The 144,179-nt window shown below is 41.1% G+C and overlaps 2 protein-coding genes, 3 long non-coding RNA genes and 3 pseudogenes across 5 annotated transcripts in view; 6 read left to right on the top strand and 2 right to left on the bottom strand.

Annotated features, from left to right (window-relative positions):
- The window catches only part of LOC139984803 (uncharacterized), a 10,938-nt gene extending 9,261 nt beyond the window's left edge, over nt 1-1,677 (bottom strand). Inside the window, exon 1 of the long non-coding RNA XR_011799198.1 lies at nt 931-1,677. This is a non-coding gene — a long non-coding RNA (uncharacterized lncRNA). The remainder of the gene's footprint in view (nt 1-930) is intronic.
- A 10,987-nt stretch (nt 1,678-12,664) lies between these two features.
- On the top strand, nt 12,665-18,539 carry LOC139954783 (uncharacterized). Its single transcript, XR_011788180.1, has 2 exons — nt 12,665-12,893; nt 17,339-18,539. It is a non-coding gene; the product is annotated as an uncharacterized lncRNA (long non-coding RNA).
- Nucleotides 18,540-21,233: 2,694 nt separating this feature from the next.
- LOC139954843 (uncharacterized) lies at nt 21,234-93,472 on the top strand. The gene is made up of 3 exons (XR_011788210.1): nt 21,234-21,867; nt 91,948-92,174; nt 93,137-93,472. It is a non-coding gene; the product is annotated as an uncharacterized lncRNA (long non-coding RNA).
- Nucleotides 36,215-37,253, top strand: LOC139954628 (uncharacterized; annotated as a pseudogene).
- LOC139954831 (uncharacterized) lies at nt 62,925-66,383 on the top strand. Its single transcript, XM_071954796.1, is given in 3 exon segments — nt 62,925-63,283; nt 63,974-64,079; nt 64,690-66,383. Coding segments are annotated over 3 exon segments (849 nt in total). The 5' UTR covers nt 62,925-63,002; the 3' UTR covers nt 65,152-66,383.
- LOC139954796 (uncharacterized) lies at nt 67,948-72,776 on the bottom strand. The gene is made up of 4 exons (XM_071954728.1): nt 72,592-72,776; nt 71,104-71,181; nt 69,909-69,968; nt 67,948-69,115 (listed from the first exon to the last, which is right to left on the bottom strand). The coding sequence occupies exon 4, from the start codon at nt 69,069-69,071 to the stop codon at nt 68,610-68,612; it is 462 nt and encodes a 153-aa protein (XP_071810829.1). The 5' UTR covers nt 69,072-69,115; nt 69,909-69,968; nt 71,104-71,181; nt 72,592-72,776; the 3' UTR covers nt 67,948-68,609.
- Nucleotides 75,120-75,342, top strand: LOC139957806 (U2 spliceosomal RNA; annotated as a pseudogene).
- Nucleotides 93,473-114,064: 20,592 nt separating the features above from the next.
- On the top strand, nt 114,065-118,836 carry LOC139985173 (uncharacterized; annotated as a pseudogene).
- Nucleotides 118,837-144,179: the final 25,343 nt, after the last annotated feature.

Below are 144,179 nucleotides of genomic sequence, written 5' to 3' on the forward strand. Positions count from 1 at the left end.
GTTCCGTCACCACTGTTTGATGCAGGGCCGGATCCAGGATTCTGGAAGGGTGAGGGGTTTGCTCATGAAGAATTCGTTGGCGCATCCTATGCAGCCTACCGCTCTGCCACCTCACCGCCCAAAAAAAATTCGAACACCACCTCAATTTTGAAACTTCGCTCTGAAAATTGAGATTGTTAGGCATATTTGGCACGTGTAGCACGCGTGCACTCTACAGTTCATTTGACGGAAAGGAAACACGAACTTGGCTCACTTGTAAGGATAACCGCCCTTCTGACGTCCTACATGTTAAAAATTGGCATTTAATTATTTTTCTCTCTTTTTTTTCTCTTTTTTTGCCAAGAGCAGGGGGGTCCGGACCCCCTGGACCCCCCTCTGGATCCGCGCCTGTCAAGTCATAAGAAAGACTTACAAACTGGGACCTGCCTGAAAAAAAAGGCTGTGGGAATGCAACTAGGTAAAGCCGGAACGTTTAAAATTGAGGTGTAAGCCCTACCTAACTTACATACTATGGGCTAAAAATGTACCCCTTATGTCACACATACATTTACACTTGCAAAAACACACATACATACTGTATGATAGAAACTTATACTACACACAGACATGACTGCAAAGAGGTTTCCAATATTGTTCCACCAGAAATATGAAAGTGTACCCCTAGTGTTACATGGTTAAGAGTGAAAACGTCAGTACCTGTATTGGTTTACAGGCAATGGACATGCTGACTTCTGCAGGGCTTGACGTAATTTTCAAAATCAGCATGGTAGATATAAAACATATTTTAGTGAATCCTGCATTTTGTGCTATATATTTATACATTTTTGTGCATTGTGCATTTATTTATACTGTAAGTTCCATCAGAATCAGTGACCGTTAACTATATGAAACCTAGCTACAGTACCAACCAATCAACAAAATCAAACCTACCAATAAAATCATCAATAAATTTGACTTAAAGTCCGTGCCTGTCCGCCTGGGAGCGGCAAATAACCATGCCTCTGTAGGGTTTTTGGAATGGGCTGTACTGCTGCGAAGTGCTCTGCTTGTTATCCAGTTCTCAGACTGGATTGGAAAGGGGAACATACACACTATGAGTTACACATTGAAAAATGTTTTACAAATCAAATAATCCATAATGAAATAATTGTCCATAATACATAAAATTATTATCCAAATTCAATAACATACATTGAATCACAGTATTAAATAAGCACATGTGCAATGGGCACTATGCACTTTTAAAATATACAGTAGTATTACCAGTTCTACAATAAGCCTCTTTAACCATGGCACCAAATTTATAAGACAAGTATTTATAACTTGTTTAAAATCCATATTGAGCATATTGAGAATTTTACTCAGGAATTTTTATGGTTAGAAACCAGCATGCCAGGATATATGTACAGTATGAAGTTGGTATTAAGCCAGGTGTATACAACCCTGCACAAATAGCCTGCACTTCGGCAAGAAGCCTTTGGTAATACTAATAACTCATTGCATTGCACAAGTACTCTCTTTACATTGTTGTTTAGAACTGACAAAATTAGACTCTTCCTGCTTTCCTTCACAACATTCAATGACAAGAGTGCCTGTCAGTGATATGTCATCAACAGTGCACCCATTACAGTATATAGTACAGTCATATAGGTGTCAATAAAACCAGATTCATAACCAAAAAACTTTCCTTTATCCTTAAAAAAATAGTTTAAGCCTAGCATCATTTGATTCTTTGGTCCTTTTTTCACAAAATTCAATAGCAGGAAAGCATTTTAGTAATGTCCTCAACTTTACCCATGTTATAATTGAACAGTCTATCCCTCCAGCCAGCCTAAAAGGGATCAGAAACTGACTAAAGTGCTGTCACTTTGTCTAATATTTTCATGTGACATATTGTGTGTAAATGATTTTTGAGCTTACAAAAAATGAAATGATTTCATTGCAAACACCAATTTTGCATCTCAAACTAGGGTATAGTACAGAAGAATTGGTTTGTTTTTTTGTACAAAATGTACTAATTAGACTGCATATCAGTGATGTCAACAACATTCAGATATAGCAGGAATGTAACAATCCCTTATTACCTCCAGCAACCAGCCAAAAGGTGATCAGAAACTGGCAAAAATTTAGGAAATTTGTCATCATTTTTATTTGACAAACATATTATAGAGAGCTATTAACCACACTTTATATTATATTAGTAATTAGGCTAGGCTAGTATTATGTAATAGTAGGGTGTCCAGTACTCGTCTACAGTAGATGACCGTGATGACTTTGGCGTTTACCACACAGAAGTCATGGAGTTAAAAGGCTCCTTTTGGCAGTCTAATGTTTACATGTTATCATTAAAATACTTCCAAAAACTAAATTACTTTTCTAAAAAACAAATTTGTCGTTTGCCTCAAGTGCTGCTTTCCTAGTTGTGACAATTATTGTAAGTGAAATTTACGAAAACACTGTGACGAATCAGTCTCACTGTACAAGTCAATATGGGCAAGGTTTGCTATTTGGTAAGGAAATTTTGATTGCGTCAATATTTTAATCTTTAACATGCACGGCAGCGAAAGACAGAGTGGTGGAATAACTTTAGTAATATTGAAAATGTAGATTTTGTAGTACTAGTTTTTATGAGAAAAAACTGATTTTCCAATGTTTTTTATTGCTGCACGATACCTCCAAAGTGTAATGCTCATGAATTCTGCAATATTTCTAGCCTATTCCACTATCTGCTAAATGTTAGCATAGTTAGGGTAACTTCATCCATAGCGTGGGTAACACAATAATGTATGCATTTTATATACACTACAACTGAACATTGTGTACAAAGTGTTGCACGCACCCCGTAATCATGGGCATTTGACACGCACAATGACACAGTGCAGTGCATATTTGCCAAGAAAGTTAGCAGACACACACAATTAAGAGTACCAGACATATGCGTAGAGAAAAATTCAAACCCAATTATTTTGGTCTTGAAATGTGGTAACTCTCATCAGTGGTGTAGCCAAGTGGGGGGTGGGGTGGGGGTTCAACCCCCTGTGGATTTGCATTTTTCGTCCAAAGAGGAGGGTGGCAACACATCCCCTCAGACCCCTTCCAAAGAACCCCAAGTTCTTTGCACCTTGCTTTGCACCTGACTCATTTTATCTGCATGAAAGTTGCTTTAAGTGTAATTTGAGGGTAGTAGTGAGTTTAGTGCAGTGTTCGGGCTAAGGCACTGGATCTGCAGCCAAAATCCCGCAAAGGAAGAAATAAATAAATTTATGTAGTACAGTCATAGTACTGTAGGGATTATAGGAATAGTGTTCAGCAGCCAGCCATGCTTACTAGCTTGTAAAGCATCAACCTCTCCAGGCACAACAACACCCTTACTCTTTAAAATACTAAAAACTTGCACCGGTGGAACCGCTTGTTCACCGGTGAAGGTCAACTTAACAATTTTCGAATCACGGCGCGATGCCATGATACCGAAGGTGGCTAGGCCACAGAGGAGTAACAAAAACAAACTAAAGACAGGTTTAAACTTAAAACGATATACGAAAACTATATACGACAAACGCACACACCCGCCTGACGGGAAGTATAGCACAGTACAGTAAGATAGTAGCTGTATCAGCTGTATCTGCACTCCACGAAAGCCAACACGGGCGTGTTTGAAGCGGTCCCCGTCCCGGCCTCTGACACCGTACCACCTGATGCTCCTGTCATCGCCCCAGTGTCCGACACTAGCGCCCCGGTGGAAGCTTTGTTCCCCTTTCTCCCCTGATCGAACTTGCCGAGACTGCCAGCCTGCCCACTAAGGCAGAGCAGGACAAAACGGCGGAGATGGTACTAACGGAGTGGCATGCGGCGCAGGATGCCGCTTGTAGCGGTTTACCGGTAGCTTCGCCCGCTATCGGTGATACTAGTTGGGCCCCGAGTCAATGGAGGACTGCACTACAGCCTTATTAGTTGTGGCTAAGGAGTCCTCCGATTGGTTTGATGAGACGAAACAGGCCACTGATCTCATTGACTCGAGTGGGCCCTTCCACCCTACCCGCAGCTGCTTCCGTTATACCGAACACGATGGTCGCTAGTGGACCTCCTGTTCCTAACAGGGAGGTCCACTCGATCAATGACGAGAAGCTAAGAACTTTGCTCCCTCGTAAGAAAAGAGGGAACACTGCCAGGGGCCTGAAAAAAACCCATATCGGGAAAACTTCGCAGGTAATGCGCAGGCCTGTTGTCTACCATCGGGACGGCGTACCCCGGATGAAGTTTTGGAGTGGGTTATTTTTCAGGTGTGTGGGGGGGGGGGTTGTGTGGTCGTTACATAATATGGGTTGGAGGGTTCTGTTTGTGGTTTGGAGTTGGCTTTTTGGGGCTGTTTTGTGTAGCGTTATTGTCTTGGTTCTGTTGGCCTTTGGGTCCGTGTCCATTTCATGTCACGTTGAACGCTACATTGAATACATTTGTGGGTGAGTGAGAGATTTCTGTTTCTGGGTTTTCAGTTGGGTTTATGGTGGTTGTTAAACAGACTGGAACTGTTTTTGGTTTTGTTGACCTTTGGTCCGTGTCCGTTTTTTTCTTTGCACGTAAAGAGCTCTGCCCTAATTCCCTAGTTGTCTGAGGTACATTCACTGGAACTGGCACAACATCAGCATCCATAGAGGAGTTGATGTTTGGTTTTCCAGCGATAGCATTTGCACCAGCATCGTCAGGGATAAGATGATCTGAGTGTACAAACCTACGATTATTGCCAGGGATCCTAACAATATATGTACGAGGCCCCTTGACTTTCACTATGGTACCAGGAATCCATCGATCCTTCCCCCCTCTAACATTTCGCACCCTCACTGGTTGATAAAAGGTCGAACTGCCGCACTGATAAACTGCGGTCCCTTTGCTGTTTTGCAGCATCCTGTCTCTTTTCCACCTTCCTCTGCAGGCTAGGTTTCACTAAAGAGAGCCTAGTCCTTGGGCATCTCTTAAGAAATAACTCTGATTGAGTTTTCCCGGTAGTTGTGTTCGGGGTATTTCTAAGAGTAAATAAAACATTAGGTACCTTGTGACCCAATGTCTCCCCACTTGACAAAAAGTGTTCTGAAAACATTAATCGTGGCAGTACCTTCTTGTGGTATTCATTGGTAATACCACTTTGAATGGCTATCCACCACTAGCAAGAAATTCTGACCTTTGACCTCTGCATAGTGTTATGTAACCCACTTATTCACCTACCCTTATTTAATATAAGTTACCATTTAAGTCTCCGAGTCTTCCAATTGTTACGATTCCAGATGCGCTCACGTATTCTACATAACAAGAACTCGCCAAGTGTTTCGCAGACTTCGTGAATATTCATAGCTTACTGGAACATTCCTTTACACTCAGGGTATAAAAGCCACAGACGCCCGGTTGAGCGCCCTCTCCGTTTTCTTGATATTCCGTATCCTTGGCTTGATTACTGTGCCCATTTTAAACATAGTACATATTTAACTCTATACTTTTGTCGGAACTCCGACGTAATACACTCAAATGGATTCTCGTCGCTCTACCTGAACTTTATGTACATCCAGCCGAACTACTTCTACTAAAACAAACCTGGACACTATCCGCCTAGCACTAAGGTAATTCAAGAAATGAGCAGAAGCTCTCCCCTCGGCTCTCCAAGTCCAGAAAGACGTTAATTGAATTGAGAAACTATAGTTATGTATTATGTTCATATTTATACTTTGTTCTGCCATGTAAATAGCTTATTAAATGCTTTAAACTTACTTTCATCCTCGTGTTCTCCTTTTTATATCACGTGATCTGTTCTCCACATTAAGGCTGAGAACGGTCACGTACCATAATTGGGGGCCTGTCCGGGAATTCGAATTAGACGAACTTCCTTAATTCTGACATTCATTATGTGTTTCCGATGTGAAAAAAGTTTATCGATACGCCATCTATTGATGACCTTAAAGTAATTCCCTTAAGAAATCTGACATTATTCAGATTGCCAAACATTTTGAAGTTGACTTTAAAACGAACATAAGAAAGGATGAAATTAAGAAGTTAATAGCAGAACATTTGGTTGATGAAAATTAATTAGAGGAATCGGAACTTGAGGATATGTCCTATGTGAGCTTTAGTCAGGGTGCAAGCACGTTAGAGTTGATAAAATTACAGCTATAACTACAAGCCCGAAAGAGCTTAAATTGATGGACATTGAGAAAGAAATCAGATTGAAAGAATTAGATTTAAAATCTTCGGCTACAAACCCTGGCTCACCCATTTCCCTAGTTTCTGGTTTACACATCAGTAAATATTTGCCTCTAATTCCAAAGTTTAAAGAAGTTGATGTAGACAATTTCGCAGTCGTTGTTATGGCCAAAAGATAAATGGGTACTGTTGATTCAAAGTTCTTTCGTTGGCAAGGCACAAGAAATTTCTTCTGCATTATCTCTGGCAGATAGCCTTCATTATGATACTGTAAAAGCAACAGTTCTTAATGCTTATGAACTTGTACCTGAAGCGTATAGGCAACAGTTTCGAAATTGCAAGGAACAACAAAATCGAAGTTATGTTGAATTTGCTCGGGTGAAAGAAACTCGTTTCAATCACTGGTGTTCTTCTAAAGAGGTTTAGGAATTCGAGGAACTGAGACAACTTATGCTGGTTGAAGAGTTCAAAACCTGTCTAAGTAACGAAACCTTCATGAACGCCAAGTTGATTCTTTATCTAAAGCTGCTGTAATGGCAGACGATTATACCCTCACTCACCAATCTTTTAGAAATATAACTAATAAGTCGCATCTTAATTATGTTAGGGCTAGTAAACCTTCCCAGACGTATGATTCTGTTAACAAACGGCAATCATACCCAAGTCGCAGTAAAGACGACTATGTCAGCTCTAACAGGGTTGACCCTGGTGTACCTGTTTGTTGTTATTGTTGCAGTAAAGGTCACCTAATGGCAAAATGTTTCAAATTGGCTAGAGAGAGAACGGGAGAGGGAAATGTGACCAAATGCATTAGCAATTGTAGATTGATCACCCCATAGGAATGTAACACCTGTAAGAAGTGAGAAAATGTGTAGGCATACTAATGAAATCCAAAACGAATTTTTACCATTTGTCTCTGAAAGTTTGGTATCTCTTAACGAGGATCTTCCGCCTTTGAAAATTAGGGTATTACGGGAAACGGGTGCTGATCAATCTCTGCTATTGGAAGGCATACTGCCACTGTCTGAACAAACATCAGCTGACGGAGATGTATTGCTTCAGGGGGTGGGGTGTATTTTTATTGCTGTGCCAGTTCATAACATCCATCTTCAATCAAACATCTTAGGCAATGACTTGGCAGGTGACAGTAATAGTCAATCCAATTGTCACTGACATGCCGAGCACTTGTGATAACACAGAGCAGTTACAGAAAGAATTTGCCAATCTCTTCCCTGCATGTGCTGTGACTCGCGCTATGTCTCCAAAACTTGAAGAAGTTTCACATTCGGATCTTTCTTCCTTTTCAAACGAGACTAACATATGGAGTCTCCTAAGAAATGTCCTCCAAAAGAGGCTTTCCATAAATCCCAAGCGGAATTTAATTTGGCTGATAGCTGTTTGGGTCGCCTTTATAATGATCCGACCCTCCTTTGGGTCCCCTAAGTTCGTTACCAAACGGTGCGAACCCAGAACAGTCAAACTCTGTTCCTTTTGAGTTCTCTTCTGATTCCCTGTCAAGAGAACAACTCCTGTTAGAGCAGGAACGATCCTGAACAAACCTTGCTGTGCGACAAGGCAATCGCCGAGGACGAAGCAGAAAACGTCCCGGTTTGTTTTTACCTTAAAAAGGGTATATTAATGAGGAAGCGGAGACCACCATATGTATCCGCCTTTCATGAGTGGCAAGTTTATCACCAAATGGTCGTTCCTAAAATCTATAGGGTTTGATGTTTTAAGTTTGGCACATGATACTCCTTTTTCTTAGCGTTAAGAAAATATACCATCGTATTTTGAACCACTTCTTTTCGCCAAATGTTAAGAAAGATGTTTCTTATTTCTGTAGAACATGTCATACATGTCAACTAGTGGGTAAACCGAATCAAACAATCCCACCAGCACCACTTAGTGATCATAGATTGCGTCGGTCCTCTAGCGAAAACTAAATCTGGTAACCAGTATATGCTTACTGTAATGTGCGCATCGACAAGGTTCCCCGAGGCTATTCCTGTTAGGGATATTAAGGCTAAGACCGTGTGTAAGGTTTTCATTAAATTCTTTATTTTACCAAAGTCTGTTCAATCCGATCAGGGTTCAAATTTTATGTCCACAGTTTTCCAACAAGCTATGTATCATTTGAATATTAGAAAAGTTACATCTACCGCTTATCATCCACAAAGCCAAGGTGCGTTGGAAAGATTCCACCAAACATTGAAAAGTATGATTAGGACATATTGCTTTGTAACAGATTGGGATGAAGGTGTTCATTTCTTAATGTTTGCTGCCCGACAGTCAATTCAAGAGTCATTAGGGTTTAGCCCGTTAGAGCTTGAGTTCGTGGTCCACTAAAAATGTTGAAAGAAAAGTGGATGTGTGAGACTGAAGACCTGAATATTCGTGATTCTGTCTGTAAGTTCAACTACAGTGCTTTTTACGTGCAAAGAAACGGACACGGACCAAAGGTCAACAAAACCAAAAACAATCCGTCTGTTTAACAACCACCAAAAACCCAACTGAAAACCCACAAACAGAAATCTCTCACTAACCCACAAATGTATAAAATATAGCGTTTAACGTGACGTGAAAAGGACACGGACCCAAAGGCCAACAGAACCAAAACAATAAAGCTCCACAAACCAGCCCCAAAAAGCCAACACCAAACCACAAACAGAAAACCCCCAACCCATATTATGTAAGGACCACACAAACCCCCCACCCCACACATAACAACTAACTCCAAAACTCATCCGGGGTACGCCGTCCCGATAGCAGACGACAGGCTTGCGCATTACCTGCGAAATTTTCCCAATACGGGTCTTTTCAAGCCCCTAACAGTATTCCCCCTTTTCTTACGAGGGAGCAGAGTTCTTAACTCCTCGTCAACCTTGGTCGAGTGGACCTCCCTGTCAGGAACAGGAGGTCCACTAGCGACCATCGTGTCCGGTATAGCGGAAGCGGCTGCGGGTAGGGTGGAAGGGCCACTCGAGTCAATGAGATCAGTGGCCTGTTTTGTCTCATCAAACCAATCGGAGGACTCCTTAGCCACAACTAATAAGGCTGTAGTGCAGTCCTCCATTGGCGAGTCAGAATCTGGGCCACTTAATGTCTCTTGGGCCGGTTGACTCGGGGCCCGACTAGTATCACCGATAGCGGGCGTAGCTACCGGTGAACCAGTACAAGCGGCATCCTGCGCCGCGTGCCACTCCGCTAGTACCATCTCCGCCGTTTTGTCCTGCTCTGCCTCAGTGGGCAGGCTGGCAGTCTCGGCAAGTTCGATCAGGGGAGAGGTCGGACACGAAAGGGGGAACAAAGCCTCCATCGGGGCGCTAGTGTCGGACACTGGGGCGATGACAGGAGCATCATGTGGTACGGTGTCAGAGGCTGGGACAGGGACCGCTTCAACCACGCCCGTAGCCACTCTCGCGGCGTATGAGCGGTCTGGGCATAAACGGGCGAGATGGCCCGTTTTCCCACACGAGTTGCAAACGATATCCCCTTTACACTCGGCCAGGGTATGCCCAACCTGTAAACAGCGGCTACACCGCTTGTTCGGGCACAACCTGGCCTCGTGCCCTTCCAGCCCACACCTCCAACAAGTGCGAGGCTGGCCCGTGTATGCAACGTGGGCCCTGTGCCCATTAGCCCACAAGGTAGAGGGGATATCGGACTTGAGTTCAACTCTAACTGGTCTAGTCCCGGTCTTGACACCCATACATTCAAGGAATTCCGGCTCCTCGTAGCCGGTCACTTTCCCGAAACGCCCCAGTGTCCGCACAACAACCTGTTGAGACATGTCCAGAGGGAGATGGAGGACTGTCACCCACACCGAACTGTCATACGGTGTGACCTTCAGTCCCTGAACTCCCTCCAACACATGGACGCCTCGGACGCGGGCAGCCTCCGAGGTAAACCGTACATCAAAACAATTCATACCCCGGAGAGGTTTACGCTGAAGCGCGTCAACCTCTCCAGGGACCTTTAAACCAACAGAACGCGAAACTGAAAAAACTTGTACGGGGACGACCTTAGCCTCCCCCGAAAAACTCAACAATACGATTTTGCTGTCACGGCGAGCCGCCATGACAGCTAGGGGTGTGGCAAAGCCACGCACCTATACACAAACCAAAACGAAACAAACCCAAAACACACAAACTACACTCAAACAAACTGTAAACTAATGAAGGGCCAACGTAAAAACACAATAAAGGTGTGGTCAACGAAAGGTGGAGAGCAGCCGAAAACACGTCCGCACTCCACGAGAACTGAACTGAACTCTACAGTTCAACTACAGACTTCACCGAGCATGTGAGATTGCCAGAGAAAACCTAAAGAGTGCTCAAATTAGCATGAAAGTTGGATATGACAAACGTGCGGTAGATAGATCAATTTCACCTGGAAACCAGGTATTAGTGTTTTTGCCAGTTCCTAATTCACCATTGCATGCTCGATATTTTGGCCCTTACGTTATTCACAAAAAAAGTGAGTGACACTGATTACATTGTTTTGACTCCGGACCGACGTAAATCCAAGAGATTGTGTCACATTAATATGCTTAAGAAATATTACGAGAGAAACTATAAGGATAATAGTTTCAAGATTACGTCATCAATTGTTACTTCTGAAGATGAGGTCGAAGGTCAAAATGTTCCAGAAATGTGTATTGAATTGCAAAATTCTGATGTAATGTCAAACCTTGATAAGAAGTTAGGCCATTTGTCAATTGTTCAAAGTGAGCATCTATTTTCAGATAATCCGACCAGGACTAATCTAGTGTATCACGATGTTGATGTGGGTGGTTCGAAGTCAATTAAGCAACACCCATATAGAATGAACCCTGTAAAATCTAAGCATCTGCGTGATGAAATTCAGTATATGATGTTATTGAACCTAGCGACAGTGAGTGGTCTTCCCCATGTATTTTGGTTCCCAAACCAGACGGAAGTTTTACATTTTGTACCGATTATCGGAAAGTAAACACCGGTTACACGGACCGATTCATACCCCATCCCTAGGGTGGATGATTGTATTGATAGAATTGGTAATGCACGGTTCGTACCGAAGTTTGACTTGCTGAAAGGGTACTGGGAAATACCACTCACTGATCGAGCTAAGGGGAGTGTCTGCATTCGTTACACCCGATGGGTTATTTCAATATAATGTAATGCCGTTCGTAATTGTGAACTTTATATTGATGACATTATTGTGTATAGCAACTCATGGTATGAGTATGTAACTCGTATTAGATCACTTTTTAACTCATACCAGCGTGCTGGTGTGAGCTATTGTTACAGTGCGGCGTCTATCACTCTATCCGTGAACAATTGGTAAAACCGCTTCCACTCGCACAGTGTTTCATGGAATTTCATGAAACTTGGACACAAGGACCATTGGGTATAGGGCTATCAGAGATGGTCCAAAATTTGGGGTCAAAGGTCACCTGTGGGCCGTAATGGGCCATTTTGTGGAAAACAGATTCCATGGTACAATGTTAAGGGTTTGTCACGATAGTACTATGGTAGTTTTACCTTCAGGGTGTTCATGAATTTGAGATCAAAGATCAACTAGGGGTCTTTTGTGGCCCGGGCCACGGCCCTATATTTTCAAATTGCTCCTGTTCGTACAGTGTATGGCCAATTATAATGAAACTTGGTCACAATGTTCCTCGGGATGAGAGTTAGGAGGAGTGTTCGGAAAATTGAGGTCAAATGTCATTTAGGGGGTCATCGGGGGTCATTTTTTGTAATATTTTCAAATATCTCAATCTCCTCAAGATTTTGATGGATCATATTGAAAGTTGAACTGATGATTGTTGGATTGTGTATGAATAAGGTGATGCCTAAAAATTTTTGGTCAAAAGTTGATTAATTACAATTAATCCCCATTGTTTAAGATTTTTTTAAACAAAGCTCCTTTAATTTGTCTCCCAGTCTCTGCAGTGTTTGTTTACATTTGTGGTTAAGCTCTGCAGAGGCTGTTAGTGGAATAAAAGCAGGACTGGGATTTGTTATTAACTGTTGAACTGTAAGCATGAGAGCCCTATAGCCAATCAGCACTTGCCGATTCTTAGAAGTCTTTGAGCCTGAGGTATGTGGGCAGCTTGTGAAGTTATGTCTTGTAGGGAGTGCTTGTTATGTCTGCTAAGGTAGAGGGGAGAAAGTTTTAATAGGGTAGGTCAGTGGTATTGTTTGAGATTGAGAGAGTGGGGAAAATAGGATTTAAAGGGGAAAATGGGAATTATAGCCAGTGGTGTGGCCAGGATTCTGCTAACGGAGGGGGGGGGGGATCCCTCACGGGCCCAAAATTGGTTTTGTGGGCCCTACATTTTTCAGCTCGAAAAGGTATGAGCTTCTGCACCATTGGTGCTCTAGTGTTAATGTTTCTGTGGGGGGGGGGTGTTTTTTTTTCGCTGCAGGTCGGCGGGCGTATATTGTTTTTTGGCTCGCTTGACCTGAGTTTGGTTTTTCAGAATGGGATGGTTCGGTAGTGCCGTTTGGCCGTGACGTTTTGTATCCCGCATGGCGGATCACGTAAAAAGCACTTTTTGAGAAGTTAACTGAGGTAAATCTTACTGTAAATCTTCTCAAAAGTGAGATTGCACATGCCAATGTTATTTTTCTAGGTCACGTGTGTTGGGTATGTGGGTCCAATATTTATAATAATGAGTCGAGAGAAACAGACTACGTTGGGCCAGCGGCCATGATGTATTTCGAGAGGCAGGAACGCCGAAAGTGACTTTTATACATAACAACTCTCCCGTACTAAATGAAAACAATATCTTTGTCATTATAACCTTTATGACTGTCATGCATGTGATTATGTCAACTTTTGATCTTAATTACATTCCTATCAAGATGGATGTTTATCCTAAAGTTTTAAACGTGTTTATTTTTTCTCTTATATAACATCTAACATTTGTACAGTTACTAATCAATATGATTAAATGTCTTCTAGTCTAGATATATCACCAACGCTTCCAAAGTGACAAATGATCTAAACATATACTGGACCAAAACTCAAGTACCCACTTTCAGAGTCAATATTTTCCTAGGCTTCCTGAGTCTGGCTGACCTTCTCAGTTCTACCCTTGGGCTAATCTGAACTTGTACTTCTGAACTAACTCTGTCTTGTGAATTTGACTTATTAGATTTCACCATAACTTTATTCCGACTAGAATCACAATCCAATAATGGATCTTCATCTAATCCCTTATCTGGTTTAGGCAGTGTTGGAGTTTCAATTTTAGACTCCGAATTTTGAGTATCTCCCAATACACTTGATTGATTTGGATTCAATATTCTAGTTACCCCTTGACCTTCAGTCAACTCAAACGACCTGTCTGAATCACTATCAAATGACCTGTTAGGATGTTCTTCCAGACTTGTGGATTCTGGCCTTGGGATAATCTGCTCTACATGTCTCCTCCAAATACCATTGTCTACTTTGACCTGATAGTTCAGTGGGCCTTCCCTACTTAAGATAGTACCTGGCACCCATTTTGTCTTCCCCATATAGTTTCTAAGTAGAACCAAGTCATGTCCACATAACTCTCTTGTTTGAGCTCTTTTGGCACGATAACCAGCTTGATCATATAACTGATCCGTATACGTGATATAAAGATTAGGTCTCAGATTACCCAATCTAATACGAAGTGATCTCTTTAAAAATAACATAGCAGGGGTCTCTCCCGTAACTAAATGAGATGCATTTCTATATGCCATCAAAAATCTATCCAGTTTTGCCTGGGGTGAACCACTGTCTAGTTTGGATGAACGGATGGCTTGTTTCAGAGACTGCACAAACCGTTCTGCCTGTCCGTTCGTACTTGGGTGGTATGGCGCGCTTAATTTGTGCTTTATGCCATGTGCTTTCACAAATTCCTGGAATTGACTACCGTTATCAGTCACTAAGATTTGAGGCACCATATCTACCAAAGACTGAACGCAATACTGATATTGTACGCTCTGACGTAATACTACTCATGATAAATGCCTCTGGCCGTTTCGAATAGGCATCAACAATGACCATGTAAGTTAAGCCTTCGAAGGGACCTGCGAAGTCAATATGGATTCGCTCCCATGGGTTAGATGCAGGTATCCATGGATGTAATGGAGCTAACTTAGGGTTATTTTGAACAACCTGGCAGGTTTCGCATGACGCAGCACTTTTCTCAATTTGCGCATCAATTCCTGGCCACGAAATATAACTTCGGGCCACTGATTTCATCTTAACTATCCCTATATGACCTTCATGTAGCTCACTAAGTATGGCGCCTCTACACTTGGAAGGAACAATAATACGCATACCCCACATTAACATTCCTTGTTCTAGGGTTAGTTCTTGCCTTCTATCATAGAAAGGTTTCAAGCTACCTTCCTCTTCAAATAGTTTGGTAGGCCATCCATCTAGGCCATCCATCCTCTCGTGAAAAAGGAAGGACATCTGCGTGACACACAGATACCATATCAACATTCTCCTGTAAGGTTTCTCCGCGCTCTGGCAACCTGGAAAGACAATCTGCATTTCCATTATCTTTCGTGTTGCGGTATTTGATGTCGTAATCAAATCCAGCTACAAATATAGCCCATCTTAGCATACGCTCTGCAGCTAGTGTTGGCAAATCTTTTTTAGGACCAAACAGTGCTGTAAGCGGCTTGTTGTCTGTAATTAAGGTAAATTTACGCCCATATACAAACATGTCAAATTTTGTAAGTGCAAAGATTATCCCTAATGCTTCCCTTTCCATTTGTGGATAATTTTGCTCTGCTTTAGTTACTGATCGTGACGCAAATTTAATTGGTCTTTCATCACCATTTGGATACACGTGAGATAGGACAGCGCCTACTCCTGTCGGACTTGCATCCGTGGCTACTGTGATTGGCAAAGAAGGATCAAAATGAACCAAAAACCCTGAATTGCTCAGCATCAGCTTAGAAATGCTTCTGCTGCTTCTGTAGTCCATTCAAATTTACGCCCTTTCTCTAAGAGAACTGTCAACGGTGTGAGTACCGTTGCTAGGTTAGGTAAGTACTTCCGGTAGTAGTTAAGCATACCTAAGTAACTACGCAATTGACCAATATCAGTTGGTTCTTGCATCGCATTGATCTGATCAACCTTGGCTGATACTTGTGCACCCCATGTGCATCAATCACATGACCTAAAAAATGAACACATTCTCTGAGGAAATCACATTTCTCTTCTTTTAACTTAAGAACTATCTTTGAGCCGTGTCAACACCTGATCTAAATTGCTCAAATGCTCTTCCTTTGTTCTACCTGTTACAAGTATATCATCTAAGGTAAACTTGTACACCCGGCAGGCCTTGCAAAACTTGTTCAATTGCAGACTGCCAAATAGCTGGTGCAGTTGTGATACCAACTACCAATCTGTTCTGTTGAAACAAAGTTAGAAATTGTTTAGAACTTTCATCTAACTCCATCTGATTATAGGCATGAGCTAAATCAAGTTTTGAAAATACTACACCCCCACACAGGTTTGCTAGGATATCATCCACATTAATAGCAGGTGGTGCTACTGGTTTTAGCAAGGGATTGATTGTGTTTTTATAATTTCCACATAACCTTACTGAGCCATCTTTCTTTGGCACGGCTACAATACTTGTACCCCATTCACTGTGAGACACTGGAGTGAGCACCCCGTTCTTCTGTCATCTGACTAATTCTGCTTCAACCTGGGCCTTTAATGCATAAGGAACCCTGTGCGGTTTCCTTATCACTGGTTGAGCCTCTTCTCTTAACACTATCTTAGCTTTTGCCTCTGATAGTTTACCTAAGCTATCATCAAAAAGCTCTCTGTGTTTGTCAATGACTTGTTCCAAGTCACTAACTTTAAGTACCCTGTCTGGTTTGATAGGCCTGAATAATGACTTCCAATCTAATGGTATCATGCTAAGCCACTCTCTCCCCAGCAGATAGAACTCTGTACAATCTACAACATACAACCTGAGTTTACCGTCATAATTACCATACTTAACATTGACATAAACTTTACCCGATGGGTTAACAGATTGTCCTGTAAAACTTGTGAACTGCTTATCCCCTGGTAGCAATGGGATATGTCTCAAAGATTTCTCGTAATACGATATAGGAATCATTGAAACCCCGGATCCCGTATCAATCTCCATGTTCACAATGTTTCCTTCAATCTCAATTGGCACATATATGGCACTGTTATCATTATTCATTCCCTTACCTTCACTAAGCTTAAACATAGTATAGTTATATGACCGACACACTCGCTCAATATGTCCGATCTTGCTGCATTTCGTGTTCTTGAACCAGCATTCATCCGAATTATGGTTTCTCCCACACCGAAAGCATCGCATCGTACTCGCCTTGTTAGGTCCTTGTTTACGTTGTACAGTATTTACGTTAGTCATTGGACTTGTCGAAGTCGTTTCACTCCTCATAGCCCTTGCACCCCCTAATATGCTTTCACGTGATAACGCAAATTCCACGGTTTGGTTGAACGTAAATGTGGCCTTTTCACTCACTTTTTCCATGAGCTTCAATGCTGTAGGTTCTTCCCGTAACCCACTTATAAATCTGTCCCGTAGGTTTTCATCTAGCTTGTCCCCATAGCTGCAGTTTAGGCTTAGTTGTTTCAATTGCACAACATAATCAGCTGTGGACTCACCCGGTTGTTGATCTCACCGTAGGAATTTACGTCGCTCTGCAACTACCATAGGTGTTGATTTCAAGTGCTTACGAAGTGTATTCTTTAACTCCATGTACGATTTATCCGTTGGTTTTGATGGCGCGACTAGGTTTCTGACAATTGCATAAAACCTTGCTCCCAGTGCGTGTAAAAACATAGCAATTACACGTGCGTTGTTGTCGCAGTTTGCCATGTCTAGTCCATTGGCCGTTAAGAACAGTTCAAACCGTTCAACGTAGCTGTCCCAGTCTTCCTCGCCGTCATACGTCGTATTGAACGGTGGTAAGAAAGCTTGTGTCATCTGTATGTTTGCAGACGAAAGTTGGCGTGAATCCGCCGCGGAATCCCCCTCAGCTGTCATTATTATGTTCTCCATTACTTTCTTCCTTTGAGTTCGCCGTCCTCGTCGCCAAATGTTGGGTATGTGGGTCCAATATTTATAATAATATTACGTTGGGCCAGCGGCCATGGTGTATTTCGAGAGGCAGGAACGCCGAAAGTGACTTTAATACATAACAACGTGGTTGGTCAAGGCGAGGTTAAACCCGTCAAGGCCAAGGTTGAGGTTATTGACAAATATCGAGTCCCAGCTACGAAAAAGCAATCACTGCGATTTTTAGGTATGGCTGGGTACTAAGAGATTTTGTGGGAATTTTTCCGATGTTGCTGCTCCGCTTACGAATTTATTGAGTAAGAGCACAAAGTTTGTTTGGACAGAGAGTTGTCAAAATGCTATCGATAAAATCAAGGAGTTCCCCTGTTCTCCAATTTTTTCTAAGCAGTTTACGTTAGCAACAGGCGCAAGTGATTTTGGTATAGGCGCTGTTCTCTTACAAGTTGATGATCACGGTGTCGATCACCCAGTGTGTTATTTTTATAAAAAGGTTCAATTCACATCAAAAGAATTATTCCACCATTGAGAAGGAAACGTTATCTTTGTTATTAGGACTTCAACATTTGGATGTATACTTAGGCATTACTTCATTCCCAATTATTGTGCCGACAGATCACAATCCTTTAACTTATTTGCAAAAGATGAGAAACAAGAATCAAAGATTGATTCGATGGAGGTTATTTTTGCAACAGTGTAATTTATGTATTAGGCACATTAAAGGAAAAGAAAATGTTATTCCAGATGTATTATCAAGAGCATAAACTGCATTCGAATATTTATCTTCATCAATGTGTAATTCCTTAAGAAAGGATCTTCATATGTATTAAAGCTTTGTTCTATGGACCAAACCTTTTCCTCAGGAGGGGAGAGTGTTATGTAACCCACTTATTCACCTACTCTATTACGTAGTATAAATTACCATTCGTCTTCCAATTGTTACGATTCCAGATGCGCGCACGCATTCTACATAACTGGAACTCGCCAGCAAAGTGTTTCGCAGACTTCGTGAATATTCATAGCTTACTGGAACATTCCTTCACACTCAGGGTCTATAAGCCACACACGCCCGATTGAGCGTCCTCTCCGTTCGTTCTTTTCAGAGGTTGTCGCCACACCTCTGATGGTTCCCTGGCTTCATCACTCTGCCCATTTTAAACACAGTACATATTTAACTCATACTATTATATTTATTTATATATATTTTTTATACATATTTACACTTTGTTCTACCATGTAAATAGCTTATTAAATGCTTTAAACTTACTTTCATCCTCGGGTTGTCCTTTTTATGTCACGTGATCTGTTCTCCACATTAAGTCTGAGAACGGTCGCCGTGACAGCAAAATCGTATTGTTGAGTTTTTCGGGGGAGGCTAAGGTCGTCCCCGGACAAGTTTTTTTCAGTTTTGCGTTCTGTTGGTTTAAAGGTCCCTGGAGAGGTTGACGCGCTTCAGCGTAAACCTCTCCGGGTGTGAATGTTTTTGATGTCCGAGGTGGCCATGTGTTGGAGGGAGTCGAGGGACTGAAGGTGTGGATGACAGTCCTCCATCTCCCTCTCGACATGTCTGATCAGGTTGTTGTGCGGACACTGGGGCGTTTTGGGAAAGTGACCGGCTACGAGGAGCCGGAATTCCTTCAATGTAAAGGTGTCAAGACAGGGACTAGACGAGTTACAATCGAACTCAAGTCCGATATACCCTCTACCTTGTGGGCTAATGGGCACAGGGCCCACATTGCATACCCGGGCCAGCCTCGCACTTGTTGGAGGTGTGGACTGGAAGGGCATGAGATCAGGTTGTGCCCGAACAAGCGGTGTAGCCGCTGTTTACAGGTTGGGCATATCCTGGCCGAGTGTAAACGGGTCATCTGGCCCGTTTATGCCCAGACCGCTCATACGCCGCGAGAGTGGCTACGGGCGTGGTTGAAGCGGTCCCTGTCCCGGCCTCTGACACCGTACCACCTGATGCTCCTGTCATCGCCCCAGTGTCCGACACTAGCGCCCCTGGTGGAGGCTTTGTTCCCCCTTTCGTGTCCGACCTCTCCCCTTATCGAACTTGCCGAGACTGCCAGCCTGCCCACGGAGGCAGAGCAGGACAAAACGGCGGAGATGGTACTGGCGGAGTGGCATGCGGCGCAGGATGCCGCTTGTACTGGTTCACTGTTAGCTACGTCCGCTATCGGTGATACTAGTTGGGCCCCGAGTCAACCGGCCCAAGAGACATTAAGTGGGCCAGATTCTGACTCGCCAATGGAAGACTGCACTACATCCTTATTAGTTGTTGCTAAGGAGTCCTCCGATTGGTTTGAAGAGACGAAGCAGTCCACTGATCTGATTGACTCGAGTGGCCCTTCCACCCTACCCGCAGCCGCTATACCGGACGCGATGGTCGCTAGTGGACCTCATGTTCCTGACAGGGAGGTCCACTCGATCAAGGTTGACGAGGAGCTAAGAACTCTTTTCGCTCGTAAGAAAAGGGGGAACACTGCTAGGGGCCTGAAATGACCCATATTGGGAAAACTTCGCAGGTAATGCGCAGGCCTGTTGTCTACCATCAGGATGGCGTACCCCGGATGAAGTTTTGGAGTGTGTTAGGTGTGGGCCGCACTCTGGAATGGAGCCAAAAGATTAAAATACACTGATAAATCCGTAATATTATCCGAAGGATTGAGAGGAACAGGTGCGTATTATCAATATCCAGAAAGTGAGGAATGAGCACCACACCTTTTGCAGCATTGTGTTGGCATGGCCTGATATCGCTGAACTGGTACGCGTGAAATCGATTATTGTTCGTTTATTTCATCGATGAATGAATTCAACGCGAACGCACAGCACTAGTAGGAATACAAACGTACTACATTATAAAACTGAGTTCGGTGTAAATCCAGATAGATTGATGCAACTGACACTCATTATAGTTACGTTACAAGACAGTATGTATAGGCCCCAAATTGTAGGCATGCTATAAATTGCTAGGTTTCAAAAAGTACTTTCCCGAAGGAAACTCTCCAACTTGTTCTCAGAAATTGAACACAGAAGATGGCTGAATGTCCCATTGAGGTGGTAATAAAAACAGTTTAGAATTTTGACCAAAGGTTGTGAGCATATTTGAATTTCGGGCATATTTGGGGCAATTTGCAGCATACATTTATGCTAGTTTTGCATGTAGTATTGTACACACAATGCAAAATGTACCATACAGAATGTCTAATAAGTTGAAACAAGTTCTGAAACGTTTATCTGCTTGGCAATATTTCCACCATTCTGTCAAGGTGTTGGTCTAGTGAAGAAAAAGTACTTTCCAGAGCAAGGTTGCTTAACCTCGAAAACTCAGCCTTCAACTGAAAGAATAAAATGATAAATGTAGAAAACAATATTTAGCCCCAATTTAAGTTTGCCACATGCAAAGAAGACGGCTCCCCTTTTGTCAGAGAGTAATATTATAGAAAGCCACTTCCAAGGTGAGAGTATAAATGCAACTTGTAAGTTCATTTGTCGATGGTAGTCAACTGCCAATCGCAAGCCTGGGTAAGACCACATATAGTATACAGATATAAAGTAATTTTACAGGTATCTAGTCCAGATATTAGTGAGCCCAAAAAAAAAAACAATTAAAAATTAGTAATGATAACTGACATCCATGGGTTAAGAAATATATCTACCGGCTGATTACTGATCAGATCACCCTGCTGCACCATATAAGACCACATACTTGGCTCCTCTTTGTTCTGTATTTCACCCAAATTTTATACATAAGATATAAAACATCTGGAATACTAATCACCCACTTTTACTACTCATACACTGCAGGTAATATATCATGAAAAATATAAAACGAAATGTCCAAGGATCTTCACCGGGAAGATACAAGGCGAGCCATCTTTCTACCATTTGGTTGACGGCTGGCGTCTTTAAGACCAGGTCCGGGTCAACGGTATGCATAGGTCCTCATGATCATTTTTGAAAATGTTATTCATGTCCCTTTTTGGTTCCTTGCTTAAGCAAAAGGAACCTATGCAGTCATGTTGGCGTGTGTGTGTGTGCGTCTGTGACACTTGCTTGGGTACGCTCTATCTCAATAAGGGAATGTTGGATTGAGGCCAAACGTGGACTATAGATCCGCCATATGGAGAAGGTGTGCCCTATTGTTTTTGGTGCCCACAAAGGTCACCAAAGGTCAGTTATAGTCCAAAAACCGAACATATGAAAACTGCAATAACTCCCAGTGCCAATGTGCGACAAGGTTGATATTTTGGGACAAGTTGTGAACTGGTTAGGGGAACATTTTCAAATTTAATGGTCGTGTGATCCGAGGTCACGAAAGGTCAATTAATGATAAAAATATTTTTGCGATAACTTGAGAACGAAATGTCCGTTAGGGTTGGGAGTTGCTTCAATGTTATCCAATTGTCAACCCGCATCTGGGTGACCCTTGACCTCAATTAGACCTCTGGTGACCTTTACGTGTTTTGTTGATTTTTACAGTTTTGATGCTGTTTTCAGATGTCAAAGGAACCTTCTGATCATAAATGTCAAAGTTTTTCGGTCGGAGTTAGGATGGTTGTACAGACTTGTCGTTTTGTTTTTTGGAATCAGGAGATTAAACTACATCTGAAACCAAGGTCACATTAGAAAAAATGTGCTTATTTTGAGAGGAAACGAACAAAAAAGACAATGTCTGGTTTTGATGCTAGATTTGGATATCAAAGGTATCTTCCGATCAAAAATGTCAATTGGTTGACACCCGTGTGACCTTCGTGTGCGAAGTTATACAAGGTCAAAGTTCATTTTCAGACATTTAATGCAATAACTCCCAGTTCCAAGGTGTGACACGGTTGATATTTTTTGACAAGTTGCAAATGGTATAGGGTAATATTTTCAAACTTAACGGTCATGTGATCCGAGGTCACCAAAGGTCAATAAATGTTAAAAAAGTAGAATTTTGTGGGAGAAAATGGGCAAAGAAAAAAACTCCCAGACATGTGATCCGAGGTCACCAAAGGTCAATTAATGATGAAAAACTAGTTTTTTGGCGATATCTTGAGAACGAATTGTCAGTTAGGGTTGGAAATTGCTTCAATGTAATCCAATTGTCAACCCGCATCTGGGTGACCTTGACCTCTGGTGACCTTTACTTGTTTTGGGGAATTTTAGTTTCGATGCTATTTTCAGATGTCAAAGGTACCTTCTGATCATAAATGTCAATTGGTTGACACCCGTGTGACCTTCGTGTGCGAAGTTATACAAGGTCAAAGTTAATTTTCAGACATTTAATGCAACAACTCCCAGTCCCAAGGTGTGACGTGGTTGATATTTTTGGACAAGTTGCAAATGGTGTAGGGGAATATTTTCAAACTATTTTTATAGTTTGATGCTCTAATTTAGGTCTCATCAATCAAAAATGTCAATTGGTTGACCTCCGGGTGACCTTTGTGTGTTAAGTTATATGAGGTCAAAGTTAATTTTCAGACATTTAGTGTAATAACTCCCAGTGCCAAAGTGTTACACAGTTTATATTTTGAGACAAGTTGCCAATGGTATAGGGGAGTATTTTCAAACTTAACGGTCATGTGATCCGAGGTCACCAAAGGTCAATTAATGTTAAAAAACTAGTATTTTTCGGATAACTTGAGAACGAAATGTCCGTTAGGGTTCGAAGTTGCTTCAATGTAATCCAATTGTCAACCCGCATGTAGGTGACCCTTGACCTCAATTTGACCTCTGGTGACCTTTTCGTGTTTTGTGGATTTTTACAGTTTCGATGCTATTCCAGATGTTAAAGGTACCTTCTCATCATAAATGTCAATGGGTTGGCCCCCGTTTGACCTTCGTGTGCCAAGTTATATGAGGTCAAAGTTAATTTTCAGACATTTAATGCAATAACTCCCAGTGCCAAGGTGTGACGACAAGGTTGATTTTTTTGGACAAGTTGCAAATGGTATAGGGGAATATTTTCAAACTTAAAGGTCATGTGATCCAACGTCACCAAAGGTCAGCTAATGTTAAGAAAGTAGTATTTTGGGGGGAGAAAATGGGCAAAGAAAAAATTTGCGAATTTTTACAGTCATGCTCTATTTAGGTCTCACCGATCAAAAATGTCAATTGGTTGACCTCCGGGTGACCTTTGTGTGTGAAGTTATGTGACATTTAATGCGATTAAATCTCAATGCAAAGGTGTGACATGGTTGATATTTTGGGACAAGTTGTCAATGGGGTGGTGGAACATTTTGAAACTTAAAGGTCATGTCATCTGAGGTCACCAATGTTATCACATCTGTTGACATGCTTGTAGGTTTCTTATATTTCTTACATTTTCGACGCCATATTTAGATCTCAAAAGTGCCTGTTGATCAAAATCCGATCACATTTTGTAATCACAAAAGTGTTGGCTATAGTGTTGGTTACTTTATGGGAACATGTAGGACCACAATTACTTGGACTTTTTCAGCCCATAATATTATGTGTATGTGTATGTGTATTGTCATATACCCCAAGCAAGGAACCACAGTGCCCTTGGGCTCTTCTTCTCTTTTAAATTTAACTCCATACTTGTTGAATCTTCTCCAATTGGAATGTGTGGTAAGTCATTTATTTCTTCTTTTTTTTGGGGGGGGGGGGCCAGCTTCCTAATTTTTGCTCCAAGACTACCCATCTTCAAATTTTATGCTGTTAAGCATTTCATCATAGCCATAAGAACTTCCCTTTTCAGCCAAAGGATAGGTCCTCATGGTTGCTTTTGCTACTTCAGTGCTTCAGTGCTTATGTCAAGGTGCTTCTTTCCTGCTGACAATACTTTCTATTACCATCTTCAAAAACCAGTTCAACCTCTGGCCAACACCCTTGTCTCAATTTGGCTTCTACCTACTTTATGTCATAATTTTAACTAACACTCAGTGTCACGTGAGCGAATGAACCGACAGATGTACAACTCTGATGGCACTGATCTTCAGCAATTTCAGTGCTTCTCGGCCTTTTGGCTAAGATCATGTGTAGTATCTGCTCCCTTTCGAGGGAATGGTGATGCACACCCGACGATGATCACACAGTCACAGTCCCGATGCAAGGGGACTGCGGCTGAGAGCGGATCAGTCGTTTGGTAGTTTGCTTTTCGTGTTTTTAAAGTATTTCAGTGTATATCACTTGGGCAGATGCACATGTCTCTGGTAAATCATTCGCATTGGTGAAACTGCCTTCAAGGCTGAACCTATCTTTCAAATTTTCCAACAGACTCTGGACAAAACTACCCTCAATGTGTACATTCAGCTGCAGTATACCAAGTGCACTGCATAGATATGCAGTATGACAGCTGATCTACTATACATCCACTCTTGGCTACTTGCATGGGTAGAAATTTTGCATGCAATTGTCATCCAAGTACTGCATCCTTCAACGTTTAGTAAGGCTCATGCTTTATCACAGATAATTCAAATTTAGGTTATCTCGTATTGTTCTTCATGTTAATCTACAAAGCCTTGCAACACAACCATTTCAGCTTCTCTGAAAGCGTAGGAATTTAGAGGCTAGTAATCTTTAAGATTACCTCCACAAACAATAACAGTTTGCATATATGCTAGTACAGAATGACCACTATCACTGCCAATCACAACAAACATCGTCTGTTCCCTCAAACTTGATGGTATCTGTGACTAAACCGTTCATGAGGACATAATTTCACTTGGTATTGCTGTGACAATTTTTTCTGAAAAAAAGTGACACATTTAAACCTGTCATGTTTTCTACCACAACAGATTGACCAAAATAATAGGGTCATATCAGTTAGTATGCTGCCATCAACTGGTGTCGAGTTAACAGGGATACAAGTATATTTTTCAAGTTGTTCACATTGTGTACAATTCTTTTAAAACAGTTGTGCTTAGCCTGAAACCTTATTGTACAGACTTTAAAAGAAGAGGTCCAAACATTTGGATCTCTTCCGTGTAATATTCAATGAAATGATGTTTTGGTTTAAGAGCTTTACCTTAGCCTTAACGAATAGATGTTTGTGATTATGAATTTTGGCATCAAAACTAGTGATCATTTCTTTTGTAAATCCTGGACTGTGCACTAAGTCCACAATATCTTTAAGAGAAAGTAATACATCCCAAAGCATATAATTCTCTGGTACATGTTTTCCTACCAACAAAGGAAGCAGGCGGATCAATGTCCAATTTTAAATTCACTCTGATTTCCACTAACAGTATTCTTTGACCAAGTTTGTACCAATAATTTCAGGTTGATTGACGCTGATGAAATGAGATAAAAATAATATAAACAAAACACAGTGCATTAACTTAAAATATAGATTTATTCTATATTATACCAAAAATAATCGTTGATATGTATTACATATTTGCACATTGTAATATTAAATACAGTGTTAGATGGAAAAAGTAATTTTCCATGTCCAAACTATATATTGCAGGAAATATAAAGAAATTGCATTGTTGCATTCACAAAGGTTTTACAATTTAAGGCTGCAGCATCAGGCACCCCCAAATGAATTTCACATATACCCCCATAACTTTCATGGTTGAGTGAAACCCTGTAGATTGCAACTTTATAGCTGAACAGCTGTCACCGCACTGCATTGCCCACAGGTCAAATATGTAACTCTTTCTGGCCAAAAACATGTAGAACATGTCAACAAAAGCCTGCTCATGGATTGTTCTACCCAGGGTTACATTAGACATCGAAAATGAAGGCCGCCAAGGCCCCATTTTATTGTGTGTGTTACCATGTATATTGATTATCATAAGTAACAAACACTGTTCAGTCCACATAATTAAATGAATTAGTGCTGTGTACAACTCTTTGTCAAATATATATGTGGAATACTTTAAAGCCACATAGCTGGCTGGGAAAGAAATGAAACTCCTCTCTCCAACATCAGCTAAAACAGTTCTATTGCTGCAATTAACGAGACATTTTCAGAAAGATGCGCACACAACTTTATGTGGAAAACATGTGTATTGTTTTGTGGCTCTTGAAAACCATTATCTGGGACAAAGTGCATCATTTTCTACAAAATAATGCATTAATTTTGTATACATAACACTTCTTTCCAACCTGTCCATTTGACAAGTAAAACATTGTGCAGTTGCACCTTTGGTGTATTTGTGAATGATATATGATAGCATCTTTCCCCAAACGCTTCTATACCACTGCTGCATTTACTACTTCAAGTTATTTGACAAGTAAAGCATTTTGCTCAGCATCTTTTCTTTCGTTTTCTTTAGTGACACGCTCTGCGGGATCCAAAACGTCACGACCAAACGGCACTATTCACCCATACCATTCAAACAAATGAAAACTCAAGTCAAGCGAGCCAAAAAGTAAAATACGTCCACCGGGGACCCCCAACAACCCACCCACTCAAACAATCAAAAACCACAAAAGGACGACCAGCACGCAGCGAAACGAAGCACCCCTCCTCTTCACACCAGCGTCCAAAAAAGGCAGCCCCAGATTAACGGCGAATGTCACACTTCACCGCCTCCAGGACTGCCTGCCAAGTGGCAATTTTTTTCTAAAAACTATATTACATCTATTCCTCCAAATAAGTTTTCTCCCCTTCAAAATAGCACAAACGCATATAACACGATGCAACACAGCAACAGAACAAACTGGAGGATCTACCCCATATAAAACAAAGTCCTGTTCATTGCATTTTGCTCAGCACCACTTAATAGCTGAACAGAGCCTGCGCCATATAATTCCACTGAATCCATAAATTATGTTGGCTGGAGCGTTCTCGGAGAAACCATTTCCTTACAGAAGGCTTTCATCATGTCGGATACCATGTAATTTGCTACAAACAATGGCAGAGCCCTTACAAGGAAAAACTTGTACATGACTTGTAGCATTATAACCCCATTGCCCTTTAAGACATTTCCTGTTTCAAAAGGGAAACATGAACGCGTCCCGACATTTTGACACTTTTTGCAAGATGGACTAATGAGTGGACATTGGAAGACATTGCTTTTTCGCCATAAAGCAACTGCATCTGACCTACAAAATTAAACAATTAAAGAAACTGTATTGGAATCTTCCGGACTAACTAAATGCGAGCATGGGATGGAAAATAAAAGAACCAGGGATGTAAGTGCAGCCAATAAAAAAAACCGGAAAAATATTCGGAGACCCCAGGTGAATGCCGTCCTAACACATCCTACTCCTAGCTCTGACTACTTACACACTATCGTTACTTTATGTTAGGCTAGCTTAGAAGTATTAGCGCTAACACATCCTACCCCTAGTTCTTACCAGTTACACACTATCGTTATGTTAGGCTAGCTCAAAGTTACGAATACGTCGCAGCGAACTACGGAATAAAAAACAGTCTCACATTCGAATGCGATCACAAATATCGACTTTCATATGCGTATCCCGTAGATTTCCGCCGCTCACAAATATCACAAGCGTTAATTCCAAAACTTATGTCGAGCACCAGCAGTTACGAAGATATTAATTAGCAGTCCAATCAACATGAATTAGGCAAGGTTTTTCAACGATAGAAATGAGCTATAGCGATTTGAAGTTCGCACGTACGCAACGATATTCACATGGCACAATGTTGTACAGTGCAATGCGATGATGCGAAACTGGAAATGGTATTTTGAGTGATCGATGAGTGAAAATTGAAGTTAGCTTGCTGCAACGGGCCAGGCATTTTTGCCGCGTTGTGTCTTTGATATTCGAACAATTTTTTGGAACTTTATTGGAATTAAAAAAAAAAACCCATTTCCGTAAAAATACGGAAGACTTATTGGAATTAAAAACAAAACCGGATTTCCGTAAAAATACGGAAGACTAACATCCCTGAAGAACCAGTTGTACCACTCAATGGCTTTCCAGTGTTTCCTTTTTTGGTCGTGGCATACGAGACACAAATGATGGAACCGTAATTGATATGAGGGTTTTATCAAGCCTATTGAAAACATTTGGTTCACCAATATAATACACACTGTGTTTGCTGGGCTACTGAACCAAAGTTCAGCAAGTTGTCTTGCTACACCAAGGAGAAGGCAGTGCATGAAATCAGGAGGTAAACCCCACACTAACGGAAAATTCGCCAAATTGATTACAGGTGTTGAACCTTTAACACCACGTATGATGCGACCTTCATCTAAATTTTCATTGTTAAACTTGGTGGAAGTTCATTAATCATTATATAGATTGGCCAAAGGGAGTAACTTGCAGACTTGAACACTGGCATTCCATCAAAGTGTATGTGAAGTTATTGGAAAATAATGTTCTTCAAGATTTTTATCTATGTTAGCATAAAAATTATGTTCGAAATTTCCTTCCTGTTTCTTACGTCTGATGTACCATAAGCCACATTCACTTTTATGTCCCCCCTTTCAAATATAGTCTTCATCTGATTGCTTAAGACTAGATGTAATGAAGTTACTATCTTGCATGTTTCCAATATTGCGATCTCTATGACAATGTGTGCAAGAGACTACACCTACGTTTATGCCTTGCCAGATTCTTACAAAGCTCAAACGATAACTGCAATAAAAATGCTAAATGCTAAATGACAAAAATTGCTTTTAAAGAACTTCGGAAATATATATTTTGATGCTGGTATAACAGCTCTTCCTAATATGCTATTAAAAAAATGTAGAAAGACAATGCCGCATCACAAAAGTCATGACCATCAGGATTACCTCAGCCTTTGTTACTTTTGATCCCTGGAAAAGTGGTTCATTCAGTGTCTCATCTGCCTGGAGTGCTGCGTCATCATCTGCTGGGACATCACTATCTGTCTCTGAAGAAGATGAGTGGACCTGAATCAGCACTTTCCCTTTCAACTGTTGAGTCAGCTGCTGCAGTGTTTTCAGAACAATTGCCTTCAAAAGCAGATAAAGAAACCTGAGAAATATATAAGTTTGGCAAGTCTGGCAAAGAGTACAACACTGCAAAAGCGTAATTCAAAATAGCCGCTTCAGGAATTTTTTTTTTCTGCAGCCAAGGTTTTCATTAAAGTCCAAACCCAATGATCCTTGAAGGGGGAAGAAATGTCTAAAAGCCAGTTCATGTGAAATAAGTTACATGACAGGTCCTAAGCATAACTATTGGGTCTCGACGTAATAAATATTGCACAATTCGGACCTACTAATATCCTTTTGAGTAAGTTTTCTTGCCATTTCACCATAACTGATAACGACATCATCATTAGGTCTACCATCTTCACTGGAAGTTGAACTGTTGTTTTAACAGAATCATTTGTCTACGGCCTACAGCAATATCCAAGATTCCAACTTGTCAATATTTCCTGTACATACCGAGACCAGCCTAGCCTTTTAGGCTAGTATGAGTGCAATGAAGTTCGTTTGGTACATCAAAGGGCGCCTGTACGTAAAAACTATGCATATGTTTAAGATATCTAACATTAAAAGTTAACGACTTTCCGTACCAGCGGCTAGGCTAGGATTACACGTTTAGCATTATATATACATGCATCGTATAAATGTCCAAACAATGTCAATACGACGCAACACAACCGTATTACACTTCAATAAAAGTTTACATAAGTGCTGTATTTAGAAAACTGCACGTACATGAGATAACTTCTCGAAGAAACAAGAAAATTAATAAACCCATAGCCCAGAATATTAAAAAGTAAGTTCGTAAGCAGTAACCGTATCGTAATATATTGAGGATGCTAAATTAGCGAGGTTATGAGGGGTGTAAAATAAATCTTTCCCATATTTATCAGTTATGATAAACGATTACACTTTTGTACCGCAATGATTAAAAATGTGAAATATAAACTTTTTCAAATTTTGTAACAAATATACTTATACTTATACTTTGTTGTGTGATTTGAACAGTTGGTAGGCAAAATGCCTTTCTAGTGCAAAGTGGTATGATCCGACTAAATTTGAACTTTCACATTTGTGTTGCGTTAGCGCTCAAGTTTCAAATTCCGAAACCGCAAACCACATACGCCAACAGAAGCTACGCAGAATCGCATTTGTAACCGGTTTTACCAACAATTTCCAATTGTTACCGCGGCTAAGTTTCCTCCTTTGTTATCTTGCAGTATCTTTATATTATTGACACTGTTACGTGACCAGACCACGTGGCATAAAAAGGAGAACACAAGTTTAGAGCATTAAATAACTATTTACATGGCAGAAGAAATAATAAATAGCAACATAATACATAAGTTCAGTTTCTTAATTCTTAAGATTCTTAATTTATCGTCTTTCTGGACCTGGGGGAGCCGAGGGGAGAGTTTGTGACTATCGCCGGATTGGAGTTACCTTATGTTGCTAGGCGGATAGTTTCCAGGTTTGCTATAGAAGAGTTGAAGTAGTTTGGCTGGATGTAGAGAAAGTTCAGGTAGAGCGACGAGAATCCATGTAGAGCGACGAGAGTAGTAGGTCGGAGTTCCGACCTGTGTGGGGTGGGGGGTTTGTGTGGTCGTTACATAATATTAGTTGGGGGTTTTCTGTTTGTGGTTTGGTGTTGGCTTTTTGGGGCTGGTTTGTGGAGCTTTATTGTTTTGGTTCTGTTAGCCTTTGGGTCCGTGTCCTTTTCACGTCACGTTAAACGCTATATTTTATACATTTGTGGGGTTAGTGAGAGATTTCTGTTTGTGGGTTTTCAGTTGGGTTTTGGTGGTTCTTAAACAGACTGGGATTGTTTTTGGTTTTGTTGACCTTTGGTCCGTGTCCGTTTCTTTGCACGTAAAAAGCACCGACAAAAGTATAGAGTTAAATATATACTGTGTTTCGTATGGGCACAGTAATCAAAGCCAAGGAATAATCAGAGGTTTGGCGACAACCGAATAAAATCGAATCAATCTTTGATTCTTGTTTCTCATCTTTTGTCAAAAAAAGTTAAAGGATTATGATCTGTCAGCACAATAACTGGTAATGAAGTAGTGCCTAAGTATACATCAAAATGTTAAAGTCGCTGGAGCGTTCTTCATTCCGAATGGCATTACTTTATACTGAAATAACCCATCGGGTGTAACGAATGCAGACACTCTCTTAGCTCGATCAGTGAGTGGTATTTCCCACTACGTACCGTGCATTACCAATTCCATCAATACAATCATCCACCCTATGGATGGGGTATGAATCGGTCCGTGTAACGGTGTTTACTTTCAGATAATCGGTACAAAATGTAAAACTTCCGTCTGGTTTGGAAACCAAAATATATGGGGAAGACCACTCACTGTCGTGTCGCTTGGTAAAATAATATCAGGATTCAACGAAGATGCTTAGATTTTACAGGATTCATTCTACATGGGGGTTGCTTATTCGACTTCGAATCACCCACATCAACATCGTGATACACCAAATTAGTCCTGGTCGGACTATCTGAAAATAGATGTGTAAACTATCGTAATAATAAACCGATCTGCTCATTGTCAACAATTGACAAATGACCTAACTTCTCATCAATGTTTGACAGTACACTGGAATTTGGCAATTTAATATACATATGTAGAGCATTTTAACTATTGTTACAAAATTAATCATTCCTATATCGTCTTACCATTTCGGATATACAAATGAGGGAGAAAGGTTTAAGGGTAAGAGTTACATAGAATACAGTCGTTAGTTAATTCATTAAAAATATAGTGGACCATCAGTCTGAATTCATCTTAATCCATTCCAGATGAGTTTACTCTGACGTTGGACCATGAACACCATCTTAGGAACTGTGTATCACCTTTCTTGATGCAGGTCATTTAGAGGTCAAAGTCCTAATTCCTTGTCCATACTCTGGACATGGAAGGGGATTACTGTCAGTCCAAGGGAACCAGCTCGTTACCTACAAACAAGGAACACACAGTCCACCTCCTGTACCTCACTAATCACCCGACACGCACACAAAAAAGAATAAGAAATAAATTGTAATAATTTGCTATAACTCAATAAATTGCTGTGTAACTTACTTAAACTTACCTACATGTCTTTACAGTACTTACCAAATTGTTCTCAGACATTCTCAATGAACACTCAGGGTGACTGAATGTCCCAGTGAGGTCAATTGGCCAAAGGTGACCATATTTGAATATCTGGGATATTTGGGGCCAATACCGTTGTCATGCATGCACATGGCCCGCCGGTGACCACAATAGGCAAATCATTACATCCCCACCTCTGCCAACCAAATTGAATGGGCTCATATAATAGACAACTTTGAATGCAAATGTCAAGTCACAAACTTTGATCTCAGCCCCTCTGTTCATTTATTGCTCGTTTTTCTTGCAGAACTGAGATGGCCCGAAAATAAGGGAAGGAGAAAGTCAAAAGAAGGAGCAAAGCAAGGCGATTGCAGAAAATGAAAAGTAGACCCTGTGTTTCTGAAGAAGTAGGCTGTGACAGAAAGGTTTTGTCATGGATGATCAATGTCCTTCTTCTCCATTTCCCAGTAGTAGCCAGTGCTCGGAAAGCCAACAAGTGATTGGAAGGATACAACTGCCAGCACAGAAACAGTGACAGGTGATGACACATCTTCAAACACAAAGTGTATTTGTAAGATGAAAAACTCAATATTAAGGAGGATAAACTTATGGATGGGTTTATGAAGTGGAGGAAAGCTGACCAATTGGTGACATTTTATAACCAGAATGAAAACATTTCATGGTTCCTTGCTGCTGTTCATTAGTTCCATTGATAGGGAAATTTCTAACAAAGCCCTAATACAACAACAGTAATTTATGCTCACAAACTTTTGTTGCCAAAGTAATGGTAAGCCCTGATATCAGTTGCAACACACATGAGTGTGTGAAGACTATCTACCATTATCATCATACCAAGTTTGACGACATTCCCATTAGTAATAGTAGCCAAGTAATTGCAATTTGGAGTATTTCACGTTTGACACCATGACCTCATTAATATTCATGATATGAGCACCAAAATCAACAGGGTTAATGTACTTACTATTGGCCACCCACTCACCAAGTATGGTAATGATTGGTCATTCCCTTGTTGAGTTATTGTGCATACAAACTTTTCATAACGAAATAATGCTAGGCCCCCCCCCTTATAAACATGCATGATATCAATTGCAACACACATCAGTGTGTGGAGACTGTCTACCAATATCATCATACCAAGTTTGACGAAATTCCAATAAATAGTAGCCAAGTTATTGCAACTTGGGAGTTTTTCACGTTTGACCCGTGACCTCATTAATATTTTTGAACTTTGACCTCGTATAACTTCGCACACGAAGGTCACACCCCCGGGGTCAACCTATTGTCGGTCGGAGTTAGGATGGCTGTACAGACTTGTCGTGTTGATTTTTGGAATCAGCAGATCAAATTACATTTGAAACCAAGGTCAAAAGGTCAAAAGTCACATTATAAAAAATGTGCTTAGTTTGGGAGAAAACGGGCGAAAAGAAAATGTTTGGTTTTGATGCTAGATTTGGATATCAAAGGTACCTTCCGATCAATATAGCATCAAAACTGTAAAAATTCAAACATTTTTTTCTTTGCCCATTTTCTCACCCAAAATACTACTTTTTTAACAATAATTGACCTTTGATGACCTCGGATCACATGACCGTTAAGTATGAAAATATTCCCCTATACCATTTGCAACTTGTCCCTAAATATCAACCGTGTCACACCTTGGAAATGCGAATTATTGCACTAAATGTCTGAAAATTTACTTTGACCTCATATAACTTTACACACAAAGGTCACCTGGGGTAAACCTATTGACATTTTTGATTGGTGAGACGTGAATATAGCATCAAAACTGTAAAAATTCAAACATTTTTTTCTTTGCCCATTTTCTCACCCAAAATACTGGTTTTTTAACAATAATTGACCTTTGATGACATCGGATCACATGACCGTTCAGTTTGAAAATATTCCTCTATACCATTTGCAACTTGTCCCAAAATATCAACCTTGTTACACCTTGGCACTGGGAGTTATTGCATTAAATGTCTAAAAATTAACTTTGACCTTGTATAACTTTACACACAAAGGTCACCCGGGTGTCAACCCATTGACATTTTTTATCGGAAGGATTTTCTTTTTCGTCCGTTTTCTCCCAAACTAAGCACATTTTTTATAATGTGACTTTTGACCTTTTCACCTTGGTTTGAAATGTAATTTGATCTGCTGATTCCCAAAATCAACACAAGTCTGTACAGCCATCCTAACTCCGACCGAAAACTTTGACCCCATATAAGTTCGCACACAAAGGTCACACGGGGTCAACCTATTGATATTTATGATCGGAAGGTACCTTTGACATCTGAAAATAGCATCGAAACTGTAAAAATCCCCAAAACATGAAAAGGTCACCAGAGGTCAAATTGAGGTCAAGGGTCACCCAGATGTGGGTCGACAATTGGATTACACTGAAGCAACTCCCAACCCTAACGGACAATTCGTTCTCAAGTTATCGCAAAAATACTAGTTTTTTAACATTAATTGACCTTTGGTGACCTCGGATCACATGACCGTTAAGTTTCAAAATGTTCTCCTAACCAGTTCACAACTTGTCCCAAAACATCAATCTTGTCGCACATTGGCACTGGGAGTTATTGCAGTTTTAGTATTTTGGGTTTTTGAACCATAACTGACCTTTGGTGACCTTTGTGGGCACCAAAAACAATAGGGTTCATCTACTCACTATGGGCCACCCACCCACCAAGTTTGATCATGATCAGTCAATCCCTTGTTGAGTTATCGTGCATACAAGCTAAAGCGTCACACACACACCACACATACGCCAACCTGAATACATAGGTTCCTTTGCTTTTAGCAAGGAACCAAAAACCACTATTTTTAAATTCTTCATTCCTTATTATTATGTTCATTTGCATGTGACCCATTTGATTAAGACGGCACATACCATCTTGTGTGGTGTGAGGATCATTGGCTTTCATTTTATTTGGTCACGTATTTGTCAGCAGTCCAGCACCAAAACCCTCCTTCCCTCTTAAGTAATAAACCTTAAGAATAGGTTTTTGTAGGGTCATTGGAGAATGCAAGTGTCTGCGGCCCTGTCCCAAAAATAGTATATTATAAAACCCTGTCGTCTACTATCGGGACGGCGTTCCCAGATGAAATTTGGAGTGAGTTATTTGTTGGGTGTGGGGGTTGTTTAGTCGTTGCATAATATGGGTTGGTTTTTTTATTATTGTTTTGCTTCTGTTGGCCTTTGGGTCCGTGTCCTTTTCACGTCACGTTAAACGCTACGTTAGTGAGGGATTTGTGTTTGTGGGTTTCAGTTGGGTTTTGGGTGGTTGTTTTACAGGTGGTTGTTTGTGGTGGTTGTTTTACAGACGAGATTGTTTTGGTTCTGTTCACCTTTGGTCCGTTTTCTTTGCACGTAAAAAGCATAAAACCCTGACGTGGTTTGCCTAAGGTGACTGGAATAAGTGAGGGTTTCAAGACAGCACACACCATCTTGTGTGGTGTGAAGCTTTGCCACATACTGTTTAATATTGCTGTTAGTGGCTGAATCTTATTTTATTACGTTATGTCGCAAGACATTACGTCATGGAGAATTAACATGAGATCCCGCCAGTGCAAAACGTGCCAATTACGTCTTTTTTTCCCCCCAATTTCTTGGAAATTGAAACCATTGAACTAAACATCCATTTTGAATACCGTGTGTTGTGTTTGGATTACAGCTTGATTACTATTTTACGTTAAATTCGTGAAAATTCACCATGATTGATAGTAATGAAGTTAACGAGAGTGAAGCGAATGCGCTTACCAGTTCCGCGAAAAATTCGAACACGTTGCCGATTTCGCAAAACCCAAGTGTCACCCACACTCCAGGAAGCAATAAGGGAATGTCTAAAGTCAAGAAAACTGTTAGTGCCACGAGCACAGCACAGCTAAACCGAGGGCTACAGCTGGTAACACCAGAAACACTGATGCTACATCTAGTGCTAGTACTTGCAGTAGTAGGCCTAACACTTATTCCCATGTCACCGACATTGACACTCGCCTTTCCAAACTAGAAAGCATGTTGAGTGAATTTATTCAGACCCCTAGACGAGGGCTCAGCCAGTTTACAATACCTCAAACCTCTTACCAAGGAGATTTACATGAATCCCTTGCTGGTGATGAAGGAGACACAAACCCTTTGCATGAGGACTCAGACTCATTGGAAAATTTTGACGATGGGGAAATACCCCCAGACATTCCAACGTTTGCAGCAAAGTTTGCAGTACCTACAGACGTTGGGCACCCTGTTGATGAACATATTGCACAGTCTGTGCTTTACTTGATAAACCAGAAACAAAAGTACTGGAAGAGACTGTGGCAAAGTATCCGCCTCCAGCTAATTGTGAACTAGTTGATTTGCCCAAGGTCAACCCAAGTGTTTGGGACAACATTCCCACTGAGACCAATGACCTCAAATACCAACGTGTCCAAAAATCATTGGTTCTAGGAATTAGTGCCTTCATAACTACACTCGAGGCAGATAACTTTTCAGAGGCGCAACAAGACGCCCTGGCACTCTTGTGCTCGGCAAATTTGAACTCAATTCTGTTCGGAAAGAGTTTATAAAACCTATTTTCAACTCCAGATTTACCCAATGACCTGAGCAAGCAGGTTAAAGACCTAAAGGAGGAGCAGAAGGCCACATCAGGAGTGATGAAAACTCAAGGGCAGTTCACCTGACCCCGTCAATACGCTCATCCTTACAGAGGATTCAGACAAAGACAGGATCGCCAGTACCACACAGCAGGCTGGGCCTCAGGACCCAGACAAGAGGTCACACGACCTACTTACAGAAACGCTATCAGCACACGCTCAAGACCTTTTTTAGGCGGACGGCCCCAACAGGGGCGACAGAACAGTCGCACGGCGACATCGAACTACCAGCAGAAAGGCAAGACCAGCCAGCCTCTCTGAAACCCAACGCAAGCAATAGACCCCGACAAGGTGAGTCTTTGTCACATATTTTCCAAAAATGCTTTTTCCCCTTCCCCTTTTGTGGGAGGTCAGCTGAAGCTTTCTTACAATAATTGGGATGCTTACTTACTACTCTGTGGCCATCCATGAAAATTCAAGAAAATTCTTGAAGTTCGAGTGGCTGAACCGTTTCTCCCAGCTGGGGTTCACTGTCCACCCAGAAAAATCTGTTGTAAACCCGACTCATGAAATTCAGTTGTTATGGTTTGTCATTAACTCAAAGGAGTTAAAAATAATGCTGCCAAAAGAGAAAGCCCTAGAAATACAACACAGTTGTTCAAATTTGTAACAAGATCCAAACCCAAGTATAAGGCATGTTGCGGCTGTCATAGGCAAACTTGTAGCTCCCCTACCAGCCGTACAATATGGACAGCTGTTTTACAGAGGCCTTGAAAAAGCTAACATATTGGCCCTCAAATATAACGCTGGTCACTTTGACCGCAAAATGAAGCTATATAATCAAGCAAGAATGGAACCTTCACTGGTGGATTTCAAATGTAACCTTCACCAGTAAACCACTTAGGTATCCCAAACCAACAATAGAAATACGGTCACATGCCAGTGGAAAAGGCTGGGGGCCACAGACATGACAAACAGTGGCGGAGGTAGATGGAATAATTATGAATTGCAGCTTGCTGGAGAAAAAATGAATTATTTGGAGACTCTTTCTGCATTCATGGGACTTCAATGCTTTTGCAAAAAAACCTTCACAATGTGCATGTATTGTTGCGAATTGTGGAACATTTCAAAGTTACTATTATTATTGTTATATATTTAATATTTGTCTGTTACGCTTTACAACAAAATACAAAGAAAACTTAAACCATTCATAAGAAAATAAGATATGAAATGGGCGTAGAAAAGTATACTACATGAATGTACAAAAAATATACAATTGTTACGAAAATGAAAGAGAAAATGCAAAATGTAATATAAAATCTGAAAGAAAATAAAAAAATATGTAATATAACGAATATAAATATTGACAATTTGAAAAAAAAATTGAGTATATAAGTGATTAGCCAGGATATATGTTTTGAGTTTTGTTTTCAAAATTGCAAGATTCTCATATTGTTTGACATGGTTAGCTAATATATATACACTTATTGTTCTTCATGCAAAAGTGACCTTCTGTGTTCGTGGAATGATCAGCTTATCAAGAATATTATTTGAACGTACATACCTACTTGATTGTGGTGCTAAAGTTAATCTAGATATAAGATATTCAGGAGCAGATATATCAACAACGCATTTAAAGACCAGCGTTAATATTTTGTGCAGGATTCTTTGTCTGATGGGAAGCCAATGCAAGTCCTTTAAAGCTTCAGAAGCACTATCCCCCTTTCCTCTTTTTAGAACAAGTTTGGCAGCCATGTTTTGAATTCTCTGAAGCATCATAATAACAACATTTGGTAGATTAGCATAATCTAAGTGACTTATCACTAGTCCTAAAACAATAGTATAGCATGCATCCTTGGTTAGTAAGTGTCTAATGTTTCTGAAAAGTCCAAGTCGTGCCATGGCAGCTCTACATTTGGCAGCAATGTCAGTCTTCAACGTTAAATCACAGTCCAGATACGCGCCTAAATATTATACACAATTTGAACTACAGTACCGCTCACACTGGACATGTGTACGCGCACAGAATCGTATAAACTCGTTGACAAAGAAATTGCCGAGTAGACACCTCGTATAATCCCTCTACGAGTTTATACGCAGGAAATGCTATTGTGCTGAATGTATAGGGATTAAAGTCGCCCAAAAAATCAGTGAGATGTTTGGAACAGCCGTTTCCTACATCGTAGTTTAGGACGTGATATTCACCTTGCAGCGAAGGGGACGCAGGTAAAGTGTTTGATGGCATAGAAAGTTTTTCGTTAATTGGGTTTCTATTCAGGGTTTGTTTTCTCGACTTTTTTTTTCAGTTGTAGAGGTTATGTTCCACGGAGGATTAGTTTACTTTCAATTGTTGGCAACATTTTGAAGAAATAATAAGTATTACTAAGCGGTTGTTTGTCAATTTGTATATAATTTACCGTTGGTTCGTTGGAATGAAAAGAAAAACATTCCACCCAACAACTTTGAAGCAGGGCCGGTTAAAAAGAAAACATGTTTTTCGTCCGCGCAAGGGGCCTCCTTTTTCCTGACTCTACGGGTGTCTATTCGGATTACAAGCAATCTAAACTAACATTAAATAATATTTTGTAAAGGAAGCCACATATTCAGAACTAGTATTAACGCAATGAAAAGAAAAAAAATGGCCGCCCGTTTTTTTTTTTCATTGAGTACGAGAAACATGTATTTTATTTGAAAAAAAAGAACAACTTTCGTTAATGTGGTTAAGTTAATATTTTCATACCCTACCTATAAGTCGATACTTTTAATCCTTCATGAAAACGGACTGTTTTGAAAATGAATTTAAGCTCAACAATTTAAGAAATGCTTACCGTTAAATGCTGACGTCAAACAATACATGTCGTATTTATTCCAATTACAGATCCACAAAGTATAAAAATGTTTAGTTGAGCTTACTAAAGAGAAACTGCATTTGCATGCTCATTTTAAGTACTATCCAAATACTATACAACGAGATGGTTTTCACCGAAACACCCCTTTTTCCTACCACCTGAGCTAAACCGTTTTTTTCTAGTACCATTCAGTACTTTGTTTCATTGATACAATACAACAGCTTCGCAAAATGTGTATGTGTCGCAATAGGTTAATTTTTAACCGCGCAGCACAGTACCATTCAATATTTGCATATTACACCAACAAGGCATTCAGATGTAGCAACAGGTGCACTGACGACCAACATGAATTGTAAAGCTCGCGAGTTGGCAGTTGGCTTTCGTGGAGTGCGGACGCGTTTTGCTCTCGCTCTTCATCTATTACAGCTGTTTTTGTGCTGTGCTGTACTGTGCTATACTTCCCGCCAGGCGGGTGTGATAGCTTGTGTTCGTGTGTTTTCCTCAGTTCGTATATCGTTTGTTGTTTCACTATCCTGTCTTTAGTTTGTTTTTTGTTACTCCCCTGTGGCCTAGCCACCTTCGGTATCATGGCATCGCGCCGTGATTCTCGGATTGTTAAGTTGTCGTTCACCGGTGAACAAGCGGTTCCACCGGTGCAAGTTTTTAGTATTTTGAAGAGCAAGGGTGTTGTTGTGCCTGGAGAGGTTGATGCTTTGCAAGCTCTCCAGGGTCGTAATACGTACGATTTACGTTTTACCAGTGACGTGGCCCGTCAGAAAGGTGTCACGTTGCTGAGTAACGTCGAGGGGATGACAGTTACTCCATACGAGCGATCCGTATGGGTAACTGTCATCCACGTAGGACTAGAGGTGCGGCAGGAACTTGTCGTAACGGTTTTGGGTCGGTTTGGGGCTGTCAAGGCTGCCAAAATGTGCTCCTATGCACAAGCCCCTGGGGTGTTGAACGGGCACCGACAGGTTCGAATCGACCTGAAACAGGACATTCCCTCCTTCCTGTTTATAGCAGGGCATAAAGCCCACGTGCGGTATCCCGGTCAGCCCCGTACCTGCTTCAGGTGTGGGGAGACCGGGCACGAAGCCAAGGGCTGCCCAAACAAGAAATGTGGGCGCTGCCTTCGTCTTGGGCATGATAGCACCGCTTGCCCAAACGAGGTTGTGTGCTCACTATGTGGGAAGGAGGGACATGTCTTTCGAGCTTGTCCCTCCTCTTATGTCTCTAGGACTAAGAGTGGGGGTAAGTCAAGTTCCGACGCACCTACTACTTCACGAGAGGAGGGGGAATCTGGTGGGATTTTACCCTCCCCTGCACCTGGTTCACCCACCCCCGTCGTTGCAGACCCCAACCCCGTGCCCGCACCGAGAAAGTCTCCACCAGCTTCCCCCATCAACTCGTCCAGTTCCGTCCCCAGTCCGCCGCCGGTATCGCCAGATCCGGAGGCTTTGTCTGACGGAGAATCGGTGGTCATCGATCCTCCGGAGGCTCTGTCTGACAGCGACTCCGGTGAATCGGTGATCAGCGAGCCGAAACGTGCCACTGGAACGAGCTGGTACGACGAAATGGGGGAACCCTCTCTTAAAAGGTCGGCTTCAAGTGACGACTCGGACGACGATATGTCGTCTAGGGCGCGATTGAAGCTTACGGAATCGTCGTCTTCGTAGTTTGCCCCACTGCCCTCTCATGGCCCATACACTTTCAGTTGCCACTTTGAACGTGAATGGCATGAGGGATCATCGCGGGCGCAGTCGCGTTTTCCGGTGTTGTGGATCAGTGGGGGTCGACTGCGTTTGCCTGCGGGAGGCACATGTTTTGGAGGGGGGTGTCCCTCTGTGGGCTTGTGGGTGGGGTGGCGGGCTGCGTGCTTCGTTTGGTTCGTCTTCGTCCTGTGGCACTGTCATCCTTCTGTCGGCTCGTCGGGCGGGTTGTGCCGCTGGGGTGGGGACGGATCGCGGGGGCCGGTTGGTTTGCGTTCTGTTCAGGTGTCCACAGGGTGACATCGCCATTTGCGGTGTGTGTGCTCCCAGTCGGCCTTCTGCTGGACGAGATTTCTTTGACACGCTGCCTTCCTTTGTTCCTGGTGGTGCGCCGTGTGTCATGGTCGGAGACTTTGGCTGTGTCCCGGACTCGGGTCTTGACGGATTCGGAGCTTCTGTGTCTGCTGGTCCTGGCGCTGGAATTGCAGAGCTGGACAGATTTACTTCGGCGCGCCTTTTGGCCGATGTATGGAGGCGTGTGCGCCCGTGTGGTGCGGGGTATGCGTGGGTGAGGCCTGGCGGGGAGGATGCCTCCAGGATGGATCGGGTGTGTGCGCCCGTGAGTTTTAAATTTTCGGGTTGCGAGGCGCTCAGCTGTCCGCTCTCTGACCGTGATACTGTGGTAGCACGTTTTGCTTTGCCTTCCGTTTTCCCGATCGGGCGGGGCCTGTGGAGGCTTGGCTGTCGGATTCTTGGCGGGGCGGAGTTCCGCCGGGGTTTCGAGGCCAGGTGCAGGGGATGGCGGGCATTGAGGCCGGCCTTTGCTTCTGCATCCCAGTGGTGGGATGGTGTCAGGTCGCGCATCGGGCGCTGCGCAATTCAGTATTGCGTGACCCGCGCACGGCGTCGAAGAGAAAAATTCTCGAAGCTGTGCGCGGAGGTGAAGTTTGGCGACCCTTCGGCAGTCATCGCTTTGCAGACGTATCTCGATGAAAAGTACCACGGTGCCCGCGTCAGGGCCCGTGTCGAAGCGGTGGAAGCCGAGGAGCGCCCTTCACTGAGGTTTTACCAGTCCGTTAGCTCATCGGCGGGTGACAGACGCGTCCCGTCCGTGCGCGCTACCGATGGGACCGTGGTCAGTGACCCTCACGGCATTGTCCGCGTATATAAAGACTATTACTCGAGTTTGTTTACGCGTGGCAATGTCGACTTGTCGGCACAGTCTGATTTATTGAGGGGAATCTCCAAAACCGTTCCCCACGATGTCAATGATATTTTGGGGGGCAGAATAACCACTGTTGAGCTTTGGAAGGCGCTTTCGAAGATGAAGAATGGCAAGTCCCCGGGTTCGGACGGGCTTCCGAGGGAGTTCTACCGAACCTTCTGGGCAATAATAGGACCCGACATCAGAGCCGTCTTCGAAGACGCCTTCCAAAACGGACTGTTAAACCAAAGTCAACGTCTGGGCATGATTACTTTGCTGCCCAAGTCTGGGGACCCCTTGGATCCCCATAACAAGCGTCCGATCACCTTGTTAAATGTGGACTACAAGTTGCTGGCTAAGGCGTTGTGCAACCGCCTTGCACGGGCTATGCCGCATCTTGTTGGTGATCTCCAGACTTGTGCAGTGAAGGGTCATTGCATCCAGCAGAACTTGTGGTTGATGCGCGACTTGACCGACTATGTTATTGAGCGTGATCTGCCATGTGCATTGGTGTCTCTGGACCAGCAGAAGGCCTTTGACATGGTGGATCGCGGTTTTTTAATGAATGTATTGGAGACGTTTCAGTTGCACCCGGTTTTTCGTAAATGGATTTCTGTTTTGTATGAACAAAGTTTCAGTTCTGTTATCGTAAATGGGTTTTGTTCGGAGGTTTTTAACGTAGAGAGGGGGGTGCGCCAGGGGTGCCCTCTGTCTCCATTACTTTATGTTTTGTTTAGCGAGTCCCTCTCTCGTCTTTTGGAAAGGGACTCCAGACTTGTTCCATTCGTTGTGCCAGGGGGTGCCAAAGTGAAATGCGCTCAATATGCAGATGACGTGACATGTGTTGTTTCGAGTCTGGGCTCCTTTCGTGCACTCTCGCAGGATTTATCTATTTTTGAGAGAGCTACCGGGGCGAAGTTGAATCCAGAAAAGACAAAGGGCCTTCGTCTTGGTAGCTGGAGATACAGAGACTTACCATTCGGTGCGTCGTGGTCGGATCAGAATATCAAAATTAACGGTATATGGTTCGGCTACGATGCACCTGGTGATGTCACCTGGAGCGAGAGGGCTGAGGTATTTGAGAGCAGGCTCGAAACCTTTGGCACCCGCTGGCTTTCGATCCTAGGGAAAGTCACCGTAGTTAATCGTTTTCTTTCGCCCATCTTGTGGTACCCGGGCGCGGTGTATCCAATTCCGCGTCGCGTCCTGGTGCGGTTGGAGAGAGCGATATTTTCATTTATTTGGTCGGGTGGTACAGAGCTTGTCAAAAGGGCGGTAATGTACCAAAAACTGGAGAAGGGTGGGTTAGGGGTGGTTCATCTGGGAAGTAAGTTAACTTGTTTGTTATTTAAGCAGTTGTTTGTAGCGGTAACTGACCCAGGGTTGCCTTGTTCATATTTTGTACGTTTTTGGGGCGGTTTGCACCTGCGTCGATGGGTCCCGGCGCTGTTTAGCAACAGAGAACCGCATAGTAGTACTCCAAACAGGGTGGTGCGTGTCATTTGCTCCGCTCTGATTGAGTTGCCCCCTGTTGACCTGTCACAGCCGGCCCTCGTTCACAGTTCGTTGCGGGATATAGGGCCTTGAATGCAATTTTTGTACAGGGACGTCATCCTGTCGAAGTATGGCGTTCGGTGCATTCAAGGCTGAATGGTTGCAGGCTCCGTGACCTTGCATGGAGAATTGCACACGGTGCCTTGGTGACCAATCTGAAAAGGTATCACTGGCGATTGGGTGATGGACTGTGCCCGAGGACCGGCTGTGACAGCTTAGAGAGTACTGCCCATGTTTTTTGGCATTGCCCCTTTGTTTTGAACTTGTGGGAGTGGTTTCAGTCCTGGACCGACCGTTTAACGGGAGACCGTTCCTGGTCGGTAGGACAGGGTTTTGTCTTGTATGGATTAGATCCTCCAGTTTGTTCCGTTGCTGTGTTGCAGCGTATTATTTATGTTTGTTCTGTTGTAAAAAAAATTATTTGGAGGAATAGATGTGATGTTGTTTTTAGGGGGAAATTTGCCAGTTGGCAGGCAGTCCTGGAGGCGGTGAAGTCTGACATTCGCCTTCAGGTTGAAGGCGATTTTCGCCGTTTATCTAGGGCTGCCTTTTTTGGACGGTGGTGTGCTGGGGAGGGGTGTTTTGTTTCGCTGCGTGCTGGTCGTCCTTTTGTAGTTTTTTAATATTTCAGTGGGGGGTTGGGCGTTTTGTCTCTGCGGGTCGGTGAGCGTGTGTACTTTTTTTTTTTGGCTCGCTTGACCTGAGGTTCGTTTGTAAGAATGGGATGGTTTGGTAGTGCCGTTTGGCCGTGACGTTTTGTATCCCGTATGACGGGTCACGTAAAAAGCACATGAATTGTTAACGGGAATGATTGACAGCTGCTTGGTTACAGAAAGACAGGGGACATTATCATCGTTCTTAGGTTGCTTTTTTTGTTATCCGCATGTCCCATTTTTATTCGACGTGGACTGAGACGGTGGAAAGTTATTTGTATGAGGGGCATTGATAGTGTGAGATAAATATGACTAACAGTAACGTCAGAATTGAAAATACAGGACCTATAGAATATGGATGATCGGCATAAAAAAAGGAAGATAGTATAGTGATCCTGTCCAAACACATAGAGGCATACATAAAATAGACGCGGTTTGTCCGATTAAATCATAGTTCAGGCTTTATTACATACAATGGAGACATCACAGTATAAATTACTGCCAGTGAACATAAGCGAAAACACGGGCTATTCAAATATAAGTACTAATCTATTCCAAACAGCATCAGACGATGAATGATAAAAAGCTAAAAGTTCCTATGAATGGTCATTGTGTTATTAAAGTGAATTATTTAACAAGTTTAGTTGTAAGGATTGAATGCAATTAACTATGCCCAAAATATATATATATATAAAATTAAAATGCTCGTACGGCATTTCACTTAAAAGAATTAACGCACTTACATAACAAATTGTTAAAGTCCTCATCGTCAAAGCAATCCTACATCACAATTACATTACAATAACATAAAATATATATACTAAGCAGCAAAAGAATGGAATGAGCTAAATCTTACGATACGACACGCTGACGCTCTTGCAATGTTGTATTTACTAGAGATATGTTTTATCTACTCATTGTACTTCTATGTTAGCGTTATTTTATTTTGTTATTCTTATTTTCACTACTATGTACTTTACATGTTTGCAGTTCTGACTTTTTAAATTGTAAATTACGTCGACGGGTCTTATGTAAGATAAGCGTTTTTTTCCCCCTTTTTTGTTTGTCGCTCAGTGAGCCGCGTTCGTTAAGACTTAACTACAGTACCACGGGGAACAATTCCCTCTTGACCTAATATCATGTTGCCCTTCCGTCACACTCGACAACCTTTGGTAAAACCTTCTGGATGAGCCCGATGTATTTCTGAAATTTTTCAGGAGTCATTCGTGCTTTCCAAAATGCTACGATTGCACTGCACAAGTCCGCCAAAGTTTGAGGTTTTGCCACGGTCCGTATATAATGTTCATGCCAGACCATTTCAATGGGATTCAGATCTGGACTCTCTGATGGTGTAGGCCACCATGGGATTGAATGATAATCCATGAATGCCTTCGTGAAACGGCTTGTATGCTTAGGGTCATTGTCCTGGATAAACCGATACTTTCCGTCCGGGAATGCCTCTGTAGCAAAAGGTAATAAAACGACGAATTTCTGTATAAAACTCTGAATTCATAATTTCAGTAAATACGGTAATATCGGTAGCCCCTTTGCAGGATGTCCCTGCCCAGGCGTGCACTTTGAGAGGATGTTTCGGTTTTCAGACCTGAATCGGAGACGGGCATGATGTTTTATTTCAATGGAAATCTCGTCCGTAAATACTGCGTCCAGGAATCGGTCACTGCTGTCGATGCATCGCTAGGCGTGTGCTTTGCGTAAAAGTTCTTTTTGTGTCGCACCATTTGACAGGTCTTTGTTTTGGTAATCGCAGATATATTTTGGATCGGTACTACCCATGCATGCTTCCATAAGACATCGATGCACGTTAAAAAAAAATCAACCCACGATTGTACCGCGAATGAGAACTTAAATCAACCAAATTCATCTTCCATTGGTGATCCATTGCACTAACCAAAACTCTGTTTGTAGTGAAACGTCTTCTTCAACTTTTATGTAGCGTATACGTAAACATTTTTTCTTCCAGTCAAGAATTGCCTTTCGGGTAAGCTGATGCACCCCTTCCTTTTGCACTTCTGAGTAAAGTTTGCTAACCCCTCCATAACTCGCAGGGTGTCGGGGGTCGTAATAAATCTTGTGCAAGTAGTCCTCGTGGTTTGCAAGTAGTCCTCGTGGGGAGGGACAAGGTTCTTTGTTACGAGAGGAGCGGACAGTGAATGATTAACTCTCGTCGATATAATTATCTTAAATGGCTAAACAAGGTGTTGGTTCTATATCATTTGTAAGGGGGGGGGGATTAGGGGGGAACGGGGAACATGCGAGGTAGGGATGGGATGGTGAAAAAAAAAAAGTCGTATATGGACTGTAATTGAGATTTTAAATGTAAAAACAAAAATTATTAACGTTATATTTGTTTAGCTTTTTACTTACAACACAATCATTTACATTGATTTTAACTTACATCTTAATTATGTATTGTTTACATTACACATTATTACACATTGTTCATTGATCATAATAAATTATCCACAATTCCTTTCGTGGCATATGAACGACATTCCACGAGATATTTGCTAGTCAAAATATGTTTTTGTTTTTCCTCCGTTTATTTCAACTATACATTAATATACAAATATACAAATAACGTATCCATTGAAAAATAGCAAAAGTTAAGAACAATTAGAAGTACTACAAATTCTAAAAAAACACAAGAAGAATCCCAGACTTACTAGAAAAATACTACAACGAATAACAGCAAAATATAACAATTGCGGATGCGGAAATTGGGAACAATTTCATATTTATATATTTATTAATGAGGAAAAAGCATCCTTAAGTTCCTCGAAATGAATTTTAGTCTTTTTGCTTTGTCCAAAAATATAGTTCTCCACCTTTAATGCAAACGTGAACTTATGAATAAATTCATTACAACTGAAGGTTTTGTTTTGACGCTTGGTACTGAAAATATAGAACTTAAGATGAAGAATGACAAAATTATAAGGATCAGGTTTTTGTAATAAAAACCCAAAGAAGAATTCCTCTTTTGTGAAGTGTGCTACCAATAACTTTACTGACCACTTCACCTATAAAAGAAGAAGTGATGTGACATTCCCAGAAAAGGCGATGAATGGTTTAAATTTTACAGAATGAACATAACGTGTTGTCAGAGATACACATGAGGTTAAGGAGTCTGTTTGTTGGAAGAATTCTATGTAAGAAACGAAATTCATAGTAGGAGAGTCTCGTCTCAGAAATAGAGTGCCAGGGCATACTGAAAATGTTACTCCAATCGTGACAACTGAAACCCGTAAACTCTGCTTTCCATTTGGCCATAGCAGTTGGCTCCACGGCGATTTTAGACGTAGGAATTACGATAAAGATACTGAGAAAAAGAACCTGTATAAAACAATATGTTATCAAACAAATCAATATTTAAATTAGTAATGTCATTTATGCTACACCCACTCTGCTTCCACTGTTAAGGGAAAGTGTGCCAGCTGGAACTTTTCTTTGAAAGTGTGGTAACTTAGGGCCTTATTGTTAATGTCGAAAAACTCCGAAACAAACTTCACAGCCTTTTTGTACATGAAATCATGTACAAAATCTTGTTATTGATGCGAACATGATGATTGTACCAAATTATTTCATTACCGAAGTTATCAGAGGGAGAATTAAAAGAAGCCTCCAGCCAGGCTGTAACTGTTTGGTCTACAAACATATTAGACAAGCGTGGGAGATCTTCCACCTTCCAATACACTGAAAAAGCAGCTTACCACCTAAGTTGGACAAACTGTCAGTAAAAAATAGCTTCCAGACTCCTTGAGTGTTAACGCAATAACGCTTTATCCAGGTACATTTTTAAACTGTTAATGAAACTTGGGATATGCACAACACTGAAACCTTTATCTAAACCATTCATGACACCGTTTCGCTTGACTTTAGCCGGTTTCCTGACCAAATGAAATCGAAAATGGTATTGTCTACACCCTTAATAAAGTTACGCGGTGGGTTAGGAAGAACCAAAAACAAATACACAAGCTGTGACAATGCGTAACTTTTAACCAGAACGTTGCGGCCCACCGGTATAAGATCTCTTGTAGACCAAAGTCGCAAACAGCTTTTAAGCCTCGAAAGTTTGGATATAAAGTTTAATCTAAAGAGATCGTTCACATTGTGTGTAAACCACATACCTAACATCCTAACAGGACCAGCGGAAAACTTTATATTATAGTTCTTTACAAAAGCAGGGTGGAGATGGACGTAAGACCCCACAGGAAACCAAATGGATTTATCCATATTAATAGTCAAACCCCACGAAATTTTTCTGTGTGCTTTTTACGTGCTAAGAAAACGGACACGGACCAAAGGTCAACAGAACCAAAAACAATCTCAGTCTGTAAAAGAACCACCTGTAAAACCACCACCAAAAACTCAACTGAAAACCCACAAACACAAATCTCCCACTGACGTAGCGTTAAACGTGACGTGAAAAGGACACGGACCCAAAGGCCAACAGAAGCAAAAGCCAAAAAACCCACTACAAACCGGCCCCAAAAAGCCAACTCAAAACCAAAACAGAAATAAAAACCACCCATATTATGTAACAACCCCCACACCCAACAACCAACTGACTCCAAAACCCGGGGAACGCCGGGATAAGATGTCATTATCTGTGGGTTTCAGTTGGGGTTTTAGTGGTTGTTAAACAGACTGGGATTGTTTTTTGGGTTCTGTTGACCTTTGGTCCGTGTCCGTTCTTGCACGTAAAAAGCACATACAAAATTACTAAATACGGACTAAGCGGGCAGCCTTGACGCACGCCTCCCTGCACCGGAAAAAAACGGTTGGAAAGCCATTATTGCAAACACAAGCTGTGCAGTTGCTGTAAAACGTACGAACCCAATTTAGGAAACTTTGAGCAAAGTTAAAACACCTTAAAGATCTTATAACAAAACTGTACTCTAGTTTGTAGAAAGCCTTCTCGAAATCGACGAACAACATAAAACCCGACATTTGTGGAAATTACAGTGATCAATAACATCAAGAACGTACCGGATATTTTCCCTAATAAACCGGCCGCGTAAAAAACCTGTTTGGTTTAGACCAATGATAGTTTCAATGACACATTTCAGTCTAGCAGCAATAGCCTTTGCAGCAATCTTATAGTCCGTATTAAGTAAGGAAATTGGGCGGTAATTAAGAGGGTGGAATCTTTTCCGGTTTTGGAATGAGGGTAATAATGCCTCTGGATTGTTCATGAGAGAGAGAGATATTATTGCAGGAAAGATTTAAAGAGTCAACTACATAGTTCCCCAAAAGATGCCAAAACTTTTTTTAGAAAAATTTGCTGAAAGGCCATCACTGCCAGGCGATTTATCATTATTTAGAGAGCTAAGTGATATACTACACTCCTCGAACATAAGTTCCACCTTCGCAGCTATTAGAGTCATTCTGATTTAAATGCTTCGGAGGCAAATTAAGAAAAATCGTATGCGGGTTACAATGACTGCTCGTATATGAATATTGCCATTAGCATCTCAAATCTTACGAATAGAGTTCTTTTCTTTATTTCGTTTCTGAAGGTTAAGAAAATATTTGGTGTTCTTTTCGCCTTGTTCCACCCAACGAGCATGAGAGCGCATAATAGTTCCTTCAAGTTTAATGTCGTACAAGAGCAGCTGTTCATTTCGAGCACCTTGTAATTGTGTTCGGGTCTCACTGTCGCTTTTCTTTTGCTTTTTCCTTGCAAAGTCTCTGCTATCTTTGCGTATCAGAAACTTGAGGCCTTCCCATCGCGATGATGGGTTTGAATATGAGATGTCGGGTACATAGTCCTGGATGGTATTTGTGATCGTAAAAACATAATGTGGGTCGCTTAAAATAATTATTTAGCTTCCAGTAACCAGGTCCTCTCTTTTCGTTGGCGAGAATGAGTGAGAGATTTACGAATGAATGGTCTGATTCAATGCCTGTAGAGTGTGACGACTCGGAAACTGAATGGGCGATATGACGTGAAATGAGGAAAAAAATCTAAACGGCAGTACAAACCTGGGGTGATATTGGAGGTGTAAGTAAAATTTTCGGTTCTGGTAGTTCTCTCCTCCCTCCATATGTCGATTAGGGACAGCTCAGTCGTAACAGAAATACATTCGTTCCGTGCACGAAAATTTGTTTTTTGCTGCCCCCTTTCATGTCGATGTCAAGATTGAACACAAAGTTGAAGTTTCCTCCTATGATCAACGTATCACAAGTAAACTCAAATGGTTTGAAACAGATTAATAAAAAAAAGTTGGGTTATCCAGATTGGGGCGTAGATGCACACAATGGTTACGACTTTGTCTGTAATCGCTATATCCGCAATTACGTAACTGCCTAATTCATGACTATGCCACTTTAAACTGTCAAGTTTGCATGAGAAAATAATAATTTGTCCTGCCCATTCATTTTGCCAGAGTTTCTCGTCCATAGGTAGGGTGTGAGTCTCTTGTACCAGAATGATTTGTGCATTCCTTGGGTGGAAATAGGAAAAAGGGTGCCGCCTTTTATTATTCTGACGCAATCCACTAGCATTATAAGAAACTAGTGTGATGTTGTCAGCCATTTCAGAACTGGATGATATTAAGTGCTGGAACAGAAACGTCAACGAACTTGATGATAGTGGAGGATGAACACAAACAGACGAAAACGACTAAAAACGAAAAGATCAATCCAAATTGGAGTGATACCATAGAGGCAGAGGTTGCCCCATGCCACAGGGATTTGATTCCCGATTTGAAAATGGTGACATCATTGTAATGTCAGCGACTGGTTACAATAACATGGTCGTAAAAATATGTCCAATGTCCAAGTTTCCAATGTCCAAGACTCGGATGCTCCACACTACAACCGTAACACAAATCATCACATTTTTGTTTTATGGTATGCCAAAGCTCTTGGCAAATCGCATTCTTTGCTAAACGTTGCAATGTCTTTTCGTGTTCGGTTGTCGTTGTCTGGACCTCATCTACGACGATGCCTTGTTCAAGCAGCCTCTTTGGTTCACATCTGGGGTTTCGCCTCTTGATGTGCCTAGACACAAACGGTGCCTCTACATCCGCTTGTCGTACATTGACGATCGGGTTCTCCATCAGAATCCAGTACCCAGATCACTTCAGTTTCATCCTGAAACATAGTACGAACAACATATGAATACTAAATCCTCTTACAATCAGCAATCATCGCTGTGAGCTTTTCGTCAATGTCAGGCACAATACTCTCCAACCACATCCACTGCTCCCCCGTTATATTTATACCTTTGTCGGATAACATTTTCCGAACTCTCTGTATCGTATGTGCTCACGTAGACTGATAAATGTGCCTATCATTTTAGTTTCATTCTCAGGTTGTAAATGATGTTTGTCATATATTGAACGTGAAGGCAAAGGTTTCTTTTCAACTTCCTTCAACGCATTACTAATACGCGTCATTAAAATTTTTAGTTCACCCCACTGTTTGACGGATACAGTAAGCCCTGATTTTCCTGGTAGTAACGCATCACACCTATCCTAGCTATGAAATTGTCTTATGGTAACGTAAGCCTTGCCACGAAATGTATGTAACTGTACATGCGTATTGCCTTCGAGATGAAACAGAGCAGGTTTACTCAGATGCGTTGGTTTGCAACCCGCTGCGTCGTAATCCTCTGTCAATGGCGATACCGTTGGTGGAGGTGACTGCGGCGACCGCTCAATAGGGCTCGGCCATTGAAGACGGGTTTCCTCGTCTTGAGGTGTTGGTGGCGTTACACCTTTTCCCAATATGGCCATTTTAAAATCAGAAATCCTAAAATTGCTGATATGTCCTCGCCACGTTTAAGTTGTCCCATAATGACGTGACGAAAGTCGAACGTTACTTTTAAGGCCTAACTATGCTGAAACTGGTGGAAGAGACTACACAAATTGAGATCAAAAGCCAATGCAGACAAAAGCTCGTGAACTCGCTGCCAAACTAAGACCGTTTTACAAAATTTTTCGCATTGAGTTAAGTTTCATAAACGCTGCCTGGTCACAATGAAACTACATCCTTCATCTTCTTAATACGTTGCAGAAGCCCATAGGGCATAAGCGCAACGGGGAGATAGCACTAGCGGCACGCCAGACGACACCTAAATGTGTCGATGCTCTGCGCGCACACCTGGTCATCACTTATTCCAACCAACCTGAAATAAATACCACGTGGCGTTCCTGTTATTCACATACTCTTAAGAAGAAAATTCACGCTACCTTCCAGATCTGCTGGAAAATAATTAAGTAAACTAATTAGCATATTATGACATGTAACTTTTTATGAGGTAAAAAGTTCAGTCCTCTGTAGTTTTAACAAACAATCTCATGGTTTTGGTGACTGCTGTGGATCAGGGTGAGAGTTTAGCTTCTTTATTGTATCTACCTGACTGGCTGATATTATTTCATGGGGTTTTCCTTTTCTCAAGTGACACGTTTATTGACATGTATAACAAAAATGAACAGGGTGCATTCAACGTGTACAGTAGTAAAACATCGCATTCAAAGAATGCACAAGTAGGCTTGTGCCGTAGATCATTGTCTATAGTATAAATTATGTAAGGAACCTAGTGAATGGCAAATCATTGAAGTACAATTACAGTATTTAAAGTCGGATTTATTTACTTGATTATATTAACCACAGGCCTCATTGCCATGCTTTTACTGCCTAACTCTCCACCAGACTTTTGACGTTGAATTTCTGTCTTATTGTCAGCCTTAACTTTTTACAAAAGATGTGGAGACGGACGTTCAGGTATCTTCAAAGCAGTTTCCCTTTGATGTTGTGGCACTCTGGAAATTGACAGGTTGCAGATGAATCAATAGCCAAGGTCAACTATTTCTTGGCATTTCCCATGTTGATGAGGTCATCACTGCTATACTTCCTTAAGGTCATTTTAGCGGTCTTGAGGTATTGGAAAGCCTTTTGATTTGCATGAACGCGGTTACCTCCAGTGCACTCCTATTAGCTTTAACGTAGCCAAAATGGAAGATGGTGGGGAAGTGGATTGAATGCTGTCCAAACAGCTTTAGCAGTGCTTATCATTTCGCTTCAGTCTAGATATGCAATAACCACTGAGGTAGTATAAGCTGTTCTCTTCATCTGTGGCCATCGGGTCAGGTGTTTGTCTCAGATTAATGTTCACCTCAGGAATGTCACCTGATGTTGGACGATCTGGCGTTTCAAAACTCAAATCGGCGAGGAAGTTGTTCTCATCGACCTGATAGTTTCCAGCATATGGTGTCTTCAAGAGCTGGGAGACGGTTATGATTCGCAGGGCATATTTGAATTCAACTGGGGAACTGATTGGGTTCTTTGAGCGGACACTGCTGAATACATTGTCCAAGCAATCTTTGGTGAAATGTGATGTCAGGAGGAACTTGTGTTGACAGGAGGAACTTGTGTTGACAGAGTAATGCCTGTTTGCTTCCAAGAACTTTTGGTTCCTACTTTGATGGTCTTGAACATCTTTATCATGTTAGCTACAGTTGTTATAGCCGCTTGATATTGTCCAGATTCACCTTACTCAGGGCCATAACAGGATGTCGGCTTGACATCAGGTCATTCACCCAGAAACCATGCAGTGGTTAGCACATCTGGTGAGTGAGCCTCACATTCAACAAGGAATCGTAATGCTGCAAGCACAAACTTAATAATAAAAAAGTTCATTGCATGTCATACTTTCATTTTCTGGAAATGATAAGGATTCAGTGTTGCTTCTGTTAATTTTGGGGCCAATCTTCAAAGTGAGCCTGTAAAATGAAAGTAAAGTTTTATAACAATAACGTAATAAAGTAATATTTAAAGTCCCATTCAGGGTGGCGCCAGGATTTCCCTCCTGGGCTCCCAGTTCCCAAGTCAATTGGGCAGGCTAACAATGACAAAATTAATCTTCTGACTGGCCAAAGCAGACCTGCAAACCTAATGCAAGTGAGGAAAGTAAGAAATTTGCAAGATACATGCTCATGCCAAACTGAAAAGTTTAAGAAACTGTCATAATTAAAGACTAAACAGTGAGAATTTTACAGTAAACTACAATAGTTGGCAGGCACGAGGCCTAGGGAAGTATTTTTGTCTTTTGTAGGATAAGTTAGCTGGAGATGGACTAGGACTTTTCTATGCTAAACCCCAACGTTAAGCCTTTGGGCCAAAGTGTAGGCCTTATGGAGTTTTCGACTGAAACTTTAAGGCCTAGGTACTTTACAACTTTGCTGTATTACTGAAAAGTATGTTAACAATTCTTCATTCAAACCTCTGTTGCATAGTCAGCTATGTGCTTATACTATATGCTTATACTAGGCCTATCTCAGGCTAAGCATAGCCCTTTGTATTGTTATGCCCTCCGTAATTAGACATATGATCGAGTGACGCACCTTTTTGTCTGCGTATTGGTAAGTTAGTCCTAACTCCGGCCTGCTGCAGTCAAGACTTAACGCCTAGCCTAAGTAGGTTAGCACTGGTCTAACTCCTACTGTCCCAGACTAGCATTGGCCTAAGTCCTCGTAGGCTAGCATTGGCCTAATCCTAACTAAGCTAGGCCAGGCTTTTTATAACTCAGTCTCAACCCTGAATTAGCAAGGCATATGCTTATTCGCTTTGATCTCAAATAAAGGTAAACAGGAAATTCTGGCCTTTTCTAACCAAAACATGACGATCTAATCTTTGATGATGAGGCCTAGGTTATATGGCCTATCCTCACCTCACATAGCTTTGTACTATTCCCTTTAGACCGCCAGCCTGCCCGACCAACTTTTATTTCCCAAATCTTTCTCCTTTGGACGTCGGTTGGAAAAGCCCAAAAAACCAAAAAATTGGTCTTCACCTTCGCTGGCTACATCCACAGCCCGCACAGCAAGGCATAGGAATTGTTACGCAAGTATTGTACAAAGTATGTATTGTTAGTGCCATCTGCTCATCGAAAAAAAGTTTTCATTTGGTACTATTACAATCGGTCCCCGTTGGCCAAACTCTCTGAATACACGGCTGTGGTTTATGTATCAGGATAGCGCCCTCTTTTTGGGAACAAAATGTCAGCGCCCATAGTGACGGAGATTTTAAAGTTGTGTATCGACTATGTACTGTCAATTCTTAAGTACAGTAGTTGATATTTGATAGTGGTCAACAATACTTCCAGAATATGAACTGAAGGGTTATAGGACAATGTTTTGGTTTGAAGGATTACCCACTGAGCAACTTAAAGGGGCACAATGTGGTTGGGTTAGTAGTGTACTTATTGTGATACATCTTTCCACATATATTTCAATTGTTGAAAGAGGTATATTGGATATTGTAAGTCTTATGTTGAGTGTTATATTCAGCGAAAGGGCTGATTTTCAACTTAAAGGCACAGTTCAGTTACAGGGTTGATTTTCATATTAAAGGGACGGTATATACAGCGGATGTATTGGGTGTTATGATAACAGCGTTTTAGGTATTAGAAGCACGTTGGTGCAATTATGTGTAGATGTGTATCTATTTTTAGCACATGTTGACACAAATTACAGGGAGCTAAATTTCATACTGATAAGACAGTAACCTAACCAGTTGCTATGGCAACAACATCCATTTACCTTGGATTATACCGTCGTTGGGTAAAGGTTATTTGAATATTATTGTATTCATATTTTTAATTTTCTTTCTTTTATATCGTTAATTTTCCCTAAGGTGATATTGCCTGTCATTGAAGTCAATAGTGATGTTCAATTCATTTTCGACATGCCTCATTTCAAGGTTTTTGGGTTTATACGAAACTGGCGTATGTGCTTTTAAAATTAAAGGGGTTGTTTAGGCAGACGTCACATCAATTTTGGTATTGTTTAATACTTTCTTCAACACATTAGTTATATGGACTAGTATTTAAAGTGTGATAATGACATTTCGTCGCGTGTTTTGCTATGACTTGAAGTGAAGATAATATTTCATACGACTTATATCGAAAGGGTTTAACCGTTAATTTTCCATTTCATACTGGACTGTTAAGTTTACCTAATAAGTTGTCTGTAAAATACACAATAGCCACCAACCAGAAAGTGGCGCGTTCACAAACCTGTATACCGTGTACTTTGTATTGTTTCTATTAGTTGTACGCCACTACCCTTACATTAGGTGTTCCGAATTTTTGGGCAGACACCCTCACATCGTACGCCTATGTTCGTCGGTACGTTTGTGGATTTAGTGATAAATTGGGGTCCCTGGCCCTCCCTTCACGAACTTACTCGTCGCTATTTACGAAACTAATAATAACTATGTAAGTTATCCGATTGAATTACCCCAAGAAATATACAGGGGCGGATCCGCATTTTTTGGCAGCAGGATGTTTAGGGGTTATTTGTCAGAGCGATCTAAGAGGAGGGGTGCACCCCTCAACTTTCAGAATAATTAAGGGTCCTTAGATATAATCTGGTGCTATTGCAACTTTTCAAGCAAATTAATTAACAAATAGTTTCTTGTGGAACCCCCCCCCCCCCTCCCCACCAATCTGCGCCTGAACTATACTTTGTGGGAAATATCTACTAAAATATTTCCTAGTCTAATATTGGACAAAATGCTCCTAAACTGCTAGGGGCGTAATTATGTCTGAACAAATGAAAATACCAACCATTTGGACAAAGATTGAAGAGCTTCGTTAAGTGTCATGTACTGGGACGGGTTGCATTAACTTTGTATATGTAGAACATGGTCGACCCACCCGATAAGAAAAATAGTACACAAAGCGCTGAATTGAAGCTGGCGAATAATGTAATTCTATCAGACATGTTACTTTCTTCAAAATCATACCAAGTTTTGTACGATGGAGTATAAGAATTGCATGATACAATTTTTTCAAGTTGGCAAGTAAAAAGTGGTCAAAAAAGGACGAATATACGAATAGTCCTAGTTTGAAAATTCCGCACACCGATTTTTCGACTCTCGTAAATTGTACCCAAATTTGGGTGGCATCCTACATATCCCCCTTTATCAACTTCGTCTGTAGACTTATGATTTCAGAAATTAGAAAAAGTATGAATGACATTATTTCAAAGATTGGCTACTCATTATTATTAAATCATCACCAACAAAAGAATATATGGTAAACTGTCATTTTGTGTTTCGAACATGTATTTCTTAATAGACTTGCATATCACACAAGGAACCCGAGTAGTCCTTGACAAATGATGTATGACTCCAATGGCCCATGATGACACATGTTGATGAAGTGCCTTGAAGTTTACTATACAGTTGTTTGTCGCTTCTCGGCCTTTTGGCTAAGATCATGAGTAGTATCTGTTCCCTTTCGAGGGGAATGGTGATGCACATCCGACGATGATCACACAGTCACAGTCCCGAGGCAAGGGGACTGGGGTTGAGAGCGGATCAGTCGTTTGGTAGTTTGGCTTCGTGCCCAGGTTCTTTCCTGGGCGACTTTTCCTTAAAAAAAACAAAGTGTTTGTGTGGGTGTGGGAGGGCATATTCGTCCCAAGTGACCGAGTCCAATAATGTCTCAGATTTATATTTGTATTCATTTTGTTATTACTTGTTAGTACCTTTTGTTCTTAATTTTTATGAGTTTTTATATAGGACTATTTATTTTAATATTATTTGTTGTTTTATAAAAAAGAAATTGTATGATGGCATATGGCAGAACGCCTTCCATTAGCAAAGTTTAAAGCCTAAGCGCGCCCTTTTTTTCCAAACTTCTCAGATAGCCAACGTGTCATGACTTATTTAACAGGATTTAGTATTCATATGTTGTTCGTACTATGTTTCAGGATGAAACTGAAGTCATCTGGGTACTGGATTCTGATGAGGAGGCAGAACTAGAGACCCCGATCGTCAATGTACGACAACCGGATATAGAGGCACACGAAGTTTCTAGGCATATCAAGAGGCGAAACCCCACATGCCATCCAAAGAGGCTGTTTGAACAAGACATCATCGTAGATGAGGTCCAGACAACGACAACCAAACATGAAAAGACATTGCAATATTTAGCAAAGAAAGTGATTTGCCAAGCGCTTTGGCACACTATAAAACAAAAATGTGATGATTTGTGTTACGGTTGTAGTGTGGACCATCCCAGTCAGGTTGAGCACGACTGGTGTCTCTCGGCCACGGACGATGAACGCCTCCATATGTTCCTGGATGATGCTGTAATAAACTTAGACTATGAAGTTATTTTTTACGACCAAATACCTCGTTAAATGTCGTAAGTTAAATGGCATTACGCAGAAATTACAATATATATACGACAGTTGTTCGTTTGTCGTTTCTCTCTTACAAGTCTCCGTACTTTGATTTTTCTTTGCCAGGAATATTAAGCTATCCCATCCCTACCTCGCATGTTCCCCGTTCACCCCATATTCCCCCCTTACAAATGATATAATACCAACACCTTGTTTAGCCATTTAGGATAATATCGACGAGAGTTTATCATTCACTGTTCGCTCCTCTCATAACAAAAAACATTGTCCTTCCCCATCATGAGTGCAAACACGGGACTTCTTGTACAACAGATTTATTACGAAGCCCGCCACCCTGCGAGCTATGGAGGGGTTAAGAAACTTTACTCAAAAGTAAAAAAGAAGGGGTGCATCAGCTTACCCGAAAGGCAACCTTGACTGAATACGTTATATAAAAGCTCAAGGAGACGTTTCCATAGAAACAGAGTTTTGGTTAGTGCAATGGATCACCAGTGGGAGATGGATTTGGTTGATTTAAGTTCTCTTTCGCGGTACAATCGCGGGTTTAATTTGTTTTAACGTGCATCGGTCTTATCGAAGCATGCATGGGTAGTACCGATCAAAAATCAATCTGGTCCTACATGTTTTCCACTGACAGGACGTCATTACAAATTCATACTGACAGAGGTGGGTATCTTTTAAACCAGAATGTCAAACGATTCCTTGCCCATATGATAATAAATTTTATGTAGAAGATTTTGTAACGATCTGAATGCGTATCTATGCAAAGAGGGTCGAAGGTCCAACAAACTTCACGTCTGTATAATTCTACTTATTCTGACTGTAACCAGCAATTGACCTTGAACGACCTTCGACCTTCATGAAAAACACTAGGGATTATCTGCTCATCAAGGGTTACCAACATACGAAGTTTAAAGTTCAAGAAAATTGACTTCTTGAGATATTGTGTTCACAAGGCTTACAGCCTTTGACCTCTGGTGACCTGAAATAAATTTTAACTTCCATGAAAAACACTAGGGATCATCTGCACACCAAAGGCTACCAACATGCCAAGTTTAAGCAACTTTACTTCTTGAGATATCGTGTTTGCAAGGTTTTTAGACTTTGACCTGTGGTGACCTTTGACCTCGATGAAAAACACTTATACCGCGGTCCCACGAACGCGGTCTTGCTTCAAGCAAGCATATGTGGAGCTAAAACTGTAACCGCAGATAAGCCCTGCAATTTCAACCCGCGTTTCAACGAGTTAACTCCGGGCATAGCGGCATGATTGGAAAACCGTGGAAAACGTCGTGTGGGGGGCCACGCAAGTGATAGACCAATGGAATACTGGTATCCTTGCTGTGGGAGTGTCTAATTACTGTGGTCGTCTTTGGAAACGTGCGTAAATCGATTACACAGGATTCATGTATCACAGGTTGTATGTGCCGTATAGCAAGCCATATGTTCAGATACTGTATAGCCAGGAATTGTTCCGTAACAACTCCCTAGTATAGTGTATTTCCTCTCCGCGGTGTCATTGAATTCGCTGATTCATAAAATAATATTACAACCGCGAATCCCCATTTGCTATGTTCAAATCACATCAGGCCTGCATTTAACTGAAACGTGTATGGCAAGCCATGTGGGGCAAACACTGCATAATATATCAGCGTATTAATCGTAATTTATACGCGTATTAATTAGAATATATACGCGTATATATTATTAGCCAATCATATGGCCCAAATATATCCGCGTATTAATTCGAATATATACACGTATTAAATCGAATATATACACGGATTAGGTCGAATATATATACACCTATTAAATAGAATATATATGGGGATTAAATTCAATATATGCACGTATAAATTAGAACACATTTCCGCTCTTGTTGTGTACTAATACCAATGATAAATGTTTTGGCTGGTATGACTATGGCAAGCCATGTGGGACAAACACCGCATAATATATCCACGTATTAATTCCAATATATACGCGTATTAATTCGAATATATATGTGTTGTAGCCTACATGTGTAAAGTTTCGCTTTTTAAAGCGATCTCGCGTGCCCGTCAAAATTGTATCGTTGGTTTATGTACACAACAAGAGCGGAAATGTTTTTTCGTGTATATTGTAATTAATCCGTGCATATATTGGATTTAATCCCCATATGTATTTTATTTAATGCGTGTATATATTCGAATAATACGTGTATATTTTCGAATTAATACGTGTATATATTCAAAATACTGCGTGTATTTATTCGAATGCGTGTATATATTCGAATTAATACGCGGATATATTTAAGCCATATGATTGGGTAATAATATATACGCGTATATATTCCAACTAATCTGACCATTTTGTAATCGTTCTGAGGATAGTTTTTCTCTGATGGTATACTCTCGCTTGCATAGTTGCTAGAGTTAAATCAGGAAAGGTGTATTATTTTTCATTTCATTTTCTTTCTGTTTTGTCGAAATTTAGAGTAATGAACAATACCCAAAAACAAAAAAATAAAACCCAACAGATAGCTGTTTGTGTGTGCACTCCAAATACGTTACGGTCATGGACAAGGCGATTCGTTAACTCATAAACTCAGAATAAAATAACATGAAATGTCAGAATGAGGGTATAGAATGCTTTCATCAAGTCGAATTTTGTATATTCAGAGAACATTTTGACTGCAGGTTGGTCGTTTCGTGTGGGTTTTACGTGTGTACGTACATTTATCACTATAATTTTCATCGTGGCTGTTCCGTTCAGTTATGGAACTTTCAGGTCTAACTTTCGGCATAATCCTGGCTTCGCCATGCACAAACATAATCCTGGTTTAAGAGCTGAGTGTTAGGGAATGGGGATAATTTGCACACATTTTATCATGGCAGGGGGTTCCACATGGGTTCAAATTGTGTTTGTGTGTGTGTGGGGGGGGGGGCAATTTATTCGACCACACTTTTAATTAGTTTTGTTTAGTGGTTACAATTTTAAAGGTTAAATTTTGTCCCCTTCAAATCTACAGCCGATCCAACCACCGTTTACCACGTAAATCATTTATAATATGTAATGACGATGCGATGTCATTTAATTACAAATTAATGTAACTACAGGTTTAATTAGTGGGTAACTACATGTTTTGCGCCCGTCTCCATGCTGCTTTTCATGACTTTATTCAGCAGTTATGGGTCTACTCTTTTGGGAAGGGTTTAAACATCCAAACAAACTAGTACAACAATGGTAGGACCAAATGTTATTTTAAATGAAAAGCGCTTGAACATATTCTTACAAAACTCTTCAACATTTTCCAATGGATCGAAGCATCACATGTGCTTGCATACTTCTTTCAATGGACTGCTGTCAATCGATAAGTTATTTTGCTACAAAAAGTGAAGTGTGCAACAGAAAATATAAAGATGATATATTCAGGGAGAGGGGAGGGGGTGCTCGGCAGGCTATAGTATGTTCATTACGGTGACAAGTTAAGTCTGGTATATACATACTCCAATATCGTATACAACAAATTAACTGAGTTTACATCAAATAAACCACAAAATAGATAATATATGCCATACAGGAACCCTGACAAGGTATCATGAATATTCAACGAAGTTAAACCGCCTCTGCATAACTTCCAGATTTTATCAGAGATAAGATGCGTCTAGCGCTCACTTTTGTATAGTCGCTGAATTAAAAGAGATCATGGAGTTCCTTTTGCAATTTCTCCTGGCTTCATTGCCTATTTTATCGTTCGGTTTACATCTTATAAGGGAAAGAAGAAGGGCAATAACACGGCACATCAGGAAAAGGAGACAAATTTCTACATATATGCGTGAGAGGAGGAGACGTCAACGCCAACGGTCATTTATGCTAACTATGGCCCTATCCGTAACGCTTGATAAAAAACCTAGGCCTAGAAGCATTTGGGTCAAACCGAGAAGCTCGTCCGTTTGTGAAAATATGTTTGTTAATTTCACAGACACAGATTGGAAAGAAAACTTCCGAGCTGTCAGAACAAGAGTGGCAATTACGTTGTGGAGATTAGCCACCAATTGCGAATACCGCACATTGGGAAACATGTTTGGTGTCGCCAGAAACACTGCTTGTAAGATAGTTCACGAGGTATGCTCTGCCATAAACGAAGTGTTCCGAGAGGAGTATTTGAAATTTCCAGATGCTGAAGAAGTCGTAGAAATAGTTAAAGGTTTTGAAAATCGGTGAGGATTTCCTCAATGTGTTGGCGCGATCGACGGATCCCATATTCCGATAATTTCACCAACTGATCATCCAGCTGAATACTATAACAGGAAGGGATTTCACAGCATTGTATTACAAGCGGTTGTTGACTTCCGCTACAGGTACGTAACATATATACCCAGGGGGAGGGAGGGTATGTAATACGTCAGATATTAAACTAATAATTTAGCCTTGATTTTTTGGCTCATGCATACAATTATAAGAAAGTCAGCCAGGAAAGAACCTGGGCACGAAACATTTTGACTGATAGATGCTTAAGAAATCATTGCCCAAATGACCGAATTGATCTATATAAAAATGAGTAATTACTATCACAAGAGTACCTATTTTAATAAACCACCTGTTCATTGTGACAGTCAATGGTGTATTCGCATGTTTCGCTTTTAATAAACACTATTTAAAAACGGAAGAAAGAAGTTCTTTGTTCATAATGTAAACATTTGGGAAGTGTCAGTAATATTTATGTGCGACCTTTTTTTATACCAATATTGAAGAAAAACATTAATTCAGCTTTCATCCACCGGTTGCTTTATGCGGAATCGGGTCTAATTGCCACTTTTTCCAATTCAGTGTAAGATGTTTGGAGACATTCTGCAAGTTGTAGGCCCTAAATATGTTCCAAACGGTTCATTATACAGTGTGTCAAATTTCAGACAAAGGCAGACTATCCGAGGCGAATCCACCTTTTTTGACAAGGGGGGGGGGGGTAAAGCCGTGGTTCAATTCTAACCTAACTTGAAACTGGTTGAAATACCTACATTGTACATTGTTTGTCATTTTTTTCAAACTAGATTCATCGATGTTAATGTCGGTTGGCCAGGTCAAGTACATGATGCCAGGATATTGTCCAATTCCTGCATCTTCAGGAAGGCAGAAGCGGGAACACTTCTCCCAAACGTAAGTCACCATTGAAATAGTATTCTATGGCTGCGATTTGAAATAACATGAACCAAATGGCAACAATGATGCAAATTGGCCGCAAATTACTTGAAAATTAGTTCAAATAGAATAAAAACACAAGCAATGACATCCAAATGACCACAGATTAAGTGTTCCATAGGTAAGCATTCGCTGAAGTATATCAAAATCTTTCAAAACAATGATATAATAACGACATCGTCTCTTTATAAAAAGTGAGATAAGTCACCAACCAAAAACTTGAACGTTTTGATTAAAGCATCGTTTTTCGCAGAATTTCTAAATATAATTTCCTTAGTATTAACGATGTTGCTTACAAGCTTGACTAGTTTAGTTTCACTTGAAGTTCCAATAAACACGTGAAATGCTATAAATTATAAATTGTTGTGACTCGGATTCGAACAATAACATATGCTTGCAACTAGTGTAGAAAAGTGCCCGAGCGGCGGAGATGTGATTAAGACATTAATTTGTATGAATATGTTTGACTCTGACTCAAAATGCGGACTTGGACTGCTGTTATGTAATGTTGTTTTGTTTATGTATGTTTATTCACTAGACAGACATGATTTCTATTTAATATTCACAGTTGTGTCGCACCATTCAAGGTCAGGAAGTTCCTATAGTTATCCTGGGAGACCCAGCCTATCCACTCCTCCCTTGGTTGATGAAGGGGTTTTCTGACACAGGCCGACTGACAGAAGGCCAAAAGCTGTTCAATTACAGACTTAGTAGAGCACGCATGGTCGTCGAAAATGCTTTTGGAAGGCTTAAAGGAAGATGGCGTAGTTTAATGAAAAGGAACGACACTAGCATGGAAAGTTTACTGACCCAAGTGATAGCCTGTTGCATTCTACACAACTTATGTGAATCAAGGAGGGATCATGTGAATGGTAACTGGCTTGAGGAAGCGGAGGAATATAGGCAACAGCAGTTACATGAAGATCCCCACGACGGCCAAGATAATACCCGTGCAATTTCTTCAAGGGATGCACTTGTGCAGTATATTTCGTGGGAGGATATTAATTATGCCTATATATTTATTTTATGATATATTTTAGAAAATAACTGTATAACTAGAAAACTTCATACTCAAGTTAGATCCAGATTTTCCTTAGACGATGCTAGGTACCTTTAAGCGAATTTGCTCGTTACATATGCCTTTTGCACTTATTTCTTCCCACGAGCTCCTATTATGTACTTCGCGGAATTTCCAGAGTAGCGAGCGAGTTGGAAAGTGTGAAAATCTGCTCCCACCACAAACTTACCGGAGTCCATTTTCCTTACAGTCGAGTACATTAGAACTTCGCATTACATTGACGCATTTGAATTTATATGACATAAGTTTTTCTAAAGTAGCAGTCAACAACAAGTGCAAACAATGGCACGATAGTTTCGCTAGATTAATTAAGAACTGTGTATCATCTTCCACTTCAAAGGTGTGATTGTCAGGTGTCACAGGACGAGACACTTCTTTCATGTTTGACTCTTTAGCTTATTTAGATTAAGATCTGTGTATTCTCTCCCACTTCAAAAAGTGTGATTGTCAGGTTCCATAAAGTTTCACAAGTTAAACAACACATTTCTGGTTGACTTTTATTGCGTAACGTGTGCCAGTAGAGTTGCATTGGGAAGTGTTCAAATCTAAAGCAGGATAGGTAGATGTGATTGACATTCATTTTGCGTACTAATTTTCTGTGCATGTTCAATGAAAAGAGCTCACCATATGCAACCTGCTACATCCATTCAGAACTGCCTGAAATTTTCATTAGAATATATTTAGCATTCAGCATGTTGTTTTCTTACATGTCCTTTTCTCAAAGCGATTTCTTCCAACACGTCATCCTCTTTTAACTGGGTTTAATGTTAAAACTGCAATTTGGTAAGCTGCCAAGAAGAAATTTTACTATCAGTGTATCTTGTTAGTATTGCACTAAATAATTTATGGCGTGTAGACTAAACGCTTTACGGTGGCACAACCTTTGTATAGCCTGGGCTTTACACTCGAACTATTTCAATGAAAGTCGAGAATGCGAATAGGTCTATCTGTTTTAGTAGTTATCAAATCAACATGTATATCTTTTCACATTTGCAGTTATTATTTTGTAATAAAGAGTTCAGCAATATTCGCAGTGAACGTATTGCTGGAAGTTTTCGGTGTGTTTTTTAGGAGGTCTAAAACATTCGACCTTTGTTAATAGATCAATTCATGCTAGCTAAAAATACATTCATCTCACCCATGGTAGCCTACGCATGGCTAATTGAAGAACAGTTTTTTGTACATCCCCTACGGATCCTAAGCAACTTTTATAATTTATTTCTTTCTTTCTTTTATAATTCATTTCTTTCAAAAACTTTACTAGTCATCTTTCGTTATTGTTTGTTGTCTTTTCTTGTTGTTGTTATTTCGGACTATAATCTCAATGACGTGAAACGAAAAACTCGCCGGCCAGTCGAAATCCCCGATAACTACCCCCTCCGCCCACCCTCCCCCAGTTAAACAACAGTATGCTATCTTTAAAAGAATTGTCTGGTAGCGCTTATACGTTACCATAAAACGATAAATAGCTTTCCAAACATGTTTTCAAAAATGAGAACGCTAATGTTGAGTTTGACAGGGAAACGATTTTATGATCATTTAGGATGGATATTTGAAACATTCTTTGAACAGTAGAGAACATTACGTCACCTTCGCAAATGCAGATTACGGCAAAACCCACGCTGCATACAGTTCCTACAGTAATCACAACAAATACCGCGTTTGAATACATTATGTTATTAATTTTTGGTGAAAAATGATATGTGTTTAAAAAAACCATTGAGCCGTAAAATATGTAGTTCATCGGTGATTTCATGATTTTTGTGTAACACGACGAAAGTTTGAACAGTATACTCTTTTGTTTATCCTTTTGCTGTCAGTTGATCCGTGAATTTTATTTCAGCGATTTCGAAGAACGGCTTAGTATTATGTGCAACGCAATGTTCCATGTGTACGTAATGGTTCTGGGACAAAATCCCCCTCCCCGGACAAAATCCCCCCAACCAAAATCCACCTGGACAAGATCCCCCAGACGATATCCCATGACCCATATAAAGCCTGCCTGCAACAACCAGCAATGGCCCAGGTGTGACAGTCAAGGCATGGATCATTGCACTGGTTAGGGTATCGGTCAGTGCACCGGTCAGGGTAGCAGGGTACTGGCGAGTGTAACTGTGAGGGCTCCTGGTCAGGGTACCGGTGATCATACTGGTCACTGTACCGTTCAGGGTTCCACTCAGTGTACTGGTCAGGGGATTGGTCGGGAGATCAGTGAGGGTAATTGTGAAGCTACCTGTTAGTGCGACATTCAAGAGACCGGTCAAGGTACTGGTCATTGTACCAGCACTAGTAAGGGTACGTGTCAGAGTACGTGTCAGGGTACGTGTCAGGGTGCCTTTCAGGATACCAGTTGGGATAGAAGTCGGGTACCGGTCGAGGTACCGGTTGAGGTACTGGCCGGGATACTGGTCAGGGAGCCATTGAGAGTACCAGTGGGGGTACCGGTGGGGGTAACTGTCAGGCTAATTATTAGGGTACCGGTCGGGGTACTGGTCCGGGAACCACTGAGAGCACCACTGAGAGTACCGGATGACGGTACCAGATGACGGTACCGGATGACGGTACCGGGGACACAGGAGGGAACGGGGCACAGGGGGAAACGGGGGACCGGGTGGTGGGATGACGCATTTTTGTAGAGAATTGATGGGATTTTTATAGCATGGAGGGGTTTTGTCCTGGGAGGATTTTGGCTTGGGGTGATTTTTTCCAGGGGGATTTTTGTCCAGGGGGATTTTGGCTCGGGGGGAATTTGTCCGGGGGGTTTATTCCTGTCATCATACGTAATACATAGGCAATCATCTGTGCGTGTACACGCAAGAGTGTAGATGCTGCGGAATGGGAGTGCTAACTTCAAGTCGCTCGTTTGGTCTATTTGCATGCGTTCGAACAAACGGTGATTTTGGTGAGAAGCTGGTGAATTTGAAAACCAGATTTTACAAGAAAAAACGTCGATGAAGACATGGTATGCAAATCTTTCACCAGACAATTCCCTTCTAAGGTATAGTAAATAGGACACGAAGGGGACGATATATACCTTTTTACGAAACTGCCATTAATGTCAATTATGAATAGAATTTATATGGCTCGAATATGAAGTTGACACTTTCTAAAAATGAAATATCGTCTAGTAAAGGAGAGTAACCCGCCACAGTTAACAAGTGAAACATGCATATAAAAAAGTCATGAAAAGAATGGTTGTTAGTATTTGTTTTGCTTGTACATATATTCGAAAATAAACATAAAAGTACATTGTGATAATAGCCTCAATCACATACCAAAGAAAGTACAGTGGGTTCTTAAAATTTGGTAAAGAAAAAAAAGGAAGATATTTAGCCAAAAAAAATATACTAATCTACTTGTGTAAGTGAATGAAAAGACTAGGCAGTGGCTCCCTGGAAAGAACAGAGACCCTATAATCTTGGGTCATTCCTTTGATAATCGTGACTGGGTCCAGGAGCATTCTGGTCTCCAGTGGTTTCATCAGGCATATAATTTGGATGAGCAAATGGTCCCGGTGGTGGCGTATTGGGATAACCAAACGCAGAACTGTTGGCGTATCGTCTATAATGAAAGGCAGTTGGTTGGGCATGGTGCGAAAATGGTTGTCCATGCTGCGATGGACCTCTGACATTCATCATCGACACTGTTGTTGGCCATCCTGTCGCTGCTGGTGTGGGTGGTCTTTGGGCAGCTACCATGCTAGTCATGGTTGTCATGAAGTTTGTCAGGCTGTCTACAAGCTTTTTCTCTTGAGCTAGCGACTCATTTCGCCACTTTTCCTCCGCTTCCCTTTGCTCTCTTCGCCACTTGTTTTCTTCGTGAAAATATCTTTCATCTGATTGTTTTTGGCATTTGTGAAACTCCACTAGCATGGATTTGTTTCCCCGTCCTTTCTTTGTGTTCGACTGCCCTGGATCTGTTTTAAATATAAGTACGATAGATAAAATGTTTGTGTTGATTTACAGAACACAATACTGCAGAAATATAAGTGAAATATACCAGTGCTATTTCTGTGGTCCAAGGCTCTCTGTTGTAACTAATATTCAAGGGAGTACGCATCTTGCAAAGAAAGAAATGTATATATTACAGAAACGCCATACATATCCAAGAATCAGACCACAAAAAAAAATTAACTTGCTTCCATTTTTATTAATTACCCAATAGGCAATTACCACATCTATCCTCATGTACTAAAAAGGTTTTGGGCGCAATAAGTTAATGGTTCCTATCAGAGAATTCGTATCACATGCATGATCTCAAAATTTAAGAGCGTCCTTCCCTCCGCTTCATTTATAATCTACATGTAAACCTAGTTACTTTGAAAACGATCAAAAAGTGAATACCTACACATGTCACTTCAAGAAGACAACTATGTTTGTAGATATGACACTAATTGAAATTAACAACACAAAAACAGCTTTAGAGCAAAGATATAATACTGCAGGGTCAGAATATAAGGTTCACTTGTTAACGTTAAGAATACAAGCATGGTTAGGTTCCTCACGGGACGGTGTTTACCAAACCAACTTTCATTTTTAATGCGACTTGTTACTGCTACAAGTTACGATATCTGTACGCTATACTAGTTGCAATCGAAGTTTGCATTATCCACCTCTCCTTAAATAATATTTAAACTTATTCAATCTTGAACAAGAAATGTAGCAACGCCACTGCAGATATATCTCAACAGAAAAAAATGTAATCTCTACCTGCTGAAGCTGTTCGCTTTCGTCTTGGAGCACTTGGACCTGGTTCCAATTCGGCTGGTTCTGTGAAGAAATAAATAAATATTAAATACCAGAATATTTACTGTTCCTCAATTCCTCCATGACAAACTAGGGGATACATGCGAAAATCAGCGTAAAACATGAAAGAAATACTAATTTCATTTAGCGAGAACAAAATCAAACAGCTTCAATTGACTTTGTGTTAGCTCCATGATGAGGGGTATATGGTAGGAGGCATGGAATAGGCTGGACTACATTGATATCAATATTCCATATTTTTTTTTTTAAATGTGTCTTATTCACATTTTATTTCAGCGAATAATAGTCCTGGAGAAGGGGGGCAATACTTGGTTTGTGGACGTGGCAGCTTTACTTCACATAATACATTAGCGACTCGTAAATAGTTTACAGTATGGAAATTGAAAAGAAATCCCCTGCGGTACGAACTCTGTGACACACTGGCAGAAAAAAAAAGACCAACATTTTCTACGGAAATTTCGACACACGATTAAACTGTAAACGTACAGACATTATGATAATAATCATGAGTAACAACATGCTATACGGTCACAGTTCACAGAAACGACCACGAAGCAACATGCAACATGAGTTGCATGAAGTTTTAGCCGCCGCCAAATATGATTTGGATAAATAATCTCACGCATTATATTTTATTTATAGCCACAAAAAAAAAAGGCTATGCCACCAAATATTGGGGAATATTAGATATATCCCCACCTAAAATATTTGCCCCCCCCCCATGATCGCCGCCCATCTGTTAAGCATACTACTAGCGGTGAAAGAATAGGGTTTTTCGAGGACAGTGGATGCAAGTAATTACATCGACTACTGCGTTTGTATTCTTATACATGATTCAAAATTTCCTTCAAAATGTATGGTGTTAGCCTGTGAACCCCCTCCCCATCCCCTCTGGGTATTTCTTTTTTATTTAGCTTTTCTGAAAGTACAAATGCTCAGCCTCCTGTCATACGGATTGGTCAAGATTATTTATAGGATTAAAGCAATTGATTGTCTGGCGTAGATAAACTTCACATTTTTGCAAGGTGTGCATAAACAGAAGTAAAGTGGCGAAAGTAAAGAAACGCGTTAAGATGCGGTGACTCAAGGAAGTGAGATCGATTACTATACTTCAAACAATTCACTGTAGCCTTAATACCTGATGGTGGGGGCGATTCTGGAGGTGATGGTCCTTCTGGGCTGTCGTGGACTTGGCTGTCATCTGTTTCGTCATTTGCTGGTTTTTGTGGATCATGATGTAATTGAGGAAAGAGAAAGCAGTGGTTAACCTTATATCTACGGTATATATCGGAGGGTAGGGTTAAAGAAATATGAATTAAATTGTAATACAATTGGTCACATTATCCCACATGTTTTATACCCTCATATAATAATATTTAATAATAATCAGCAGTCATTATTACGACGCTAAAAAGACAAACAAATGATTGAGACGATTCATGCATTCCAATCGTCCTTAGTTCTGGCTATCATACAGTATCGATGTGAAAGTGTCCTTATATGAAAAACGTCTATGTATGACCAGTTTACAATAACACAAACTTGGCTTGAGCGGGTCCACGCTAGCAATGTGAGACCGGTAAAACGTTCCAGGTATTGATTAATCCATATGAATGGAATGTGTAAATGCTACCTTAATCGAATCACTCCAGAAATATTCTCGAACAAAATGGCAATAAAAAAAGTTCTTAAGTAAGCCACTGAATGCATCTAATGTTGTGTCCAAGCATGGATGTCGCGCGACTTACAGGGTAATTATAAATTATGTTCTTATCGATATGTTTTAATTAGAAAAGAATCTTTAAATATATTCCATCGATAACGATTACGGAGGTTACAACTATTCCATGTGTTATGGCTGTACCCACATATTTCCCATTTACTCAGTTTGAATTATACGAAGCTCTAGAGAGGACATGGGAATTTGTTTTGTATTACGTACGTACGTGATAATTTTACGTTCACTGCCTCAAAAGTAGCAGATATAGGGTAGGCGAGCTATACATGCTTAATGAAATGACAAACTTTAAAACAGCTTTTTCTGTGTCAGTATATCTGGGTCTCTCGTTGACATGTGATTTATTTTTTTAAGATGATAGCAATTAACCAATCACATATTTCAACTGGTAAACGTCATTCATCAACGTTGTGAATAGCGAATGTATACTCCACCCATATTCCCTTATATGGACGTTTACTACGAGCTTCATTGACCATGATTTTGACGTTGGTACACCCAGTCTAAACGGCGGGAAAAAGTTCAGCACATCGGTGTAATGTATATAAACGTGTTAACACATCGAGCTATGTACACAGCAATAATTATTTACGGTCAATTGTAAGTCTTGTCTTTTTAAGTTAGCATACATGTGTCATGTGGCTTCTTGTTTTGACTGAACCAAGAATACATATGTTCTAGTTAGCCTTTTTTATACGTACCGTACCGTACGTGTTTTACAATTTTTTTCTTTAATACAGGCTACATTGTACAATTTTACGGACCTGATGAGTTAGCAACTAGGCTACGTGTTAATTGGGATGCTACGTGTTATGTTATGTTGCTGATTATCGATAAAATAGAAACCAGTAGGCCCAGTTAAGAAAATATAATATAGGGCCTACTTACTGTCGTCTTCGTTAGGAACGAAGGTAAACGTCGATGCTTCTTTATCACTCTCTTCCTCTTCAGTGTTATGCGTTTCTTGAATTGGCGCGCTTCCGACCTCTACTACACGGACAGGATTTGCCGATGGCCTGTCTCCCAGTATTAGGCTCAGTTCGTCCTGAAACTTGATGGTTCTCCTTTCTCTCCCAGAAGTTTTTCATTTTGTATTTTATTTGGGTGACCGTTCTGCCGTAGCCTTTCTCTCCCAAACGCATGCATATATCCCTGTACACTTGAGCATTGCGGCATGTCCCATCAAGTTTCGACATAATACTTGCGTCGCACCAAATGCCAAGCAATGCAAAAACCTCATTGTCCGACCACATACTTCGCTCTGTCTCAATCTGCGACATATTGAACTAAAATATAGATAATAATGATAATAATACTTGGCTTTGTCGGTTATCTGGACGTCTTTATGGAAGCAGCTGAAACTGTATCATGCATGTATGCAGATAAACGCGAGCAGCTACACTGTGTACTAGTCAGCTATGCCTTACGTAATTCCTTCATTCTCACTGCATCGGTCCTTCGTACACACAACCAAGTTTAGAAAAAACAGTTTATGTCGATACAGTGACGGAAACCATAACAGATAACAATCTGCCGTACTTTTCTTACACCCCAAGGCAATTATTTATTTACATTGATTAACGTTTACCCGGGCTTAGCTGTCCTAACCCCACCTCTCATGAGGGGCTTAATCAAGCTCGGGCTTGCTCCGTTCCCACGGAGTAAAAGGGTGGATCAACTTGCCCTAGCCTCGATAGGTCGATCAAGAGTGAAGCAAGCCCGCGTTCGTGGGAACAGGCCTTAGGGATCATCTGCTCACCAAGGGCTATCAACAGCCCAACTTAAAAGTTGAAGCAGCATTTAGTCCTTGAGATGTGTGCTTACAAGGTTTACAGACGTTGACCTCTTGTGATCTGAAATGACTTTTGACCTCAATGAAAAAGGATAGAGAACATCCATCCACTAAGGACTATCCACACACCAATTTGAAGTTCATCCAACTATTACTTCTTGAAATACCATGTTTACGAGCCAAAGCCATACACGAGCCATACACATATACAGCCCCACACACGCCATCACCGATGCATAGATTCCGTCATCCTTCGGTAAAGGAATAAAAATGAATGGATACTCCTATTAGAATGATTTTCGTTGTTTATTGTTGGGAAACAATTGTTTTCATTACAAAATGGGTAGTTTCTCACTGAGAAAAGTTTGTATGCTAAAACTTACAGCAGTTCACAAATCTGAAGAAACGAGTACATGAGTATCAAGTTCCAGACTGGTAGCATGAACAATGTGATAAATTTGCTGGCAAAACTTTGTTTTCATTCAACCTATCATATTTAAGGAGCCAATAATCAAGTTAAGATAATTACAACTGTCCTTTAGAATTACTAGTCACATAAGCCAATGGATATTAACTAGAGACGAAATACCTCTGAAACTGATTACAGAGAAATTACAAAGAGAACTCATCACTGATTAACTAGTAAAAGTAGCAACATCCATACAATCAGCATAAGAAGAAAGAAATGAAAAGCAAGATAAAAACAACAAAATGAATGTTTATATAGATCATTACAATAGAGATTCAGCCACTACAACCGCTACACTGCCTGTATGAGCAAGATGAACTATTAAATTGGTTTGGGATCTTTGATATGCCACATCTATCTCACTGAATGGGAATAATTTCCTTTCACCATCTTTACCTGAGTTTATAGTTTTGTACCATTTGTTAACTTGTTATATTGTCAGTTATTACATGCATGTTCAAGAGTAATTCTTGTTATTTGTAACCTATGATTACATGTTGTGAAATGAACTTCATGTGGTTAAACTTGTTGGCAAAGACTTTATTTTCTTTTAATCTATCATATATAAAGGTAGGAAAATGACAACAGTCCTTTACAAGAGAAATGAAATAGCTATCAAACTGATTACAGAGTAATTACAACTAGAATTAATGGCTGATTAATTAGCAAAAGAACAAAGAAAAGAAGAAGCAAGATGAAAACAACTGAATAAGGGTGTATATAAACATCATTAAAACAGAGATTGTGCCAGTACCTGACCACTACAGCTACTGACTTGGCTGCATGAGAAATAAATGAAGATCAATAAATGAAGAACAGATAAAGTAGTTAGGTAAGCTTAACCAGTGGCTTCTTCACTTCCACGATTTCTGTGCCCTTAACCTTAATAGTAAAAAGCCCAGGCAGGGAACACATGAGTCTATCCTTCAAAGGTTTGATGTAATTAGAACCATCAGCAACTGTCTCACCATCAAGTTGGCATCACAATTGGTAGTCATTTTCTCTTTCTTCAAATGCAAGAAGGGTGAGAGGTTTTCTGGAAGAATCAACAAGGAGAAAGGTGTTAGTAAGGTCCAAAAAGTTATGAGATTCCTTGACTTTTAAGGTGAATGTGCAACTGTTGCATGTGAGAAGATGAAATAATATTTACATGATTTCGCTTCTCGGCCTTTTGGCTAAGATCATGTGTAGTATCTGTTCTTTTAGGGAATGGTGATACACACCTGACGATGATCACACAGTCACAGTCCCGATGCAAGGGGACTGGGGCTGAGAGCGGATCAGTCGTTTGGTAGTTTGGTTTTCGTGCCCAGGTTCTTTCCTGGGTGACTTTTTCTTAAAAAGTATATTTACATGATTTCAATCAGGCTTACCTTTATTTCAGTGCGTGAAGTTGTACACAGTTGTTTTTCTTTCATGTACTCTAGACTTTTCATGGTGAGAAAGTCTCCAGGCTGTATATCTTCTTCGGCAAACTTTCTCCATAATGCCACTTTAAATGGCGTCTTGTTTGTCTTCCATCACAATTGTTCTCCCCATCGTTTCGAAACCACGTGCTACAACTTGTCTCGGGCTTTCATAAAAAAAAACTGCTTGAAATCAAATTGAAAACCAGTCCTTCATAATGGATCGTTTTTAATTCAGTCAAATTCCTGGCTCTGTTTGCAATTTAGTTTGAATGAAATGTGTTACATTTCAGTTAGTCTAATGTTTTAATATCCACTTAAGAAGCTAAGTGAGTTACGTCATGACAATTTATGGCACATCAATCTTTTCCAACCCAGCATCAGACAGGTAGGTAGGTGAAGATACATCAGAAGTTATAATTTACCATATTTGAGGCCGATATATGTACTACAATGTCCTTTTTCCTTGTTTAGACTGTAGAGCGTATAGATTGCGTATTCTCAATTTGCATAATACCTCATATGCAGGGAACATGAATTGAACACTGCTCTGTTATAGGCTATGGCTTGGGTTTTAAGCATAAAGCGCACACTGGATTGTGACGCTTATATGTACAGAAGCTACACATCTAAATCAAAGGCCACTGTTTGTTACATTTAAATTTTGCAAAGAAAGATAACCTTCTTAGAAAGTTTCAAGAACGGTCAGTCAGAAAAAAGAATTACTTCTTTCTGTCGAAGGATGATATGTTACTGACAACTGTTAAAGGTCATTTCATGAAAATTATAGCAACAATTTGGCGGGTAAAGACCTCCAGAAAAGTACTTTTTGAAAACGTCCAACAATTAAAGCATGCTATAAGTGTTAGCCTATACAGACTACTTTTACGATTTCAGAAAGTGAACATGTTTCCTTTGTTTGGATCTTGGGAAGTAACAGGAAGTTGGCTAGGTCTTTTTATTGATACCTCATATCACTTTCTCCATATAACTTTTGAAGCATCAATTTTTAAGCAAAGAATTGCCATAATGGTTATGAAGGAAAGTAATTTTTTTTTCTTTCAAATTGCAACCAATCCCAAATGGTAGTCATATTGTGGCATTAAATTGGTGACCCGGAGTAATTAGGATACAAGACTACACATGGGAAACACTTGAGAAACTATAATGCATATTATGAAAGAGCAAGGCCTGAATTGCACACCAGCCACCAACTTTCTTCCACATTGAAACAAAATGTAATGCAGATGACATTCCTATGACCCGTGCTGTGCTGAGAATTACAACCAGGTTTCATCTGAAAGCGACCTCCAGGAACAGAAGAGTTGTTTTCCACAATTTGATTTCTGTTGGCCCGCAAAAGACCTTTCACCTCCAACTAAGCAAAAGGGGCTTGAGATACTAAATGTAGCACATCTGCATGTATACCAAATATGGAATCAGTCGGAATTTCGTTTCTTGATATATTGTATTTGTAAGGTTTTATACGCACTGACTCTTTTAATACCAAAATACTACCAACTCCACTAGAAACTGTATGTACGAGATAGAATAAGCATTTGACATGATTTTCATAAAAAATCCTTTCTGAGAGTGACACATCTGTGATTGAAAAGATTATACTTTAGCATAAACTTCCTATCTTTTCCAATAAAATGTTCATTATTTTGTGATCCACAACACATCAAGGCAAAGTTGCTGAAAGACATATTTAAGTTTACAGGCAAGGCATTACTGATACAAACTGACAGACTGCCTCTGTTAGTTTCTGTTCCCAGATCTGCTTGAGTTGTTGGGTACTATACCTACACAAGAACAATGAACTGAGTTTCATTTTCATTTCTTCCTGTCGATTGTTTCCTTAGTTATCTAAGGGTGACAGACATTGACATAGGTGCATTAGCAACCACCACCTACAGTTTTTAATATTCCGGGATTAATCAGTATTTCATCATCGTCGTATCCATGTTCAAGTCTTCTCCTGGTTTCTGCAGGTCTTGTGGCTGGATCAGTGATAGTTCGTAAAGAGAAGTGTTGCTGCTTTAAAATTCTGATCAACTGCAATACCAAAATATTTTTGATAACAAGTAAGAAATGTTTTACTTTCCAGAATAGAACATAAAAGATTAGTAGAATATATGAAAAGGAACATGTTGTGGAAATAACTACACAAATCATTATCACACAAAGTAGGTGTACCTATCTGAAAATCAGACAATTTGCAATCTCCTGATAAAATACACGTGCTGCAAAAGTAACTACAATTGATGTGGGATGATGTGACATTTAGTATCATGTCAGGTTTTGTGACAAGCACTCATCTGCTTTAATGTTACCCATACTGCCATGTGGTCACTGAAGAAGCTTTCGTGGACTCCAGTTGATACTATATCTGTTTGTGGTATGTTAACTTATATGCGATCAAGAGATGAATCGTAGTCTGTGGTTATACCATTAACAATTTCTTCAAACTGTTTGTTTTCATCAGCGATAATAGCTTGTTTTTATCTTCACTGTCAACCAAGAGATCTACATTAAATTTACCAATGGAAACTGTTCGGATAGGCTTCATAAAGGTGAACAAGAACATTAAAGTTTAGAAATTGATGTATGGAAAGGTTGGTGACCGATAAATGGTAATGACTTGTAGAGTACCACTTACTGTGTTTGCTGGTGTTGCTGTTATTTCAACATTGTTATAGTTCAGTGATTGTTGTTTGGTTGCTATGATGTCATCATTTGTGTAGATTGCTGTCCCATGTGGTGAGTGTGATGCAGAGGTACAAGGTGGGAAGTTCAGGAATACATTGTATCCATCTATATGCAGTTGTTTTGTATTTGTTGTGCTGGATGAGTGACATTCTGTGAAGATAAGAATATCAGCTGAGAGCAGAATGCCATCACTCTTGATGTCTATCATGTGTTTTCTTAAGGACCTTACATTCTGAGGTATGATAGTTGTACTGTTCTCAGTAGACTTGATTGATGGTACACACATGTTCATAGCCCTCTCAGTCCGCAACAGTTGCATTTCTTCCACAACATTTTGATGGACATTAATTTGTCACCTTGGCATCTGTGTACAGTTTTTAGCTGCAGCTGGTCTCAATGGGAACTGTTTACGTACAATTTCTGCATTCTTTGAACGGCCAGTTCTAAATTGTCGAGCAATTGGTGTTATTAGGGTCCAAGTTGAAAGTATGTTAGGATTAAAAGGGTATCTTTTAGATTGGCGATGAGCCTTTCCGATACTGGAGTCATCAAACTGTATCCAAACTTTGTGAACTTCATTAGCCTGTGTTCTTTGAATGTACTTCACAATACCTGAAGCACCATTCATTAATCCATCATAAACAGCTACATTAAGACACAAGTCAATCCTTTGTCCAACTCCAAGATGTAATATATGGTGTAAGCCCATGGTTTTCTGGGGATTCTTTGGTATTTGCGGAAGAATTGTCTCCTTGACTTTTTGGCTGACAACACCAGTGACAACATCAAAAGATGGAATCTCAAACTTCATTGTATCTAGTATGTCGAGCATTCTGTTGTTATGTGCATTCACTTGATGATTTGTTAGCATTTTTGGGCACATTATGAGAAGGAACTTTTCTGGAATCTACAACAAATAAGTCCTCATCAGTTTGATTTCCTTGTCTGAGTCGATTGTCTCATGATTTCAGTCAAACAGAGGTTTTAGTTGGAAAAGTTCACCAACAGCAATTACACTGACACCACCAAAAACTGCCTTCGAACCCATTATTTGTTGCAGTCTTTGATCAATGTACCTGAACATGCCATTTCCAACCATAATTTACATCAATGAACATAACTTTCAAGCTATGATAAATCACTTGCAAGGAATATAACTTATCAGCTGTTAATGCTTTGTAATGAAACCCTTGGCTAGCTGGGATTCGAAGTGCACTGTGAATTGTCATGCCTTTTATTCCATAGGCAGCTTTACCTGTTGGTGCCATGGGAAGTATATGGATGTCGTCAGGGTCATATACTGAGGGTCATATACCAGTTGAGTAGTATCTTAACAGTGCGTTGTACAATGCCTTCAAAACTTGCGACTTATCAACACCGGCACCACCAGTGACAAAAGTGTACAAAGGTTCATGTTATAATTGACACCAATGCAGGACATGATTGAAGAACACTTGTTGCTTTGCATTGAGGCTGTTAACCAGCGAGTTATAGTCATCATCTGGCCTGCGAGGCTTGAGTAACTCCTCTGTGGTGACAATGTCATACATTTCTTGAGGACCACTTTCTACAGCTGTTTTTTCTTTCTCAACTCTGTCTTGCTGATTCATAGGTTCTGTATTGGGTGCAATGTCATTTGGCAGGTCTTCATCTGCATTCTCAATAGTTTCTATAGCACTTTCAATAGCATCACTATTGTGATTGTACTCTGCTTCTTTCTTGGTAACTTCCAAATGATCCAAGAATATCAGATTCGGACCGCCATGGCACAAACAACATCAGCTGCTCTCTACAGAACATTTCAACATCCTTACTTTTCTTGAAGCGAACATATCTGATAATCTTTGCTTTGTTTCTCTTCTTAAAAGGTTAATGCACCCATGGTTAAAACCCTCGCTTTCTGAATCATCATTCACAGCTTGTGTCAGTCTACATTTCTTCAATAAAAGAGGATCATCTTCATTTTGTGGTTCACTGTCATCTAGAGTTCCTCTATCTCTACTTTTATTTCCTGAGACATCAAACCAAGCTGTAAAGTCTGTAGAGTCGTGAGGAAGTTCTTGAATATACTTTAATGGTTTAAGAAGCACAGTTCGCTCTTCGGGTGGTGAAGTGTTGATGAACACAAACTGACGAGTAGCCTTCCTAAGTGGCATCTGCAGAACTAAATACACAGCCTCTTGGGCACCAAGTTCAACGTGATTCAAGAACTTATTTCCAATATGTCTGACACGTTTGATATCCAGGTTGCCATCTTTTGCTTCTTTTGTAGCTCTCTGCTTGATACTTACTAATATAAGATACAATGTACATTGCACAAGCATATGGATCAAGTACATACTGGATGTCCATGTTTGCCTTCAATGTTTCTAGCAAGGATTTGTTGTAAGCATTCACTCTGATTTCACTAGGTGGCCTCTTAAGAGTTTGTATTTGTACAAACAATCAAGTGGTTCATTCTCATCAGATGGGTTGCTGTCTGTTCTTTCTGAAAGTCTTAGCATGTGTGTCTGTGCCATAATGAGGTGCACCTTTTATCCAGACCAACATGTTGCTGGAACTCAACTCTGTGGAAAGAATGTATGATATCTCCAACTGGGTGGTACGAACTTTGCATGATATCAGTGATTAATCTACGAACAGAATAATCAAAATGCCTGGAACAAGTTACAGTGTAGAGACCGAGTGGAAAAAATAGTAACCAATCAAAACTTTTAAATGCAGGGAGGTCCACCATAGAATCAACTATAAAGAAAACAATACCTAAGGCATTCATACAGGACTAAGGTATTTACCTACAGGTAAGTAACAATGACCCTCTACTAGAATATATATAAGCATATATTCGATACTGGAGAGATTTTATGTCCCTTTTTTTCATTTTGCTGAAATTTCCATTCATCATACCCCTTTGCTTGTATTTCCCTTTTCAATGGTTGTGTCAATATACCATCAGATATCATTGATAGTTATTCAACCATACATTGGGTGGATGCGAAATTATGAGGGTTTTACTGCCAAAATTGGCCTAATTTTCGACACGAAAATGTGACATTATGAAAATGGCTGTAATTGAGATGCACTTTTCTTAGTTTTTCCCATGTTATTATGCATTTTCTATTCAAGTGAAAGCAGAGCTTCAATTACACTTGCAAATTTCAGTCACCCATGCTCATCAACTGCTGAAAAATAAAGATCTTCATCTATGTTAACTTACATATTTTTGCTGTCCTCCTGCATCACATACGTTAACTGGTGGCAACTTTTCATGATTATAACCTAATTACACACTGCACAGTAGTGTACTAGGGATTGCAGGTCCCAGAAACTCACTACTCATGCTGAGAATAGGTCTAATGGCATCTCAGAGGACAAATTCATTCAAAAATACATGTGAAAAAAACTTGTTATTGGTTGTTAAACTGTACAAATTGTTCGGTGTCCTCAACATAACGTACGTTAAATGGGCATTATTTCACTATCAACTGATAGTTTTGAATATCAAAACATTTCTAGCCTGCATAACATACGTTAACTGTGAAAATCTATTGTAGGCCCATGTCAGGAATTCTGACAGAATATTCAACTCACTTAATATTTCACCATGTTTGAAATAGAATTAAACTATTTCCATCATACAATGAGTCTAAAACATGGTTCTAGAACATCTGTTAACGTATGTGATGGTGTCTCATTTTTTGGTGTCTTCATAACATACGTTAACAATATGCACTTTGAATGTAAATTATTGAGAAGACTGAGAACTTCCATGCTATAACTCCAAATTCTTGTTGTGTTGTTAACGTATGTTATGCTGTCCTAAATGATCAGCCTCATTAACTTACAATGGAATGTGATAAGAATTTCAATTTTTTTTTGTGTCATAAGATATCATTTGACAGAGAACCAGAACCAGAATCAGCACTCTAATAGATAACTTTGTGTAATTCATTTTTGAACATGCATGTTCAAGTACTGTACATATCACTAATTAATGACTATGAGTGGAATGTACTGGCATGCAACACACGTGAAAGGGTTGAATGGTGGTGACGTGAAAAGGACACGGACCCAAAGGCCAACAGAACCAAAACAACAAATCACTACAAACCTCACTCCAAATTTCATCCGGGGAAAGATTCCCGATAGTAGACGACAGGCTTGCGCCAGCGTCTACGAAAGGCAGTGTCGGGAAGCCGTCCATGGTCCGCCTCCATGCGCAACTTAATGTCACTTTACACAAGGGGGACGACAACCCCGTCCCTCCAGACGTCCCCATCGAAAATTAGGCAGCATCTGCTATTCCAGATGTGTCTCCTGATGATAGCGGCAAACAACAACAGCAGATCCCTAACCCTAATTAGGACCAATGTCCACTTTGAACATGATGGTCCCGAAGCCAACTTTTTTTTCGTCATTCTCACCCCCGGGACACCCTGGGGGGTCCGAATTTTTTTTTTAGGGGGTGCCAAATTTTGTTTTTTAATTGTCACTGTACACCCACCCACACTTCCGATCAGTTTAGGTCACATGACTTTTTATTACAGCCAAAAAATGTAAGTGATTTGGAATATTACCTTACTGTCTCATTTTTGAAAATTACTACCCCTAGGGTTAAGGTCGAAAATCGTAAATATTTACCTTTGACCTCCAAATATCTTGTGGATGTTAAGGGTCAATAGGGAACTGACATATGCAAAGGCCAAGTATATGTCACTTCCGGTTCATGTGTTATAGGGGGTCAAAGGTCAAAACTGTCGTTCCTTCCAAAAAAGGTCAAAGATCGTGAGAATGACCGATTTCCACGAAACTTGCAACGATGACGTGTGAGGTCACCTGAAATTTCGGCCATGAGGTCATCGGGTGAAAGGTCAATGACAGGTCAAACGGAACAGCAAAAATGGTCAAAAGTTTTTTTTTTACCTAAGGTCATACCAATCTAAGATGGCTGCCACTCAAAGTTAACCCAATCCCTAGGGTTAGCTACGGTTAGCATATTCGACTCCTGTGTGTACACGATATGGTTTTTCGGGACACAAATTCGTGTCGTGATGTAACTCGATGCGTACTATCACGTGATTATCTTAAACTTCTTTGAAGTCGTTTACTTCCGGAATGAAAGCGCTTTAAAGTTTTACCTAGGGGTCTGTCTCTGAGACGGGAGGAATGAGCTATCGACCTGTAACTCACACCGAAGTATCACTTGAGTTTATACAAAATAAGTTCCGATTTTGACCCTTTTTTATTCTGACCGGAAGTGACGTCACAAAACTGGATAATCGATTGCGTTTTAAATAGCAGGAAAAATATGTCGAGACATGTTCTATTGATTCTGTGAATTTATAAAATTTTCATTAATGTTTGACAAAATGGCGGCCAAAATAAAATATTAATGAGAAAATACTATAAACAAATATCAAAAACATTCACAGAGCGAAAGCGGATCAAACGAGCTGCATATAATCTGTAATTATTAGTTTTAACTAAATCTGGAATTTCGAGCAAATTGGGTGAATTTTAATTTTTCGCCGAAAATAGCGCCATCACCAATGACGTCAGAAATGAGAAAACTTGCAAAATACATAAATATTGTTCCCGATAGTTTCGGACATGCCGAATCCATTGGTGCTATTTTGGAAACTATCGAATGTTCCGTTGTTGAGATATGGGTACAGATGAGTCGAAAAGTGGGTCGATGTGACGTCACGCTACATCAAAATCGGGCATCCGGTGGGAACGGGACATCCGGTGATAAAAGGTCACAGATAGGGCTGAAGGTGGCAAAACAGCTACTCAAATGTTGACGTCGGCGCTTGCGTCCTTGTTTAGGGTTATCATAGCTACTACCGTTGAAAAACACCTATTTTTTGGGGGACCTCAAAAACGTATAGACTGTACCCCCTTCCCGAAAATTAATGCTACCGTATGAGTTGTCTACACGTAGCTACGACTCTCCTCTCCCTTTCCCCAACGTAGTAACACTAATTATTATGACCGTTTTAGGTTTTTTTCAAAATTACCACCCCGGGGAAGTAACGCACCTACAAGTTTCATCTTATTTCGGACAGGTGACACCCTAGCGGTGGTACTATTGATTTTATCCGTGGAACCCCACTTGATCGGCTCCGATTTTCCAAGATAGCGGCAGATGATGGTCATGGCATGTTGCTTGGGCAACCCATTTCCAAGATGGCGGCCAACATCTAAGATGGCCGCCTGGAAAAAAAGGAAATTTCATATATATTCATTCCCCAGACCCCCTGTGCCCTTTACTGATCGGGACCATCAGACCTTCCGTCCTCAAACGTGTAAATGAAACCGGGCTAGCACCCTCACTATATGTTATGGCTGGTTTTCTAATTATGTCACTTTGGCTCAGGAAGCCGCTTATGACTTATTTGGGAACTTTGAGGTGTGATCGACCGTGGATAGACACTGTCGCAAAGCCCGTTATTATATGGGAGTTACGAGTGTCATGTAAGACTGATTACATTGAGTCAACTATATAATAGGGTAACTTCAGGGAAAACCGACCAGATGTGAATACCGACTCATTGGGAGATTTTGTACGATTGTGCAGCCTTCATAAACACAAATTCTGCGAACAACACATGCTAAAGTCAGGTCACTAGTCATCTGAGTTATTTAGGTCGTTCTTTTCGAACCTGTACTCCAGGGCTGCTGATAGCGAGGATCTCCAGGAAGAATTGTTGTCTGGTATAGATAAGGCCCCCCCCCCTCATAGTAAAGACGATAGCTTGGGTTCGAATCTCTCCGTTGTTGAGCTCTGGACAGCGGTAGCAGCGATGAAGAAGGGAAAGTCCCCCGGTCCCGATGGCCTCCCTGCTGAGTTCTATAGGACCTTCTGGGAGGTTCTCAGTGGGGACTTGAGAGACGTGTTCGCTACCTCTTTCCAGTTGAACTACATAAGGCCAAACACAGCGGGTTGGAAATATTGTTCTCCTCACAAAGTCGGGAGACCCTTTGGACCCGAATATGCGTCCAATAACGCTGTCAACTGTGGACTAAAAAATCCTGGCCAAAGCATTAGGAAATCGCTTAGCGGATGTGATGCCGGATATTGTAGGTCCTCTCCGGACTTGTGCTGTGCGAGGCAAGTGTATTCAACATAACCTCTGCTTGATGAGAGACTTGATCGAGTTTGTTAAAGTTCGTGATTTGCCATGTGCACTGGTCTCCTTGGACCAGGAGGCCTTTGACATGGTACATCCTTCGGACTGAAGTGACCCAAGCAACGTGTCATGACCATCATTTGTTTCAGTGACCCCGAAACACCTGAATTGACCCCTCATTTGTTCATTTCTGATTTTTACAGCCAGATATATGACATTTCCTTTTTTTCTGGCGGCCATCTTGGATTTTGGCCGCCATCTTGGATATGGGTTGCCCAAGCAACATGCCATGACCATCATCTGTCTCAGTGAACCTAGGAAACACCTGAATTGACCCCTCATTTGTTCATTTCTGATTTTTACAGCCAGATATATGACATTTCCTTTTTTCTGGCGGCCATCTTGGATTTTGGCCGCCATCTTGGAAAATCGGAGCCGATCAAGTGGGTTCCACGGATAAAATCGATAGATAGTTCGAAAAGAAACTCCATGCCAAATTTGGTACTTTTGTCCGGCCGGTAACGTTAAAGTTGCTAAGCCACCTGACTAGACCGGGATACCACACGTGGGCTTTATGCCCTGCTATAAACAGGAAGGAGGGAATGTCCTGTTTCAGGTCGATCCGAACCTGTCGGTGCCCGTTCGACACCCCAGGTGCCTGTGCATAGGAGCACATTTTGACAGCCTTGACAGCCCCAAACCGACCCAAAACAGTTACGACAAGTTCCTGTCGCACCTCTAGTCCTACGTGGATGATAGTTACCCATACGGATCGCTCGTATGGAGTAACTGTCATCCCCTCGACGTTACTCAGCAACGTGACACCCTTCTGACGGGCCATGTCACTGGTAAAACGTAAATCGTACGTATTACGACCCTGGAGACCTTGCAAAGCATCAACCTCTCCAGGCACAACAACACCCTTGCTCTTCAAAATACTGAAAACTTGCACCGGTGGAACCGCTTCTTCACCGGTTAAGGACAACTTAACAATCCGAGAATCACGGCGCGATGCCATGATACCGAAGGTGGCTAGGACACAGGGGAGTAATAAAAAACAAAGTTAAAACAGGTTAGCGAAACTACAAACGAACTGAGGAAAACAGACGAACACACCCGCCTGGCGGGAAGTATAGCACAGCACAGTACAATAACAGCTGTAATGGATGAAGAGCGAGAGCGAAAAACACATCCGCACTCCACGAAAGCCAACTGCAACTGGTTTTTTGATTGGGTTGTTGGGGGTTTGTCTCTGCAGGTCGGTGTGCGTATTTTGAGCTTTCTTTTTTAGAATGGGATGTTTAAGGTAGTGCCGTTTGGCCGTGACGTTTTGGATTCCGCAGGGCGGGTCACGTAAAAAGCACTGTAACTCCACTTCACATTGTTTTTGGTTTCGATGAAAATCGTAACCTATGCATTCATGCAGGTGTAGAGTGTTTGTATGTATGTGTGCGTGTGTGCAGTGGCGTAGCCAGGATCTCTTTCAGTGGGGCGCTGGGGGCTTCAACATTTCCTGGGGGGGGGGGGGCTTGACCATTTTCTTTTATCTAAGCGGAGCGCCACTATGAGTTGGCGCTTAGCGTACCTAAAATTTTTAGCTAAAAAGGCCTCCTAGATCGTTGGAAATGACACTTCCCAGGTCTTCTAAGCTGCTCTTAAGTTTTCTGATGAAGAGATCCCATGTTTTGATATGGTAATCAAATAGTTGAGTGAAATAGAAAGAAAAAAACAACCTGGTAATTTACTTTCAAATATCATTACATATCTTTGTGAGTTTGACACCGGCATTGACATTTTTCGACAAATCTTTTGCGCGTGGAAAATACAGAAAGATTGACTGGGCTTTCAGCAAAGTAACATACTGAAATGACCGAACTATATGTCAAACTTACATCAAAGATTGCGTCTGAAATATTATTAGGGTGATAGACTGATTGGCCGGCAGTGGCGGAGCTAGGGGTATTGGTCAGGGGGAGTGGCCTGTAGGGCCGCTTTCGACACTATCTAAGCGGAGCGCTACCACAGGTTGGCGCGGAGCGTAGAGATTTTTTGGAAGTTTATATATTCCCTACATCGCCGTAAATGACCCTTTCCGGGCCTTGCTAATTTGCAGATATACGAAGAATAAATATGTGTCATCGCCATTTGTGACAAGTCTGAAGTTTATTTGGGTGTTGAAAGTACATGCGCTTCATCACAATACCTGTGGTATCTTTGGGTGCTTTTTACGTGCTAAGAAACGGACACGGACCAAAGGTCAACCAAATCAAAAACAAACCCAGTCTGTAAAGCAACAACTGAAACGCATCAATCTCTCACTAACGCAGCGTTTAACGTGACGCGAAAAGGGCACGGACCCAAAGGCCAACAGAAGCAAAACAAACAAGCCCCAAAAAGCCAACCCCAAACCACAAAGAGAAAAAATAAACCAACCTATATTATGTAACGACCACACCGCCCCCACACCTACCAACTAACTCACTCCAAATTTCATCCGGGGAACGCCGTCCCGATAGTAGACGACGGGCTTGCGCCAGCGTCTACGGAAGGCAGTGTCGGGAAGCCGTGCATGGTCCGCCTCCATGCGCAACCTGATGTCACTTTGCACGAGGGGGACAACATCGTCTGCCCTCCAGACGTCCCCATCGAAGACTAGGCGGCATCTGCTGTTCCAGATGTGTCTCCTGATGACAGCGGCAAACAACAACAGCAGATCCCTAACCCAGGTTGGGCACACAGGGGGCAACAAACCATACAAAACAAAATCACTACTAATGGCCCACTGTGTGCAACCAATAACACCAATCACGAAGGCGTGAAACCAATCCCACACCAACTGGACAAAGGGACAGTCCAGTGGTATCTTTGGGAGTGCTCATGTTTTCGAAAACAGTCAACTACACCCAAAAAATGTGACAAATGTCAATAGGTAGATCATGACAGTGCAATAAAAAAGTCAATAATCGCGAATAAGTGAAAAGTGCTAAAAAGCTGAAAAGGGCGCCAGCAGTCCATTTGAGTCCGTCAGGTGGGGGGGGGGGGGTCCGCCCTGACTTTTTGGACGCTCCGCCACTGTTGGCCGGTAGTTCTCACCGGGTACGTCCCAGAAAACCTGATTGAAAATGTAACAGGGTATCGAGGCAATGACGTGAGCAATGATGTGAGAAACATGTGTATGATGTCAGCATTTTTTACCTTCTTTGGCATTCAACATCTTCTTTGGCATTCAAGTACCTGGAAACCACCTTTCTATAAGGGTATAGTATTGCTCACTAGATTGTTTGATCAGTTAATGCGCACTTGGTTACAAGATTAGTTTGTATTAGTTTTATTTGTATGTTAGGGATTATGGATATTTAAAAAAAAGAGTGACGATGGCAAAGTTTGCCCGAACAGTCGAACACACAGATTCAGTAGTAAACATTATGTATGTTGTAGAGCAGGAATTAAATTATTCGACGGTCGTTAACATGCGTTTTCAATACAGTGCGACTACTGTAGACTTCTCGGCCTATGCGCTATGTCATGTAAGGTTTTCCAGCAACTATAGCCTACTGCCGGTCCGCGGTCGAAGGGTCGTTCATGAGTGGTCATCATGAAGATGACCACTCATGAAGTGACAAGCTTCATACTTTTGGACAAGTTGCAAATGGTATAGGGGAATATTTTCAAACTTAAAGGTCATGTGATCCAACGTCACCAAAGGTCAGCTAATGTTAAAAAAGTATTTTGGGGGGAGAAAATGGGCAAAGAAAAATTGTTTCAATTTTGACAGTCATGCTTTATTTAGGTCTCACCGATCAAAAATGTCAATTGGTTGACCTCCGGGTGACCTTTGTGTGTTAAGTTATGTATACCAGTTGAAAGTTAATTTTTGGACATTTAATGCAATTAAATCTCAATGCCAAGGTGTGACATGGTTGATATTTTGGGACAAGTTGTCAATGGGATGGTGGAACATTTTGAAACTTAAAGGTCATGTCATCTGTGGTCACCAATGTTATCATATCTGTTGACACGCTTGTAGGTCTCTTATACTTCTGACATTTTCGACGCCATAGTAAGATCTCAAAAGTGCCTTTTGATAAAAAATCTGATCACATTTTGTGATCACAAAAGTGTTGGCTATAGTGGTGGTTACTTTATGGGAACATGCAGGACCACAATTACTTGGACTATTTGAGCCCAATCTTGCTTGATAATATTATGTTTATTGTCATATACCCCAAGCAAGGAACCACGGTGCCCTTGGGCTCTTGTTGATAAAAACCATTAGGTCATCCAAGGTCATTCAAGGTCGATTATGTGCAAAAAACTGCCAAATTATGCTACGTTTTGCAACAACTTCTAGTGACAAAGTCTGGCATGGCCGAGATATTGGCACGAGTTGTGAATGAAGTAGGGGCACGTTTTCCAAAATAACCGTGATGTGATCCAAGGTCACCAAAGGTCAATTATGGGTAAAAAAAAGTTTTTCTGGGCAATAACTTGTGAAACTACCATTGACAGGGTCCGACATGGTTCATATTTGTGGACCAGTTGTGAATGGGGTAAGGGATCGTTTCAAAACATAACAGTCATGTGATCCAAGGTCAACAAAGGTCAGTTAAAGGTCAAAATGTATTTTTTTAAATAACTTGTGAAACTACCACTGTCAGGGTCCGACCATGGTTGATATTTTGGGACTAGTTGTTAATGGGATAAGGGATCGTTTCCAAACATAACAGTAATATGAACCAAGGTAAAAAAAGGTCAATTATGGGTCAAAAACTTTTATTTTGCCAATAACTTGAGAACGAAATGGTTACCAAGGTTGGGAGTTACGCTGTTGTAATATAATAGTCCACTGCATCTCGGTGCACTTTTACCTCAGGTTGACCCCCAGTGACCTGTATAAGCTTCTCTCAAGTTGATTCTTTGAAGTTTCGTGGGGATATTCCGATCTAAATTGCCCATAAGTGGACTCTTCTGCAACCTTAATGTGCGAAGTTATTAGAGATTTGGCTTGGTGTGTGGATTCATAACATTGAATACAAGAACCCAATTGTTTTTGATGGAGGTGTGTATAACCAAGTATAGTAGGCTGACCTGTGTTGGCATGCCATAGTGTTATTGTAACAGCTATTTCTGGTTATACTAACAAGCAGAAGTCTAGTGCATTCTGATTGTTGAATATTTTTCGGAGCCTATTTCCTTTCGGGAAGTGCTTGGCGAGAAGTCTAAAAAACAATTACCCCCATTAGATTTAACATTACGGCTGTAAGGTGGGTTATAACCATGTTATGTTCCTGGTACGGGGTTTCTTTCAGGGTTGCTTATTGCTGCTCTCCTTACTATTGTTGTCTTGGTGACAGCCCGATATTCAAAAGGTTCTATTTTCATTACGTTCATAAGGGTCATTTTCCATAAGGTTCATTGTTCAAAAGGTTCGCTATTCATAATGAGCAAAAAGGTTCACTGTTCATAAGGTTCGTTATTCATAATAGAAAAAAGTTCGTCGTTCATAATTCATAATGGTGTGAAAAGGGCTCCTTATTCATAATAGGCCTAGCCAAAAAGGTTCGGTATCATTCACAATGAGGAAAAGGACTCCTTTAGGAAACGTACAAGTTAATGCCGTTAATATGTCGAAAATGTAGGTTTTACTTTTTCTTCATAGAGTGTGGCTCATATTCTCTGCAAAATTATGCATCCGCCCACCATCTGGTGGTGCCCTCCCCCCCCCCCCCCCGAATAAAATGTAGGTTGATGCCACTGGTTGAACACGAAAATGGAGGACGTCTTTTGCACTTGTATGACGCACTTCTCTCCTATTATGAATAACGAACCTTTTTTCACATTGTGGATTACGAACCCCTTCATCGATTATGAATGTCGGACCCTTTCTCCTTTTATGAATAACGAAACTTTTTGTCTACTGGATTACGAACCCTTTGTCCCATTATGGAAAACGAACCGTTTTGCCTATTATGAATATCGAACCTGTTCCCATTATAAATACCGGACCTTATGAATTATGATCCCTTTTTGGTTCCTTGCTTTAGCAAAAGGAACCTATGCAGTCAGGTTGGCGTGTATGTGTGTGTGTATGTGTGTGTGTGCGTCTGTGACACTTGCTTAGGTACGCTCTATCTCAATAAGGGAATGTTGGATTGAGGCCAAACTTGTACTATAGATCCGCCATATGGAGAAGGTGTGCCCTATTGTTTTTGGTGCCCACAAAGGTCACCAAAGGTTAGCTATGGTCCAAAAACCAAAAAATATTAAAACTGCAATAACTCCCAGTGCCAATGTTCGACAAGGTTGATATTTTGGGACAAGTTGTGAACTGGTTAGTTGAACATTTTCAAACTTAACAGTCATGTGATCCGAGGTCACGAAAGGTCAATTAATGATAAAAAACTAGTATTTTTGCGATAACTTGAGAACGAATTGTCCGTTAGGGTTGGGAGTTGCTTCAATGTTATCCAATTGTTGACCCGCATCTGGGTGACCCTTCACCTCAATTTGACCTCTGGTGACCTTTACGTGTTTTGGGGATTTTCACAGTTTCGATGCTATTTTCAGATGTTAAAAGTACTTTCTGATCATAAATGTCAATAGGTTGACTCCTGTGTGACCTTCGTGTTCGAAGTTATATGGGGTCAAAGTTTTTGGTCGAGTTAGGATAGCTGTACACACTTGTCAAGTTTTTTTTTGGAATCAGGAGATGAAACTACATCTGAAACCAAGGTCAAAAGGTCAAAGGTCACATTAGAAAAAATGCGCTTATTTTGGGAGGAAACAAGCAAAAAAGAAAATATTTGGTTTTGATGCTAGATTTGGATATAGAAGGTACCTTCCGATCACAAATGTCGATGGGTTGACACCCGTGTGACCTTAGTGTGTGAAGTTATATGAGGTCAAAGTTAATTTTCAGACATTTAATGCAATAATTCCCACTTCCAAGGTGTGACAGGGTTGATATTTTTGAACAAGTTGTAAATGTGGTATAGGGTAATATTTTCAAACTTAACGGTCAATTTATGTTAAAAAACTAGTATTTTGGGGGAGAAAATGGCAAAGAAAAAAAACAAGAAACTCCCACTGACAGGGTCCGACATGGTTGTTATTTTGGGACAAGTTGTGAATGGGGTAAGGGATCGTTCCCAAACATAACGGTCATATGATCCAAGGTCAACAAAGGTCAATTAGGGGTAAAAAACTAGTTAGTAATTTTGCAATAACTTGAGAACAAAATGTCCGTCAAGGTTGGGGGTTACGCTATTGTAATCCATTAGTTGACTAGCATGTGAGTGACCTTTGACCTCAGTTTGACCTTTCGATGACCTATATCAGTTTCTTTGGTTATTTGAAGTTTCGTGTCCATAATCGGATCTCAAAGGTACAGGTCATAAATGTCAATGGGTTGACCTCTGTGCGACTTTCGTGTGTGCAAAGTTATCAGAAGTCAATTTTTTGATTAATAAGTACAGTTGTACTTCAATAGTCGACCTGCATTTGTGTGACCTTTGACCTCAGGTGACCTATACATTGGTTTCTTTGGTTATTACAATTTTCGTAGCCATGTTCGGGTCTGAAAAGTATCTTTTCATCAATATTGTCCATGCGTTGACCCCTGTGCGACATTCCTTTGGAAGTTATCAGAGGTTAGAGGTTTCGTTTGGTTTTAAAAAGCACATGTGGTTACGATGGTTGTACAGACTTGTAATGTTGCCTTTTTTGAATCAGTGTGTCAAATTACATCCTACTATGAGGTCAAAAGGACAAATCTTGAAAAATAAGCTCATTTTGGAGAAAAGGCGCAAAGAAAAGAAGTTTGTCAATATGTTGATATGAGATAGAGCTTTGTGTGCTATATAGAGGAAACCAACTCCTGCTTCAATCGGACACCAAGTTCTCAAGTTATGAGGGTCCAAAGGTTAGTTTTAATACCTTTTTAGCAATAACATTGTGTGTGAACATTAGAGCACTTAACAATTTAGGATAGAGTGCACATCATCGAGGGCAACATTTTGATAAAAACTGTCAGGTCATTTAAGGTCACTAATGGGCAAACAATGCCCACTAATATGTTAATTCATTAATTGACAGAAAATGCCCACTGATGTTAATTTTTTAGTTGATAAAGTCCAACATGGCTGATGTATTGGGACAAGTTGTGAAACAAATAGGGGCACATTTTTAAAAACAGCATGAGGCTACTAACATTTGCAAATAACAGTTGCAATACCTATGCATATAAACATGGTCAGTACTCAGTAAAAATATTTCCTCTTGTTACACCTCCAATGAAGTTCCATACTACAGGCCAATATATTATCCCCCCCCCCCTTTAAAGGTACCAGACATGTCTTACTCAACTTTCCCATAATCATTAATCATATTTTCACAGATGTTTTATACAAACACCTATCTTGATTGTGTACTGGACCAATTTGACCTTTTGATAAAGGGGTATAATGCAGAAACTATTATCATCAATTATAAGATATTAGATTGCTTGGGTTTTAAATTTGAGTCTGTGTTGAGTGAGAAGATGCTGGTGTCCCTTGTACCAGGGAGTTCTAACTACCAAATCCCTGGGTGACCTGATTGGGATATAGTAAGTAGTACTTACTGTACAAAGTAGTATCGAACAACAGGTGATCACTCTGCTGCTAACTTCAGAAAGAGCCAGACTCAACAATACTACATTTATAACACAGCATTCAGCCTACAGGACAGTCTTCTTCAAGTACTTTGTTAATACTTCAATTCAACTTGTTCTGTTTCACTGCAGTAAGGTATGTACCATTGTTTTGCATTTAATATAAATGTAAATTAATGTAAATTTATTACTGAATACTGGATAAGTTTGGAATGGAATCAGGATTTGTGACTAAACAAACCTTGAAGTATATCCAGCTAGTCAAGTATGCTAGCCTAGAACTATTAGTGTTAAAATCCTTTCATAATAATAGTTAGGCTTTCAGTTCAAGTATTAATGTGTAATTTAGTAATACAGTGTTGGCAGGAACCAGGGCCAGTATATTCAACCAATTTACAAGTTTTTAGAAATGTCTAGTCTAGTTTACTAGTAATATTAGTACTAGGTTAGTCTAGAAGTATGCAACTACCATACTGTTCCATGGAGCATGTAAACAATCTTTTTCGAATTTTCTCATAATGAATATAGTTAGGCTTCAAGAACTTACAATTATGAGTTATGTTCAAGAATTGTGTTATTTATGGGTTATTCTGTCTGAAGTTTCGTTTTAATTGAGATAGATAAAAGAAGAAATATGGAAATTAATCCTTTCACTTTGAGATTTCTTTTATAAATTAAGGGTTCGAATTCAATCTGGTGCTATATTTTGCTACTTAAAGTAACTTTACGTTCAAGAATTGTCTTATTTTTTGGGGTTATTAATCTGTCTGGAATTACGTTTTTAATTGAGACAGATAAAACATTAAGGGTCATTAGATGCAATCTTGTGCTATATTTTGCAACCTTAAATGATTGATTGTGTTTTAGAAATTTTGGTTTGAATACTTTTTTAACACTCCACATCCCATCTGGGGGGGAGGAGGCACAATGTTTCTGGAGAGGGCATGCCCACCCCCATACCCGGCAACACATAGGCATTGCACTGCATTCAGGTAGTTCTTCCAACATGTAAATTTTGTTCAATTTTACTTTCTTACTCTTAGTAAGACTGTGTCTTATAGCTATTGATTTTGCCTTTTTTGATCAGTGTTGAAAGAAAATCGTAATTGAATTTCATTTTCAGGAATTTATGCTGGTGATTTCAGAAAGTGACACAGACTGATAATACAGCCTTCAGTACAGTCCACGGGACAATCAACAGTCCACTTAACTTCATTTCAACTTCATGCTTCAACTTGTTTAGGGTCGCTGCAGTAAGGTAATACCTTTGTTTTACATTTAATATGATAAATGTATTACTGGATACTTCTAAGTATGTAATGGAATCATGATCAGTTTACTTTTTGAAAAAAACAAACTTTGAAGTATATCCAGCTGGTCAAGTACTATTGCCATAGTATTGATATTACTTGTTAACAGCCTACTCAGTCTAAAGTACTCCTAGCTTTTAATCTATAAGTAGTATGTAGGTTATTATCAAGGTGACATCCCTATGTTCCTATGTTTCGACGTCTCTATAAGTTCCAAATTCTCTCTGTTCCAACGTCTCTATGTTCTCACAGCAATTTTTGGTATCCACAACTTTGGTTTTACCAAGAGAAGTAGTTTTGTAACCCAAATTTCTGGGGACCAATTTTTTTGGAATAAATTTTTTGGGACCAAATTTTTTTTGGGACTTGGTCGAAAAAAAAATTGGTCCGAAATCATGTCGGTCCAAAAAAAGGTGGTCCGAAATCATGTTGTCCAAAAAAGATGTGGGTACGAAAAAAATTTGGTTCGAAAATTGTTGGTCAAAAAAAAATTGTATGAAGAAAATAATTTGCTCCAAAACAATTTTGGTCCGAAAAAATGTCCTCAAACATGTTTGGTCCGAAAAAACTGGGTCCGAAAAAATTTTGGTAAAAAAAGGAAAGTCCAAAAATTATAGAGATGTAACCAGTTTCATACTCAAAGTCAAGTAGTTAATAAAAAAGAAACATGATAGTTAATACCATTTATCTCAAAATGTTTATGGCTAATCACACAAGAGACATGTTCACACAAGATACAGGTTTGTAAACTGGTTGTAGTGTACCTGCAGGTCTGTACAATTATCACACAAGTTACTACTACACCTGGTTTATGTCACACTGCACTATTCTGAGTTCTGTATCTTTTCTAAATAATGTATGAAGACAATTAGTATTTAATCAGGGATTTCAAGAAGCTTAGCAAGTTTATAGTACAAGCATAAATAATATGGGGATAGCAATATTGTAGCTTGATATTCTTATTTCATCTTCAAAACAACCACACAAATGTGTCAGTAGCAATTATGTACTCTCAAATATATCAGTTATTGGCAATGGATATAAATGTTCCATCATTTAAAATTCCAAAATTTAAGCAGAACATTCATGTTCATTTTACTTTAGACCAGTCGTCTCTGCAAAATAACCATGTTAAGATTAACTACCTATGGTTACCAAGCTGGCTATGTTTCACATTATGCGACAGATTAGGATCTGGTTCTCTCATCAACATAAACCCTTTTATTCATCAACATCAGATTCTGCCATTTAAATTATGGACTTGTAGGCAACTTTGATACTTTACATAGCAAATTTGCAATTTTTAACATTTTGATGTTTGATTCTAGGGGCCATAATATAGATGATAAAAGAACTAAACATAATACACATCATCTACTACACTAGGACATATCTACTGACCACGTTTATAGATTAGCCATATCCCCCCCAACTGACCCCCTTCAATTTTTTCAACAATAAATTGAACAAACAATTCGATCAGTTATCAAAATTCATATATATCCAGTGTCTCTAACTGGTATAAAAAGGCCTTGGGTGGCTCTAATTATGACCTCAGCTGTTAACAAGGCCAAAAATGATCATAATCATCATCTGCTCATTTGGTATAAGTCAAATTTGAATAAATTCTTGATATCAATTGCACAGTTATCACAATTTTAAAATGTGGATGTTTGACCCCATGACTTAACTAATGTTATTGTCACCCCAAAAATCTACTGAGGCAGCATATCATGCAATCTTAAGATTGTTATTGTTAAATCTGCTTCAGCCTTCAGGAAGAGGGGTTGTTTTTCCCCTCAGACTTTTCCCCTTGCTCTTTCAACCCACTTACCAATCCCCCACTCAGATCTGGTACTCATTACAATTTCTCTAATCAGGTTTCAAATTGCAATATTTTCAGAGGTTAGATATTTGACAGTTGTCCCCATTTGATACATGTTTACACCCCCAAGAATCTATTTTTTCTCCCGGTTGCCCCTCCCCCCCAAACTCCTTCCTGGCTTTCTTAGGCTGGTGTTGCCACTGGTGAGATACCTCATGCTTTATCCAAACATTGAACTTGGCTTTTGGACAATTTGCCAACTTTTGTACTTGAGAGGTCAAGCAGCAGTCTCCCCTTCAGATTATTATCAGCAGTGATGAGTGATAGAATGCATGCATGGACGGACATTAAGGTTGGGAGTTAGCTATTGCAATCCAATAGTTTGACCCGCATCTGGGTGACTTTTGACTGGTATTACTTTCTTTGGTTATTTGAATGTTTGTATCAATTTTTGACAGATCACCTATAGTATAAATATATGAACATAATTTTTATGGTGACATAATGAATTTGATACTTAACCACAGACAAGGTAAACATGACTAAATACCAAGCTCCAGTAAAAACTTATATCCTTTCCATTTTCCAGTTAATAATATAATATAGGCAATATATATAGCTCCTCCGACACAGCACCTACAGTAGACGTTTCACACACACAGGGTACTGATGACATGACTTAACTTCTTTATCCATGGAAATAGTGAGAAACAGTGGTGGCGCTACAGGGGGAGGGGTCATTTTTCCCTTGCCCTTTCAACCCCTACTCAGGTCTGGTACTCATAAAAATTCTAAACAATTTTGCTATCCAAATATTCATAATTTTTTTTTTTTTCATTCTCTTCTAGTTCTTGCTGGACCCACTGATATCTGAACAAGTCATACAGCATTGTAAGTATCAACTGTTAAGGTGGATATAATTGATATGTTTTTTACTACAACATTTCTGCAAAACAATACCATATTCAAACCACATATATACTAGAAAAGCAACCACAATATTGAAGCACAAAATTAACAGGACTACAAATTAAAAATTTCAAAAACATGAGCATAAGAAAGGACTAGGAGATACTGAAAAGAAGCATAGAAAGTACTGAACAAAGTATAACAAAGTACTGTAAAGTACTTGGACAAGCATAAAGGACTGAAATGTACCAAAAACGCACAAGTACTGTAAGGAACTGAAGGAAAGTACTGCAAAGTACATAAAAGGCATAACAAAGTATTGTTGCATGCATAAAAAGTGCTACAAAATACTGAAGGACATATAGAAATTGCTGGAAAGAGCTATAAATTGCTGTAAAGCACTGAAAAGAGCGATAAATAGTGAAGTACTAAAACAGCCAAAAAACGCTACAAATTACTAACAAAGCATAATATAAAAGCACTGAAAATACTCCTTTTAAAATACTCACCAAAACCTGGAAACTCCTCAAAATTAATGCATAAAAAGTGCTGCAAAGTACTGAGGAACATATCAGAAATGCTACAAAAATCTAGAAATTGCTGAAAAGAGCTAAAAAACATCAACAGTACAAGAACTGCTATATATTACTAACAAAGCATAATATAAAAGCACTGAAAATACTCCAAATAAAATACTCACCAAAAATATATGTAACAAATGCTGAAAGAGGTAAAAAATTGCTGAAAAGTGCTGAAAATTGCTGAAAATTGCTAAAGGACTGAAAAGAGCTTGAAAATTGCTGAAAAGCACTGAAGGGAGCTGAAAATTGATGAAAATCACTGAAAGGAGCTGAAAATTCCTGTAAAAGCACTGAAAGGAGCTGAAAATTGCTGAAAATTGCTAAAGGACTGAAAAGAGCTTGAAAATTGCTGAAAAGCACTGAAGGGAGCTGAAAATTGCTAAAGGACAGAAAAAAACTGAAATTGCTGAAAAGAGCTGAAAATTGCTGAAAAGCACTGAAAGGAGCTGAAAATTGCTGAAAAAGCACTGAAAAGAGCTGAAAAGCACTGAAAAGGGCTGAATATTGATGAAGAGCACTGAAAATTGCTGCAAAACACTGAAACGAGCTGAAAAGCATTGAAAAGAGCTGAAAATTGCTCAAAAACACTGAAAAGCACTGAAAAGAACTGAAAAGAGCTGAAAATTAGCTGAAAAGCACTTAAAAGAGCTGAAAATTGCTGAAAAGCACTGAAAATTCCTGAAAAACACTGAAAAGAGCTAACAATATCAAAAGTACTAAAAAAACAAAAGAACCTCTATAACCTTCAAATAAAATACTCACCAAAAACCCGGAAAATTGATCAAAATTACTGACTACTCAACAAGTACTTTTACAGAAAGTAATTTAAAGCACTCAAAAAGCACTTAACAATATTAACTAGAATTTCACAGGGATACAAAAAGTACTTGAATTCCAAGCATTGCAATAAAAAACTTTCCAAGAAAATTAACACACAATTTTGGTCAAGTGCTTGTGATAGATATCAAAAATCACTCTCTATATGCACTACTATCCCACAAAAACTGTTGTCCAAAAGGCACTGTTGAAACTCTTGAAACAAAAGAAACTGTAGTCCACAATATCTGTCATGCCAGGAACAAAAAAATTAAGTAACAGACAGCGAAACAAGACAAGAAGAGAATCAAGGCAAAATATAACATCAAACCAAACATGCCAGTCACAACAATATGCTAATAAAACTCTCTCTGAAAAAGCAGTTGAGCAACATTCAGTTGGTCAATCGAACATTACTGATATTAACTTGCAAAGTATACACACTCATGACACATTTATTTTCTTCCCCCCAGATGACTTATGGCGTGATGGAAAGATTGCTATATTAAAGCAGTTAATAACAGACAATAACGAGCAAATTCATACCAGTTCTTATCCAATTTTGTATACTAATACTGCAAGACCATGTAATATTTGGAGAAAAGTAGGTGATGGGAATTGTTTCTTTCGATCTTTGTCATTCATAATAACAAAGTCTGAAAATAATCATCGTATCCTGAGACACTTAATAGTGCAATCTCTTCTGGAATGTGACCTACCATCTACTAGTAAATCTGTTCAGGATTATATTCAAACATCCCATATGTCAGATGATTCAGTGTGGGCTACTGAAGTGGAAATAATGACTGCTGCAAAACTGTTACAAACTGACATTTATACATATGCTGTATCTGGTAGTGAATGGAAATGGCTACGATTCCCAGCATGTGGTAGTCTCTCAGAAAGAATAGATACAAATAAACGAGCAATTTACATTCAAAACACAAATAGAAGTCACTTTGATGTTGTGTATGGACTTAGTAATACTGATCTCTGTCTAGTAGCACAGAACCTTGAATCTGCACAACCAAAAACAACAAGAGATCGTGTACAAGAAGAACTGAACAGACAAAACTTGTGGCAACAAAATAAAGATGAACAGAAAGTGAACAACACTAAATCACTCTAAGCGACTCCGGAGGCTCGATGATCGTCGAGCCGAAACGTGCCACTGGGACGAGCTGGTACGACGAGATGGGGGAACCCTCTCTAAAAAGGTCGGCCTCAAGCGACGACTCCGACGACGATATGTCGTCTAGAGCGCGCTTGAAGCTTACAGAATCGTCGTCGGCGTAGTTTTGCCCCATTACCCTCTCATGGCCCATACATTTTCAGTTGCCACTTTGAACGTCAATGGCATGAGGGATCATCGCAAGCGCAGTCGCATTTTCCAATATTGTATTTCAATGGAGGTCGACTGCGTTTGCCTGCAAGAAACACATATTTTGGAAGAAGATGTCCCTCTATGGACTTATGAGTGGGGTGGTGGGCTGCATGCTTCGTTTGGTTCGTCTTCATCCTGTGGCACTGTCATCCTCCTGTCACCTCGTCAGGCGGGTTGTGCCATTAGGGTGGAGACGGATCACGAGGGCCGATTGGTTTGCATTCTTTTCAAGTATCCACAGGGTAACATCTCCCTTTGCAATGTGTATGCTCCCAATCGGCCTTCTGCTAGACGAGAATTTTTTAACACACTGCCTTCCTTTGTTCCTGGTAGTGCTCCATGTGTCATGGTCGGAGACTTTAACTGTGTCCCAGACTCGGGTCTTGACAGACTCGGGGCTTCTGTGTCTGCTAGTCCCGACGCTGGGATCACAGATTTGGACAGATTTATTTCGGCACACCTTTTAGCCGATGTCTGGAGGCATATGCACCCGTGTAGTACGGTGTATACGTGGGTGAGGCCTAACGGAGAAGATGCCTCCAGGATAGATCGAGTGTATGCGCCCGTAAGTTTTAAATTTTCGGGTTGCGAGACGCTCAGCTGTCCGCTCTCTGACCATGACACTGTAGTAGCACGTTTTGTTTTGCCTTCCATTTTCCCGATCGGGCGGGGCCTATGGAAGCTTAACTGTCGGATTCTTGGCGAGGCAGAGTTCCGCCAGGGTTTCGAGACCAGGTACAAAGGATGGCAAACATTGCAGCCGGCCTTTGCTTCTACATCGCAGTGGTGGGATGATGTCAAGTTGCGCATCAAACGCTACGCAATTCAGTATTGCGTGACCCGCGCACGGCGTCGAAGAGAGAAATTTTCGAAGCTGTGCGCGGAGGTGAAGTTTGGCGACCCTTCGGCAGTCATCGCTTTGCAGACTTATCTCGATGAAAGGTACCACGGTGCCCGCGTCAGGGCCCGTGTCGAAGCGGTGGAAGCCGAGGAGCGCCCTTCACTGAGGTTTTACCAGTCCGTTAGCTCATCGGCGGGTGACAGACGCGTCCCGTCTGTGCGCGCTACTGATGGGACCGTGGTCAGTGACCCTCACGGCATTGTCCGCGTATATAAAGAGTATTATTCGAGTTTGTTTACGCGTGGCAATGTCGACTTGTCGGCACAGGCTGATTTATTGAGGGGAATCTCAAAAACCGTTCCCCACGATGTCAATGATATTTTAGGGGGCGGAATAACCACTGTTGAGCTTTGGAGGGCGCTTTCGAAGATGAAGAATGGCAAGTCCCCGGGTTCGGACGGGCTTCCGAGGGAGTTCTACCGAACCTTCTGGGCAATAATAGGACCCGACATCAGAGCCGTCTTCGAAGACGCCTTCCAAAACGGACTGTTAAACCAAAGTCAACGTCTGGGCATGATTACTTTGCTGCCAAAGTCTGGGGACCCCTTGGATCCCCATAACAAGCGTCCGATCACCTTGTTAAATGTGGACTACAAGTTGCTGGCTAAGGCTTTGTGCAACCGCCTTGCACTGGCTATGCCGCATCTTGTGGGTGATCTCCAGACTTGTGCAGTGAAGGGTCATTGCATCCAGCAGAACTTGTGGTTGATGCGCGACTTGACCGACTTTGTTATTGAGCGTGATCTGCCATGTGCATTGGTGTCTCTGGACCAGCAGAAGGCTTTTGACATGGTGGATCGCGGTTTTTTAATGAATGTATTGGAGACGTTTCGGTTGCACCCGGTTTTTCGTAAATGGATTTCTGTTTTGTATCAAGAAAGTTTCAGTTCTGTTATCGTAAATGGGTTTTGTTCGGAGGTTTTTAACGTAGAGAGGGGGGTGCGCCAGGGGTGCCCTCTGTCTCCATTACTTTATGTTTTGTTTAGCGAGTCCCTCTCTCGTCTTTTGGAAAGGGACTCCAAACTTGTTCCATTCGTTGTGCCAGGGGGTGCCAAAGTGAAATGCGTTCAATACGCAGATGACGTAACGTGTGTTGTTTCGAGTCTGGGCTCTTTTCGTGCCCTCTCGCAGGATTTATCCATCTTTGAGAGAGCTACCGGGGCGAAGTTGAATCCGGAAAAGACAAAGGGCCTTCGCCTTGGTAGCTGGAGATACAGAGACTTACCATTCGGTGCATCGTGGTCGGATCAGAATATCAACATTAATGGTATATGGTTCGGCTACGATGCGCCTTGTGACGTCACCTGGAACGAGAGGGCTGAGGTATTTGAGAGCAGGCTCGAAACCTTTGGCACCCGCTGGCTTTCGATCCTAGGGAAAGTCACCGTAGTTAATCGTTTTGTTTCGCCAGAGCTTGTGAAAAGGGCGGTAATGTACCAAAAACTGGAGAAGGGTGGATTACAGGTGGTTCATCTGGGAAGTAAATTGACCTTTTTGTTATTTAAGCAGTTGTTTGTAGCGGTAACTGACCCAGGGTTGCCTTGTTCATATTTTCTACGTTTTTGGGGCGGTTTGCACCTGCGTCGATGGGTCCCGGCGCTGTTTAGCAACAGAGAACCGCATAGTAGTACTCCAAACAGGGTGGTGCGTGTCATCTGCTCCGCTCTGATTGAGTTGCCCCCTGTTGACCTGTCACAGCCGGCCCTCGTTCACAGTTCGTTGCGGGATAAGGCCTTGAATGCAACTTTTGTCCAGGGACGTCATTCTGCCGAAGTATGGCGTTCGGTGCATTCAAGGCTGAATGGTTGCAGGCTCCGTGATCTCGCATGGAGAGTTGCACACGGTGCCTTGGTGACCAACCTAAAAAGATATCATTGGCGATTGGGTGATGGACTGTGCCCTAGGACCGGCTGTGACAGCTTAGAGAGTACTGCTCATGTTTTTTGGCATTGTTGCTTTGTAGTAAACTTATGGGAGTGGTTCCAGACCTGGACCGACCGTGTTACGGGAGACCGTTCATGGTCGGTAGGGCTGGGCTTTATTTTATATGGGGTAGACCCTCCAGTTTGTTCGGTAGCTGTGTTGCACCGCATCATTTTTGTTTGCTGTATTGTAAAAAAACATATTTGGCGGAATAGATGTAATTTGGTTTTTAGGGGGAAATTTGCCAGTTGGCGGGCAGTCCTGGAGGCGGTGAAGTCCGACATTCGCCTTCAAATTGAAGGCGATTTTCGCCGTTTATCTGGGGCTGCCTTTTTTGGACGCTGGTGTGCTGGGGAGGGGTTTTTCGTTTCGCTGCGTGCGGGTCGTCCTTTTGTAGGTTTTTGAATGTTTGAGTGGGGGGGTTGGGCGTTTTGTCTCTGCAGGTCGGCGGGCGTATGTTTTTTTTGGCTCGCTAGACCTGAGTTTCGTTTGTCAGAATGGGATGGTTCGGTAGTGCCGTTTGGCCGTGACGTTTTGTATCCCGCATGGCGGATCACGTAAAAAGCACTAAATCACCTCCTAGTAGTAGCTGTTCCAACAGTACTAAACGAATGCAAAAAGTTAGAGCAACTAACAGTGCATACAGAGAACAAGAAAGGAAAAAAGACATTATTTACCAAAGAACTACAAGACAAAATAAAATGTACTGTCAAGAACAAATGCAGAAGAATATAAAAAGAATGCAAACCAAGAGGACAGATTGTGTGTACACTCAAAATGAAAAAGTACAGAACAGGAAACGAATGAAAGACACAAGACAAAATGAGGAGTACTCTCAAAAGGAAAAAAAAAAAACATCAGTCGGATGAAAGACACAAGACAAAATGAGGAGTACTCTCAAAATGAAAAGAAACAAAACATCAAACGGATGAAAGACACAAGACAAAATGAGGAGTACTCTCAAAATGAGAGGGAAAAAAACATCAAACGAATGAACACTCTTCGCAAAAATGACACCTACACTGTCCCAGAAAAACAAAAGAATCAACAACGAATGGCACAAGGTAGAACAGATCCACAGTTTGCAGCTAATAATCCAAGAGAACCAGCTGTAACACTTCATCAATTCAACAATTGCAAGAAGGCTTTCTCAACTCTATTTCAGTAGGTCCAGAATATGTGTGCTGTTGTTGTGAACAGTTATGGTATAAAGAAAGTGTCACTAGTTTTGTACAGAAAACAGCAAAATCTACTTTCAGCATTGCTTTACACAATCCTATCGACAACAAACTGTGGATTTGTAGTACCTGCAAGGAATTTATTAATTCTGATAAGATACCACCGTTAAGCCTAAACAATAACATGAAGTTTGTGACAGTTCCAAAAGAATTACAATTGCATTCTCTTGAAGAGAAATTAGTAGCTCTTCGTATACCATTTATGCAAATTAGAGAACTTCCTAGAGGACGACAATTGAATCTGAAAGGAAATGCGGTAAATGTTGCAGCTGATGTGTCAAGTACATGTAGACTATTACCACGCAGGCTAAATGAAAGCATGACTATTCCTGTCAAGTTTAAGAGAAAACTTTCTTATAAGCACTCGGTTCAAAGTGAAAATGTCAGGCCCAATAAAGTAATTGATGCTGCAAAATGGCTAGTTGCAAACAGTCAATTATACAAAGATGAAAGAGTCTCAATTGATCAGAATTGGAATGAAACAATACAGCAGATGGATGTTGATTGGCACGAATTCATGTCACCTCTTGAAAATCAATCTGACAAAAATGACAATGCTGACTTACCAGTAGGTGCAACTCCTTCAATTCAAAACAACAATGCAGACAATCCAGATTCAGATGATGATTGGACAGAAGCTCAAAGTGAGGACATGCAACCTACAGGTACAGATACTATGCTAACACCAGAATTTCAGGAACAAAGCCAACTTGCTTATTGCATAGCACCAGGTGAAGGAAATAGACCTATGGGCTTATTTCAAGACAGTCTTTCTGAAATACTTGCATTTCCAACATTATTTTGTGGACAGCCAAGAAGTGACAACAAAGTTAAGGTACATTACAGCACAATATGTAAATGGGAACTGCGTCACAAAGATTTGCCAAATCTGTCCAAAACATATTCTACAAAATAAAAAAGTTACAAATCAGCCAAGTACAGCAGAAAGTAACACTTAGTATGCGAAAGAAAAAACACAAGGGAAGAAATTAACTGCTCAACATTTCAAAACAAATGAAAGTATCAAGCAAATCTTGACCCTAGATGAAGGATTTAGAGTATTCCGAACATTACGAGGATCCCCTCCCTATTGGGAAAGGTCCAAGAAAGAACTGTTTGCTATGATTCGACAACTTGGAATCCCAACATGGTTTCTGTCATTCTCTGCTGCTGAAACAAGGTGGCTTCACCTACTCAAAATCCTTGGAAGAACAGTCAAAAACAAACATTTCACAGATGAAGAACTCTTAAACATGAATTGGAATGAGAAATCTGACCTTATCCAGAGTGACCCTGTCACATGTGCACGTCACTTTGATTACATGTTTCGTAGGTTCTTCAATAATTTCCTGTATAGTTCATATCATCCATCATTTCTACAGAGTTGAGTTCCAACAGAGAGGTTCCCCACACATTCACATGCTAGTTTGGGTCAAAGATGCACCTTTATATGGAAATGCGGCTCCTACAGAAGTAGCATCATTTGTTGATCAATATGTCACATGTAACATACCTGACACAGTCAACCAAACTGTTAACTTGCAATCTCACAGCCATGCAAAGACATGCAGGAAAAAGAGACAAGGTGTTTGCCGCTTTGGGTTTCCTATCCCACCAATGCCTAGAACCATGATTCTAACACCATTGGAAGATAAAGGCAATGAAAAAACTACAGAATTGTACAAGTGCATAAAGGTTTACTTGGATGATTTGAAACTTGCTGAAGACATTACTGACACATTTGAAGATATGTTGAGTAAGTTGGGAAGCACAGAAAGAGATTACATTCTTGCTATACGTTCATCCATAACATCGGACAAAATCTTTCTCAAAAGATCACCATCTGAAGTAAGGATTAATGGTTACAATAAAGTCTTGCTAGAAACTTGGAGGGCTAATATGGATATTCAATATGTGCTGGACCCATATGCATGTGCCATGTATATTGTATCTTACATTAGTAAAGGACAAAGAGGTATGAGTAACCTTATGCAGCGTGCAACAACAGAAGCAAGAGAAGGGAACATGGACATCAAACAGCAAGTACGACACATTGGAAACAAATTCCTTAATCATATTGAAATGAGTGCTCAAGAAGCAGTGTACTTGGTTTTACAAATGCCACTCAGAAAGGCCTCCAGGCAGTTTGTGTTTATAAATACCTCACCATTAGAAGATCGAACAATCCTGATCAAACCATTGGAATATATTCAACAGTTGCCAGATTACTCTACAGATATTGAATGTATGGGACTTATCAAGAAGTATGCGGTCCGACCTAAAGCACTACAAAATTATTGCCTTGCAAACTTTGCAGCTTGGTTCGATATCACTAGTGACAATAAGAGAATTGAGAGCACTAACAATGATTATGAATTAGATGAAAATGATGATGACCCTTCTATGAAATTGAACAAAGACAGCACTACCCATGACTATGAATCACATGATAATGCTGATGACAATGATATGCAGGATACTGGTGAGGTCAAATGCTATACAGTTGGTGCATTAAACTTTAGAAAAAGAAACAAAGCCAAGATCATCAGATATGTTCGGTTTAACAAGGAAAATGATGCAGAAAAGTACTACAGAGAGCAACTGATGTTGTTTCTTCCTTGGAGATCTGAGAATAATATCATAGCGTCATGTGATACGTACCAAGAACGATACCTTCAGGTTGAATCCAAGATTAAAGACAAGGAAGCAGAATATAACCACAGTGGAGATATCATTGACCAGGCAATAGATGATATTGAAAATGAAGACCCTGAGATGTATGATGAGATAGCAGCAAATACAGAACATATTGAAAAGGCTCATCGAGACAAAAAGGATAAACAGCAAGTGGAAATCCCTTCCAATGAATCACCTGAATTGTATGATATCGGCCAAGACATTGGGATTGCAGTCAATAGTGAAAACAAAAGACTTCTTCTACTATGTACTGCATTGGTGCAAAACAAAAACAAGAACCAATGTACACATTTCTAACTGGCGGAGCCGGTGTCGGAAAATCTCAAGTATTGAAAGCTCTATACAATGCACTTTTGAAATACTATTCTAGCCAGCCTGGAAGTGATCCAGATGATACTCACATTCTTCTAATGGCACCAACAGGCAAAGCAGCTTATTGTATTAAAGGCAGTACCATTCACAGTGCTCTACTCATTCCAGCTAGTCAAGGATTTCATTACAAGGCATTAACATCAGACAAGTTAAACTCACTTCGAGTGAAGTTCCGAAATTTGAAAATCATTTTCATTGATGAAATATCTATGGTTGGTAATGGAATGTTTACATACATAGATAAAAGACTGCAACAAATTATGGGTAGCAAGAACATATTTGGAGGTGTTAGCATTATTGCTGTTGGTGATCTCTTTCAACTCAAGCCAGTGTTTGATGGATGGATATTTAACGATCTAACTCATGATTATGGTCCACTTGCATCTAATTTATGGAGAGATCATTTTATGGCCTTTGAACTAACTGAAATCATGCGACAAAAAGATGACCAGAGTTTTGCTCAACTTTTGAACCGACTAAGAGAAAATAGACAAACAGATGATGATTTGAAGCTGCTAAACACTAGACACTTTACAGTCGACAATGTTCCATCAAATGTTACACATGTTTATCAGACAAACCTAACAGTGAATGCACACAATGATGAAGTTTTCTCCAAACTAGACACTCTAAAGCTCACAATTAGATCTCAAGACATTGTCGTAGGTGATGTCCCAAACACAGTCAAACAGAAAATACTAACTTGCATACCGAACAACCTTCAAAAGACAATGGGATTATTCACTGAACTCTCCTTGGGCATTGACCAACGAATTCGTCTCAATGTTTCAGTTGAAGATGGAATTGGTCGCAACAAAAATGCAGAAGTTATGCGGAAACAATTTCCCCTCAGACCAGCAACTGCAAAGACAGTCCATAGATGTCAAGGAGATACAATGAAAGAGATACTTGTTGATATGTCAGGTGGTAGATCACAATGTCACATCCACTATGTTGCATTAAGTAGAGTGACTTCCATAAATGGATTATACATTCTTGAACTTAATCCTGAAATATTAATGTCGATCGAAATGTTGTGAAGAAAGTACAAAACCTTCGTTCCACACGATCATTGAAAATATGCAGCCATGCATTTGAAAGTACGGACAGCACTACCATCATTCATGAAAATGTAAGATCACTGAGGAGACACATTTCTGACATAATTCATGACAGCACAATCACATCTGCTGATATTCTACTTTTCACTGAATGCCATATATCAGAAGCAGTAACAAATGATGAGCTGTACATTGAAGGATTTACACTATTCAAAAACATCCCATCTCATGCTCCTGTCTCAAATTCCCCATATGGCACTGTTATCTACACTAAGAAAAATATCACAACACTGACTGAACATACTCTGAATACAAATAATATTGAAATCTCCCTGACAACCAAAGACACATGTGCTGGAACTATTCAAATTGCACTAATTTACAGGTCTAAAATGGTTCCTATGCAACAATTCCATGATGCATTGAGTAACTTTTTAAGTCACATAGATCATTCACAACAAACATTGATTATTGGTGATTTCAATGTTGATGTACTCCAAAACACGCCAGAGAAAAACAGCCTTCTCTCTTTATTCACAAGAACATTCAAATACAAACAAATCATACTCACTCCTACAACAGATTATAACTCATGCTTAGATCATATCTACACAAATCTTCCTACAAGTAAAACAATTGGTAGTGGAGTCCTTGAGAGCTATTACAGTGATCACAAAGCAACATGGATTTCTCTGCAAAACTGCCATGAAAACACAACAAGTTAAACCAAAATATGTGTACCATATGTCTTATGTGCTCAAATTTGAACCCAATTTTGAAGTAACTCGAAGAAATATTTTATATTTCTTTAAAAAGAGGAACGTATTGATGATATTTCTTTAAAAAATGGAACAAAATTGATCAAACTGAAACCACATTTGATTAACCTTGCAAATTTTAAGAAATACTTAAAAAACCAGAACAAAATTTAAACAATCATGAACAAACTTGAACACAATTTGAACAAATCTTACCAAAACTTTAACATATATTGAGATCTTTTCCAAATATTTCTTCCAAATTTGAATAACTGTGAACCAAATTTTAACAAACTTCAACCAAATTTGAATAACTGAGCGAAATTTGAATAAACTTTAACCAAATTTGAATAATATTTGAACAAAGTTGAACAAACCTTGACCGAAATTTGAACAAGGTTGAACAAATCGTGAACAAAACTTTAACCAATTCGAATAACCTTGACAATTTTAACAACTGAACGAACAATATCTTTAATTTCTTTAAAAACTGGAACAAAATTTATGAAACTGCAACCAAATTTGATTAACCTTGCAAATTTGAACCAAAATTTAACAAACCAGAACAACATCAAGCTAAAGATAACAAGGTAGTACATTTCATTACTGTCTGCATTTTGTAGCGACACAAACAATTCTTCACTTGCAAGCAACAGAAAGTTAACTTTTTCAAATATCCAAGTCCATGCATATCGATGACAATCATATTTACAACATATAACTTCTCCAGTACTCAAAGCAAACTTGACAAGTTAGACATTCGTCGGTCACACATGGAATGATACAAAGGGCTTTTTGATTGTTGTATATATGTCAATGAATCAATGCAGCACTAAATACAGTGCAAATTATACACCTCTTCTCACAAGCCTGTCACCAGGTATATTAAAGTGAGGGTGATGAACAGGGCCATCAATTTCAGATATACCCTAACTTAGAGGTAAACCCAGTTTGTGTGTACAAAATCAACAATTTTTCAGCCGAATCTCCCAAAAATTAAAAGGGATGAAATATGTGTTTTGAGCTTGCACATTAAATTAGTTATAAATAACAATGCATCTGTAGTTTGGTGTAAACAAAGAAAGTGCATTCGAACCTCCGCCACCCAGACCAAAATGATCCAGAGTCTAACTCCTTAACCACTGTGCCACTGCACAAGCGTAAGAAACCTGAATTGTTCTACATATAGGCAATAGGCAACTTATGTCGTGGCAGATTTAAAAATACCCCCTCCTTGTTATAGAGGCCAGCTGCCCACCCCGTTGCCAGTCCTATGTTTACGAATAACATTATAATCAGGAATTATAATCATTGATGTGGGTATATTGTCATGAAACCAGTTTTTCGTAGTTACAGCAAACCTAAAAGAGCATTCAATGGAAAACACAAAAGGTCATTAACTTCTCATTATTTTTTCAGAGACTGCAAGTATTCAAATGAATTAACATGTTAATATTTGTTTCTACAATCTTTTCATTGCAGATTCATGGGCCATAAACCAGGCTCATAATCATGAGCGCAGAAATGGACCAAAAGAACATACAATTCACCATACTCAATAAAGATGAGTTACAATAGCTGACCCTCCCAACCGATAAAACGGACAGCTTTCTTGAAGGAGCCCCCATAGAGGACAAGCTCCAGACTGTAGGATGTGAAGAATACAAGGGAACACAATAACCAAAATCACAAAAGCTATACCATCTGCCAGCACTTCAGCTAACTCTGTCTTCATCCAGCTCCACCTCAAAACAAGGTGTAAAGACCCTGCAGTTCTGACAACGATGTTCAACATAAAAGTACTCTGTATTTCTTCATTTTAAGATTTTAAGTGTTCCTAATAATTTATACATTTCTGATGTACATTTTTTGGCAGAATTGTCCAAAACCAAGTTTAGTAAGGAAAGCAGTATATTTTAATACAATACATCAAGCTTTTTATAGTTCATGGAAGAAATAAGGGAATGGATAGCAGGCGGGTAGTGGTGGGGCTTACATTACAACAATATTCATTTTAAAATAAAAAGTCATAATCATTTACTGCCATTAGACCTCAATCAACACTACATAGTCTCTTTCCTTTTATATATAGTTGTAAATAGTTCAGTAATTTAAGTTCATATATTTTATAAAACAACAGTACAGTTTATATCTAGTATTTAAAAAAAATAAACAATATCCATGTATTTCAGATATCTGAGTATTTGTCTTTTTTCAGTAATTTCACAAAAGTTAATTTCGGGCATTTAATGCAATAACTCCCAGTGCCAAGGTGGGACAAGTTGCGAATAGTATAGGGGAATACTTTCAAACTTAACGGTCATGTGATCCAAAGTCAACAAAGGTCAATTAATGTTGAAAAACTAGTATGTTGGGAGAAAATGGGCAAAGAAAAAAATGTTTTTAAGTTTTATAGTTCTGATGTTGTATTCACATTTCACTGATCAAAAATGTCAATTGGTTGACCTTCGGGTGACCTTTGTGTGTGAAGTTATGTATACAAGTTCAAAGTTAATTTTTAGACATTTAATGCAATAACTTCCAGTGCCAAGGTGTGACACGGTTGATATTTTGGGACAAGTTGTAAATGGGGTGGTAGAACATTTTCAAACTTAACAGTCATGTGATCTCAGGTCACAAATGTTATCAGATCTGTTGAGCGTGACTTTATATTTCTTACATTTTCGACACCACATTCAGATCTCAAAAGTGCCATCTCGATCAAAAATACGATCACAATTTGTGATCACAGATGTGTTGGCTATGATGGTTATTTTATATTTTAATTATAAAATTATGTATATTGTCTTGTACCCCTGCGCAAGGAACCGCAGTGCCCTTGGGCTCTTGTTATTATCAATAACGAACCTTTATTTCCATTATGAATAACGAACCTTTTTATCCAAAAATTGCACGTTATGAATAACGAACCTTATGAACAATGACCCTAGTAGCGGACCATATGAATATCAAAGATCTCTTCATTAGATGAAAGAGTGGAGATCCTGTTGCCGATGCGCTGTGGAATACGTTTGGTGACTACCGGGGGGTGGTTAGAAAGGTAGTGTACATATATGGGTTGGTGATTAGGCTTACGGAATGGGCGATGTGTACCGGTGCATAGGTCCAGCGTAGCGTCTAGGTATTTGACGGTCTTAATGTTGCCTTGGGTGATTATTTTTAGACCAAATGTTTAAAAGGCTGCTACGATTCGCTTTCGCATTCTTTACGCTTGGCTGCCCGAATGGTTCCTGAGTACTGCTAAACCATCGTCTTTGTAAAGGCCAACATCGTGCGGGTCAATAAACTTTCCTAACTTATGCAGGATGTGTAAGCCCACCATTCAGCTCCGTCATATCCACCTAAAGTGACGTCAAATGCAACTACAGTGACCCATGGACGTCCCTGAAGATCATATAGGAGGGACTTTATGGCATGCATGATAGTGCCATATTCGGTGTCCGGGATGGGGGTATACTGGCGGGCCCATGATAGTGAATTGCTGAGTAGCTCCTTGGTCATTGAAGGGTAAAAGTCAACGATATCGAAGACCATGAATGTGAGATATGCTTTATCCTTCAGAGTGGAGAACCGTTCTAAAACACAGCAGGGGTGCTGCGCCATTGGTTGACCTGTAGGTTTTTCCTTATGTTGGTATTGATGCAGTGTAACATGTTTACTTACTCTGCCCATGGATCTATTAGTGAGAAGGATTTGCATCTCGCTTCAACCCTTTCATGTGATCATATTTGCCGACAACGTAAAACAGCCAATTAAACCTTCATCGGGTATAGCTTCGTGCATATTGCGGCGATAGCGCAGCAGGTGCAAGGTCGTGTTTTACCTCGGCGAACTGTCAATCACAGTCTCACATAATGACATACTTCCGAGAATGGCGGAAAGTATTGACTCTGGAGACGCGATAGTAGATACAGAATTCAGCGATTTTGAGCACCTTTTGAACGATCTCGAAAGGGAAATTGCGACCGAACATGGTACATATTTTGTCCAAGTGAATATGAAAATCGTAGATCATATGGATATGGTTTCAGTGCTTTTTCAACTTAAGCCACTTGCGATTTTGTTTCTTTGCTGGTACTTTCAATATACGGGTTCCGCAATAAATGTCACATCCATCACAACAGTCCATCATGGAAGTTTATTAATTATTTCCCAACTAATCATCAGAAAAACTGTATGATTAATCCAAAGTAAAAAAGAAAAACTCTTTCCGATTCAAAAGATCACTTATGGGTCCCACAATAGCCGAAGTTTGCTCAGAATACATACTTCGGTCCTATTGTAATTTGAGGAGTTCATGAACAAGCATAGACCTAATAATAGGCCATAGTGCTAGGGGCGGACAGGGAGGTAAAAATTGATCGGTCCAGGCATCCAGGTGAGACTGGCGGGAGCGGCAAAAAGGGCGGCACTAATGTCATTCCAGAAACCTTTTTAGTATATTTCCTGAAAATTCTGAAGCCCTTTTTTTTGGGGGGGGGGGGCTTTTCATGACTTGAGTCTACTGCGGTCATTAGGTGACATCCGAGATGTAGAGTTGACATGTTAGCATAACACGGTATCTCGACAAAATAATTAATTTTTGTCGAGATACCGACTTACGGTAACTTGACATCTCGGTAAAATTTGTCTAAATATCGAGTTACCATGATACAGGTAACTCGGCGTCTCGACAAAATTTAGATTTTTGTCGAGATACCGGCTTACGCTAACTTGACATCTACATTAGTGTAGTGCAAGGCTATGCAGGATACATCGAGATCTTAAACGCAGGAGTACTCCCGATCGTTTGTTTCTTTTTGCAGGAGAAATGCATCGACTTAGCCTGGTAAGTAATTGGATTTGTATCTTTTAAGTAATAGTGCATTATTTTGTTTCACCACAAACAAAAAGGAGAAGTGGTTAGGTTTTAAATTCCAGATATTCCCAATCCAGATGAAGCCTGTTAAAGTTAGCACATATAGGCCTACCTGTAATGAGTTACATGGGCTAGTGCCCGGTTGTACTTGTATAGGACTCTTGCAATAGTCTTTGGTATTTCGCGAGTCGGTTATGAAAAATATGAAACTATATCTATAACATGAATTAACTTGATTGAATTTACATAATTCTTGTAGTTTCTTTGATAAAAAAGGTCCAGGTATTGTAGGCAGACAAAGGCAGTTCAATTGTAGTATTCAAGTGTGAACTCGAGACTTGGCTCGTACTCGGAGGAATTGAATCCCGCGTGGCGGGTCACGTAAAAAGCACTCGGAGGAATTGAATTCGGACTCGACAGCTGTTGTATGTCTCTAATTAGCGGAGTAATGTGCGTTGCAATCACTATATGTTGTTAGGCTTATGGCTAATAGGATGTAAGATTAAAGCAAGTAAAATTGAGGCAAACAGATTATTCCCCTCTCTGATGTTTTGCACCGGCTCTCGTTTTATATGGTTGGCCAAAGAGAGCATACATGTTTGATATATGCTGACTGTGCGAATATATAATAATAATAATAATAATAATATTCAACAGTACGAGCAACCACAACGACAATAATAATCAGCAGTTATTTCACGTCGCTTAAGCAACTACAAATGTGGGACAAACTCGCAAGGGCTTATGCATGGATTACAACTTACACTTCGGGTGGCTTCCAATTCAACATTTCATCTCAAATTTGGAATGTTTTCAATTTAGAAAGTCATTTCAGATGGGAAAACCGTAGATTGCTCTTGGATGAAAAACCCACCTTACTATGTCCCGGCCGGGTATCGAACCCGGAACCTCGCGATTGCTACGCGTAATTGCTTCAAATGCCAGAGCCTTTTCCACTCGGAATTTTTGCAAGTTCTTCTTCCGTATAGCTTCAAGATATTCCACTAGCTTGCGATTATATGTCCAAGTCAGAACTTACTAAGTGAACATTACGTTGCACAAGGAAGCGTATTGTGGAACTCGGATTAAATTATTTGCGTCACTCGCATCTACAGGTCGTGTCTCCCTGGCCGGTGCTGCAAATGAGTCAATTGGCAGTCACTTGCAATCGATACTTTGTCATCGCGAATGTAGGAACTGCTATGCAGTCGACTACCGTACTGTATCTTTAAGAGTGGTGTGATCTTCATGCAATGGATTAGATGGAGAAAAGAAGTTGAACCGTATGACCGGGCGTTTTTTTGGGCTTAGTCAGGTAATTGCAGTACGGCATGTGTCATAAGTTACACGATCTTGATGCATTGAACTGGTTACTTCGGTTGGAAATAGCGTTTAACACTCCGTATAACCAAGTTTGAGGTGTGTAGACGCGTGATTCTGTTTCTATATGGTAAATGCGGAGTAATACTAGCTGAAATAATGCGTTGCTTTTGCGATGGCTAAAGTTCCGGTGGACGCTTCCTCCTTTTTGTAATCTTATCTATGCTGATATTTTGCTGAGTCCAGGTGGTTTCCCTAACTCCCTGGACAGACTATAGTACGTATGATAGGAGCAAAGTGGCAAAGATTCTGCTGTCTTGAGGGCGAATTTTCTAGGAATCTTTGAAAAAGACGTTTAGTCTCAATGGCCTCGTCGAGGTCCTCCAATTAAGTCTGACCTGGCGCGTTCTTCTTTCACCAGAAATCGTTCTCAAATTCATGTCACAGATCATCTTTTCAGTCTCATGCAAACAAAATCAAAATATGGGTCCCTGTGCATTCTCTTACATGGTGGTCCATGAGGCCCTATTTAATAATAAAAAACATGTAATTGTAATGTCGGTGTTATATTTCTGTTCAATTTCTCACCAGGTCATCATATTTCTGACTGTACACATAACCATTGTCCTCGGCCCAGAACCTTACACAGCGGCCGAGTATCGGATAGACGGTAACGATTTTCGAGATGAATTAATATGCCACTACTTTGATGCCGGTTATCAAATAGTTGAAATTGTAGCTCTTCTAGCGATTTGCCACAACGCTTTCATCAGCATTCGCCATGTAAAGAGAAGGCTGCGGCACTTTTGCAAAAGGAGGCGAGGTGACCAATCACCGGTTGCAGATATCCTTGAAGCCTTCTTGTACGGGCTTTATTCAGGTAGTGGAGAATGTTTGGGTTATCGATCAATGACAAGAAGACTTCGTACATCACATCATTTCAATGTTCAAAGAAGTACAGTAAGGCTTCTGCAACACGTACTTGATCCTGTTGGTGTGGAAAACAGATTTTCGCGACGTTTCAGACGACGCGTCTACACATCTCGGGGACCGAACTATATTATTCATGTTGATGGTTACGACAAACTTAAACCGTATGGATTTGCAATCCACGGAGCTATTTATGGGTTTTCAAGAAAGGTTTTGTGGCTAACAGTGGGACCCAGCAACAACAATCCAAGGATCATCTGCAACCTCTTCCTTCAGTTCATTTGTCGATTAAATGCCGTGCCTTTAATAGTACGGGCTGACAGGGGAACAGAAAATTCAATAATTGCAAATATCCAAGTGGCTCTGAGGATGGTATCACAATGATGCATTCTGAAGGGAATGGAGTTTTATGTTCGGACAGTCTACAAGTAACCAGCGCATAGAATGTTGGTGGTCTCAGTGGTCTGAGAAGGATGTGCACCGGTTTTTGGATCAACTTGTTCAAGGACATGAGAGATATTTTATATCTATTTCATATTTGATATTTAAGGAATATTTGATAACAGCGATATTATACAAGTTGAAATTATGCGGGTTTTGCTTTTCTCGTTGGCTACAAGAGGGGATCTGGACAAATCAGCACGTGAAATGGAACCAGCACAGGATTCGTCATCAGAGAAACATGGAATGCCCCGCTGGTATTCCTGATATGATTTACTTTGCACCAGAGGTATATGGTTCAAGGGACTACAAAATGCCATTTGATTTTACAGAAGAAAAAATCCAGGAAGTGAGGGAGGAATACTGCTCTGAATACCCACAACACGGTTGTGCAAGATGGTTAACACATTTTCTTGAAGATGTATTGGCTGGACCTGATAACTATCAAATGCCCACGGATATACATGAGGCTCGTCGCTTATTCATGGCTCTGAAGGAAATAATAGAATAATCAGATTTATGCAAATTTAACTTTTCAACATCTCCTTCATTGTTTGTAACAATGAGCTGGAATTTAATGGGATGTTTATTTTGAAAGAAAGTTTCGCATGAATGAATGAAATAAAGAGTGTTTTTCGGGGGGGGGGGGGGTTGTTCCTAACCTGCCACTGATGAAAAATGTAAAAACGTCGCAAGTGTGAGGTGGTGAGCAACAGACGAGGATTTATCGTTCGTCCTTCAGCTTATGTGCTATCATACGTTCTTTATATGTAACCCTATAAGAATAAATGACGTGTATGTATTCTTAAGTTAAACGTTACAATCAATGGCTGCTTTGTGTGAGGATGAAGTCTTGAGAAGTGCCATCATACATAGGTAAGTCTCGAGAATACAGCAACACGTATGACCCGGATTGCCCTTTACAAGAGGCTCAACCAAGTTAAAGGTTCACATGTCCCTGGGCTATGTAAACCATTACCAATGATGCTGTTGTTCTCCGATGTTGACAACTGTCTTTTCAACAGCGATATCATACATAACATTGTTTCGAGTAAGAAGGAGTGAAAAATTTGTATTTCCTACAACTTGTAAAACATTACTTTGAAATCAACTTTGCGTTTGTTGTTCCCGGAGTAAAGGTAACACTGAGCACAAAATGCGACAGGATCGTTTATGAGGTTACTTATTCCTAGCGTTGTGTGTTCTGAATTTATTAACTTCGGAGGAGAGTTGAAAGGGCGCAGGTGTGGGTTTCGGGGGTGTAGGGTAGCGTCATTTACCTTAATTGACACGTACATCAGTGGGCACATGAACGACTAGTCGACAAATCAACGACCCCGAAGAAAGGAACATAGAGGAGAAGATAAGTAAGTAAAAATTTTGTATGTATCGTAAGACGTTAATGAATACACTATAGAAACTCTTAAGTTAAAATTAGTTGGAAATCTCTGAAAAAGGGCGGGGTGTGTAGATGCATGCCTTAAAAAAATGGACAGTACCTTTTCCGGCAAGCTTGGAGGCATGTTTTTGGCAAAAAGTCTACGCCGAACGCTAAGCGCCAATTGATGGAAGCGCTAGGCTTATAGATAAGGTTATGGTGACCTCTTTTGGGAAATATTCTCTCTTCAATACTACTTCTTTTAAACAAAGCCCTTTTATACACCCCTTGAACTCAAAGAAAATATTTTCCTACATCAGTCCGAGAATTGCAACGTTAGTCATTATACAACTATAGTAGTGGCATAGAAGAGTTTTGTAGCATAGATCGGTTTACGCTATCATCAGTCTACGGCATAGTATCTCAACGCCATTTTCATAAATCGAATGCCGTTTGTGTTGTCTGATGCTCTATAGCGTGTTAAACTAGTGCATGTGCACCTATTTATTACGCACTGTTAGATAGTTGTCAAGGAATGCTAGCAGTACTTGTGCTCTTCGGTGGAAACAGGTACATTGGAACGACCGTGGAATACGTCCATTGATCTAGCCTGTGTTGGTCAACGAATATATAGATATACAGACTCGGTATTGCTAAGTATGTCGCCTGCTGCTCTAGGCCCGCATGTACATTTAGGTACTAGTTGTGTTAAACTATCTTAAGGAATGGGTATAGTAATATATCAGTACCACACTGAAACAATGGCATATATAGAAAGTGCTTTTAACGTCATGATTCACGTGCGCTGATCTAGCTACACCTGTAATCACATGAACCTCCATGCTTGGTACGCGTATTTGCTGTGTGATAGGTTTAGGTTTTATCAAACTCGATATTGTACCAACTTCGTCAAAACTTCCCTGTACATTACTCCTTGATCTTCGCTGACTACGCACACCTTGATTTAATAGTATATATTTATATATTTAAACGCTGCCTTTACTAGAGTTGGCGCCGTGCGCGTATTTCGAAAATGGCTCGCAGTACATTTTCCTGATATGACAGCAAAATACAACAGTATCGAGTTTTGCACAACACGATCATCTTAAAACAATTAAGTAGTCTACGAAATTGAGTTTCATAGGTTCATGTATTTGCAACTAGTTGCCCGCTGTAGATTGAACATCAATTTTTCACCGTGGGAAACTGTCTACGCGTTAGCGTATATCCGCGACTGGCTACCTGTCAACCATAGACGTATTAGGCTCTTCTTCTTGAACACAATATTTCCACTCAGTATAGTAGCTAGGATTTTTTTCATGGGAGGACGCAGGAAGGAAAAAGAAGGGGTGGGGGGAGGAGCTGGATCAATCCAAAGAGAGGCTGTGTTGGCTCGGTCAGGTGTTAGTGGCTCAAGCCATAAAGCGTAGGTACTAGTTAGGTTCTTTGTTGTGGTGGAGGGCAGTTGACTGCCCGTTGACTGCTCGGACGGTCACAATACTACAAATTTAAGGGTGGGTCTAGAAGCCCACCTTATCATATCCAATTAAAGGGTCCATGGCGGATACAGCTTTCAGTAAAACGTTTGATTATTAAGGTCCTCTCCTCAAAAAAATTGTATTATACATGTCCGGGGGGGGGGGCATTTCCAAAAGTGACCAAAGTGCTCGTACAAATTTTGCTAAGTATACCTTCCAGATTGCCGGTAATGGCAAGCTTCCCACAAAATCGGAATGGCAACTTTAGATTCTGAAAACAACAGTTTAAGAACAATTAATGATAGGAAAACCAAACTTCCCCCTCAGAATACAATCCAAATGTATTAGCGTCTTTTATATCTGTTTGTTGACGCAATACATGTTGCACCTCAATGACTTGAAACTGGTTTGTACTGGTGCGATTTGTTTTGATTTGGGGGAAACTAGTCCCATACATGCTAATCAAATTAATTTTTGACAAGTCTAAATTTGGCATAAAAATGAAAGAAACATACTTGTAAGTTTTTGTGTGTGATTATAATGAAACCATACAAACTCACATAACCATCATTTTATGTTATTTTATATGAATATAATTCACATGCAGGTAAACTATTTTTGTTTTTCAAAACTATAGTCCTGTAAAAGGCCTTTATGAATATCAATGAAGAGATTTAACCAGAATGCAAAAATGCATTGTGGTTTCGATGATGTTACATGAGCAGTTTACTTCATGAATATGATGTAATATATAGTGAGGGTCTACGACATACTTTATATTAGTAAAAAAGTGAAAAGCAGTGTGATCTGAGAACCAAAATTACACAATGACACAGGCTGTCCTGAAATGACCATTGACCTCAACAACAGGCCTCTTCTACTAAATATGATACATCAACATACCGAATATGACATCTCATCTTGTTGAAATATTTTGTCAAACTGACATTGTTTTCACAGTTTGACCCCCCGGTGGACTGAAACAACTATTGACCTTCCCCAAAAACTTTCTTCTTGAACTCAATGCGGAACAATTACAGTACATACCAAATATGCAACCTTTCCAAGCCTCCCTTGCGAATTTATATTTAGGAAGGTGCGCTGGTGTAGAAGAACAGGTTAGAGGGAGTGAAGCAAATGTTTGGCATTTATTGACTTCAAATGACCTTTCACCTCCACCAAAAGCAATAATATGCTCCATTTACAAAGCAAATATGAGATCCGAGGTTACCTTCTTGCAATATCATGTTTAAAAGGCTTTTACAATTTGACATGTCCCCATAATCCCAAATGACCTCCACCAGAAACGATAGGCTTCTTGTACTGTGTGGTACCTCTACATACCAAATATAAGATCCAAGCTTCCTTTCTTGAGATATCGTGTTTACGTTTTCAAAATTTGACCCCTGGTGACTCCAAATGATCTTTGACCTCCACAAAGAACATAGGCTTCCCTTTCTCTATGTGGTGCTTCTATATTCATTGATTTTGCATGCATCTGAAAATTGAGTTTTCTCTGCAAGGATTTTACATTAATCCAAAATGACACAAATTGGTTAACTGTACTTGTATATCTGCAAAAGGTACAATTTGGGACTTTTCTCAAATAGACTAACCTGTCAGACTCAGACCTGTTCTCATTTAAATTGGAATATCCTCTTAGTCCATTTACTATGTTGAATTTAGAACAATGTATATATACATCAACAGTAGTACTAGACAAAACAAGGAATACTGGCCATGGCTTATCCAAATGCATTTTCTAAGTGTTTGCTAAAAATTTTTATGAATTAAGGTAACAGTGCATTTCCTGAACCAAGAGCAGAGCAAGACATGATGACAGGAAAATGACTGGGCGTATTTCATGTAGGCCCAGTTCTGTAAGGGACACATCATTTTTATAGTCATATGTCTACTTCTTTAAAATGAGAGGCATTATTACCATCTCTGGTCTTTGATGACCATACAAGCTGCATGTCTTTTCTTCAAATGACAAAGTTATTTTGTAAATAGACACAGTAACTAGATGTACAAACATAGTCAAATCAATGGAGCACAAAGAATGGTTCCTTGGTGGAATTATTGATTGACACACTTGATGTTCTTTAAAAAATGTACACAGAAACATATGCATGAAGTTTGAACCCATCACCTCATTAATATTTATGATAAAAGCGCCAGAAACAATAGGTTTCTTCTAATCACTATGATGCATCTACATAGTAGGCTAACTAAAGCATCGAGCGGGCATTCCTTTATGGAGTTATTGCACTCCTAAGCTAAATGTTGCACTATTATATGAAGCCACACCCCTTTATTAATATGCAAATATGTCAAATGTAACATATATCAACACATACCTGTTATCACCTAACATCATCATACCAAGTTCCACTACAATGGGGCATGAGTGAGAACTGTTTGAATATTTTCCGGTTTGACCATGTGACTCCATTAATTTTCATGAGATATCCACCACAAAAAATAGCTTTCTTCTACTCAATATAATACATCTATTAAAATAGCGACTATGATGAATATCGGTCATTCCGTTATTGATATAACACATACCTAAGCTAGGTGCCACATGCACGCACGCACACGCTCACACACACACACTTGCCAACCTGAATTCAGGTTCCATTTCATTTCAGCAGCAAGGAACCAAACACTAGAGAATACCAAGATAAAGCATCTGATAATGAACCAAAAGTAACAAACAACCAAACAATAAATAGTAAGTGGAAAAAAAAGGAATGTAACGCCTACATGAACACTTTACTGAAAACTGGCAACTTCAATCGTCTGTTTTTATTCAAATAGTGTTCCTATTTTCTGCACTCCAATCTTACAGAAAGGGCAAATGCCATCTTGTTCTTCTAGGAACACTGCACATGTTGTGCACAGGATTCTTTTCTTCTGTCAGCACAGATTCCACAAAGTTTGCTGGCAGTTCCTGTTGGTGGCCCCTTGAATGATACCCGTAATTGGATAAAGAATAGGGCTGATCTACAAATTAGTAGCAAAACACACAGTAAGTGTCAAAGTGAAACCAACATTCAATTTTTATTACTTATTATGTTTACAATGTTAGCAGACTTAAACCTCTGATGACTCATGAAAAATATAGAGTTCATCTATACTCAAATGGGACAACATACATACAGTTTGAAGCTGAACCAAATACACTTTTCAGTTAGCTTGTGTTCAAGGTTTTCAGACTTTGGGCACTTTAACAAATTAACTCAGGGTTCCTGCACCTAAAGGATAATCAAATTCCATGACTTTCGCATTACTTTTTCATTGTCAAATTAGTACAACACCCATGGTCCAGTTCAACAAAGAAAACTGTTGCTCCATGCAGCCCCAAAGTTACGCAGTCTTTACATTATCATTATAATTTTTACAAAATTCCATGACTTTTCCAGGCCTGGTATATGAAATTCAAATTTCGTGACTTTTCAAGCCTATGGGAACCATGTCAATATTCCTTTTATCTTTATTAAAAACAAAAACTTATATGGACTCAATAGGAGCAACCAACAAACCTTGAAGTTGAATCTACGTGACATGTATTTGCAAAGGCTCACAATGGGTTGCGTATGTATGTGATTATGGATGTTTGTGGAAGAACGTTACTGTTTTGTTTTGGTGGTGGTCAAAATTTTAAACATGCGTAGTTTGAGGTCACCAGAGGTCCACTTGGAATAATCTGTAAGCATGTTATATGAAGCTTTAGATCATGGCTTCCTCTCATATCTGTAATGTTAGTAATGACAAGATGATCTAAGCCCTTAGTGCATGTCCTTTTGCATCCTATTAGTCTACCAAAGTTTTTTCATTCTGGTTTCATGGAATATAAGGAAAATAAGCAGTTGTAACCTACCTCATGAATATTTTTATTATGTATCTAGGCAAGGAGTACCAACAACCAGATATTGGCTCAAAGCATGTTACAATTCTTGAAGTTGTTGGATTTTAAAAGCAGAAACCTCACTTTTCCCTACACCTAATTATTCAGCTCTTTCATTTAATGTCTTTTGGCTACATGTCCATTTTACGTCATGAAGTCCATTACTGTGAGAAACATTCTGGCTATATCCCTGCAGGTGTGCTTTTAATACATTTATAATCCAAGTTCCTGTGCTGTAAGTATGCTTTAGTTTGTAATATATATATGTATATATACATATGTATATATGTATATATAGATTTATATTTCTATATATATCGCCTAGTAAATTCATTTATATACATATGTATACATACATATATACACATATATATGTATATATATATATATATACATATATACATATACATATATATATATATAGATTTACATGTCTATCTATATCGCCTTGTAAATTCATCATTTTCCAATATTGGTATATCTTCCACATTTAGTCCAACATATCATATACCGTTGGAGGTCCCGGAAGTGCCTGGGGAAGTTGATGTTGAAGGCCTAGCAAGGAATGATGGTGGAATATCTTCTTCAAATAAGTCATCAAGCATTGCAGCTGGTTATGGATCTAAGACACTTGATGGTGTCAACTGTTTCTATTAAAGCAAAACAAAGACATTGAGAATAGTTCAAAGTGAACTGGTAGAGTTTTAGGGCAAGTTTAATGGAAATTAGAGATGCCATGCAGATTGTGGCAGAGGCTCAAACTATTGTACACATCCAAAGAATCAATTCTGCCTGGCATCTGCCTCAGCCAGATCCACTGAGAGGAGGGACGGTGGGGGGGGGGGGTAGATTGAGCAAGTGCCCCAGGGCATGCCCACAAGCTTGGGTGCAAATGTCCATAAAAAAAATCATGTAATTAATAAATGCATTGAATTTCCTTTGTGAGTTCAAACAAATAATAAATCAAAATTAGAAACTGCATGATTTTAAACATTACATACATATACACATATTATAGTAATATGTATATTAGACACTCAAATTCTGTGACTTTGCCTTTGTCCATGGAAGATTTCAGCAACAGGAGGTGCCCTAGCTTTTCTGCTGTCAACAGCCCTGCCCTCACTGTTATTAATATGAAAACCTGATACAATTGGTTCAACATACAAGTAGATAGTTTTCTATGCCACTTGCTTACTACATAGCATTTATTTCCTGCAAAATTCAGTCAGTAGGTCATAATGGCAGAACACAAATCAAAAGTTGAGGGGTCCTTTCTGGTTATAACGTTGGAAGTAGTTAAAATGGATCAGCAGTCTCAGACTCTCTCAAAGAATGGTAGTCATTGGTACTATGATGTAGTATCATGTATACATGAAGTAGTCAATCATATGTTAACCAGCATGCCACCAAACTACGAAAACAACTATATGTTGTACTTGCACTGTGCTGGCTTTGAGTATTAAATCTGATCTGCCGGTCTTCATCTTGTCAGTAGGCCTACTGTACACAGCAAGATATTTTCAACCCCTTTCTGTCTATTGTTGATTTCTAATCTGTTCAGAGTTTCAGGGAAAATGGTACACTGAATGGGCTACACTGGTTAGAATATCATGTTACGAGGGTCCATTGTAGCCTAACGCTAGCCACTGCTAGTGAGGAACGTAATGTTATAATATAGAAAGTATTTGAAATTGCCTACGTGATAAATCGGTATTTGAGAAATTAGGTCGGGTTACCGTGTCAGAATGTTATAATACACGATTGTTCTGGTATATTCCTTATGACGCGCTGGTCTCGGGTTAACGTCGATTTACGTGAGATCGCGTGTAAGCTGTGCACACATCTTCGTGGATTCTCTGGAATGTTCGCGAGATATGCAAAGGACTTCCGCGAAACGTAGAGACTGGGTCGCATTGTTCCTCAGGTGTATCGAGAAAGATCTACAATCTTCGACAAAAATAGGTGGGACACCCCACTCCCCGTATCAATGTTGCAGTTTCTGAGCGTTTTTGGCTACAACATTGAACGGGGGGAAGGGGGTGCGCTTAAGCCAATATCGCTCGTTGTTGCTCATACTGTCCCATCATTTTTGTCGAAGATTGTCTGAATGGCTGTACAACGGTTCATTGGGGTATATATGGAGGTCTAAGCTGCCCCAAGCGTTGCGCAATAGCAATAGTTGTTAATATTTCCTCGTAAAATTATTATAAGTCGCAATTGCTGATTAATTCGAGGAATTAGGTCGAACCTCATATTCAATAGGCCTCATATTCAATCTTTCAGCGAATAATTTCACAAGAAAAACATATTTTCGATCCGTTTCTTTCATTTATTTCGTATGTATCTTATACTGGTTTCTTACTGATGTATCACATTATATGTCCTAATATATATACATATTACACTTAATTCCGTGTGAGAGGAAAATAGTAAATAAATGATAGCATGATTTGAACATCAATTCTTGAGTTTTTCTCTCAGGATAAGAAAGAAGGATAAGAATAATGTTAATGAGTGTCCGGTGTAAATGTTATTGTTGGGTGTGGGTTGGGGGGGGGGGGCGCTTTAGGCAAGTAGGGTTTCACAATTTCAATGTGCTGCAATACAATAGCCCCAGAAAATTATGTCAGAAAGTTTAGTTGTATATATAGGTTGCCAGGGCAACCCTGGGCAGGAAGCAACTTGTGGATGTACAATGACGGATTTCTAAATTGAGGTGTCAATACTATTGTTTAGCTTCTAAACAACGGAAAGCCGCCCATTGTATGATGCATTTAAGCCTTTAATACATCGGTTAGTGGTGTAATAATTCTCCAAAGTGTTAGTTTATAGACATATAGCCTCATTGCTACACACGAAACATCTACAACAACGACACCATTTCAAAAATGGCTTCTTATTCTCTCATTTCACCGGAGAGTAAGGCATATGCGCGCCTATTGCGCGAAAGAGAAAACCTTTCAGTTCGTCAAGTTGCCAAGTTAACAGGTTCGGTATCAAGGATTTGCAATAAACGTTTATTGTGGGGCGAGGCTCTACCAAGTACTCATGGAGAGGGACCGGTTCGAAAGAGGGGGCGGCCACCCAAGTTGAGCGTTCGTCAAAAGCGTGCTATTTTGAAGGAACTTAGAAAAACAAGGAGTTAGGGGACAGTTACATACAGTGTCGGAGAGAACAATATCTCGATTTCTCAACAAGAGTGGTTATAAGTACTATCAAGCCAGAAAGAAGGGTCTCCTATTTCCCAAGGACCTGCATCAACGCTGGAAATTCGCCAGAGGAATTTAACGGTCTCGAGGTGAGGCATTCTGGACTAAAGATATATCTTTTTATTTTGATGCCACCGCATTTAATTATAAGAGCCACCCACGACAGCACGCAAACACTTTAAGTGGGCGTGTTTGGCGTAAGAAAAGTGAGGGATTATCATTCAGTTGCACGGCCAAAGGGAGTAAGGTCGGGAGTGGCGGAAAAGTTGTAAGGGTGTATGCCGCCATCTCATATGGAAACGGCGTGGTGTTGGCTAAACCATACCGCAAGTTAACTGGGAAGCGTTTTTCGAAATTTATGAAAAAGGAATTCCCGGCAGTCTTCCAAAAATGTGAAGCAGCCCATAACACTCCACGGATTTTTCTTCAAGATGGCGACCCTTCTCAGAACTCAAAGAAAGCTATCAAAACACTAAGTCGCATGGATGCAACCATTTTTAAGATCCCTCCTAGGAGCCCCGACTTAAATCAAATAGAAAATATCTTAACTTTTTGGGGATAAACTGAAGTACGATGCCATCGAGAACAATATTGAATTTGAGACATTTCGAGCTTTCAGAAGTCGAGTTGTTACAACTCTCCTCCAGATGCCGCGTGCTATCATTGAAAAAACAATCGCTTCAATGGGTAAACGAATTGATGAAATTATTCGAAGGAAAGGAGAGAGACTGAAATATTAGTATTTTGGCTGTAATGCGCTATCCATGCTATGCTTTTATATTATGATCTGCCACATGAGGGCGGTAATCTCCCGAACTGATGGTGAACATTGTACGATTTACCAACGATGGACCCCATGTTTTTCCCAAATTTCAGCTCCAGAATACCAATATTCCGAGTTTGGAGCACACTCAGTTACAGTTCAAGTTTCTTTATATCATCACGTTCGTGAAAATTGGACAAACATATACATAATCGCCGATATACGAACGGTTAACCATTTATTGACGATAAAAGGCTTTGGTTAACTTGATGCTTTTAGACTATTTCAACGGTTGACCATCCATCCACATTGAAATACTGTGTAGGTCAATGGTATACCGTGCTCGGGTCAAGTGTGTATCGTGGCGGTCTTTCACTAGGATGTCAGTCGAACCTAATATTCAATAGGCACGCAATAGTTGTTAATATTTCCTCGTAAAATTATTATAAGTCGCAATTGCTGATTAATTCGAGGAATTAGGTCGAACCTCATATTCAATAGGCACGCATCTTTCAGCGAATAATTTCACCAGAAAAAACATAATATTTTCGATCCGTTTGTTTCCTTTATTTCGTATGTATCTTATACTGGTTTCTTACTGATGTATCACATTATATGTCCTAATATATATACATATTACCCTTAATTCCGTGTGAGAGGAAATTAGTAATAAATGATAGCATGATTTTAACAGCAATTCTCGAGTTTTTCTTTATAAACTGTCAGTTTAGTGACGGTGGACCCCCTCCCCTCCCCCTCCCCCTCCGTTCCCCCTCCCCTCCGTTCCCCCTCCCCTCCCCATTCCCCTCTCCCCCTCCCCTTCCTATCCCCACCCCTTTCCCTCTCCCACCCCTCCCTCAACTCATTCCCCTCCCACACCTCCCACTCCCTGTCACTACCACACCCCTCCCAACGCTACTCGACGACGTAGTTTGAATAATAGTGTAACCAAATATGGAGGGTTGGATTAAGTTAGAATAAAGTTGGCAAAACATGGTCCACATGGGGGGACATCAACCTGTTCGTTGGCTTAGATTTGCGAGCGGAAGGTAAAATATCGCCATCGAACCGTCATCATCTCCGTTTCTCTTTCTTCAATTTGGCCCCCCTTTATGTATATCAGTGGATTCTTGCCAGTTGCGAACACTGGTGTTGAACCACTAAGGACAAAATCTTGCGAGAAGTGTGTTTTTGGAGCGGGTAGATGTACCATTTGACCTTCTAATAGAAGCAGGAGATCATGCCACGGCATGATCTGCGGACTCCATCTGAAGTCATTTAGGAAAATGACTTCAGCTTTCTCAGCACCAACCCATGCGAAGCTCGTTGAAGCGGGATTGGAAAAGACTGAAGATTTGGGTGAGAGGAGCCAGAATAAACGTTTTGCCGCAATTCGCGGGACCAGTTATAAAAATGTTCCGGTATTTACCCCGGCCCTTCTCGAGGACGTCGACAACAGCTCGTTTAAATGTACCGGCGGGAATATCATTCCGGCGCAGAATGTCTTCCGCGATTGTGGACCATAGCCCGTTGCAGCCAGGTACACAGGGTTGACCTTTAAAGGAGTCCAAGATTTCCGGACGAGATTTCTTTCCTCGCTCCAGCTTACTCTCGGCGTCGTGTAGTTCCCACGCGACCTATCGAAAAAAGACCTTTATATAGTGACAAATATAGTGAATTCGAGGAATTAGGTCGAACCTAATATTCAATAGGCACGCAATAGTTGCGTGCCCTCCCCCTCCCCCCACCACCAGACCATGGCATGGTGAATGATTTATACCGTATATTCAAAATGTTGGGACAATGTATTTATGAATTATTGGAAAATGGATTTGCGTACCTCGATCGCTTCCGCGACACACTTTTGTCCCCGATTCACCACAAATTCAGCCAAGTCGGTTTCCCCCTCTCGTTTCTGCATTTCGGCCAAAGCCAGCAGTTCTGTCCGGGTCTTTATGTTCCGCTTAACCACCATCTGGGACACATCGAACGCGCTAAGCCGTTTGCGCTTTTTTAGTGGCGCACGTGCTGATTGTTCCCCCGATGCCTGGAGGACCCTAGAAGTACTGGCCGATGTTGTAGCTGGTGGGCTGTCCCCCAGGTCCGGGTCACCTGGGCTTTGCAGGACGCCAGCGTCCTCTTTAACGACATACTGCCATGCCGTGTAGTAATTAGCATGGGTTGAGGAGAAATGCACCACAATTCCATGCTGGTTTTCTAACAGACTCTTAACTCTTAACCATCGACGTGGCCGATCAAGCTTTACCGCTATGTGATAGTGTTTGCCGCCATCTTGGTGGGTTTCTTGACAACATACCCATTGGATGATATATGCCCCTACCGACTCGAACGAACTTCGTACCTGTTTTGCGAAATGTTCACGCGAAGCGCATAGAGTTTCATCGGCTTGGCTATATGTTATCAAATATACCATCCGAACTTGACGTACTCCTAATGTATCAGCCATGATGTTGGATAATACCTGCAATACTGAAATCTCCCGGTCCTATGTTATGAATTCTATATTAGCCTATATCTATACATATATATGTGTGTATATAAGACTTGCTGATATCATGTGGTGATCTTTATATGTCTGGTTGCATTTACACATGAGGTGTTCATTTGTCTAATAGCTAACAATTGGCCCTGAATCTCATTTACCAAATTTGGGTATTTACTGACGTGTTATACTGTCAGTGGCTGGATTATAGGTTTGAAGGTGTAAGATCTTCCCTGTTGTGATGAAACGGCTGATGATGCAAGCTTATAAAATCATTCTATGAACCCTTTCCCTGGCTGGGTATTGCGACTGTCAGATGTTCTCTCACGCAGTCACGTGGTGTTGATCTACGTAGATATACGTACCGTACTGTTTCTCTATATATGTACAATCCGAGTTTATCGAGTCGAGTGCGCCCTCCAACGTATGGTATGCACATGCGCATATACACATGCGCCTACAACCATCTGGGCTGTTAACTAATACTGATCGAAATTACCAAGTAACCATGAAGGAATCATATTTCATTTATATGCTATATTGAGAACCATGGGTATTAGCCTTACACTCTTATATATATGTATATAGATATATATATAGATATATATGTATAGATTCTGGCCGCCATCTTGGAAGTGGGTGGCCCAAGCAACATACCATGACCATCATCTGTTTCAGTGAACTCGGAAACACCTTAATTGACCCCTCTTTTGTTCATCTCCGATTTTGACAGCCAGATATATGTCATTTCCTTTTTTTTCTGGCGGCCATCTTGGATTTTGCCCGCCATCTTGGAAGTGGGTTACTCAAGCAAGATGCCATGATCATCATCTGTTTCAGTGACCCCGGAAACACCTGAATTGACCCCTCATTTGTTCATCTCGGATTTTTACAGCCAGATATATGACATTTTTTTTGTGGCGGCCATCTTGGATTTTGGCCGCCATCTTGAAAAATCGGATCCGATAAAGCGGGTTCCACGGATAAAATCGATAGATAGGTCGAAAAGAAACTCCATGCCAAATTTGGTACTTTTGTCCGGCCGGTAACGTTCAGCCTGAAAATTGTTGCTAAGCCACCTGACTAATGGGGACGTCTGGAGGGCAGAGGATGTTGTCCCCTCGTGCAGAGTGACATCAGGTTGCGCATGGAGGCGGACCATGCACGGCTTCCCGACACTGCCTTTCGCAGTCGTCTACTATCGGGACGGCGTTCCCCGGATTAAATTTGGAGTGAGTTAGTTGGTAGGTGTGGGGGCTGTGTGGTCGTTACATAATATAGGTTGGTTTAATTTTTCTCTTTGTGGTTTGGGGTTGGCTTTTTGGGGCCTGTTTGTAGTGTTTTATTTGTTTTGCTTCTGTTGGCCTTTGGGTCCGTGCCCTTTTCGCGTCACGTTAAACGCTGCGTTAGTCAGAAATTGATGGGTTTCAGTTGTTGCTTTACAGACTGGGTTTGTTTTTGGTTTTGTTGACCTTTGGTCCGTGTCCGTTTCTTAGCACGTAAAAAGCACACCATTCTACTATATATCGTCAGTGCTCAACTGCCAGTAGTTTCTGAGGGATTGAGATATCGATAACGAGATTAATTCTACACTTCCATTCAGAAGTTTGAAGAGAACTTTGCTGTAAAAGTACAGTTATCCAGTCTTTATTTCGGAGAAGGTGAAGAATTTCTGTCTCCGTTGAGGAAGCTCTCCAAAACAGAGTTGTAGGAAGATGTCCTCTCAAAGCTGATCGTGGCTACTCCCCAACCATTTCCTGCCCCGACTTGAGTATATTGCTTCAGGTTGCGTCGAATCTTAATGTCTTGCCATCCAAGCTGAATTGAAACTTGAGCCTTTCTCTTCCTGATTGTGCCTTTACCCTGCAATGATCGTAGGTTTACCATGTAGGTACTTTAGTTGGCTTTCGTGGAGTGCAGACGTGTTTCGCTCTCGCTCTCCATCTGATACAGCTACTTTCTTACCTTACCTTACTGTACGGTGCTATACTTCCCGCCAGGCGGGTGTGTGCGTTTGTCGTATATAGTTATCGTATATCGTTTTAAGTTTAAACCTGTCTTTATAGTTTGTTTTTGTTACTCCTCTGTGGCCTAGCCACCTTCGGTATCATGGCATCGCGCCGTGATTCGAAAATTGTTAAGTTGACCTTCACCGGTGAACAAGCGGTTCCACCGCTGCAAGTTTTTAATATTTTAAAGAGTAAGGGTGTTGTTGTGCCTGGAGAGGTTGATGCTTTACAAGCTCTCCAGGGTCGTAATACGTATGATCTACGTTTTACCAGTGACGTGACCCGGCAGAAGGGTGTCACGTTGCTGAGTGGGGTTGAAGGTTTGACAGTTACTCCATACGAACGTTCCGTATGGGTAACTGTCATCCACGTAGGATTAGAGGTGCGTCAAGAACTTGTCGCAACTGTTTTAGGTCGGTTCGGGGCTGTCAAGGCTATTAAAATGTGCTCCTACGCACAGGCCCCTGGGGTGTTGAACGGGCACCGACAGGTTCGGATCGACCTCAAGCAGGACATTCCCTCCTTCCTTTTTATTGCCGGGCATAAAGCTCACGTGCGTTACCCCGGTCAGCCCCGTACCTGCTTCAGGTGTGGGGAGACCGGGCACGAAGCCAAGGGCTGCCCAAATAAAAAGTGTGGGTGCTGCCTTCGTCTTGGGCATGATACCTCTGCTTGCCCAAGCGAAGTCGTGTGCTCACTCTGTGGGAAGGAGGGACATGTCTTTCGCGCTTGTCCCTCCTCTTATGTCTTTATGACAAAGAGTGGGGGTCAAGCAAAGGCGCCAAGTTCTGGCGCACCTACTGCCCCGGAGGAAGCTCCACGCAAGGAGGGGGAAACGGGTGAGGATTCACTCTCCGCACCTCCTTCACCCTCCCCCGTAGTTGCAGACCCCAACCCCGTGCCCGCACCGAGAAAGTCTCCACCAGTTTTCCCCATCAACCCCGTGCCCGCACCGTCTCCACCACACAGCGAAGCGGACACGGGGTCTCCACCAGCTTCCCCCATCAACCCGTCCAGTTCCGTCCCCAGTCTGCCGCCGGTATCGCCAGATCCGGAGACTCTGTCCGACGGCGACTCCGGGGACTCGGTGGTCATCGGGTCTCCGGAGGCTCTGTCTGACAGCGACTCCGGGGGCTCGGTGATCGTCGAGCCAAAACGTGCCACTGGGACGAGCTGGTACGACGAGATGGGGGAACCCTCTCTAAAAAGGTCGGCCTCAAGTGACGACTCGGACGACGATGTCGTCTAGAGCGCGCTTGAAGCTTACAGAATCGTCGTCGGCGTAGTTTTGCCCCATTGCCCTCTCATGGCCCATACATTTTCAGTTGCCACTTTCAACGTGAATGGCATGAGGGATCATCGCAAGCGCAGTCGCATTTTCCAATATTGTATTTCAATGGAAGTCGACTGCGTTTGCCTGCAAGAAACACATATTTTGGAAGATGTCCCTCTATGGGCTTATGAGTGGGGTGGTGGGCTGCATGCTTCGTTTGGTTCGTCTTCATCCTGTGGCACTGTCATCCTTCTGTCACCTCGTCAGGCGGGTTGTGCCACTAGGGTGGAGACGGATGACGAGGGCCGATTGGTTTGCATTCTTTTCAAGTATCCACAGGGTAACATCTCCCTCTGCAATGTGTATGCTCCCAATCGGCCTTCTGCTAGACGAGAATTTTTTAACACGCTGCCTTCCTTTGTTCCTGGTAGTGCACCATGTGTCATGGTCGGAGACTTTAACTGTGTCCCAGACTCGGGTCTTGACAGACTCGGGGCTTCTGTGTCTGCTAGTCCTGACGCTGGGATGACAGAATTGGACAGATTCACTTCGGCACACCTTTTAGCCGATGTCTGGAGGCATATGCACCCGTGTAGTACGGTGTATACGTGGGTGAGGCCTAACGGAGAAGATGCCTCCAGGATAGATCGAGTGTATGCGCCCGTAAGTTTTACATTTTCGGGTTGCGAGACGCTCAGCTGTCCGCTCTCTGACCATGACACTGTGGTAGCACGTTTTTTTTTGCCTTCCATTTTCCCCGTCGGGCGGGGCCTATGGAAGCTTAACTGTCGGATTCTTGGCGAGGCAGAGTTCCGCCAGGGTTTCGAGACCAGGTACAAAGGATGGCAAACATTGAAGCCGGCCTTTGCTTCTACATCCCAATGGTGGGATGATGTCAAGTTGCGCATCAAACGCTACGCAATTCAGTATTGCGTGACCCGCGCACGGCGTCGAAGAGAACAATTCTCGAAGCTGTGCGCGGAGGTGAAGTTTGGCGACCCTTCGGCTGTCATCGCTTTGCAGACTTATCTCAATGAAAAGTACCACGGTGCCCGCGTCAGGGCCCGTGTCGAAGCGGTGGAAGCCGAGGAGCGCCCTTCACTGATGTTTTACCAGTCCGTTAGCTCATCGGCAGGTGACAGACGCGTCCCGTCTGTGCGCGCTACTGATGGGACCGTGGTTAGTGACCCTCACGGCATTGTCCGCGTATATAAAGAGTATTATTCGAGTTTGTTTACGCGTGGCAATGTCGACTTGTCGGCACAGGCTGATTGTCAATGATATTTTGGGGGGCGGAATAACCACTGTTGAGCTTTGGAAGGCGCTTTCGAAGATCAAGAATGGCAAGTCCCCGGGTTCGGACGGGCTTCCGAGGGAGTTCTACCGAACCTTCTGGGCAATAATAGGACCCGACATCAGAGCCGTCTTCGAGGACGCCTTCCAAAACGGACTGTTAAACCAAAGTCAACGTCTGGGCATGATTACTTTGCTGCCCAAGTCTGGGGACCCCTTGGATCCCCGTAACAAGCGTCCGATCACCTTGTTAAATGTGGACTACAAGTTGCTGGCTAAGGCTTTGTGCAACCGCCTTGCACTGGCTATGCCGCATCTTGTGGGTGATCTCCAGACTTGTGCAGTGAAGGGTCATTGCATCCAGCAGAACTTGTGGTTGATGCGCGACTTGACCGACTTTGTTATTGAGCGTGATCTGCCATGTGCATTGGTGTCTCTGGACCAGCAGAAGGCCTTTGACATGGTGGATCGCGGTTTTTTAATCAATGTATTGGAGACGTTTCAGTTGCACCCAAATTTTCGTAAATGGATTTCTGTTTTGTATCAGGAAAGTTTCAGTTCTGTTATCGTAAATGGGTTTTGTTCCGAGGTTTTTAACGTAGAGAGGGGGGTGCGCCAGGGGTGCCCTCTGTCTCCATTACTTTATGTTTTGTTTAGCGAGTCCCTCTCTCGTCTTTTGGAAAGGGACTCCAGACTTGTTCCATTCGTTGTGCCAGGGGGTGCCAAAGTGAAATGCGCTCAATATGCAGATGACGTGACATGTGTTGTTTCGAGTCTGGGCTCCTTTCGCGCAGGATTTATCTATTTTTGAGAGAGCTACCGGGGCGAAGTTGAATCCAGAAAAGACAAAGGGCCTTCGTCTTGGTAGCTGGAGATACAGAGACTTACCATTCGGTGCGTCGTGGTCGGATCAGAATATCAAAATTAATGGTATATGGTTCGGCTACGATGCACCTGGTGATGTCACCTGGAGCGAGAGGGCTGAGGTATTTGAGAGCAGGCTCGAAACCTTTGGCACCCGCTGGCTTTCGATCCTAGGGAAAGTCACCGTAGTTAATCGTTCTGTTTCGCCCATCTTGTGGTACCCGGGCGCGGTGTATCCAATTCCGCGTCGCGTCCTAGTGCGGTTGGAGAGAGCGATATTTTCATTTATTTGGTCGGGTGGTACAGAGCTTGTCAAAAGGGCGGTAATGTACCAAAAACTGGAGAAGGGTGGGTTAGGGGTGGTTCATCTGGGAAGTAAGTTAACTTGTTTGTTATTTAAGCAGTTGTTTGTAGCGGTAACTGACCCAGGGTTGCCTTGTTCATATTTTGTACGTTTTTGGGGCGGTTTGCACCTGCGTCGATGGGTCCCGGCGCTGTTTAGCAACAGAGAACCGCATAGTAGTACTCCAAACAGGGTGGTGCGTGTCATTTGCTCCGCTCTGATTGAGTTGCCCCCTGTTGACCTGTCACAGCCGGCCCTCGTTCACAGTTCGTTGCGGGATAGGGCCTTGAATGCAATTTTTGTACAGGGACGTCATCCTGTCGAAGTATGGCGTTCGGTGCATTCAAGGCTGAATGGTTGCAGGCTCCGTGACCTTGCATGGAGAATTGCACACGGTGCCTTGGTGACCAATCTGAAAAGGTATCACTGGCGATTGGGTGATGGACTGTGCCCGAGGACCGGCTGTGACAGCTTAGAGAGTACTGCCCATGTTTTTTGGCATTGCCCCTTTGTTTTGAACTTGTGGGAGTGGTTTCAGTCCTGGACCGACCGTTTAACGGGAGACCGTTCCTGGTCGGTAGGACAGGGTTTTGTCTTGTATGGATTAGATCCTCCAGTTTGTTCCGTTGCTGTGTTGCAGCGTATTATCTATGTTTGTTCTGTTGTAAAAAAACTTATTTGGAGGAATAGATGTGATGTTGTTTTTAGGGGGAAATTTGCCAGTTGGCAGGCAGTCCTGGAGGCGGTGAAGTCTGACATTCGCCTTCAGGTTGAAGGCGATTTTCGCCGTTTATCTAGGGCTGCCTTTTTTGGACGGTGGTGTGCTGGGGAAGGGTGTTTTGTTTCGCTGCGTGCTGGTCGTCCTTTTGTAGTTTTTTCATATTTCAGGGGGGGGGGTTGGGCGTTTTGTCTCTGCAGGTCGGTGAGCGTATGTACTTTTTTTTGGCTCGCTTGACCTGAGGTTCGTTTGTAAGAATGGGATGGTTTGGTAGTGCCGTTTGGCCGTGACGTTTTGTATCCCGTATGACGGGTCACGTAAAAAGCACCTGGTGATGTCACCTGGAGCGAGAGGGCTGAGGTATTTGAGAGCAGGCTCGAAACCTTTGGTACCCGCTGGCTTTCGATCCTAGGGAAAGTCACCGTAGTTAATCGTTTTGTTTCGCACATCTTGTGGTACCCGGGCGCGGTGTATCCAATTCCGCGTCGCGTCCTGGTGCGGTTGGAGAGAGCGATATTTTCATTTATTTGGTCGGGTGGTACAGAGCTTGTCAAAAGGGCGGTAATGTACCAAAAACTGGAGAAGGGTGGGTTAGGGGTGGTTCATCTGGGAAGTAAGTTAACTTGTTTGTTATTTAAGCAGTTGTTTGTAGCGGTAACTGACCCAGGGTTGCCTTGTTCATATTTTGTACGTTTTTGGGGCGGTTTGCACCTGCGTCGATGGGTCCCGGCGCTGTTTAGCAACAGAGAACCGCATAGTAGTACTCCAAACAGGGTGGTGCGTGTCATTTGCTCCGCTCTGATTGAGTTGCCCCCTGTTGACCTGTCACAGCCGGCCCTCGTTCACAGTTCGTTGCGGGATAGGACCTTGAATGCAATTTTTGTACAGGGACGTCATCCTGTCGAAGTATGGCGTTCGGTGCATTCAAGGCTGAATGGTTGCAGACTCCGTGACCTTGCATGGAGAATTGCACACGGTGCCTTGGTGACCAATCTGAAAAGGTATCACTGGCGATTAGGTGATGGACTGTGCCCGAGGACCGGCTGTGACAGCTTAGAGAGTACTGCCCATGTTTTTTGGCATTGCCCCTTTGTTTTGAACTTGTGGGAGTGGTTTGAGTCCTGGACCGACCGTTTAACGGGAGACCCGTTCCTGGTCGGTAGGACAGGGTTTTGTTTTGTATGGATTAGATCCCCCAGTTTGTTCCGTTGCTGTGTTGCAGCGTATTATTTATGTTTGTTCTGTTGTAAAAAAAAACTTATTTGGAGGAATAGATGTGATGTTGTTTTTAGGGGGAAATTTGCCAGTTGGCAGGCAGTCCTGAAGGCGGTGAAGTCTGACATTCGCCTTCAGGTTGAAGGCGATTTTCGCCGTTTATCTAGGGCTGCCTTTTTTGGACGGTGGTGTGCTGGGGAAGGGTGTTTTGTTTCGCTGCGTGCTGGTCGTCCTTTTGTAGTTTTTTCATATTTCAGGGGGGGGGGGGTTGGGCGTTTTGTCTCTGCAGGTCGGTGAGCGTATGTACTTTTTTTTGGCTCGCTTGACCTGAGGTTCGTTTGTAAGAATGGGATGGTTTGGTAGTGCCGTTTGGCCGTGACGTTTTGTATCCCGTATGACGGGTCACGTAAAAAGCACCTGGTGATGTCACCTGGAGCGAGAGGGCTGAGGTATTTGAGAGCAGGCTCGAAACCTTTGGTACCCGCTGGCTTTCGATCCTAGGGAAAGTCACCGTAGTTAATCGTTTTGTTTCGCCCATCTTGTGGTACCCGGGCGCGGTGTATCCAATTCCGCGTCGCGTCCTGGTGCGGTTGGAGAGAGCGATATTTTCATTTATTTGGTCGGGTGGTACAGAGCTTGTCAAAAGGGCGGTAATGTACCAAAAACTGGAGAAGGGTGGGTTAGGGGTGGTTCATCTGGGAAGTAAGTTAACTTGTTTGTTATTTAAGCAGTTGTTTGTAGCGGTAACTGACCCAGGGTTGCCTTGTTCATATTTTGTACGTTTTTGGGGCGGTTTGCACCTGCGTCGATGGGTCCCGGCGCTGTTTAGCAACAGAGAACCGCATAGTAGTACTCCAAACAGGGTGGTGCGTGTCATTTGCTCCGCTCTGATTGAGTTGCCCCCTGTTGACCTGTCACAGCCGGCCCTCGTTCACAGTTCGTTGCGGGATAGGACCTTGAATGCAATTTTTGTACAGGGACGTCATCCTGTCGAAGTATGGCGTTCGGTGCATTCAAGGCTGAATGGTTGCAGACTCCGTGACCTTGCATGGAGAATTGCACACGGTGCCTTGGTGACCAATCTGAAAAGGTATCACTGGCGATTAGGTGATGGACTGTGCCCGAGGACCGGCTGTGACAGCTTAGAGAGTACTGCCCATGTTTTTTGGCATTGCCCCTTTGTTTTGAACTTGTGGGAGTGGTTTGAGTCCTGGACCGACCGTTTAACGGGAGACCCGTTCCTGGTCGGTAGGACAGGGTTTTGTTTTGTATGGATTAGATCCCCCAGTTTGTTCCGTTGCTGTGTTGCAGCGTATTATTTATGTTTGTTCTGTTGTAAAAAAAAACTTATTTGGAGGAATAGATGTGATGTTGTTTTTAGGGGGAAATTTGCCAGTTGGCAGGCAGTCCTGAAGGCGGTGAAGTCTGACATTCGCCTTCAGGTTGAAGGCGATTTTCGCCGTTTATCTAGGGCTGCCTTTTTTGGACGGTGGTGTGCTGGGGAAGGGTGTTTTGTTTCGCTGCGTGCTGGTCGTCCTTTTGTAGTTTTTTAATATTTCAGTGGGGGATTGGGCGTTTTGTCTCTGCAGGTCGGTGAGCGTATGTACTTTTTTTTGGCTCGCTTGACCTGAGGTTCGTTTGTAAGAATGGGATGGTTTGGTAGTGCCGTTTGGCCGTGACGTTTTGTATCCCGTATGACGGGTCACGTAAAAAGCACCATGTAGTTACCACAATTTAGAATATCCCTCAGATACTTCTCTCAAAACTCAAATTGTGTCTAGACCTACAGCTGTACAGTACTATGCAGGTTCCTGTTTGTATACATGAGCACTGTGCAAGGGATGTGCGAACTATAGAGAAACATCAGCAATCATCTCACCCGATGGCCAGGTATTGTAATTTTTTCAAGAATACTTTGCTCATGATTTCCTTATAGGAAGGAGGGTAAATTCTTTTCATTATCTTTTCAAATGTTTCCCCTAGCTCTGACTTAAAAGAACCTCTGACCTTAAAATATTGTGAATGATTCTGGCTGAATATTTATCTTGCAATTTATATGCAGGTGTGCACCCTGATCGAGTTCTACAAAAAGGATACGACAGTTTGAGTGATATTAAAGGTAGTCTGTATAGGTCCCAGATTATACAACGCTATAATTTTTACAACTTTTCAAAAAGTACTTCCCTTGAAATCTTTACTCTCCAAATTGTTTTCAGACATTCTATATGAGCACACAAGATGATTGAATGTCCCAGTGAGGTACATTTCCGCCAAGGTGGGTAATAAAAACTGTTGAAGAATTTTGAACAAATGGGTGACCATATTTGATTATCTGGCATATTTGGGACCAATAAAGCATACCTTTAACCTTCAGCAGTTGAAGTACACTGCAAGTAGGAAAATAATTTAAGTAACATTGCATATGGTCCGTTTCTAATTCTAGATCTAGGTGGGATCTAAGCTTTCCAATTGTTTCACAATAGATATATAGTACTTAACATACAATCTTACCTCATTCTCCTTAAAAGAGATTCCACAATTGTTGTCAAGCGTTTCTTCATTCCTGAAGAGTGAACCACATAACAGATATGGGTCAATTGGAAGTCACAGTGCCAATTAGGTTGATTTTGTATAATAAAGATCTTCATTTCCAACCACAAAGCCAGTTCATTAGATTACGATCACCACATCCATGTAATCCCAATTTAAAATGAAGGTGTCAAGTGTGTCCCATGAACCGAGCATGAAAACCAATAACCTTTTGTGTGCTTTTTACGTGACCCGCCATGCGGGATACAAAACGTCGCGGCCAAACGGCACTACCGAACCATCCCATTCTGACAAACGAAACTCAGGTCTAGCGAGCCCAAAAAACATACGCCCGCCGACCTGCAGAGACAAAACGCCCAACCCCCCCCCCCCCCACTCAAACATTCAAAAACCTACAAAAGGACGACCCGCACGCAGCGAAACGAAAAACCCCTCCCCAGCACACCAGCGTCCAAAAAAGGCAGCCCCAGATAAACGGCGAAAATCGCCTTCAATTTGAAGGCGAATGTCAGACTTCACCGCCTCCAGGACTGCCTGCCAACTGGCAAATTTCCCCCTAAAAACCAAATTACATCTATTCCGCCAAACATGTTTTTTTACAATAGAGCAAACAAAAATGATGCGGTGCAACACAGCTACCGAACAAACTGGAGGGTCTACCCCATATAAAATAAAGCCCTGCCCTACCGACCATGAACGGTCTCCCGTAACACGGTCGGTCCAGGTCTGGAACCACTCCCATAAGTTTACTACACAGCAACAATGCCAAAAAACATGAGCAGTACTCTCTAAGCTGTCACAGCCGGTCCTAGGGCACAGTCCATCACCCAATCGCCAATGATATCTTTTTAGGTTGGTCACCAAGGCACCGTGTGCAACTCTCCATGCGAGATCACGGAGCCTGCAACCATTCAGCCTTGAATGCACCGAACGCCATACTTCGGCAGAATGACGTCCCTGGACAAAAGTTGCATTCAAGGCCTTATCCCGCAACGAACTGTGAACGAGGTCCGGCTGTGACAGGTCAACAGGGGGCAACTCAATCAGAGCGGAGCAGATGACACGCACCACCCTGTTTGGAGTACTACTATGCGGTTCTCTGTTGCTAAACAGCGCCGGGACCCATCGACGCAGGTGCAAACCGCCCCAAAAACGTAGAAAATATGAACAAGGCAACCCTGGGTCAGTTACCGCTACAAACAACTGCTTAAATAACAAAAAGGTCAATTTACTTCCCAGATGAACCACCCCTAACCCACCCTTGTCCAGGTTTTGGTACATTACCGCCCTTTTGACAAGCTTCTGTACCACCCGACCAGATAAATGAAAATATCGCTCTCTCCAACCGCACCAGGACGCGACGCGGAATTGGATACACCGCGCCCGAGTACCACAAGATGGGCGAAACAAAACGATTAATTACGGTGACTTTCCCTAGGATCGAAAGCCAGCGGGTGCCAAAGGTTTCGAGCCTGCTCTCAAATACCTCAGCCCTCTCGTTCCAGGTTACATCACAAGGTGCATCGCAGCCGAACCATATACCATTAATTTTGATCCGACCACGATGCACCGAATGGCAAGTCTCTGTATCTCCAGCTACCAAGGCGAAGGCCCTTTGTCTTTTCCGGATTCAACTTCGCCCCGGTAGCTCTCTCAAAGATAAATAAATCCTGCGAGAGGGCACGAAAGGAGCCCAGACTCGAAACAACACACGTGACGTCATCTGCATATTGAACGCATTTCACTTTGGCACCCCCTGGCAACACGAATGGAACAAGTCTTGAGTCCCTTTCCAAAAGACGAGAGAGGGACTCGCTAAACAAAACATAAAGTAATGGAGACAGAGGGCACCCCTGGCGCACCCCCCTCTCCACGTTAAAAACCTCCGAACAAAACCCATTTACGATAACAGAACTGAAACTTTCCTGATACAAAACAGAAATCCATTTACGAAAAAACGGGTGCAACTGAAACGTCTCCAATACACTCATTAAAAACCCACGATCCACCATGTCAAAGGCCTTCTGCTGGTCCAGAGACACCAATGCACATGGCAGATCTCGGTCAATAACAAAGTCGGTCAAGTCGCGCATCAACCACAAGTTCTGCTGGATGCAATGACCCTTGACTGCACAAGCCTGGAGATCACCCACAAGATGCGGCATAGCCAGTGCAAGGCGGTTGCACAAAGCCTTAGCCAGCAACTTGTAGTCTACATTTAACAAGGTGATTGGACGCTTGTTATGAGGATCCAAGGGGTCCCCAGACTTGGGCAGCAAAGTAATCATGCCCAGACGTTGACTTTGGTTTAACAGTCCGTTTTGGAAGGCGTCCTCGAAGACGGCTCTGAGGTCGGGTCCTATTAATGCCCAGAAGGTTCGGTAGAACTCCCTCGGAAGCCCGTCCGAACCCGGGGACTTGCCATTCTTGATCTTCGAAAGCGCCTTCCAAAGCTCAACAGTGGTTATTCCGCCCCCCAAAATATCATTGACATCGTGGGGAACAGTTTTTGAGATTCCCCTCAATAAATCGGCCTGTGCCGACAAGTCGACGTTGCCACGCGTAAACAAACTCGAATAATAATCCTTGTATACGCGGACAATGCCGTGAGGGTCACTAACCACGGTCCCATCAGTAGCGCGCACAGATGGGACGCGTCTGCCACCCGCCGATGAGCTTACGGACTGGTAAAACCTCAGTGAAGGGCGCTCCTCGGCTTCCACCGCTTCGACACGGGCCCTGACGCGGGCACCGTGGTACTTTTCATCGAGATAAGTCTGCAAAGCGATGACAGCCGAAGGGTCGCCAAACTTCACCTCCGCGCACAGCTTCGAGAATTTTTCTCTTCGACGCCGTGCGCGGGTCACGCAATACTGAATTGCGTAGCGTTTGATGCGCAACTTGACATCATCCCACCACTGGGATGTAGAAGCAAAGGCCGGCTTCAATGTTTGCCATCCCTTGTACCTGGTTTCGAAACCCTGGCGGAACTCTGCCTCGCCAAGAATCCGACAGTTAAGCTTCCATAGGCCCCGCCCGATCGGGAAAATGGAAGGCAAACCAAAACGTGCTACTACAGTGTCATGGTCAGAGAGCGGACAGCTGAGCGTCTCGCAACCCGAAAATTTAAAACTTACGGGCGCGTACACTCGATCTATCCTGGAGGCATCTTCTCCGTTAGGCCTCACCCACGTATACACCGTACTACACGGGTGCATATGCCTCCAGACATCGGCTAAAAGGTGTGCCGAAGTGAATCTGTCCAATTCTGTCATCCCAGCGTCAGGACTAGCAGACACAGAAGCCCCGAGTCTGTCAAGACCCGAGTCTGGGACACAGTTAAAGTCTCCGACCATGACACATGGTGCACTACCAGGAACAAAGGAAGGCAACGTGTTAAAAAATTCTCGTCTAGCAGAAGGCCGATTGGGAGCATACACATTGCACAGGGAGATGT

Source organism: Apostichopus japonicus, chromosome 17 (assembly GCF_037975245.1).
Source record: "Apostichopus japonicus isolate 1M-3 chromosome 17, ASM3797524v1, whole genome shotgun sequence".
Classification (NCBI taxonomy): Eukaryota; Metazoa; Echinodermata; class Holothuroidea; order Aspidochirotida; family Stichopodidae; genus Apostichopus; species Apostichopus japonicus.

What these genes read in the sequence shown, in the direction of transcription:
- LOC139954796 (XM_071954728.1), bottom strand. Translation starts at nt 69,071, where the DNA reads ATGCTAGTGGAGTTTCACAAATGCCAAAAACAATCAGATGAAAGATAT.